This window comes from Polyodon spathula, chromosome 19, assembly GCF_017654505.1.
Source record: "Polyodon spathula isolate WHYD16114869_AA chromosome 19, ASM1765450v1, whole genome shotgun sequence".
Lineage (NCBI taxonomy): Eukaryota > Metazoa > Chordata > Actinopteri > Acipenseriformes > Polyodontidae > Polyodon > Polyodon spathula.
The window spans coordinates 21654598-21798776 of NC_054552.1; the positions used below are offsets into that span (position 1 = coordinate 21654598).

At 38.7% G+C, this 144179-nt stretch overlaps 5 protein-coding genes across 15 annotated transcripts; 3 read left to right on the plus strand and 2 right to left on the minus strand.

Annotated features, from left to right (window-relative positions):
* Nucleotides 1–2610: 2610 nt before the first annotated feature.
* On the minus strand, nucleotides 2611–18318 carry LOC121295052 (sorting nexin-33-like). Its single transcript, XM_041219347.1, has 2 exons — nucleotides 16861–18318; nucleotides 2611–5592 (listed from the first exon to the last, which is right to left on the minus strand). The coding sequence occupies exons 1-2, from the start codon at nucleotides 18284–18286 to the stop codon at nucleotides 5339–5341; spliced, it is 1680 nt and encodes a 559-aa protein (XP_041075281.1). The 5' UTR covers nucleotides 18287–18318; the 3' UTR covers nucleotides 2611–5338.
* A 2273-nt stretch (nucleotides 18319–20591) lies between these two features.
* LOC121295053 (snurportin-1-like) lies at nucleotides 20592–35991 on the plus strand. Of its 2 annotated transcripts, none has more exons than XM_041219348.1 (9): nucleotides 20592–20768; nucleotides 24205–24370; nucleotides 25600–25756; nucleotides 26486–26590; nucleotides 28131–28227; nucleotides 29176–29273; nucleotides 29941–30021; nucleotides 34249–34329; nucleotides 35621–35991. In XM_041219348.1, exons 2-9 carry the CDS (start codon nucleotides 24213–24215, stop codon nucleotides 35936–35938), a joined length of 1095 nt encoding a protein of 364 aa, XP_041075282.1. In that variant the 5' UTR covers nucleotides 20592–20768; nucleotides 24205–24212; the 3' UTR covers nucleotides 35939–35991. The 2 variants fall into 2 exon arrangements, with proteins under 2 accessions (XP_041075282.1, XP_041075283.1); XM_041219349.1 differs by lacking the exon at nucleotides 20592–20768 and adding an exon at nucleotides 20871–21158.
* Nucleotides 35992–47940: 11949 nt separating this feature from the next.
* LOC121294607 (tyrosine-protein phosphatase non-receptor type 9-like) lies at nucleotides 47941–77514 on the plus strand. 4 transcript variants are annotated; one of them, XM_041218491.1, is made up of 14 exons: nucleotides 47941–48137; nucleotides 48513–48605; nucleotides 57311–57454; nucleotides 61596–61685; nucleotides 62726–62850; nucleotides 62960–63065; nucleotides 63675–63785; nucleotides 64384–64712; nucleotides 65189–65276; nucleotides 65785–65854; nucleotides 68033–68111; nucleotides 68679–68829; nucleotides 69795–70002; nucleotides 75613–77514. In XM_041218491.1, the coding sequence occupies exons 2-14, from the start codon at nucleotides 48573–48575 to the stop codon at nucleotides 75801–75803; spliced, it is 1725 nt and encodes a 574-aa protein (XP_041074425.1). In that variant the 5' UTR covers nucleotides 47941–48137; nucleotides 48513–48572; the 3' UTR covers nucleotides 75804–77514. The 4 variants fall into 4 exon arrangements, with proteins under 4 accessions (XP_041074425.1, XP_041074428.1, XP_041074426.1 ...); XM_041218494.1 differs by having other exon boundaries at nucleotides 48531–48605; XM_041218492.1 differs by having other exon boundaries at nucleotides 47941–48121.
* Nucleotides 77515–85294: 7780 nt separating this feature from the next.
* On the plus strand, nucleotides 85295–113844 carry LOC121294591 (paired amphipathic helix protein Sin3a-like). 7 transcript variants are annotated; one of them, XM_041218441.1, is made up of 21 exons: nucleotides 85295–85336; nucleotides 92291–92539; nucleotides 93283–93465; nucleotides 95160–95266; nucleotides 95412–95703; nucleotides 96067–96318; nucleotides 96503–96655; nucleotides 96860–97015; nucleotides 99407–99496; nucleotides 101877–101995; nucleotides 102162–102372; nucleotides 103009–103125; nucleotides 103499–103737; nucleotides 104227–104410; nucleotides 105020–105605; nucleotides 106018–106187; nucleotides 106562–106735; nucleotides 107061–107147; nucleotides 108590–108684; nucleotides 111789–111996; nucleotides 112543–113844. In XM_041218441.1, exons 2-21 carry the CDS (start codon nucleotides 92321–92323, stop codon nucleotides 112771–112773), a joined length of 3873 nt encoding a protein of 1290 aa, XP_041074375.1. In that variant the 5' UTR covers nucleotides 85295–85336; nucleotides 92291–92320; the 3' UTR covers nucleotides 112774–113844. The 7 variants fall into 7 exon arrangements, with proteins under 7 accessions (XP_041074375.1, XP_041074380.1, XP_041074374.1 ...); XM_041218446.1 differs by having other exon boundaries at nucleotides 92291–92500; XM_041218440.1 differs by lacking the exon at nucleotides 85295–85336 and adding an exon at nucleotides 89040–89287.
* A 16375-nt stretch (nucleotides 113845–130219) lies between these two features.
* On the minus strand, nucleotides 130220–141809 carry LOC121294467 (cellular retinoic acid-binding protein 1-like). Its single transcript, XM_041218179.1, has 4 exons — nucleotides 141622–141809; nucleotides 138614–138792; nucleotides 134196–134309; nucleotides 130220–130603 (listed from the first exon to the last, which is right to left on the minus strand). Exons 1-4 carry the CDS (start codon nucleotides 141689–141691, stop codon nucleotides 130553–130555), a joined length of 414 nt encoding a protein of 137 aa, XP_041074113.1. The 5' UTR covers nucleotides 141692–141809; the 3' UTR covers nucleotides 130220–130552.
* Nucleotides 141810–144179: the final 2370 nt, after the last annotated feature.

The following is a 144179-nucleotide window of genomic DNA, read 5'->3' on the forward strand; positions in this document are numbered from 1 at the left end:
TTGGGGGGGTGAATACTTACGCACGCTCAAGTTTTCTGTTTTTTTGTCTTCTTTCTTGTTTGTTTCACAATAAAAAATATTTTGCATCTTCAAAGTGGTAGGCATGTTGTGTAAATCAAATGATACAAACCCCCCAAAAATTCATTTTAATTCCAGGTTGTAAGGCAACAAAATAGGAAAAATGCCAAGGGGGGTCAATACTTTCGCAAACCACTGTATCATCGCCACCAAACATTGTTAGCTGGTTAAGAAAACACCTCAGACAACAAGGTGACGGGTGTCAGTTCCAAATCAGAACTTGCAGTGTGACAATAAAGGTGATGACCAGGACTGCTCAACTATGAATAGTATAGAAGAAGAAAGATTGTCTCATAAAAAATGTCATTAGCGGTTTTGATCCATGAAAAAAATGTTAGTGACATACAGATGAAAAACATATCTCCCAGAATCTGATACTCTCAATACTGCTAAATAATGTTAATACCGCGTGTGACATAGGTCCGCCGCCAAAGGTTAACAGTGCCACTTAACACTTCCATTTTCATCATGTTTTATTAAGACTTTCAAAGATTCCCACAGCTTCATAACAGAACATTTCATGGTACAGCTGAAAAACAAATTGAAGACACATTGTTGCTTTTTCTTTTAATACCAGTACAAAAAATATATATTTTTGCTTACAAAACTGAAAAGACAAAAATAGAAACACTTAATAACACAGGGTGTAGGGCCCCCATTGGTGGCCAGGAGAGAACCTTGCAGCTGAGCACAAGCTATTAACCCTCAAAGTCAGATTGGTGGTTTTTGCCCATTTTTACTGAAACTGGGAGATGCAACTTTCATGTATTACAGAATGCAGGTGTTTCTAATACTTTGTCCAGCCCCTGGGTATCTACAAGGTGAGTCAGAAGCCATGCATCATGGGAAATTCACGTCAGTGCCAGAGATCGACTTGAGTACCATTCGGATGCTGGCACACACCAATGCCCTTACCTTACCCCCCTGGCCAAGGACTTTGTCAGAGTAGTCTTTACACTTGTACGTTTGCCTGCAGAATTGCCTGTGATGCATGCCTTTTGAAAGGACTTGAACCCTTTTCCCCGGACGTTTGTTCCACTTCCAAGTCCTCCCTTCTTTCCCATTGGTGAATGTATTCCGTTATTAAGGAATGTCTCTTTCTCTGCTTCCTGCATTTAAGAGATCAGGAAACATTTAATGGATGATGCATGACAGTCTGCAGTTTGAGATTACCAGTAATCTTGATACCAGTCATCCCAAACTCCATGCATATACATTATAGTCACTGTCCCGCTGTGCTGTGTGGAATAAAACATCTCATAGCTGTATCAAATATACACCATATCTACATGACTGGAACTTACATATGCTGTTGGAAGTTTTAACAGAATATATGGCCAATTCCCTTTAATGGCATCACAGACCTGCAGAAATGTAGGTGTATATACTGTAAGGACAACACATGATGAGCTATAAAAGCTATATATTAGAATCTGCTTGTCTGGATTTGATTTTAGATGGCATGCGATACTGTATGCTGTAGATGTAGTTCACGGTAACCTGTAATGTATGGCTTACAATCATGCTTGTATACCATGGATGCTTAAAACCCAAAACAACTCCTTTGATTCCTCCACTGGAAAGCTATTTTTGTTAATAACAGGCAGGGAATTATTTGAACCAGCAATTATATTAACAGCTTGTTCACAGTACTGATATACTATCTGCAGGTAGCTGGAATATCAAACTGAAGATCACACCCTCTCTCCATACAACAGGCTACCTATCAGAGTGAAAAGCTTAAAAGGTAGCTATTATGCAGTCCCTTTACATTTTATATCTCTCTAGGGGGGTGGGGGGCGGTTCTTGCTAAAATGATTGTGTTGTGTTTTAATGTATATGTTTGTGTTAAGGTGCTTTAACCTGAGTTCAGAAGATGCTCTTCAATTCTAGGATAGTGTAACAAAGTGCCCGCCCCTGTGTATATTATCTGTTATGTGTTGCGTGTGGTGTGTTTAAATGTTGGTGTATAGACATTGGTACACGGGATATAAACGGGTCTGTGTAACACGAGTGTTTAAAAATGTATATGTGTATTTAGGCACGAGGATTGCACAGCACTTCACGTGCAAGTAAAATGTAGTAATATGTGAGCACGAGGAATTGCACTTTATTAATTCACGTGCTGGGATTCAAGTGAATAATTAATTGGTAATTGAATCCCAGCACAATAGTATATATAGATGCACGTTGTCACATACTGGGGTTGGGTGTTCGGTGAGCGGAGAACGGGATTGGAGACGGAGGAAAGAAGTATAGTAGTAATAATAATAATAACAACAGAAAGTATCTGCTCACCGTGTTTGTCAGTGTCTGTCCGTGCACCGTTTTGTTAAGTTTAGTCTGTCTTTGTTTGTCTATTTATTTTGGCGTAGAGTGCCGTGTCCTGTGTTTTCGTGTTTGTTTAAACCTTTTATTTTGTAATAAACCGGCGCCAACAGGCGTCTTCATCATTTCATTTCACATCATCGTCTTTGTATATTTCATTCCTTCCTGGTTCTGACGCCGCCCACTTGGCCGTCTTTGTGACAGATAGTTATAGACATATGTGACAGAAGCTTGATCAGCTTATCTATAGAAATGGAAGTCATCTGCATCCAGTGAACAGCACGTTTACATCAGGTTTCCATTTTTATCACTGGAAATGCACACCTGTGCACTACATGGTGCTGGGGCTTGCCACTATAAAATGTACTTTAGCTGAAAGTGCCTTTGTTACGTGTGTATGTATGTCCGAACTGAACAGCAGCACCTTAACACAGACTATATCATACAAAATGTAGCCAGTAGGACAGTAAATCAACTAAGAAAATGTCATTTAAATTGCCTTACTATTTAATTATTCATTAGAGGTGTGTTGTGGTAAGGATTGTTAGTCTTGCTGCTTTAAGAAGACGGTTAAATTAGAAGGAAGAGGTCATACACTTTGGCATGGGAAGTAAAAAAAAAAAAAAACAGGAATATATGGCCACTGCAGAGCTACAGTTTTCCAATGTTAACAGTGGTATCTAAAAGTCCCTAACAGTATAACTCTGTAGTAGCCTTTTATTGGTAGATTTCTCCACAGTGTAAATGCACACCTGTTACATACATTGAACTATATATAAGCAGTTGGTCCACTGTAGTTTGTAATAGCAAACTTGTAAAATGATACAGCAGCTAAGACCAATTTATCAAAGCCTTTTACTCTGCAAACACAACTGCAACCCTTATGAAATCTGGTACATCTCAATTACAATCGAAATAGCTGTAAAATGTTTACCTAAATATATTGTTTTGGTCACATTGATATATTTTAAACAAACTATGGCCTAAATATATCACAAATGTGTAATAGGAATATATTCCATAATATTTCTCATTATAAATACCATATGTTTCATATATATATATTTATTTTTCATGTGGGAAGCTTTGTAGCATTACTGGTGAAGTAAAGAGCTTTGATAAATAGTGACTAGTTTGACCTCTTCAAACAGAAAGGAACAGGAATTAGTCCATATTTGATTTAAGAAACAGATATGTACATTTTAATATTCCCTTTTCAGAGAACCAATCTTTTTTTTTTTTTTTTTTTTTTTATCAAAACCAGGTGGTTTATTTATTTTTTTGTTGGAAAAGATTTTATGAATGTATTATATCTGAAACCATTTGTTTAGCAAACGGCTAAGAAATAAAGTTGCTAAAATATTTTGTTGCGCTTTGCTGGATTTAAAAAAAAAAAAAAAAGGATAGTTCAGTTTCACATACAATAGCAGCACCACCATTCAAAGACTGAATCCCATCCTCAGGGGAAGAAATTTCAGCCAAAATATTGTTTTCATCTACAGTGAAAGAGTCTTTCAAAATGTACTGTAGGACTACTATCACAATATTTTGGACACATCAACTCTGCAGTAGTACTGCAAAATTAAAAAATACAAAAGGGGTCTTCTCAATTGATCTAAACAGTGGGGTATCTAAAAACCCCAATGTTTAAATATTTAAAATAGTGTAGGTACAAAGAGACTTATACAGTTTTCAGGTCTTTTCCTTCCTCTCAATGGATTTAAAATGAGGTTCAAATGTTCTTTGATGGTTTTAACACATGCATGGAGATCAAGTTTGCAACAGTGTTAAAATGCCCATACTACTCTTGCACTACAGTTTTGTAATGAAATAACTGTGTCCCAATAGAACTGCTTATTGTAACTTATTTCAATAATAAGCAGTATATTTTTGAAAGAGTGCATATACAACCCTCAGGTTAAGAATAAAAGAAGCCCCTAAACATCTTTGGCCCAGGAGTAATTGTTACATGAGAAGGTACTGGAATTCCGTATCCTGAAAAAGGATGATTGGAAGTGTGGTTGATTAGCCTTTGATCAGAATTGCTTTCAGCTGTGTCCTTCAAAACACTGTTCTACTACGGTGCATGCTAGCGCCCTGAATACCCAAGAAGGCGATATCACACAGGCACTGTTAACTGCTAGACATTTTGGTATGGTAAAGTGACTCACACCTGAGCCACTGCAGTCACCCAGTCCTGAAGGCTGCCAGCCAGGGTAGAGAGTTGTGAGGGATGGGGGCAATGGACAGCAGGTGGAATTAATGTCATTTGAAAGGTGGCAGTGTCCTCCACCCACCATGTTGTGGGATGGTGACAGATTACGCCCAGGGTTACTCCTGAAACAGAACTTCCCACTAGATCATCCACACTTCCTCTTCAAAGAGTTTTACAAAGGCGGCCTTATTTACATTATTTATGAAGCAATCATTTTAAGTGTCGGAGGATTAGATGACCACCTGCTTTCAAAAAGATGGACGTCACTCATTGTTGAATTCTGAAAGACTTTAATCCATTGCAGCTAGGAGTAGAATACACTTTAAAACATCCAAAATCCAAGTAACCCCACTGGTAAAACCCTCACAGAGAAGAAAACGCTGGAAGTTATTTACAAGCGATTATCTGGAGTGCACTAACCAGCAGTGGATCCCTTTTGAACTAGTAGTTTTGGGGGTCCAAGTGGGGTTCAACCTGGACAGAACTGGACACGAATACTACAGACTGTCCAAAGAGTGCATCAATCTGGGTCTAACAGGAGTTCAACAGCAGCTCAGCTCCAAACCCAGCACAGGACCAGTGGAATTGATCTCCAATTTGTGGGAATAGTGACCTTTGTAGCTCCTACACAGGTTCCTGGCTTTAAAGCGAGAGAAAGAGACACGCAGGACAGAGAAAGCAGAGACTAGAGGAAGGGGAGCAGGGCCTAGCACGGGGTTAAATGTTGTCGTACATCTTGAGGGTGCTCTCCAGCTGTTTCCCAATGCGCTGGTAGAACAGGATCTGTTGTTTCAGATAGGCCTGCATCATCTCCTTGAAGTCGACGGCTCGCCGCTCGTGGAAGTGGTTCATCTCGGCCTGCAGGGCGAAGCCCACAACCCGGCAGCGCTTCTTCACCCCATCGGCCTCCCCCTGGTCCATCTTCCCTTCGTCACTCATGCGCTGGCTCTCCTTCACCTTCGCAAAGGCACCTGAGGGGGAAAGAAGAAGGGGATGCTTTCAGTGGTGTGCTGTGAATCAACGGTAGCACAAAGGCAGCTACCAGGATAAGAGTAGACAATCAGTATTTTATTTTTACACTTTTGGTTTCAAAATTAACTACATTTTAATTTTAAAATGAGCGATAACCAAGGCTTAAAAATCTTAGAAACATTATCACTGGCTCACTTTGTTCTAGTTCTATTTTTTTTTTTTTTTTTTTTGAGGACGTGAATGTGTCATGCTTTAAACTGATATATGCTTATTACAGTAACCTCGCCCTTGGCCGCAAAATAAATAAAAGTGTAAAAAAGATCAAATATAAACACACACTGTCAACATCCTAGTCTGTATGCACAGGATACCACCTCCGCAGTGAAGTCAACTCTAACAGCACGCTGCAAAACTGAAATGAAAATCATTTTATGTTGCAACAAAGCTGGAAACTATATTAATCATTTGAAAAAAGGTGTAACGCAGGCATATCTATGTAGTGAATAAGGGTTGTCAAAAAGCACTCTTTTTTGCTTCTTCAGCAACCATGCAGCAAAGTAAAATTGGTTTGGAATAAAAGACCAGTTTGGGATTCTTGCATGTTGGATTAAGATTTGGTGCACTTTCTTGGGTAACGAACGTGGTTTTTGACATTTTGGGTTTTGTTGGTTTTTACATTAAGATTTTTGGGCACTTTCAGCCCCACCTGTGATTTTCTGGTCAAACCCTAAGAACGTACAACCAATTCTAACCACGTGAACTTTTGACTAATACTTCTAACCAAAGAATTTCTTAAGAAAATAAAGGCAGAATATTGCATACATGAGACTAACAGGTACATGTAATTTTACTTTTATTACAATCTCATCTCATAACTTATTCCTACAGTTTAAAAAACTTTTCATGTCGGGTTGATTTGGAATAAAAGACCAGTTTGGGATTCTTGCATGTTGGATTAAGATTTGGTGCACTTTGAAACGATTCATGTCAGATTACTTTATTACAACTTGGCTATGTGTGACAGCTCAGAATATTGCATACATGAGACTAACAGGTACATGTAATTCTACTTTTATTCACAATCTCATCTCATAACTTATTCCTACAGTTTACTGTTCATTTTGATTGTCCTTTCTCCATAACAAACCCCCTTTTTAATATGGTTTATCATACCTCTCTGTGCTTCACGATGTTTACCTATTAACTTGCTTTCACTACTTTATTACAACTTGGCTATGTGTGACAGCTCTTAATAAGTGTTTTTAAAATAAATACAGGTCCAGTGGATACATACAATGCATTCTTAGGTGCTGAAAACATGAGAAAAGTTGAATTCCAGCCATTTGTGCGAAATTATGAATGCACTTGATTTACATGTGGGTTAGCATAATTATGCCATCTGGTTAGTAGTTCCTGCTGGGTTCATTCGAAAACCATTCTGTACCAATTGTCTCAACAAACAGTTATCTCAAACTGTGATTTGCATCAGGAGACAGCTCTGAGAGGGTGTGAGCAGGCACTGGAGACCCAGGACTGGTATGTGGCCTTATTTTCATCTCTATGTGCTAGCAGAGGACTAGGCGTGGGCGAAGTTAACCCCTTCAGTACTGAGATTATTTACCTAGTCATGTTGTTGTCAGCTAAATCATTGGGAACCTTTAAGAACCGACTTGACAAAGTTTTAGTTTTGAGCTTTTAGGAACTAGATGAGCACTGATTGGCAGAATGGAATCCTCTGTTTGTACATTCTTATCTTCTAGTATGTATAAAAAGACCAAAATCAATTATATACAGGGTAATAGACCAACTGATTTCAATAGCTCATGGACTCTCTTCCTGGGAAAAAGGCAGGGATGCAAAACAAGAAAACTCTCTTCCTGGGAAAAAGGCAGGGATGCAAAACAAGAAAAAACAAGATGTTTTCCAACCCTGGCAGTCCTCAAGGATAAGACCTAATTAGAAAGGAATGTTGTATTACATAATCCTGGCTGTCCACATCTTAATCCACCACAAGATTTACACAACATTTGCTCTGTTGAGTTTTAGTCACTTTTCAGTTAAATTCAGGGTGGTTGTGAAACCCTAAGGACCTTTGGTCTTTGCCCTTTGAGTCTGAGCCCTTTGTTGAGCTCGCTCTTCACAATACTGCACTATCGTGAACTTTAATGCAAGCGTTTGGACTTTTTTTTTTTTTTTTTTTACTTGGCACATGGTCTTATACTCACAGATGCTACAATTACTCTTTATTTTTAAACACAAGGGTTAGAACAACCACTAATTTGACAGTCAACTAGTCGCCACTTAAAAAAATATAGATAAATCATGTATTTCATAATGCGTTTGTGAGCGGTTTTATCTAGCTCTGCACTATATTTTAAACTGTCCTTCTGAAACCACATGCTTCACAATTACTTTCTGTTTCAATTCAAACAGCTGAGTACAATTCAAATATTTACCTTGCTAGTTCACTCCTAGTATACACATTAAACTCAGGTTTTTAATGTTGTTGCCCTGCTGCTAACTGAAGGGTCTGGTTGGTCGACTACCTGTTTCTGAGGTCAACTGTCAATTTACTTATCGACTATTCTGTTCTACCCCTAGTAGTCCATTGTTTTGGTTGTTTCTGCTTTAAATCCCTGCATTGAAACATGTGTGTTTACAGTCTATAAACCACTACGGCACCTGAAGATAACTCTGGTCAGCATTAGAAAATACATGAATGAAATAGGCCAGGCTTTGAAGCTAGCTAGCAATAACACAAATTAATCTCAGTGGGGGAAATGCTGAAACGTCATACAGTTATAAAAATAAGATTGATACAAACAAAAACATAAAGCCAGCCTTTTAGGCAGAATACAAATGAGGCTTGTGATCTAAGTAGGAAAGACAAACAGATACCTGCACCAAGCACTGCAAAGTGAATGCTGAGCTCAGAATCCAGCAGGCATCGCACAGCTTTCTGTTAGTTAAAACAAGGCAGCTGTTATCGAGAAAATGAGTGAGTTCAACACAGTACATGCAGTTTTTAGGGGGTCAGTAAGAAAAGTTCCTTGACAGAATTCTGGGTCGTACCGACCTACGTAGTTCTTGCCCCCCGGTGCAGTTGTTTTCGTTACTATAGTTTTTTTGTTGTTGTTGAACAGGATTCAGAATTTAATTTCATTCTTATTGTTGTGAAAAATGCATTTATAGTACCCATGAAGTTTATCATCTAGTTTATTGTCACCACTCTCTTGACTATTAGTTTGTTGCCAAATTTCTTGTTCAGTTTCTCAACAGGTAACCAGTTTCAAACTACAGCAGTCTCTAGCATGCAGTAGTACAAAAAGTCTAATATACAATAATAAACTAGGACTACTGTGCAAAAAAAAGCTTCAATGTTTACCACAGTACATTTGCTTGCTAATCTTGCAGTCATCCCATGTTTGTCCATAGTCATACTGTGCATTTACTCATTTTTTAATGTGCTTTACCATGCTTTCACTGTAACTGAATAGGGCTCTTTGTGTGCACATGATAGGTTAGCTTCATTAACACTCATACTTGTGCCCCTTTCACTGTGTTAAGAATTCCATTTTTTTGTATTTATATTTTTTTATATTAATGAAGGATATGCAAATATTATATAGATACTACAGCTTGTTGCTATCTGGCATACATCATAATGCACATTGTTTTCCATTAGTTATGACTGTTTCCTAAGTTTATGATTATCAGTAGTGCAAAGGGGAATGAAGTATAAAAAAGGGTAATAATGGATTTGAAACCCTTGGTTAGCACCCTGTTTAAATAGCATTCAGATCTGCCTCTGCTATAATATAGAAGACAGAGCTGTCACATATAGTGACGTTTACATTTACATCATCTTGTGTTGGTTGCTTCTCATTTTCCTTACAAAGCTTACTGTTGCAATAAGTCTTACAAGAAAATCACTGAGGATTTGTCTTCAATGTTTGCTCTTGCTATTCACCTTCTGTTAAGTTCAAATTGACAGCTGCTTATGCAGATCAGCCACCTGTGTGACCCCTCAGTTATAAAGCACTGGCAAGTGATTAAGACGAAGAAAGATAAGGACATAAGATTAGATCAGGAAATGAAACAGGACAACTTTGTTTTAAGGCAGTAGAACCATTTTTGACCGCTGTCCCCAAACACTATTGAAAAGCTCAGATATATAGTTTGCGATAGGGGTGTTTCGTTTACTTTCTGATATGTTTAAACTACATGGTGTAAAATTCCAGCAAACCTTACCTATATGTTTTGTCATCATTTCTTAGGTATTTCATGTATGACATACACATTATGGTAAAGGTTAATTATTTTTGTTCAATACCTAAAAAAATGACCAGGCTGTTTATGTTGGCAACAGAGAGTGAACTAACCTGCTGTGCTACCTAATTCCTATAATACTTGCACGGAGCAAATACGTGAGGTCCTGAATACAGTACATGAATCTGATACCTCACATTTCATGACATTTTGAGTTGTCACCCTTCATGAAACTGATATCCTATTGACTTTCTATTGTAAGTACATGAGCAGAAAGCAGTGCAGTTAAAGACATCTCATTTAGAAGGCTGATCAGGTCTGTTGCACCAGGCAAACAGGATTCTGTGTATCGTATACAGGTAAAAACAATGTCAGAAATATCCCCGTGACAGGACAGAGGCCCAGCACACTTAGAAGTATGTGTTTTTGTGGCTGGCAGCTGCCTTTGCACAGCCATTTAGTTTAAATTGCTTTGTGTAATTGTTTAATTAGAAAAGTATGAAATGTTTTATTGGTTAAGTGGAAAAGTGTGGAATGTGGCCAGGTGGTGATTGAATTTGACTGTCAATCAACCCCTGGCCATCCCTTATAGAAAAAACTATGAAATGTTTGTGATGTGGTTCTGTGAAGACGATTGCTAACCTCACTGCTTAACAGAGTAAGATTAAGAGTGAGAGTAAGAGAAGGATGAAGAAAAAGTTAATGTGCATGATGTAAATAACAAAGTAGTATAGAATAAGAAATGGCAATGAACAGTTGAATAGAAATTGTGCTATTTAAGGCCTAGATGTCATTAGGTATGCAAATGAGGTGTTAGTATCAAGGTGAAGTATATTAAAATGGCTGACTTACAGTATGTGGAATCATTTCTTGCATTCTCCAGATACATGTAAGTGTAACGTACGTACAGACAGACGGATGTTCAGGCAGAGACACACCTCCATATATCACACAAGCTGTTCATCCCAACTGGACTGCCGTTTTTCCATAGATATAGAAAATGTATGGATAAACAGACAACCCCATATTTCCCCCAGAATCTAATACTCGGAATGGCTAAATGTTATTACCAAGTTTTAAACGTGAGTCATGCAAAAGGACTCTGATTCCCAGAAGCCCACTCCACCCTTGGACTCTCCTCAGAAACAAATCTCTTTTTTTTCTCCTCTTTTCCTATAAATCGCATGTTTTCAATTGCTCTGCATTTATTTTGTGGATTGTGAGACCTACTAATTGACTATAATTCATCTTGGAACATATCTACTGGAATTTCTGTATTGGCTTCATGTCTTTTGAACTTGACAATTAAGTCCCCTCTTGTGCTAAAGAATGCCTACACTAAGTTTCATCATGATTCACAAGATATTGTGACATGAAAAGCCCAAATGCTTCATAATACACCACTCACTGGATATATTCATCCCCATGCAAAGATTATTGTTTGCCTAACACAAACTCTTCTGACAGCTAGGCACATTGTTAACATCAGTCCCAAGGTCTTCAGCAACCTAGAAAATAACACGATCACAAAATATTAAAGTCTGTCAGATCTGGTATTTTGGTCTTCATTGCTGAAACTGACTTGCAACAAGAGGATGCAGTTATGATATATTGTAAAATGAATGTAATAATTATGTGATTACAATTCCTGTGTCTAAACCTGTGTCAAAATTCAGTCTGACAGAGTTGACGAATCACATGCCAGCCTTTATTCAAATGCAGCCCATCTGACCTGGAATTTTCATTATTCAATCTTTCTACCCTAGTGCTACCAGTGACCTTGCAGAACCACTGCCATCGTAGTGCCCCTTCGAGATTTGGAAGTTACTGCCATCTAACGTGTGAGGCTAATATCGTTAAAATAATTTTCCTGCATTTCCCTGTGTGTGAAATATGGGCCCCTCTTGTGACTTAAATGCAAGTTTATCTTAAACAATATCAGGAAACAAAAATCTGGTACCTTCAAGCAAACCTTTTCCCGTTAACTGAGGCCCTCGCAACAAGGCAGTATCTTAAAATCTGGTTCCGTTTTTATAATAAAATTCCATGAGATCTCTTCATTACTTTTTCCACAGAATTTGGTGCACTCTAACTTATCAGAAATACCTTGCTAATGGTACTCACAACCTAAGCAGGAGCAGGTCTGTTTAGTTCCCAACGGGTGGTTTTCCACCGGCTATTTGTCGAGCTGAGTGAGAACCAAACCATGAAACTCACAACACTTCTGAATGTGACGGCCGAGCAGGGCCAGGGCAGGGTTAATGATCATTATGTTGTGTCGAACAACATGGCCTGCTGCGAGAAGAATTCTTCTCTGTGTAATCAGCCCCTCATTGTATTTCGGGTGTATTCAGAAATACATTAAGATCAAAAACGAAGAAAAATGCAACCATAACCTCTGGATCCACCATTCTCAACTAAAATACAGCACCTCTTCCTCTCGCATCGTCTACATGCAACTCAACTCGGTCATTACCAGTGATGTCAGTTGCATGGCTCAGGCTCTACAGTGGAAAACAAACAGGATCCTCCTAAACTGCGCCGGGCTGGCTCGGTGCGTCCTCCACGTGGCTCAGCTGTACACTGGAAAACAGGTAATCCTATACAGCGAGAGGCACTGAGTGAGCTGGTGTGCCTGCAGCTGAAACCAGCCTTTGGGAATGGAAACTAACAGGTGAGATAACAAGGTCAGGTTTACGATGACACAGACTGCACAGCATGAACTACACTATAACATAGTAAATAATTACCAAGGAATTCTATTCTGTAGTGACTATCTAGGAGCAAACGTAATATGGCCTTGTTGTATTTTTGGCGAGGCTTCGTCTTGAACAGCTTATTGTGTTCTTGTCCTTTTCTTTAAGCCTCAAGCTGTTGTGCTTTACTTGCCACCCTCCCAAAAGAATTCTGCATTTATCATGAAGACATCCGGCATATCTAATCAAGCAATGGTACAACCATAAGTAAAATAAAACAGAAAAAGAGCAAAACCTGCAATTGGCTCCAGATGTCATTGTAATCGATGTTTTACATCAACCAAAATACTTTTTCACGGCACTGTATATATATATTTGAGAATATGTTTATATTATAAGATCGCAAGTACTTTATTTAAGAATGTCATAAAAAAATTCACTTAAAATTTAATAAATAAATAAAGAAACCAATAGCCTTTCTAAAACTGTTGGTAGCGCCAAATGATTTCATTTGTCAAAATGGGATTTTAAGAAAATGAATAACTCACTACTAAATCAACACAATGAATTTATTTGATGCTTGTAAACATTTAAAACGTCATTGGTATAACACTGTCAAAATGTTATCAGTATATTAAAAGTCAGTTTCCTGGATATAAAAACGTATGGCATTTATAAACTTCTCCATACAGTTTCAGGAACATCACTCACGCAAGATGGATTTGCAGGGATGGAAGGTGAATGAATTACATGTTAGTGTAAATTTGACAATGCTTCCAAGAACTGCAGACACCAGTTCCTAGACTAATTTTAGCAAATGCACATCTAGTACTATATGACCTACTTTCATAAAATAGAAATGAACTTAAAGCTCCTCAGTAATGTGAGAATCAGTTTCTAAAATTACCACACAGTACAACTAATACAATGTTGTACTCTGATGTGCTAAAATCCCATAATTGCACAGGCATTAGCTCTAACCCCCTTTCTTTTAAATCTACTAATGCATGCCTTAGTGGTGACTAATGGATTTTCTATGGAAACACACACCAGAGTTTGGGTGTTTTCAGGTAGGTCACCAACACTAAGAATTTATCAAACACTGCCCATCAGGATGTGGTGTCTAATCCTGCTGCAAGGGTTTGATAAATAAATAACAAACAAGAAAAAGATGTACGAACAAGGCCATTCAGCCCATCTATACTAGGTAACCCATTCCATACCCTCACCACTCTCTGTGTGAAGAAGTGCCTCCAATAAGCAACATGACTGGGTAACCCGTTCCATACCCTCGCCACTCTCTATGTGAAGAAGTATCCCCTTCCCTCTGTCCTAAGTCTATCGCCACTTAATTCACAACTGTGTTCTCTGGTACTGGTTTCAGTGCTGCACTTGGTTAGGATTAAGTTTGCCAACTCTTTTTAATATTTTAAAGACTTTAATCAAGTCCCCCCAATTCTTCTTTCTCCTCTCTACAGGGCCACAATGTCCATTTGGTATTGTGGAAACCAGAATTGGACACAGTATTTTAAGTATTTTCTCACCAATGCAATATACAACCTCATCATAGCCTCCTCTGATTTGTACTCTACACTTCAGGCTACATACCCCAGCATTCAGTTTGCCTTGTTGCGTGATTCCACACTGCCTGGTTGCTGATAGATGACTAGAAACACTGTCCAAGGGGTGTGGCTATAGCGATACGTGACCATTTCTTACTGAGCTCATGTCATTATGTCCTGGGATCAGCCTGGCTGCCCTTCTCTGTTCCTTCTCAAGTGCAATGATGACTGTCGTGAGATGACCAAAACAGCACACAGTATTCTAGATGGGGGTCTAATAGGGCATTGTATAACCTCTCTAGACTTGTATACCAAGCTTTCTGCAATATAGCTTAACATTGTATTTGCTTTATAATTACCTCACCAACAGAATTTCTGTTCAAGTCGTCCAAATGCATTACATCATCCCCTTACATCTAATGTTGTGTGTGGTGAGAGGAAGGGCAGTTAAAGTATTGCATGTTCCCCAATCCACTTGTAAATTACAGTTGAGTTAATTTAAAGTTGAGTTTTTGGCTAATTATAATATAAGCAAAAATTATGTATATTGTTGTATGCCTGAACAACTGTTGCAATGCATTGTATTTTATGAAAACGATTGTCCAATTGGTGAAGTAAAAAAAGGAACAGCCACCTGACTTACTTGAAAATTAAAGCTGAACAGGAAGTATAAGTGGGGATTTATAGAAATGGGAACTACATTTATTTATTTACAGCTACTAGATTGTCACCACAGCACTCAGGCTAATGTGTTTCAGATATGCAAGACTGAGACAATAAGTAATGGAACCTGAGAGCAGAGAGTCATACCTGGAGGATCTATAGTGATTGAGGGCCTGCTCCTATCTCCGTGACAACCACACTCAACACTCAGCTGTGGAAAGCTCATTGGTTGTCAGAGAACAAGAGAAGCTGGTTACTCTGATCCACAAAAACCTGGTATTTAAAGGTGTGGGATTCCCTTGGGTTACAAAATGCAATTTCCTTTTCACAGCACCCTCATTGCACAGTTGAATCTTTGTAGAAGAGTATGCAGTGTTAATGCAGATACTGAAAAACCCATAATGGCAGTCATATTGGTTCAAAGATTAAAGTCACCGACACATTTAACATGCACTGTTTATATAACCCTCCAAATATGAAGTCAGTGTCTTAACTAAACTTGAAAGAGAGAATCATAGAATACAGCTGAGTACCAACCCTGTGTACCATGACAAGGTCATCTTTCCTTGACTTCCACTTATTCCATTTATAAGTTTGTGGTTTAGATCCTAGATCCTAGTCTCACTGTGAAACCTGGTTTAGATCCTAGATCCTAGCCGCACAGTGAAACCTGGTTTAGATCCTAGCCGCACAATGAAACCTGGTTTAGAGCCTAGCTTCACCTTGAAACCTGGTTTAGAGCCTAGCCTCACTGTGAAACCTGGTTTAGATCCTAGATCCTAGCCGCACAGTGAAACCTGGTTTAGATCCTAGCTTCACTGTGAAACCTGGTTTAGATCCTAGCCTCACTGTGAAACCTGGTTGATCCTAGATCCTAGCCTCACTGTGAAACCTGGTTTAGATCCTAGATCCTAGTCTCACTGTGAAACCTGGTTTAGATCCTAGATCCTAGCCTCAAGGTGAAACCTGGTTTAGATCCTAGATCCTAGCCTCACTGTGAAACCTGGTTTAGATCCTAGATCCTAGTCTCACTGTGAAACCTGGTTTCGATCCTAGATCCTAGCCTCAAGGTGAAACCTGGTTTAGATCCTAGCCTCACTGTGAAACCTGGTTTAGAGCCTAGATCCCAGCCTCACTGTGAAACTTGAACAACTCAACCGACCTTGTTCTTCAAACCCATCCCAGCTCTAATGATGGTGAAGCTTGAACTCCCAGTGGAAATAAAACAGTGCCCCTCAGTGGGGCTACACTGGGATCGAAATCAGTAGGAATAAAGGCAGATACCCGACGCTGTGTGAGGCCAATGCAGCCTGGGGTTAATGTGAACTTTATTCCAATACTGATATGCATAAAAACAGTTATTAAATGTGACTTTCAGGCTTTGTTATCTAAGCTGGCAATTGTTGTGTCCTGATAATTAGGCCTATATACAGAATATACTGTCAATAAACAATTAATTTGTAATAATGAACCTCAGAGTTCACAAGGCATGCGTTTTCAGGTCAAAGGACAGTTCTGAGGTAATTATGTCAAACTTTAGGTCAACTGAAATAAGAGTTGGCCTATTCTATCATTACTGTAGAATCCAAAGCAACTTGCCAATAAAGCTAGTATGTTTTGTTTTACTAAAATACTAAAGTTTGTTTTTCGTTAGCCGCTTATCAGCTGTAACTTCATTTCTTGATCCATGTTGCCCTAATGCCACAACTAAGGGCTTCCAATTAAAACATAAAAACAGAAATTACATTTAGACAAGCAATGCATGTTATTAAGCAAAACCTTCCTCAAACTACTTAAGGGCAGTGACTGAATTTCTAATACTCATGTACACCAAACAGTCCAGAATTTTATTTCAACAAAAAAATAAATATTTGTTTAAAATCTGCATTGACTCACACACAATAAACAGTATGTGGCTAAAGGGATTCATGCAAGAGTATGACTAAACTTAAATTTAAACAGGGTAAGGTTTAAACATTTAAACTGGTTGAAACAAAAACCTGGACTGTAAATCATCCCCAAAGAGTGGACCAGGATTGGTAACAACTAGCCTTCGCTTGTTAAAAACAAGTATTACCTTTCTGGAGGTGGATGATGTCTGGGAAGTTGGAGAGCAGTCCCTGGTAGAGGGAGAGTTTGTCAAGCATGTGATAGAGGTCCTCCTTGGGCTGCTCTGCGAACATCTCCCCGATGGTCTCGTAGGTGCGCCCCGTGTGGGAGATGGCGTTGTTGAGGGCATCGAAGCTGTAGGGTGGGTCTAGGGTGAAGGCCTGGCTGACTGACTGGAATGCGCTGCCCAGCTTCTGGAACTCCTTGCGGAAGCCTCCCACGTGCTTGCGTACCAGCTCGGTGGTCACGTTTGTGAGCTGCAACACGCTGTCGTCCATCTTCTTAGTGAAGGCCTTGAAGGTGTCAACCCGGTCCTCCACATCCTGCAGGTCCTGGTGTTCACTGGGGATCTGGAAGGTGAGCAGAAAGCTGGCGCCCACCATCTCGTCCTTCTCTGCCCGCCGCTTGCCCAGCTTCCACTGCTTGTCATCGGCACACATGAGGAAGTGTTCGAAGCCCTCATACTGGGAGAGAACAGGGTGGCTGGTCATGTGGTCCATCCAGAGGATCAGCCTCCTTTTGCGCTTCTCGATGAAGTCCTCCTCGAATCGGCCAGTGGCCTGCTTCTCTGGCAGGTGGGGTACTGAGATGACGGTGAACTTGTGCAGCAGCCGGTTGTAGAGCCAGTCGAAGTGCTTGTAGCGGCGGTAGACAGGGCTGCCTGTGTGGCTGGGGGACACCCGGTAGGAGATGTAGGTCTTGATGCCCTTGAATTTGGTCTGCTTGATCGGCTCCTCGATGTAGCAGACAAAGGGCCTTGGGTTGGCACTCCACTGGGGTCCCCTGGTGCCCATCTCAATGGCATATGTCTCGGAGATCTTGGACATCATGGGCACGTCTCCCAGCACAAACGCCTCCACCCCGGAGCGCACAAAGCTAGAGAAGCGGTTCAGGTTCCTGCCCACCATACTGCTCCTTTTAGCGCTGGACATGCTGTCTTGGCGCTCCAAGGGCAGCTTGGGTCTGTACTGTACATTGTCGTGGGGGGTCTGGTAGGGGTGGGCATGTCCATTAGCACTCCCACCTCGTCGAGACTCTTCCACCACAGTGGAACTGTCATCCCAATCGTCCCAGTCATCATCATCATCATCGTCATAGCTCCCGTGGTGGTTGGAGGGTGTGTGTGAAGGGTCTGGGGTGTAAAAGAAGGAGCCATTGCCAGGAGAACCAGCTGGGCTCACAAAGTTGTCTGTAAGGCTGGAGTTAGACCGGGGTCTGATTACTTCCACGTAAGAGGCTGGAAACAGACCTCTCTCACCTCTGCTGTTTTGGCCCTGTAGCCATCCATCTAAAGAAGTGTCGTCAAAAATTAGTAGCTCCTCGTTTTCCTGAATATTGATCTCTTCTTTATTTTCACTCTGGAAGCTGTAAAGTGCCTTGGCTTTCAACGACATCGTTATGTACTTATTTAAATAAGGTCTGGTAATATTTTGGTAATATTATATATATATATATATATATATATATATATATATATATAATTTCAATATATTTCTTGCAACAGTTCATAGCATTACTGCATCTAGTAGTATTGGAGTTCACAGCATTGTTGTTTTCTAAAAATCCAGCGTCACTAATAACAATTGCATCATCAGAATTTGGAGCTGGCGCACACTATCCGCCTTCCACCGACAATTTAAATCCCAAGCAAGTCTGTGTTTGTTAGGCACGCCACAAAGTGACGTAGGCATTAATCACGGCTGTTTTAAAATGCATTTATTTTGTGTCCAGTTTCAATATTAGTCCACAAATTAAATTATTGATCCAGTGCAAATTAAATCAATTAGTGAAAACGGAGAGATTCTCTTCGATACAAAACTATTGCACAGGTATGTATTTGTCAAAAGCTGGTAGTTCACTTAGGTTGAAAAATAACAATTTTTGGAATAAGGGAATCATAAGATTGCAGTAACTAGGCTCCAAGTGTCAAATATACGTCCACAGCTTGTAAAAACTCATGGAAGTAATTAGGTTGTGTTGAAACTTACGTTTTGTAAACGGGACTTCTATAATAAAAGAATACAAAGCTTTAGTGCAAACGTACGCAAAACAAAAAGTTAACTCCTCTGTCATTTATCACTAACGTGCAACTGTCAACATGGAACCACCGCGTAAACCAATTTCTCAATACTCTAAATAAACAGCCTGTCTAACCCATGGCCTTTAAAATACCGACAGCCACGTATACCAAGTAGTTTTGAAAACAAATCGTAAAACATTCACACGGAAAATGGTATACTATTTTGATCGCGTATTCATTTAATCAATTAATAATAATAACACACACACACACACACACACACATATATATATATATATATATATATATTATATATATATATATATATATATAATTTCTGTTATATATATATATATATAAAGCAATCAAACGTGATTAGATCTTCTATTGTCAAACACACGAAAACAACAACAACAACAACAATCTACTTGAAATAAATACAAAAGTTTATAGTTGCGCTTATGAACACTAACCCTGACCTCTCGATAAACGTTCCTTTCTGCTTGTACCGCCCTTTGCCCTTGCAAGTCAACAACAGCAGCAGCTGCTAAAATCTCCAGTTATTGATCCCTTATCATCAAGTCCGTTCCCAGCGTCCCTCCTCCAAAAGGACGAACCGGCCAGTGAAGTCTTAACAGTTGTTTCTTTCAGAATGTTGCAGATCCGTATATTTTGTTTCTGGTTAAAACGTAATAATCCAAAAGAAAAGCGGGCGATTGATCTCCAGCTCGGTTACAGAAAGGAAAACACAAATGAAATCATTATTTCAACATTTCGCTCCAGGACAAAGGCGACCTGCCCTGAGAAATAAGCACGGCATTTATTTTTTTTTTTTCTAAAAAGGGATGAGTAATGAATATTCCAAGTGCATTGTGGGTTTGATTGACATTACTTTGTAAACTTGCACCATATTTTCTGTTTAATAAATAAATAAATAAAATAAAACAATCCTTAATGTTAGTTCCTAACCGTATCCATCCACCGCTTTCCTCAAGCCGCACAGCGTGTCGCCCGGTCTGTTTGTTTGTATAATTAATTATTTATTTTAACTATTCTTCAGTCTCGGCTGTTTAACAGTGTAACTATTTCCATGACGTACTGACAAGGACTGTCAGGGAAAGTTTGAGGATTTTTTTTTTCTTTCTTTAAAAAAATAATGAAGTTCTCTACTGCCCCTCGGAGGCTGAAATGCGAAAAGGAATATATGTTCATTCCTTGAGGCACACTGTGGAACCTGAACTATAGGACAGGACATTTAGGAAAATCTGGTATCTCCACAGGCAGCTATTTCAAATGTTAGGGGTTTGACCATTGCTGTGTTTCTGGACAGACACAGAACGCATAACGTCAGAAGAATAAAACCCTTTTTTACATCTGTGAATAAGAGAAAGGCAGTAAAAGTGAGAAATTGTATGGATAAAAAGTATAACATGCACACAAATGGCCAAAAAATCGGAAGACATGTAGTTGTTTTACTTGCTAACTTTCTGTGAAGCAGACAAAATGAAAAAAAAAAAGAAAGAAATAAAAGCTCATTTTTAAAAACTACAACTCCCGAAATTCACTGCGATGCATAACAGGAAGTCGTGTTTCAAGGTTTAAAAAAAAAAAAAAAAAAAAAAAAAAACAGTCTGACAAACAGTTATTGGTATGAAAAATGTACTATTATATATAATAAAGTAACTATAGCATATCAAATTATAGAGAGGGAAATAATAAACTGTCAACGAAAAATAATTGCCGTTCTATACAGATTGCTTGTCCGTGCGTGTGTATGAACTCTGGGTAAATCCAGTTATTCCAGCGAAAAGTTGCGGCAACACTGGAGTACTTATCCGTGAAGTTTTCAAAAAGCGGTAAGTATTTTTTGTGTATGTCAAATACTGTTTTGTATTATTTCTTATTTATGTATGATACACGAATTTGTGTATGATGTTTGATGATGAGTTATTCCAAAAGACATGGAAGAAATACATTAATCTAGACTCTTTTTGACAGTGCTTACGTTTTCTAAACGTATACGAATTTTAGAAGTTTTAATATTAGATGCATAATAATAATATGCAGCAATAGGAGTCAGTCAGGTCAGCTGATTCATAAACGCATGAGGGTAAAGAAGGTAATGTGTTTTTATTGGGTTTTAGATGTTCTGCACAGAAACCTGCCTCCTGCGTCACAGTGAAGACGACAGAATAGGGTCGTGATGTATTCCTGAACAGAAGCCGAGGACATAAAGTTTAGAGCAGGTTTTTACCAAAGGGCTATATACAAATTTGTACTCGCCTTACAGGGCCGGCTCAGGGAAGAAAATACCATAGTAAAATTGTTGTGCATTTACTATAGTTTTATCACAATAACTTACCATTGTATTTTTGCGGTAACTATAGTTTTACTATTCCAGTATTTACTGTACTAATTATAGTAATTACAGGAGGTATGACACAGTCCCGGTTTTTGGGATGGAACAGTCTCGCGTTTTGATTGGTCCATGTCTGTCACGCGAATATGTCGTCACATGAGTGGGAAAACTTGCAGGCATTTTTAACGTTGTGATGAGAGAGCGAGAGAAAGAGAGATCTTCTTTCCACAACCTTTCAGTTCAAATATAATGTGGTATTTTGCTGTACTAATATAACACACTATAGGTTATTTATTTATATGAATTATCATGTTATGCACGCATGTAAGAATTGGCTTTCTGTGGTGGGGTACTTTTTTCTTTCGATAGCATACAGTATATCTTTAATAGTTTGCGCGATATATTTTAATATCAAATATGTACGCTGTTGCCGTTTTGTTACAGGTTACATTAGTTTATCTCTAATGTAATGACAGTTTTACATAGACTTCCCCTGTTTTCATTTACGTCCAAATTCTGGGCCGCTTTGCTTTTCAGATAATGTCACAAATTCTGGGCCGATTTGGTTTGCAGATAACGTCTCAAATTCAGGGCCGATTTGGTTTGCAGATAACGTCTCAAATTCTGGGCCTTTTTACTTTTTACATAACGTCCCAAATTCTGGGCCGCTTTGCATTTTCGAGTTTAGCCCAATTTTTGGGACTCAGCTGACAGCCGAGTTTCTAAGTCATGAATGCACAGTTTACCATAAACTGGATCGTGAATTAATTTAAGAGTAACCCATAGTACATGAATCAAAGTTAATGTATTTTTTACTCTCCCCAGAAAACTTTTTTTTTTTTATATATAAAAAAACAAATAAATGTAGAAAAAAAGTATTTCTTATTACAACGAACACCACCATGCAGCCCTTGCACACGCTCACACACACACACACCTAGATATACATTTCTTCAACAAAACATTGCTTTACACTCGCTGTAAAGAAGATACAGTCACTACACTACACACAGCTTGTTTCATAAAACACATTCTGCCTGGAGAAGCACATAACAAATGCAGAATTAGCAAGAAACAGTGAAGAGATTCATTAGGTGTTTTAATTAAAAAGGGTGCAATATAAATCTGGTGATATGCAGCAATGAATCTGCTAGCAGGGGTCTCCAATCCTGGTCGTTGAGGGCCGGTGTCCCTCCTGCTTTTTGTGCCAACTGTGTCCTAAATTACTTAATTAAATAACAAACACGTGCACTAGGAGGCTGAAAATTTGCCTCAGAGCACCTTTAGTACTTGCAGATAATGAATCCAGAAGCACCTGTCCTTAGGTGGCACAAATCACGCTATGACCTTATGCTTAGAACCGTCACTTTTAGTGCATATTTCTGGAACACCATTCAAATGGTTCTAGACTTGGGACCAGCCTGAATGTAACATGTCCAGTTTCGTAGCAATTCTTTGCAAAAAATAATTTTGTCTGTTCAGCCCCATTCATGTCTATGGCAGTGTTAAAAAACACATTTTCAGTCATATATCTCGAACCAGAGCATGTACAACCACCATTCGAAGAGTTCTAGACTTGGGATCAGCCTAAATGTAATATGCTCAGTTTTCTAGCAGTCCTTTGCAAAAAATATTTTCAGGATGTTTAGCCTCATTCATGGCTATGGCTGGGTTGAAAAACACTTTTCCAGGCATATCTCTCGTACCCGAGCACATAGAACCACCATTCAAAGTGATATAGACACAGGAGAGCGCCTCGAACCACCTCCTAAAACGTCCTGGCACCTAGACTGGAGAAAATGGCACTCCTTGTGCAAGGGCCCCGTGGGGCCCCGCCACAAAAAAAGGTTCCTAACCCCCACAGAACCTGAGATATGTCCCGTCAAAAATATCCAAAAACAACCTTTCCCGTGGTTCATATCTCCATGACCCCGGGGCCTAGAGCCTGTTTTGAACTTTTGAACTTCCTAGAGTCATGTCTGGGGGCCCTCTTTCACAGGGAGTCACCCATTTTCAAATGCTACATTTTCAACAAATTTTCACATTTATAGCATGATGGCGTGTCAAGGTTGGATTTCCAATAGCTTTTGAGCTCCAGGTTGACAAAAAAGTCTAAATTGGGGTCCTTTCCAGCTGAGGACACGTCGCTTGGAGGGATCAACAAGGGCCCGAGGTGGACCCCGTACCGATTTTCAAGTCTTGGGGATTCCCTGAACCTGAGATATAGCATCCTGAAAAATATCTGTGGGAAATCCCTTTATAAAACACCTTTGGGGTATCATGGCCAGTGATTATACTTTAACTGAGAGTCTTGTGCACATGAAGAGAGTGCTCCTGAGTTCCTTGCCAAAGGGGTCGTGGAGATGTGGGTATGATAAGAGACCACCCCCCTCTCTATGGCAGATCCCATTATAAAAACACCATTAGTTTTGTAATTTTCCCAACATGTTGTATGTCCTGCCCCCAGACTGCATTTTATTTTTATGCAGTGCTGTGTGTATTTTCTTGCTAATTATTGGTACTTCTAATGCAAACTACCGTTAATGTTTTTTGGATGGTATAGTATTTTTATGTGCAGTGTCCCTACTCCAGTTTCCCAAAGTAGTCCTATAAACCTACAGTTTGATTGTAAGTAAAAGTTGTGAAAACTTGTGCTTATTTTACCAAATGTGTAATAGTCCTTGTATAAAACGGGTTCAGAACAGACCTAAACAGCAGATTTTTTTTTTTTTTTCAAAAAAAGTTTGTTATTTTGTATTATTATTTTTGTTTTTTAATTGCAGGACAAATAACAAACTAATATTTGGCATAATATAACGTCACGTAGGTGTATTTGTTGACATTATATAACCAGCTGGTCTTGAGGAGACTACTATATAACCAATAGTTTTTTCAGTGATCTTTAAATTAATAAATAAAAGTTGTGCCTTCAGGCAACGCAATGGACGAACTCAGCGAGGCCCTCTCGGCCAGCTTCTCGGTCTCTCAGGAGCCCAACAGCACGTCGGCACCCCACCCTCGCCTTGCGCAGTACAAGTCCAAATACAGTGTGCTGGAGCAGAGCGAGCGACGCCGCAGGTTCCTGGAGCTGCAGAAATTGTGAGTACTGTGCAATATTTGTACAATATTGCTCTCAACATGCCACAGAGATTTGCCAATTTGCCAGTATTGCTGGATGGCAGGACCATCACAGCTTGATGCTTTCTGGAATCCCTATCTTTATATATATTATATACACTGCTGTGCAAAAGTCTTAGACATTTTGCATTTTTCTACTCTGATGCATTATGAGCATTAACAATTTACTCAAAGCCTCCACCAGTGTTTTCTACTATTATAACAACCTTGACTTGCATAAAGAAGGAAAATAATTGAGTGAAATAGCTCGCATCACTCGATTTTCAAGGTGTGGTATCTGAAGCATAATCAGCAAGTACAGAGAACTATCATCTGTAATAGACAAACCCAGGACTGCAAGACCCAAAAAGCTGTCTAACAAGGATGAGCAATACTTGAAGATAATAGCCTTAAGGAATAGAAAGAAGACAAGCGTTGAATAGACAACAGAACTGGCAGAAGGCACAGGTGTAAATTGTTGATGCTCATAATGCATCAGAGTAGAAAAATGCAACATGTCTGAGACTTTTGCACAGCAGTGTGTATGATTGCGCAAACATCACATTTGCATGGCTTCATAACGGGCAATAGCCAAGGCTTTAAAACTAACAGGCTTTTTTTTTTTTTTTTGAGTGAGGCGAATGTATCCTGACACCATGCTTTGAAATCGTGTAAAGAAGCTGTTAGGACCTAGCACTTAATAAGGACTAGGACTCTATTACAGGGGCAGGTGAGGCCCTAATACCTGCTGCAAAGTATTATGACAGATACGTTTACCTCACCAGAGTCAAATTGAAAACAAAATGATTTACACTAAATAAGGTAGTTGTAGTTGTTCTGTTAGAACCTGCAAATACCCTAACTAAGCATCACACCAAAGGATAATGTCATTGGGGTTGGTTTTTGGTCTCAATGAATAACAAAACATGGCACATACACACATTAAAAGCAGATCTTTTTCTTTTTTTTTTTGCTGTAACTTGCATATTTCAAAATTGGTTATTTGAGACCTATATAACAAATGGGGCTCAACGTTCAATCGTTCAACATTGCGATTGCATAGAAATAGAACCTCTGCACAAAATCATTGTAATAATAATGAAGGCTTCTGCCAAAACGTTTATATGTGAGGAGTTTTCCCACAGATTTCCCAGACTCAATATATAAATCTAGGTTTGTATAAGGACATTTCTTTGTTTTTTGTTTTTTAGGAAAAGGCTGAATTATGTAAACCACGCCAGACAGCTGGCCGATGGTGACTGGACAGGAGCAGACAGCGATGAAGAGCAGGGGGAGGAAGAGGAGGCAGAAGAAGAGGGAATGGAGTTTGGGGAGAAGAAGAAACTGCCAAAACACTATGCCAATCAGGTCAGTCTCAAAATACTTTCACCCACCATGCCAGTCTAATTAGAAATGTGCATGTGGGACAACAGAGGCTGCCACATTTAATTAAGCAGCGCTGTGAGGGGCAACTCAACGCTGTACTTCAGAGGTCCTGTGATGTTTCGGGGGTATAGAGACAGAAACATTTTGTATTTACTGACCTGGATTAGCAGCAGTCGCTACTGAGTGCTAACTTGTGTTTGTGTAACCTGCCTTTTGAGTTAATTTAGTGTTTGGTACAAAACTATTTTCTATGATCCCGTAACCACTGTTGTCTATTAAACATTAAACGATTCACACGTTGTTTTAATCTAAGGCCACATCAATGAGACCCTACAGTTTAGATGCTAACACCACATGGAAAACTGTTTTGTACTGTCTGAGTAAGCAGTCAAAGTAAAAATCTTGTTCTCCGTGTTGAAGAAGTAAAACATGCAGTATTGTACCTGGCAGGGGTTAAAGAAACTCTTCCTGCTTGTAGAGATTGAGGTGAACTAGGAAATGAAATTTAAAATGTGTAGCTTATGTAGAAAATCAATGTCTGATTACCACCATGGCCAAGTTTAAATAAAACAATGAACTATTATTCTTGCAGAATAATTTTGCTGTTTAAACTGGCTATTAATAGATCTACGAGCATAATTCTTATTGGTGTGATTTACCATTTTGTATAAAGAATGTGTCTTTCTACTGACGGCTGCTGTCTCCTCTCAGCTGATGCTGTCGGAGTGGTTGGTGGACATCCCCTCGGACCTGGCCACTGAGTGGCTAATGGTGGTCTGTCCTGTTGGGAAGAGGTCTCTTATCGTGGCTTCCAAGGTAAGACCCATCCCATTCTCTCCTCTCCTCGTCACTCTGGCTACCTGCTTTATCATTTCACTGTCAAAGCTACTGTTCTCTGGTTGTTAGTGGAGTTATTAAGATGTCTTCTTGATATTGTACCATTTAAATGTTTTAATACCCAGCCATATCAATGAAACAGACCACACTCTTTGAGATAGTATCTTCACATGTGTCTTCTATGGTTCTCTCACCTTTTTGTCTAATAAATATTAACCCTCTAATATTGGCAAGATTTATTTTAACCTACAGCCCTATTTCAGAAGCCATTAATGATATTTTTATATATTACTTTCACTTTGCAACAACTACATTTCACACAGTGAGTGTATAGAATGGGCTACCTAGTCATGTTGGTGAGGCAGATTCACTTGGGTCTTTTAAGACCTAGCTTGACAAAGTTCTGGATCAATCAGCTATGAGGAAGCGGACAGGCTTAGATGGGCTGAATGGCCTCCTCTCGTTTATAAATGTGATTGATGAAACAGAACAATTAAACTGGAGAATATCAATCCAAGAAATGATCATGAAACATTGTGTTAGTCTTAGAATAAAACAATATATACAGCTCTGGAAAGAATTAAGAGACCACTGCACAAGGTTGTCCTGGAAGAAAACTTGCTTCCTTCTGCTCTGACAGTGTTCCCCAACTCTGAGGATTGGTTTTTCCAGCAGGACAATGCTCCATGCCACACAGCCAGGTCAATCAAGGTGTGGATAGAGGACCACCAGATCAAGACCCGGTCATGGCCAGCCCAATCTCCAAACCTGAACCCCATTGAAAACCTCTGGAATGTGATCAAGAGGAAGGCGGATGGTCACTAGCCATCAAACAAAGCAGAGCTGCTTGAATTTTTGCGCCAAAAGTGGCATAAAGTCACCCAACATCAATGTGAAAGACTGGTGGAGAGCATGCCAAGACACATGAAAGCTGTGCTTGAAAATCAGGGTTATTCCACCAAATATTGATTTCTGAACTCTTCCTAAGTTAAAACATTAGTATTGTGTTGTTTAAAAATGAATATGAACTTATTTTCTTTGCATTATTCGAGGTCTGACAGCACTGCATCTTTTTTGTTATTTTGCCCAGTTGTCATTTTCTGCAAATAAATGCTCTAAATGACAATATTGTATTTGGAATTTGGGAGAAATGTTGTCAGTAGTTTATAGAATAAAACAAAAATGTTCATTTTACCCAAACACATACCTATAAATAGTAAAACCAGAGAAACTGATAATTTTGCAGTGGTCTCTTAATTTTTCCAGAGCTGTATATGGAGGACAGGTCTGTCGTACAGGTATATACATATATCACACAGTCATGGTAATCTAGTTTCTCATCATACTGATGGCTCTAGTTTTGTATGCACGACTTGACTTGGAAGGATAATGTCCTGGAAACTGTGCCCCACTGTAATTGTATGGCTCTTCACTCTGAACTCTCAGGTCACTGACTAGAAATGACAGCTGGAGAACTGTGTTCTTTTTATTGTCATGATTTTATTTTTTTGAATTTTAGGGTTCGACTGCAGTCTATACGAAAAGTGGCTACTGTGTGAACCGCTTCCCTTCCCTGTTGCCAGGTGGAAACAGGCGCAACTCTGCCATGGGAAAAGGTACGTGCGTCCACAGGTCTGAGAAACACAAGGGGCTGCCTGGCTGTGAGTCGGCATACTTTATGCTCATATAGACTTTGTATGTAGGGTTATATACAGACACATTATAAAGACCTGACCACTACTGCTAACAGTAATTTAACTGCAAGCAAATTCTTGTTTTATACAGTTCCTAGTTTTATTCCTCTCAGAAAATTACCCTTTTGGTCTTGCTTCTAAATTAAGCCCAGAAAGTTGAAGTGCTTTTTTTATTGTGAACTTTGTATTCCTGTCAGACTTTCTCAAAGCTACAAATATTACATATTAATATTAATAATCAATATTATTTTGAGTTTCTTGTTTGCAATAGTGATCTGTATCAATACAACATCCTAGAGTCAGAAAAGAGTTCATGAAAAAATACAACAGAATTCATGAAAAGTTGTTCAGTTTGACAAATCATGTTGCAGAATTCCTTATTGTCCATATCACAGCAGTTTTCAACATATTCCCAATAGTTTTGAATTTATTATTAATTCACACATCATAGGTAAATCAACAAGGGAATTATTGTTTTCAACATTTACTGGGAACATTCGCCAGGAGAAAGATTTATGTTTCATAACACCCCACTGTATGTAGTTCATGATTTATGATGTGTGACAAAAAAATGTAAAAGCGTTAGCAGTGTGATTAAAAAATATGATGATTCAATATGGACAACACAGGACATAAGAATGATAACGAAATTGGTTTCTTGTAAACTTTGCAGGGTGTTCTGTAACACTTTCATTCATGACCTTGTCTCAGGAAGGAAAGGTCACTGGCACAAAACTAAGTGTCTTGGTCTATTAATAGTGCATGAAAGGGTTATTATGTGCTTTGAGGAGCCACGGCATGAAGTTGTTTTGAAGTTGTTTGTTGAATGAAGTCATTGAACACAGAAGTTTCCCCTGGCTCTGTCTTTAGATTACACCATCCTGGACTGTATCTTCAGTGAAGTGGACAGGACGTACTATGTCTTAGATGTCATGTGCTGGAGAGGACACCCTGTGTATGACTGCCAGGTATGGGCAATTCAAATCCCTTTGTGCAGTGGGGTTAGATACTTCTGTTCAGCCCTCTGATTGAGCAATACCTGGGGAGTGTGGTGGGCTTGATGGATGCCTGCAATCCAGAGAACCTAAACAGGCAGCTGGGGGGCTGTCAGCATCATGAACAATGTGAAAATGAAGTGCTGGTAAAATATTGGCCGATATTGCTGTAATAGCAACAGCTATCCAGCAGATGGTGTAAAAACAGAACTATGAGAAATATATGTTTGTCATTTAGTTATCTCTAACTTCAGTCCCAGGTCTTGAGTGTGGACTGAAAACTTTCATGTACCAGTCAAAAAAGAAAAATATTGATTTCAATTTTATATATATATATATATATATATATATATATATATATATATATATATATATATACAAACACACACACACACAGAGCAAACGTAACAGGATTCTAAGCAGGGGCAATGAGGTGAAAAAAATGGTCCCTTTTTTTGTTCTAAGATTTATTAAATACTTTTCTCTCAGAATATGTGAAAAAAAAACCTCAGAAATCAGTTTGGACTGCGTTATGAAAAGTTCAGCACGGTGTCTAAGCATGTGGTTTTATAGATAGTCTTCAGTGTTTATTCTGGGCCCTCCTTAAATGTCTTTTTTTTTTTTGTCCTTTTCCCTCCAGACAGAGTTCCGATTCTATTGGCTGCAGTTGAAAGTGCAGGAGGAGGAGGCGAAGCTCGCAGAAATAACCAAGATCAATCCGGTAGGCATCCAGTGTAGTGAACCTTCATACTGCGTTAAGTTATAAGCCAGTCAATGGGACTGCTGTGGCTATGTGTGTGTGTTTTCCATGCAGACCATGTATGGTTTACCTGTATAAACCCTATTGGTTCACAGTGTGTATTGTATACCAGTGGACCTCTTGGTCCTTTACATCATGTGATGGGTCCGACACCATTTACAGGCAAATCACAGTGGGAAAATCTTTATGGAAACTTATGTTCTTTTGGTAAAAGACAAGTTTGTTGAGAGGATCATAATCTGCAGATGAGTATACACTTTTTAAGGGTTATACTGCTGATGTAGGTTTAATGGATCAACACAATATGATAATCTGGAACAGCTTCAATGTTGCATTTACAGTCCTGACAGGGGGTTTGTATGATACTGACCAGCTAGTTTATTAGTCTGTGCATATATAATTGTTCTATCTGTGCAATCATTTATATTGTAGATTTTCTTGCATATTAACAGTCATAGCTGTCTTTTATAATTTGGTGAAATGCGCCGTGTCAGTGTTCTTTGCATCAGTTTTATTTCACTTTCGTTGAAAGAGATGTTGCAATAGCTCCAGGATAACTTGTGGTGTTTGGATAATAGCCCAGACCTCAATGTGATTAACCCGGCAAAGTAACTGATGGACCATTACCTAAGGGGAATCTATGGCATTGTTCAAAGCTAACATCTATTTGACTGCATGATCACTTACTTTGCTTGGTTAATCGACAGCCTGTCATGTGGCAGCTGCAATATTTATTTTTCAGCAGTGCATTTTGGATTGTATACATATACAGTAACTTGGTAAAAAAATGTATTGAATTTAATGTCTTGGTGTATTTGACCATTTACTCTTCATTGATTTTTATTTGAAACTGGAATCACCGCTGATTGGATTTTGTATTGTATCAACTCTGAACACTTTTTATATTTTGGAATGCTGCTCAAATAAGAAAAATAAAAGTTTCTTTTTAAAGTAATTGTAGCTAGCAACGGTTTTCCACCTTGCACATTCATATAGGTCTCAAATGTGCAGTTTTGAAAGAACTGCATGTTTTAGTAGACATGTGTTTTCATTTTAAATCCTGATATCTAATCATACTCTGGGTAAATAAATCTCTGTTTGCAAGCCATGCTTTTAGACTGTCTTTCACTTCACTGCCTTTTTACCCATCAAAAACCAATCTGCTGCTTCCCCTGTTGCCTGACGATGCTTTGACCTCAGAGACATTGCTGGGGTGGAATGACCAATGAAGTAAAGCAGTAACAGGCTTCCAGACAAGGCAAGCAAACTGGGACTTGTCTGTAGCACCAGATGTCTGTTTTAAAATAAGTACATGTTTGCTAGAAATTATATATGCACACACACACACACACACACACACACACACACACACACACACACACACACACTGAGTGTACAAAACATTAGGAACACCTGCTCTTTCCATGAAATAGACTGATGAGGTGAATCCAGGTGAAAGCTATGATCCCTTATTGATGTAACCTGTTAAATCCACTTCAATCAGTGTAGATAAAGGGGATACAGGTTAAAGAAGGATTTGTAAGCCTTGACACAATTTAGACATGGATTGTGTATTGTGCCATTCAGAGGGTAAATGGGCAAGATAAAAAAGATTTAAGTGCCTTTGAACAAGGTATGGTAGTAGGTGCCAGGCACGCTGGTTTGAATGTGTCAAGAACTGCAACGCTGCTGGTTTTTTTCACGCTCAACAGTTTCCTGTGTGTATCAAGGATGGTCCACCACTCAAAGGACATCCAGCCAACGGCAGGCCAGTGGTCGAAAACGGCTCACTGATGAAAGAGGCCAAAGGAGGCTGACACAAATTGTGCAGAGCAACAGACGGGCTACAGTTAGTCAACTGACAGTCCAGTACAACATTGGTACCGAAAGACCCATAAAAAAATGCACAACTCATCGTACCTTGACACAAATGGGGTATGGCAGCCAATGACCTAACAGAGATCCACTTCTTTTAGCAAAACACAAACTGCGGTTGTAGTGGGCTAAGGAACGAAAACCCTGGACACTGGAGGATTGGAAAAACATTGCCTGGTGTGATGAATCCCGGTTCCTGCTGTTTCACGTTGATGAGAGGACTAGGGTATGGAGAAAACCACATGAGTAAAAGTGGAGCAATGTTTGAGTGCCACAGGATATCTGAACATCATTGCCAATCAAGTGCATCTCTTCATGGCAGCAGTGTATCCATTTGGCTAGGATTGTCCAGGAATGGTTCCACGAACATGACAGTGAATTCAGCTTACTGCAGTGACCTGCCCAGTAACCAGATCTCAATCCAATTGAGCATCTGTGGGATGAGATGGAACAAGCTATTCGGAGTAGAGATCCACTACCAGCCAACTTGACACAACTGTGGGAAGCATTGGAGTCAACATGGGCCAGCATCCCTATGGAACGATTTCGACACCTTGCAGAGTCCATGCCCTGACGAATTGAGGCTGTTCTGAGGGCAAAAGGGGGTGCAACTCAATATTAGGAAGGTGTTCCTAATGTTTTGTACACTCAGTGTGTGTGTGTATATATACACAGATAGTGGACAAAACAAAATGGAAACACCTGGGTAAATAAGGGATACCAAGTATGTTGAAAGCAATGGCTTCCACACAGGTGTGGCTCATGCGTTAATTAAGTAAATAACATCCCAGCATGCTTATGGTCATGTATAAAAATGCTGGATAGTCCTGGTTGCCTATAATTATGGCTTGCATGGCTGCAAGAGGAGACCTCGGTGACTTTGAAAGAGGGGTGATTGTTGGGGCGCGTTTGGCAGGAGCTTCAGTGACCAAGACAGCTCAACTTGCTGAGCAGCGGTGTCTATGATGATGTCAGCATGGAACTCCGAGGGAAAGACGTCATCAGCAAAGGGCAACAGTGGGTGGAAATGCATACTCCAGGATTGTGATATCTGTGCATTAATTCGAAGTGCAAGGCAAAACAGGCAAGCAACTGCAGATCATTTAACCTCAAATTTCAACCTGGGGTGCGAGCAGCTAGTTTCATCAGAAACGGTCCGCCGAGAACTCCACAGAGTGGGATACAATAGCCGGTTTACATTGCACAAACCGCTCATCACATCTGGCAATGCACAGTTGCAAGTCCAAGGATGACAATGCCCCCATCCACAGAGCATGTGTGGTCGCCCACTGGTTTGATGAGCATGACACTGATGTTATCCATATGTCATGGCCTTCTCAGTCACCAGATCTGAACCCAATCGAGCATTTATAGGATATTCTGGAATGACGCCTGAGACAATGTTTTCCACCTCCATCAACCAGGCGTGAGTTGACTGACTTTTTTGTGGAAGAATGGTGCCGCATCCCTCCTGCAGAATTCCAGAGGCTGGTAGACTCTGTGGTACGGCGCATACATAGAGGCCACTCTAAAATGTGCAGTTTTTTCGCACAACACAATGCCACAGATGTCTCAAGTTTTGAGGGAGCGTGCAATTGGCATGCTGACTGCAGGAATGTCCACCAGAGCTGTTGCCAGAGAATTGAATGTTCATTTCTCTACCATAAGCCGCCTCAAGTCATTTTAGAGAATTTGGCAGTACGTCCAACCAGCCTCACAACCACAGACCCCAGTTCTTCCATGGCCTACATACTCACCAGACATGTCACCCATTGAGCATGTTTGGGATGCTTTGGATCGACGTGTACGACTACATGTTCCAGTTCCCGCCAATATCCAGCAACTTCGTACAGCCATTGAAGAGGAGTGGGACAACATTCCACAGGCCACAATCAACAGCCTGATCAACTCTATGCGAAGGAGATGCGTCGCACTGCATGAGGCAAATGGTGGTCACACCAGATACTGACTGGTTTTCTCATCCACGCCCCTACCTTTTTTTTTTTTTTTTTTTAAGGTGTCTGTGGCCAACAGATACATATCTGTATTCCCAGTGATGTGAAATCCATAGATTAGGGCCTAATGAATTTATTTCAATTGACTGATTTCCTTATATGAACTGTAACTCGGTAAAATATTTGAAATTGTTGCATGTTGTGTTTATATTTTTGTGTGTGTAATTATATATATATATAATATAAAACTGCACATTTGAGACATATGCAGCTAATGTAAGTGCAAAAGGTTTATGGAATGCTTTTCTTTTCAACAATTAATGTTTTTTTTCTGAATGTTTTTTCTTTCTGCACACAGTTCAGGTTTGTTACCCTGCAAAGCGTCCCGTGCTCGGCTGCGTCCATCTGTCAGGCCTTCGCTGCGGAGTACAGCTTCCAGGTACAAGCGCTTTTCATTGGGGGAAGTGGATTTCACCTTGTAGAGTGAGTTCACTACAGTTGTGTGCACTAGTTACTGCTGGTGCTTTCTTTTCTTAAGATGCTCTGACTGATCCAGTTTACATTACATACATCTATGACAGACACCTATAACTGAAGAGGAGCTGGTGAATGAACAGCATAGTCTTGAGTAGTAAAGAAAAAGCTAAGAATGGTTTCAAACATCACAGATTAGGGGACAGTAATTCCATTTGAAGCTTTTTGCTCTATCATGTAACATTTGCTTGATTAAGTTTGCTAGATTGCAGATAAGTGTACAATATTCAATTTCATTTATATTGTAATTAGAGTAATCTAGAAGGGCCACAGGGAAATTGTGACAATGTGGAGCTGTAGCAGGGCTAGGGCTGTGCACACAAGGAGGGGGCTTCTGTGATTGTGTATTGTAAATAGAGTGTATAAATAAGAAAAGGATTGATTTTCATGCTCTGTGTGCAGCAGCCTGCCTGCTTTGTTGCGGGAGGGAGCAGTGTGTGTGTTTACCAGCTGCGAGCTCCTAATCAGCAGATATAAGGTCCTGATTATACAGATCACTTCTGCTGCAGAAACATTGGTCAGTCTGTGCTGCAGAACGACTGGGTTGAGGAAACGGAAGAGACCACCTCTCACACTGATTGTGTGTATACTCCAAGGTCATAGGTTTGTTCCAGGAGAAGGAAGCTGCAACGCGCCAATGATGGAGTTGGGTGAACTGCCCAAGGGACAGGGAGTTAGTTTCAGGATAATAGATCTCACCCAGTATAGCAGATGGGTGTGGAAGCGGAGCCTCCATTTGTTAGCAGAGTAGCGCAAGCTGTCTTCACGGCAACTTTTGTTTGATATGTAAATAAATCTGCGCTCCTGCAGGGCGTGCCAATCCCAACCTTCTAGTCTTCTGTCAATCAAGCAGCGAATACGCATCCACGCTTTCCAGTGACTCCACCTTCATCACGGACAGTGGGTTCCCTGTTACAGGAGCACATTGCTGTGTGTGGCACCTCTCACTCCAGAAGTTCATGCTAATACCTTTTATTTCTATTTTGTCCCCAAGTGTCTTTATAAATAACCTGTACATGTGGTGGCAGTTGATCATGGTAACCTACTTTTTCATGGTGCTGTAGCTTGTAATATGGTGATTGTATCACTGACAGGGCACTATGAAAGCTAGCAATATACCCTGTTATAAATCAAATGAGGAATAAATTAACAATTGTTGCTGCTGCCCAAACTGATCAGTGACTTGATCTCTCCAGGTGGACGGCCTCTTGTTCTATCACAGACAGACGCACTACACTCCCGGCAGCACCCCTCTGGTGGGCTGGCTGAAATCCTATATGGTGCCAGACATTCTGGGCCTGAAGGTGCCGGCTGGGCCGCTGACGGCTAAACCGGACTACGCAGGACAGCAGCTGCAGCAGATCCTGGTGTATAAGAAGGGGCCGCGCTCGGGAGAGGTGAGGCCGGGAGCAGAGAACGGAAGTTACGAGCTGGAGCACCTGTCCACACCACAGCAGCCAAGGGAGAAGACTGACACTCCTGGCAAAATGGACACAACCCAATCTAATACCTAACCCAGTTTACCTTCTCGTCATTGTCTTTTCAAGGGTGGCGATTTACAGAAATGTCACTTACAACATACTGTGTAACAGTTGCAGCTTTCAGCTTGCAAGCACTGTGAAGCTGCTGTTTTAAAGTATTTTGCTTTTTTCTTCATGTCTGTTTTAAAGGATTAAATGATACCCAGGGCTAGAACAGATTGATGATCTGCTTGTTTTAACATCGAGCAGACATTGCACAGGAAGTGCAGTTATTTTGCTTCCTGTTCAATTACTGGTAACGTTACAGTTTCAGATCAGATATTGGGTCAAGAGGCACAGTAGTGGTATGATCCAGTGGTTAATCTCCCTCTTGCAGCATGCAATGAAGAAGGAAACTGAGTTTGCAGAATTCGTGTATTCACTTGTAGGCCAAATATCAGATTTTGTCGACCCTGATATGGATTTTAGAATTGCGTTTATATAACTGTTAAAAGGAGGGAAAAGAAACAGCAGAAAGTTACAAGAACACACAGGACAGAAGTTTACTTACTGAGATCTTTAGTTGACAACAAAGCAATACATCTAATTCATCTCTGCCATGCACATCTATTCATTTTAAGGTTATAGGGAGATTGTAAATTATGTAGAAATGTCAGCTATTTGTCTGTACCTAAAAATCACAAATAAAATATGCACTGTTTTTTTTTTGTTTTTCTTACAGTGGTGCACTGATTGTTGTCTTTTCTTTGCTTGTATTTATGGATGACTGAGGTGCAGTATCCTAATCAATTTAGAATATCATTTTATGCCTTTACCACATACAGTGCCTCACAAAAGTGTTCACCCCCTTGGACTTTTCCACATTTTATTGTATTACAACATGGAATCAAAATTGATTTAATTAGGAGTGTTTGCCAATGATCTACACAAAAAAAGTCCATAATGTCAAAGTGAAAAATACAATCTACAAATTGTTCTAAATTAATTACAACTACAAAACAGAAAATAATTGATTGCATAAGTATTCACCGCCTTTGCTATGACACACCTAAATAAGCTCTGGTGCAACCAATTGTCCTAAGAAGTCACATAAGTAGTTGAATGGCGTCCACCTGTGTGCAATTAAGGTGTTTAAAATGATTTCAGGTTAAATACACCTGTCTCAGGGAGGTCCCAGAGTTGGTTAGTACATTTCCTAACAAAAACTACATCATGAAGACGAAGGAACATTCAAAGCAAATCCGAAATAAGGTTCTTCAAAAGCACCAATCGGGTAGGATATAAGAACATTTCCAAGGCATTGAATATCCCCTGGAGCACAGTAAATTCCATTTTTAACAAATGGAGAGAATATGGCACAACTGAATCTGTCTAGAACACGCCGTCCTCAAGACCCGGCGAGAAGGGCACTAGTCAGGGAGGCCACCAAGAGGCCTATGGCAACTCTAAAGGAGTTACAGTCTTCCATGGCTGAGCTGGCAGACACTGTGCATACGGCAACAATAGCCTGGGTGCTTCACAAAACTATGTGGCAAAAAGAAAGCCATTTCTGAAAAAAAGCTCACATCAAATCTCAGCTAGAGTTTGCCAGAAGGCATGTTGGAGACTGAGACTAAGTGGAAGAAGGTGTGATGGTCTGATGAGACCAAAATAGAGCTTTTTGGCCTCAACGCTAAACATTGTGTTTGGCGCAAGCCTAACACCCCACATCATCCTGAGAACATGATGGTAAGAGATGGTGGTGGTGGTAGCATCATGTTATGGGGATGCTTCTCTGCATCAGGGCCTGGAAAGCTCATGAAGATAGATGTCAATATGGATGCAGCAAAGTACAGAGAAATCCTGGAGGAAAACCTGCTGAAGTCTGCAAGAGACCTAGGATTTGGGAGAAGATTTATCTTCCAGCAGGACAATGACCCCAAACATACAGCCAAAGCCACACTGGAGTGGCTTAAAAACAAAAAGGTCAGTGTGCTGGAGTGGCCTAAGTCAAAGCCCAGACTTCAATCCAATTCAGACTATGTGGAAAGAGTTGAAAATTGCTTTTCACCAACGGTCCCCATCCAACTTGACGGAGCTTGAGCAATTTTGAAAAAGAAGAATGGGCAAAAATTGCAGTGTCCAGATGTGCAAAGCTGGCAGAGACTTATCCAAATAGACTCATGGCTGTAATTGCTGCCAAAGGTGCCTCTACCAAACATTGACTCAAGGTGGTGAATACTTACGCAATCAATTATTTTCTGTTTTGTATTTGTAATTAATTTGGAACAATTTTTAGATTTTATTTTTGGAATTTTGTGGTGTTGATCAGTGGCAAAAACTCCTAATTAAATCCATTTTGATTCCATGTTGTAACACAATAAAATGTGGAAAAGTCCAAGGGGGGGGAATACTTTTGAGAGCCACTGTAATTCCCCACAACAGCTCAGGAGAACTGAAGGTCAGCAGATGTCCCAACCACCAAGCCAATTGCCTCTTTACACCCAGGAGTACAAGAACGGATGTCGCCAAGCTCCCGGCCACTGGAGGACAAAGGCAAGCCCTGCAGGTGTCCGTCTGAGCTCACCAGGCACCTGGCCGATAGCTTCAGCTGAAGTGGCATGCCGTATTGACTTTATTACCCTGTACACCACATGCCGTGCCTTTACCAGGTGAGTCTGGTACCCTTCAATATTTGATTTGAATTGATTTGAAGAAACAAAGTAAACAGTGGGTTTTTATGGCTGGTGCTTTCATCAGTGTCTTCCTTTTCTAAACAAGCAAATGTATTGCCTGCAGTCGCCACTCTAAAGCCCCATATATTTTTGTTCCATTCATTTTTATTTTTTACAGCACGCCTATTGACCCTGTATATTTTCCATATTAGTTACCAGTTTAACTGTTTGAACTGCACTGCAAATAGTTGGACTGAGCAGCATCAAATTGCATTTACAGAAAATAAACGGCAACAGTAAAAGCATTGCAAAGTCATGTTTTTAATATTGAAGATTGTGACCTCTGCTATGACTAAACCTCTTCTTTGTGAACTACACTGTCAACAAAATTCTCAGGCATGGACAGGAAATCTTCAGCTGAGTGATTTGAGTAAGATGATCGTTTGATAATATTGCCAGGGTGGCAATCATGGAGGAAATTATGCTGCTTTGGTTTTGAGACAGTATCATCTTGCTCAGTGCTGCTGTGCCTTTTATCAGGTGCATAAGTGATGAAGACACTGTTAATTGCTGTCTGAAGGAATGCCAGTTTACAGTAATAGGACATTGGAACTGACTGTATTTCAATCAAGCAGGGATTGGACAAAAACTAAAAAGCCAACAAAAGTTAATTATCTGTGTTCCTGTATTAGGTGCTAGTCCTGTATCTTGGCGTTCTGTCTTGAATTTCGTGGAAGCAGTTGCAATTTGTCAAAGCCTCCAACAATTCTTTAAAACTGAGTCTCTGCTTGAGACGAGGGCTGAATGACAGTGTTCAGGATTGAACCTTTACACATGTGCAAGCTTCCCCATTGACAATTACATTGTGATGCAGTAGCTGAGTTAATTGCTGCTGCAAACAAGATGTGGTTGGTTGTGCAAGAATTGTAAACCAGGTAACATGAACAATATGTAGGTGTGAGAATTATTTAATTTTGTACACCCTATTTATTCAACACAATATTTGAGTAAATGCAATTAAAATGACTTGGGACACTTTCACCGTCAAAGGTAAAGGGGAAGTAAAAACTAAAATAATTGAAAGTATTCTGCAACAGTTTATTTTCAAAACTAATCTAAATTGAATATCTGTCATATATACAATAGGTTATCTACATCAAATCTGGCTTCCCAAAATCTCAACTGCTTTTAATTTGTCTTTTTAATGGAAAAAGCTGCACATCAGAACAAGAAAAGCTGCTGCTCTGATCCCACCAAAAGATTGAATCTTTTGTGAAAGACATTGGTTGGTACAAATTGTAACGCTTCTTCATTGCTTGCGTCAAGAGCTTACTGGGAAATGATCGTGAACCTCCGATGAGAAATAAATAAATAAATAATGCCTGAAGATTTCACCACAATAAAGAACTTGTAGAAAACTAAAAATATATTTGACAGGAAACCAAAATAATCTTGCGGACAGTGTCTTTTTCTTGGTATTACTCACTATGGGGATTCAAGAACAGTGTGTACTTATTCACCAAAACCCAATCATTACATAGCAAACCACACCCTGCACATTTCTACAGCATACGCAGAACCAGGACTAGGCCTGGCTTCCTGGAATCTGGCAGAACACAGAAATACCAGCAGCTGCTCAGTGTTCAAACAAGCAGAACTTTAAACACTCACTAACTTTGAGTCAGAACAAGAACATTTGTTTCTTCCTATCTCAAATGGATCCTGTGATACCATGAATTAATCCATCTCTCAACATATTCAGTAATCCTCAGAAGAAAGTCTTTACCCATTTTACTGTAAGACTGAAGGGCTATTTTATGTCTGGCTTCACAGACCCCTATTAGCACTAATCTTAGACTACCTAATGTTAGTGTAGATAGTCCAAGACAGGTGCTAATTAGGGTCTGTGAAACTAGCATATATAACTGCATTCTCATACTATTTCATTGTGTCTCTGTTTATTACCCATGTGCTGTGGTGTTTAGCCTTTGATCATTATTTGCTTTTGAAATGGCTCCTGTAAGTAGAATGTCTGGAGTTCATAACAATAACTACTAGGGGCGTGCAGCTCTAATAAACAAATCTGAGAGGATGACTTATCCACCGCTACTAGGGGTGTGCAGCTCTAATAAACAAGAGGGTGTTTTTTAGAATTACTTATTCACCGCTTTTTTTAAAGAGCAGGTTGTTTCAAATGTTATTTGCATGTCTTTTTTTTCCATTTCTGTTACTACTTTATTGGGATTGAAATTATTAAGTCATATTAACTGTATCAGGTTGTGTTTTTTTTTTGTTTCTTTCTTTCTTTCTTTTCCCTAAATCTGCCTTTGAGTTCCTCTTTCCAGAGTGACAATGTGGACTTTCAACTCTGCAAATCCCATCTATTCTACATTTATGTAGACCGGGATTAGGCAGGGCTAGGAGTTATTAGTATTATTATTAGTTATTAGCCTGTATAATAGCCACAGATGAAAAAATGCCTTTCTACCAAAGGAAATTGCATTGTAAAATATATTTTAATGTTTTCCCCATAATCAAATCCAGCAGTCTGATCTATGGTTCTAGTTACAAATTCAATTTAAATCTGACACTATTGTGCCTGTTGCCTGGTTACCTGTTTGCAATACATTTTTTTTAAAGATTCAAAGTCTGTCTTGCTGGGCATAATGCAAACTGAATTTAAAAACATGTAGTAGAACTCAGTATTGCCGACAGTAAGCAGTATTTATAAGGTGATTTTATATTTTGACTTTTCACAAGGCTTGGATCCAAAAAGGATAACATCCATACTTTACATTGAAAAATGAACATGGTTTAATTGGGATCTTTCTCATGGCTTTGGTTGCTCAGTTGGGGGCACTGTTCCCTCTGAGTTCAGCCAGCTTGATGCTAGTATAGGGGTGTCACGTAGTGACGCCATCCTTTAGTGATTAACCAAACTTAAAAATCCCATTGCCCTTTAACTTGGAATCATGTTTGCAATCATTCTGACTGCTACTTATTGCAATTGCTCAAATATTGTGTGATTTCTGTAGCCATGGGTATTTGTAATGCAAGTTATTGAGTGATCTACCAGTCGAGTTTCCTTTTGTTTAGCTGGTAATGCACTGTAGTACGCAATATGATGGTGGCCCTTACTAATATAAACATATAACCAGTTGCTGATCCTAGCCATGAACATATAAGCAGGTGTTGATCCTAGCTATGTGATCTTTTAATACAGGCTGCATAAACATCTAACCAGGTGCTGATCATATCCATTAACATATAAATAGGTGCTGATCCTAATCATGTGATCCTTTAATACAGGCTGCATAAACATAAACAGGTGCTGATCCGAGCCATGTGATCTTTTAATGCAGGTTGTATAAACTTAACCAGGTGCTGATCCTAGCCATGTGATCCTTTAATACAGGTGCATCAACATTTTTAAATATTGCAATGCTATATCCAAAGGATGAGCCCAGGGAAATGTTTTTGATTCTAATAAATCGAAGGGATTTCACTTGACAATTTTGTCTTGCTGATAACGTTTTAAAGGAAATGTTAGATCTATTTTTTTTGCTTTGTTTTTTTTTTTTCCCCCAATGAATGCAACATTTTACATAAAAACATAAGAAAGTTTACAAACGAGAGGAGGCCATTCGGCCTATCTCGCTCGTTAGTAGCTTACTGATCCCAGAATCTCATCAAGCAGCTTCTTGAAGGATCCCAGGGTGTCAGCTTCAACAACATTACTGGGGAGTTGGTTCCGGACTCCCACAATTCTCTATATAGAAAAGTGCATCCTATTTTCTGTTCTGAATGCCCCTTTATGTAATCTTCATTTATGACCACTGGTCCTTGTTTCTTTTATCAGGTCAAAAAAGTCCCCTAGGTCGACATTGTCATGCTTGGAATGCTTGAATCGGATCACCACGTAGTCTGTCTGCATATGACATGCCTTTTAAACCCGGGATAATTCTGGTCGGTCTAGAGCAGGAATATCCTTTCTGTAGCGAGGTGACCTGAACTGAACACAATATTCTAGATGAGGTCTTACTAATGCATTGTACAGTTTTAACATTATTTCCCTTGATTTACATTTAACACTTTTCATTATATGTTTGAGCACTTTGTTAGCCTTTTTTATAGCTTCCCCTCATTGTCTAGATGATTTTTGACCGGATGAGAAGTGCTGATGTTTAATATTGGCTTCTGTGGAGTGGGGTATTGGATTCAGCTGTGCAGAATTCTGTTAGTCAGAATGGAAGACACTGGTTGGTTTGCCTTTACTAATTGGTTGTGCAATCCAGAATTTGTTTACAATTAAATCAGCTCCTGGCTACATTTATATTTCCAACAGTGTTCATCAGTTATTGTAATTCTGTCAAACTGTGGTTGTTATGTTTGGAGGAAGACATTGCTTGTATTAGATTTGAGGCAAAGAGCTTTTGGCTGGGAAATGCATGGATGTACAGAACTGTTTATAGATATATTTCCCCAGGCCAAGGTTAAATAGATACATTTCAACTTCTAGAAGCTTTTGAAAGCTGGAATGTCCGTACTGTTTTCAAAATAGTGCATCTCACGGTAAAAAAATAATAAAATAAAATAATCTTATCTATTGGTATTTCCTGTAAATGTTATCTTTATAACAAAACATACCGGGGTTGGGGTGGGGGGTTGCAATTTTTAAAGTGATTGTAGCTTACAAAATAATTCCATGAGTTTCCCATATCATGGACACCCATTCACTACAGTTTAGTTTTGAAACCTATGTTTAAAGGAATGGCCCGCAAACTGAGAATGCTCTCTAGTACACAAATGTTATGTATTAAAATGAAAATCCATGTTCTATTAGATATATAATATATATATATATATATATATATATATATATATATATATATATATATATATATATATATATATAATAAAATATATATATAAAGAAATACTTCTGAGATCTGTATAATGAATGGAAATGCATAACAGGTAAGATTTAAGAAATGGGTTTGTGAGATACTTCCAATTGTAAATGTATTCGTCCTGTTTGGAATATCAGCAAGGTCTGCCTACTTATAACGAGCCTGGAGGAATGTATTAAATAGACTGTATAAATTATACCTGAAAGAGTCCTCAGTAAGCTTGTCTAGTGGTCGGTTATATTTGCTCTTGTAGTAGCCACTCACCTCGACTGGATTAAAGCATGTCTCTGGCTGCAAAGCATGGTAGTCGCTTGAAGAAGCAGCTGAGAAGAAAGAAAAAAAGTGTTGTAAGGGAGGGGGATTTCACTACCTGAAAGAAAGGCTTGCAAATTGAGGGCTGCCTTTAACCTGTTGTGGTACCCGATAGCATTGTTTTAAATGAAAATGCGTATTTGCTAACATGTACTTCTCTCAGAATTGCCCATTTGATCCCTACATCACCAACAAAAGCACAAGATTTTAAGAATTATTTCATTAGCTAGACACCCATTTGAGTACCATGCAATCAGTCAATAGCATCAGTGTTTTTTTTTTTTCCCCCCTAGAATAAAATATACCATGTTTATTGAGTATATGTACACATATTAGATGACACACATATTCAGCTGTCAGGTGAGCACAGATGTGTGTCCTGGCTCTGGCTCTGCTACAGGTTAGGGAGGCAAAGTCATGGCGCCGAGTGATCTCAGACGACACTTGCAGGGCTATCCTTGATCCACCACAGGCCAGTAGCTCGCTAATATCTGCTCTCGAGTTCCTGGGAGGAAGCAAGCTCGGTCGTGGGATGGAACCTTCAGTTCTCCTGAGCTGTGATGAATTACTGCAGTGAAGGAGCATTACATTACATTTACATACAACCCTCTTTACATTTTCCTTACTCTTAGTGTTTTATAGTTGTCATTTTTAATTTTTAATTATTAAGGAACCAATTTTCTGGGAGGCTCAACTTGGACACATATTGAACTGCTAGGTGGGAATGAGTTCAACTGGAATCTTTTTCTATGGAAATGTACATTTTGTAAGTGTCAGGCCTGATTGAGTCACTGCAGACTTGAGTATTTCTTACAAAAAGTCACATGCTACATTGAGGCTATGGTGACTCTGATACCTGTAATATGTTACTCACATTCTTTGCAGTGGATATGTATGACACTAACATACCTAGTTTGGTATACACTGTAATTAAATTAGTAGGAAGTCGCTTAAATTTTGATTTCCCTTTTATATTGAGGTGAAACATGTAAGAAACTGATGAAGGTATTAGCTGACTTGATTTTTCTTATAAATACTGTATTACCGCAGAATTTCTGTTTAAATGTTTTACTGAATAGATGTTTTTTGTATATTGGCTTTAATAAGTAGATTATACTTCACAATAGGTGGGCCAAGTGTCTTTTAAAGTCTGTGGTCATAGTTATTGAATGTTTCCATGAATGAGTGCTTCTGGTTTGTGCGAGTTTATAGTAGTGTAGTTACAGATTCTAAAACAACATTAGTCTCTCTAGGTATATTATGCAAAATTTCCACTATCAATGCCAATCCAACCCACGCTGGGCTTTTTGCAGAGTATGTTTCCATGATGACTGAGATGGAACAAACAACAGAGGTTAAGGAGATTAAAGGTCTTTTAAAACAAACAAACAAATAAGTTATATTCTGCAGTACACATTTGCCAAAATAGTCTACTGAAGGACTTTGGTTCTTTGAAAGTGAGTTAGTATGTGTTGACAATTAACTAAGAAGCAAATGAGACTTCTTACTTCTATCATGTTGGCTCTACGTGGTATTAGCAAATGAGTCATTTCTAGTATCCATTAAGGGGATAGTGTTGCAGGGAGACAGGATAATAATTAAGCCCTGGTGAAGGTGATGATGTTTGAGTTTAGAGATCTATCTGGAAGAACTATTCAGACCACAGGGCTGTTTCAAACTTTTAAAAAGTCACCAGGATTACTGAAATGGAAACACAAAGTGAACCGAAATAACAAGAAGATAACATTAGTATAATAAACATACTGTCAAGGCAATGACAGAATTGTGTACTCTTAATACATGCAGAGCAGCAACATGTGAGATTGGAGGAGCACAGTGCTGACCAGTTGTTTCAACATGTGAGATTGGAGGAGTACAGTGCTGACCAGTTGTTTCAACATGTGAGATTGGAGGAGTACAGTGCTGACCAGTTGTTTCAACATGTGAGATTGGAGGAGCACAGTGCTGACCAGTTGTTTATTCCCTGTTCCAGTAACAGCTAGAAATGATACACTATGGACTCTCTTTTCTAAGTTTTGAAGTAATTGTAGCTAAAACAATAATTCCATATATGTGCTTTGCACTTCCATGAGCTACATAGGTCTCAAATGAGATTTTTGTTTTTAAGAAACCTCACGTTATAACAAACATTTTTAAAACAGGGTATCTGTCACGACTTTCTAATTTTCGATGCCTTTTTCTCTACTTGCACACTTCCTGGGTCACAACATGTTACTGACTGAAAGCATGTCAGTTGATAGGGGAAGCAGCTGATTGGTTATTGACCGAAAAGAAGCCATTGAATGGGTGGCGACCATTTCATCCTCTAGATGAAATGACCAAGCAAGTGCAACACAATCAAGCACTGATATCAAACAGAGGTTTATTTGGCCAAGAATAGTACCAGATATTAAAGTTTAAAATAAAAATGTGTTTACAATAAAGTTCTTTCAAAAATGGACATTGGAAAGCTATCTAAAGAACAGAAGTGCACATGGAAAGACTTGCAAGTTTTTGCAATCTTTCTCAATGGTTCAGCTCTACCAGATGCACCTACTTTTTACTTACAGAGACAGTGATGAGGTCTATTAAAGGTCACGCTGTCATGTGATTTGAATGGAATGAGAAAGGCTGTTCAGTCCCAACATTTAGGATTCTCCAGACAAGCTCAAAGTAGCTGGAAAATAAAGGTAAAGGTAAAAATGTTAATAACTCAGTATTGGAGAAATTAACCCTGAATCACTTCAAATGCTTACAAATGCCATACAATAGCAAGGGAACAGTGTAGATCAGTTATGTTGGACTTTCCTGTAAAATTTATAAGTAAAACTTGTATTTTTGTTTCTGAAAGTTATAACCACCCACTGCTGCAAATAGTTGCTTGATAGTTTCTATTTGACTCAAGAGAGTGGCAGACAGGTAAGGTCAGAGGATGCTGGTGACCTTTCAAATGTTTGTTTATGGTGCATGCTAACAAATTGGAGTATCAACAAGGATGGTTGTAAAATTGACCGTGATGCTGTGGGCCACTGCAGCTTTGAACACATAAGAATGATCTAGCAGTTCTTACCCTGCATATTTGCCAGAGTTCAAGGAATGTCAATATTACATGAGTCATTGTTACTTTATTACAGTATAAGACCCTGTACCATCGCTTGGGCTATTTGAATGAAGATTAGGAGTGTGTGCAATGCAGTGTGTAACAATGTAATCGGCTCTCCTAGTCTTGTTTTACAGTTTTGCAGGTGTGGTTGAGTGTGTGAGTGTTTTCATGAATGAATCAGTAATGCCCTGTGTGGTGAGGCATGCATCACTGAATTGTGTTTGCACAAAGGCAGTAACTCCATGGCTGTCCCTTCTAGGAAGATGAATTGAGCCTTGAAAATATTGTTGCTGATGTGCTGCATGGCAAGCCGGCGATTATGCATTAGTTGTGCAACATTCTTTGAATTCTATCTGGATAATATCGTTTGACAAATATATTCACATTATGACGTAGTTAAAAAAAAAAAAAAAAAAAAAAAAGTCATACCGGTAGCTGTGCTGTATTTCCTGTTTTGGATTTCTAATATCATTTTAACTTTTAAGTGTGTATGTAATCGTAATTTTTACACAGATGTTTTAAGCTCATGCTTGCTTTGTATACTCAATATACATTTACTATAAAATATACATTTACTCAATATACATTTACCAATCAATATACATTTACTATAAAATCTGTATTTTATGTATAAAATCTTTTCATTATTTAATGTCACAAGATAGCCAGATTTGTTCTTCTGTAGACGAGAGATTAGTGTCTGCAGAATCGGAAGCTATTTCGTCCTAGGTTCCTGGGATAGAGCAATACAGTCTTTTAAACTATTTGTTATGTAAAATGTTACCGTCATGCATGGGCTATCATTTTCTGCAGGGCTGTGCTGCGCTGCCATGCATTTAAACTGTAATTGAATTATGGTTTTGGTCATTATAGTTACCGTTGTCATTACGTGGTATATTCGATACATTAATGAATGGTACGGTTTGTGGCATGCGCCTGCACTCCTGAGGTAGTTTTGTGACGCGTCCAGTGATCTGTGGTGTGCTACATGAGACGGCGCTGTTGTGAATGTAAAAGGGCTGACTCTGTGTTTGTGTTTTATGAATGGAGGAGGAAATTCGTGTCATAAGACGCTCACCGTTCAAAAACCTGTTGTTTTTAATTTCAGCCAACAGGGGGAGGATTTCGGAGATGCTGCTTTCTGAGTGGGTTTGTTGCTTTTGAAGAAATTGGCGACACAGAAGCATTAAAGATTGCAATACATCGACAGAGGAATGCTTCAAAATCATCACCGTCTGTAAGAGAATAAAATGGTGCTTAACAAGGATTGAGTATGGAACTTTTGCAATGTTAACAGCGACCCGCCTTTGAGCATTCATTTTGGATTTTAAAAAGCCTTTTTTTTTTTTTTTTCTACACCATTACTGGACGATTTTTTAAAAGGAGAACTAGATTTTTTTTTGAGCAAAAACAAAGTTTATGTAATTTTCGAATCTGTGTATATTACTCTATATTTAATTAGCAACTATATGTATAGGCCTATATATTATTTAGATTTATTTGTGTGTCGCAATAAAGTAGATGCATATTTTGTGTGTGTAGGCTACTGTGTAGAGATCTGTATTATTATTATTATTATTATTATTACAATTAAAATAATAATAATAATTATTATTCTTTAAAAATAGACTGCATTTTGCTTCAAGAAAAAGGAAGACTTTGGATAGTTCCATTACCAAGCCTAAAGAATGACAGCGCGCTTAACGGCAGAAGAAGAACAGGTAAAAAAAAAACACAAAAAAAAAAACAACAAAACTTTTCAATGCTTGTGTCTTGCTTTGTGTTTCTTTTGTTTAACGCCTTAAAAGTCTGTTATTTTTTTTTTTTTTTTTTTTTTAGGAGAAAAAACCCGTTCATAAATCTTGTATCTATCATACTGCAAACTACACGTTTTACATGTGCATAATAATAACTAACATGTTCATGATTCTATATGTGTGCATGTTTACATTATAAAGACAGCAATAGCTTTGTACACAAGAAATAACATTATATGGATGGCACTTTAATGTTTATGTTATGTTAACCTATCTTATTTAATTTCTAACCCTGGTGTTTCTTTGCAATTTCCAAATTGATATTAATAGAGTGCGTTGTGTTTTTAATATATCTCATGTATAATAATTATAAAAGTGATGTTAAATATTGTAAAAGTTGTTTTGATATAAAGCACTGTTTTCGGGCCTACCGTCTGAGTTTACGACAAACAGAAACACGAGGAAAGGCATTTTGGTCTGTATTTCCACAGTATCGTAATAGCTCGTTTCTTTTAAAGGCAACCCCCACCAGATTTGCTAATTTAAGTCTCGCTTTTGATGTTACCAGTTCCTAATCATTTAAAACACCAGACAGAACATTGTTTCCGTTTTATTTTGGTTGCTGCAAGGGTTGGAAGAACGAGAGCACGGTTAACTGTTTATGTGCCAGACAGCATTGAGCTGTATCGAGACGTGGTCGAATTTATGCTGTGTGGACGAGGAAAAAAATGTGCTTGTATGCATGATCTGCCAGTTATGTATGTTAAAATTTGTATGAAAACTCACATCCCTGTCAGTTTATATCTTAGAATGTATTACTAATGTCGTCATTGCTTACAAAAATGTCAGGGCATAGGTGATAAGACATAGGCTGTTACCACATCTTTGCCGGTCCTTTTTGTGTACTGATGAGACTGAAAGTGTTTTCATACCTACATGCCACGGTGAACGAGCATATTTTTCCTCTCAAATAATAGCTGTGTTAATTATTTTACTTTTTTATGTGTCTTTCAGCTTAATTTGAAACGTTATGGCAAATATTATATACACCAGTTATCCTCCTAGAGCACACACAGGTTGTTTATAATGCCAGACCTGTCTGCTGTTTTGGCGCTAGATAGCAGTGCCAGAGTCTTGCCCATATGTAGGGGTGCTAACCCTCTGCAGGACATGCTCAAATGAGTTGTACAAGCAGCGCATTAAAACGTGCCCTACTTTTTACACTTTTTAAAGCCATGCAGGAGCACAAGCTTTCTCCCCCTTGAAACCTGCTTCAGTGTGAATAAAACACAAATAACTCTTCAATTTGTTGCAGTAGGAGGTTAGAACTAACATATTCATGCTCCTTGGTAGCTTAGGATGCAACAATTAAAAGGTGGGATGTGTTTTTAAATTGTTTGTTATAATAATTTAATAACATATATATATATATATATATATATATATATATATATATATATATATATATATATATATATATATATATTAGTGTAATAGTGTGTAAACACATCTGTCTCGCTTAGTGAGATGTGAAAAAATCTGTTGCTTAAATTTAAACTTATGTATAGTACAGCCCATAATTTTTCCCCACTGTCAAACCACATGCTGTTGACAGTACTGTAACCCTGATACAATTTTCTTCCATGCTGTTAATGACATTTTCTTTACTGTCAAGCATCTGATCCACTGTTCCCATAGCAGCTTTATCTGGGTACATCATTTACGCAAGTCTGGCTGCAGTGGAAGTGTGCCCGCTTGTAATCGGATCTCAGGCTGACTCTGTCCAGAGATCAGGCCCCCTAGGGGTGCTTCCCAGCCCAGGGAGCTCTGCTCTCAGGCTGCTGTTAAAAGCGGTTTAGGCTTTGGAGGGGGGAGGAAAAAAAAAAGCTACCGGGAAATGGATTGGTAATGGTAATGACGCAGTGGTTAAGGAGCTTGGACTGTAGTAGTGAAACTGAGGCCTGGAACAGCCAGGCTTGTCAAGATAGGTTTAATACACCTATATTTTGAGAACCTTTCATCCAAGTTTGGAGACTTTCACTAGCAGTAGTTCTGAAGATTATCAGAATGTCATGCTTTTTCAGCTGTGTTTGACTGAGCGATTGGAGGAAATTTGTTGACACTTTGCATGGACACTAGTCTGTTACTAATTAAGGCTATATCTTGGAAACTGCACATCAGATTTGAAGGACATATTTTGGGAAGTAAACAGCCAGAACCAAAAATTGAGTTCTGATACTCTCAATAACTTGTGCTAAAGCACGTCCTTGAGAAATATCATCACAATTGGATAAATAGTGCTAAAGAATGCCTGGTAACGTACAGCCTCCACTGTATCCTGGGGTTTAAGTGTGAACGAGGCCAGTACAGGGGGTTTCCAGGGCTAATCCATGGTACTGCAGGGTTTCTAGGGAGGTCTTGGTGCAGAAGACTATTTGTGATGATGAGGAACCAACAATTATGAAGTTCAAAGCTTGCATTGAAAAGTGAGAACTCTGTGAATGTACTTTGTGTGGGGATTGAGACTCGGATATAAACGTTGACAATCTGGGTTATGTCAAGGAAATTTTCAGTCGCGATTATAGTGGGGAAAGGGTTTGCCAGAATATTACTGGTCATACAGTGGTGCACAGCTATGGCCAAAAGTTTTGCGTCACTTAGAATTTTAAGATTGGTACATCATTTAAAAAAAAAAAAAAAACTGTATGAACATAATTTTCATCTTTTATTTAACATCATGTAATCAAAGAAGCTACAGAATGATATTGCAAAATTCTACTGGAATCCATAATAGTAGTATTTCATGTTATATTTTCGAAATGCTGTGTTTTTCATTTTATGTCATTTTGTTTTGTTAAGTAACAACAAAGCGGTATGTAATTCAATATATTAAAGCAACATTATTCAGCAGGTTTCATTCGACTTTATGAAGCAAAATTAGTTAATGCTATAGGGTGCTGTATCATTATTTGAGGAGAGGTGAGGTAGGTTGCGGTGGGTTCAAATAGACTTAAATGATGGTCTTTGGTGGCTTTAGTTATGTAGTTACAAACATTCATTGTGGAAGCTACCAGAAAGTTTCAATTCCACTAGTGGAACCAGGTCAGTTTTGAAGGGTCCCTTGGCTCACGTTCAGAAAGAACTGATGATGGCAGCAGTCGACAACATCCTGTTTGGTTTGGTTTTGTAAAAGGGGAGGGCACTTTCAGGTAAGGGTTGGATTTTGGGGATTGCATTCCGATGATGGCAGGTCCCAAACAGGGCTCTATATCCTGTCCTTTTAAGGGAATAGGGAGCTGGCTCACAACCTCCTTTATGGGAAGTCAGTGACCCTTGATGCTTGTTCCTAGGGAATTAGCTGTTTTGTTTGGCTTGTTGCTGGGGGGAAAAGAAAGAGAGAGAGTACTTGGCTTTTTTGTAAAGTTTATTTTTTTTAAATGGAGCTGAGAAATGTGAGTTCTGGAATGCTCCTGAGATGTTTTTAACCCATGTAATGAATGACATAGCGCTCAGTGTGGGTGCCTCTACATTGGTTTGGCCCCTGAAGTGAGCTCAGCTTAGACCAGTAGTGTACAGGGTAGGGAAATCTTTGAGGGGGGAGCCAGTGATCTAATAGCTGCTCTATATTTCAGTCAGTAGGTTTCAGCAAAACTGTACCGATAAGCATTAACGAGTAAGCAGCTTCAAGTGTCATTGCTTTTGTGCATGCCATTACTATTGTATGATTTTGGCATTCTGAGTTTTTTTTTCTCTTTTTCTACATGACTTTGAGCTTGCTGAAAAAAGTGCCAACACTGAACAGTCCATAGCATTTTTTGACTAGAATGAGAACTCGGTAAACCCAGAACCAATCAGAAATGGTTCAAAACAGCACCAATAGTAAGGGAGTAAACATGCAGTCTAGATGACTTTTGAAGCTACTTAGTCTTTAATGAATGACAATGGAGAACTTTGTGACGCTTTCATTTCTACCCAGAATCCAATTGTGATAACTCTTGGTATGGTCATTCCTCAGCATCACGAGGATATTGAAATAATGCTGATGGTTTTGCATGAGTTAAATGCTAAAAGTTTGAAGGTTTAGAGTAACTCTAAAATTAGATGTAACCTTACAGTATCCTCCTCCAATTAAATGCTGATCTTATTTTCAAGTATTCAGTAATTAAAACCAATCTCCCCAAACTTCTATAGCAAGCTTGTACATGGCCAGCCAAGTTCTCTACATGATATGATAAATCTGAAGGAGACTTTTTAATGTTTCGGTGTTCGTTTTTTGTTTTTGGATTGATGTTAATTAACCATTAACGATATATTCAGATTGCTAAATGCATCACTGTATATCATGTCTAGCACCACCAATTTAATCTAGGGTAGGTCTCTGCTACCATGTCACTGCATTTCAATAAAACACACAGTACATGTATTTATACATAACATAATATACCTGTCATTATTGTAATAAGTCGTATTTTCTGAATGTTATGAAAACTTTGGAAAGTGCACGATTTCTTGTTGAAAAATGTGCAAGGTATGTTTGACTTGTTTATTGCTTTGAATGAAAGGCACAATACATATCTTGCTGTGTGTGTTATTGATCTGCATTTGTGCAGTTTGTCTGCTGTATAGTTTGCGTTAAGTACACTATACAGGAAACTATCAGTTCTGTTTATTTCTTATGTGTATGTGTAGTACATTATGTACATGATACAATAAGTTATGCACAGTAGTCATGGCTAATACATTTTGCTAGTCCCTTGGCTTTAATAAGAGTTGACTACTATGTTAACCCATTGGAGTATTTAAGTTACACAGAACCACAGTTGCCGAGTTTGTTCATATTGCGAGTCGCTTTAATCTTTTGAGAGTCACTGGTTTTCTTGCAATAGGCGACGTGACTTCAGCAGTTAAAAATGGTTGTAGGAGTTGTTTTAGTGATTGACTGGTGTCAATGTATATGCAAGTCATTAGGAAAAAAAATTAATCTGTATAAACACCCCCACGCCCGTCCCTCTGAAATGGGTCAGGCTTGTTTGAAAGCCAGAGCCGCATTTTGTTTTCTCATGAGATTTGGCAACACTGCACAGAACTTGGATCTGCAGTTCCAGCCTGCTTGTAATTGCTTTAATGAATCAGCTGGCCAGTGTTTGTAAAGAAGGACCTTGCAGATCCTGTGTTGATGGAAGCAGCTTTCTGAAGGACCGTATATACAGGATGTAAAAGCGGCTGCTTTTTTTACGACTTCCCCTAGGGCTCTGTTCTGTTTATTTCCACTGCTTAATCTTTTATGAGTGTTTCAGTGCAGAGTCGAAACATGCAACGCGTAATGACGCACTTCTGCTTTGGATCCGGAACGAACAAACACGTGAATAGAAGATTGCAATCAAGCGTTTTATTACTGAAGATCTTTTTAATTGTTAAACAGTGCACCTCCCTTTATTCACTTGTGCAGAAGAAGCCTCTCTTTGTTACACATTGGTTTCTGTTCCTCTTAACGACAGAGTTTAGATAGTGCTGATGTCTTGCTGGATATTGAAAGTGGTGACATTTTAAAGTGTTTTTACTGGAATTTTTTTTAAGTGCATTACCCGTAGTATATGTTAATTCCCGTAAATCAAGATGAGTCACTTGCAGAAAAGTTGCAGCGCCTTTTTTTAAACAGATTTTTTGTGCACGTAATCAAAAAGCAGACCTTATTCACTGTCAACTTTGTTTTTCCATTAGAAATTGAGTAGTCAACCAATCGCCAGTAAAGATTTGTCAGAATTCTAGAACATTTTACCCAGTGTGCACATAGAAGAAACGGCACCATTCTAAGTTAAAAAACCACAACACTTTTTTTTATGTTTAATACTGTAGTACAATCTTCTTTTTTGTAATTTTAGGATAATTTAAAACGTGTTGTGTAAGGTGTATCTTGTTGTAAGAGATTTCATTTTGCACAGTTTAAGCAGATAGAATTGCTCAGCCCAAACTGCATGAGATGTCTTTTAGGTCATGCCCCCAGTAGAACATATTATTAGAAACACTTCTACTATTGTAGAGAGTGTAAATCTCACACACAATTACTACAAATTCCAAACATTGAAACCACAGCAAATTATATATAAGCAGATTACATATATTAATGTGAGATTTGTTTTTTTCATTTATATTTAATGATTAATAATATATTTAAGTGTTCTGTGGCTACATCTAACCATGTTGAGTGTATTTTCTATAGCATCTTTGTATGCCTGACCCAACAAAGACTGTGTGAGAAATATACTCTTATGATTAAAGGTAGCCACTGAACACTTCCAAACCTTCAGTAGAGACTCTGTCTCCCCCCTTTAAATCAGATGTAAGAAAAGTTCTTGGATTCCTTCTCAAATGTGTACCACACTTGTAAAATAATGAAAGCTCTATCAAAAAATATTTTGTCACAAAATATTTAGTCACTATTTCTGAAAATATCGAGCCATTTTTTCCCAGCTGGATGTATCCATCTTGTGCAATGTATTCTTCAGTCAATATAGGTCATTTTCTTCTCCAGGTCAGATGCTACTATGTGATAAATGCAAGGATAGCAGTGTTCTTCCTGCTGATGCAATAATAATTGCCCTCACACCAAGAAACAGTAGCTTTCTAAACTTAGTAATTTGCAATTGCTTGTTCGGACTGAGGTGTATATTGCTAAAGAAAGACAGTCTGGGGTGGTTCCCTCACATGATTGTATTTCTGAAGTGTGTACTCTGTGTGACATCGAAGGAATGTTCAGTGGCCCTATTGCTTTGAAACAAAGGTAACAAGATTTTCCTAGACTTGGTCTGTAGTCAACAGTAGGCTGTCGCCACATCTGTGCCACTTTCAGTAAACTTGTGAAATCACAGTGACCTGAAATTGACTTGAATATTACTGGCACAGCACAATAGAAATCCTGCAAATTATTAAGCAGTAACAATTGACCATGGTTTGCGTTTGACACGTTTTACTTTGTATGAATCTACACAGTGAATCTACAGTACACAGTATTAGTAGGTATGCGGTATGTAATTATGAATGTCATACCTTGCACATCTTTTTGGTGCCCCTGTAGTTTAATGATCTGTAATGAACAGCTGAGCTTGTAAATATGGAAATCATGCTTTTGTGCACATTCTGCAGACTTGCCACCTCGAGTGGCAGCACATGGTAGCCCTATGCCTTATAGACAGTGTTGTGGCAGGTCTCTAAACCTGTAATCAGCTACAGCATGTTTGTCTGCTTGAGGCTGCTTCTAAGATCAACCTGTCTAGCTCTGAGTATCTGTGCGTTTCCTGTTTGGAAGTGGCACAGTTTGTTTTTCCTACTGAATTTAAAGAGCGTCTCTGACGAGGGACAGCTGTGTGTTTTGGAGATTAGAGTTTGTGTGAACACACTGGGGCTCTGACAGGAGTCGAATGCCTTTTCTTTTAAACAGTTTATCTGTATTCTATACATAATCACATAGGATTGAAATATACTGGAGGCTCCTGTAGTTTGGAGTGTTTAGCTGGAGGATTGATGTCCACGAAACTTGCTTCGGACATTGTTTAGCAGTTATTGAAAGTATCAGAAAACATCTGCCTACCTTCCTTTATCTACAGATGTATGGCTCTGTGTTTAATTTCATTGGAGAATCTAGGAATATATGGATCAACTTGTCTGTCCATCTATGATCTACAGTATATATAAAGGGTGTTCAGTATGTCATAGTGCTCTACTTTTTATGATGCGGATAGCTCTAATTTAGCATTTACATCCTTAGCAGTGTCTGTCTGTCTGTATAAAACTGTTGTGGAGTATACCACATTAGCACATCAAGAGCATCTTGTATTCAAAATATGTATAGAGATTAAATAGTTCTGAAATTTCCAAAATTGTCGGGCAGTTTTAAAATCGTTTTTAAACTTAATAGAAGGATCCTTGTTTTGTATTGGCTTTTAAATATCATAGTTTATTGCCTATTTGTTGTATATTCCAGTCTGTCCTTATTGCAATTTGTGGTTAGAAACTTTATCAAATGCTTCTTTGATTTGAAAATTATACAACTCGCATTCAGAAAGAAGCTGACTATTCATGTTGGACTATTACACAGTTTGAACTAACTCTAAACAAACATACCATGCTTTTGATAGCATTTACTTTGACAAATCTATACAGAATAAAGGCAGAGCTACATGAAGTGGTCAGTTTAACCTTGGTGTTTCCTCCATTCAGGCCCCAGGGTTTTTGGGGGTTTTTTTTTGAACAAGGCAAATCTCAGAAGAGGTACAAGTAGTCTTTATTTGAGTGGTGTCCTTGAAAATCTTTCTCACAATTTCTGATTTTCCTCGTTTTGCTAAGTATACCCATATTGTAGAAAAAAAGATATGGTGGAAAAACTTGATAACCCTCCAGCATTATCGTTTTACTAGGAAACCCCTCATTTACATTATACATGTTGTGAAACTTCCGGTTTTAATCATGTCATTTGTTCTGTCAAAATACATTTTAATACTAAAATAAAAATGTCACGTCTAAGATGAACTTAAATCTTCAAAAGAAACAGATCCCATCTCTGGAGCTCCACAGCCTCTGTAGGGCTTGCACTACACCATGTATTAAGTGTGTTTTGTTTTGTTTTCTGTTTGTTCTTCGCAATTCTGCCCCACTGTCCTCCCCTTTCCCAGGCTACGAAGCAGTTCCTAGAGGAGATCAGCAAGTGGACAACGCAGCACAGGGTCTCGCCACTGTCATGGAATGTGGCCGTCAAGTTCCTCATGGCCCGAAAGTTTGACGTCCTGAGAGCCATAGAACTGTTTCACTGCTACAGGGTACGGGCTCTGTGTGTATGTTTGCGGGAGTGGGTGTGTGTATCTGCTCTGTGTGGGTATGAACAGGAGTGGGTGTGTGTGTATCTGCTCTGTGTGGGTGTGTGCGGGAGTGCGAGGGTGTGTCTGCTTTGCATGGGTGTGATTGGGAGCAGGTATGAGTGGGTGTGTGTGTGTCTGCTTTGTGGGTGTGTGTATATCTGCTCTGTGGGGGTGTTTGTCTGCTCTGGGGGTGTGAGTGGGAGTGGGGGTGTGTATCAGCTCTGTGGGGGTGTGAGCGGGAGTGGGGGTGTGTATCAGCTCTGTGGGGGTGTGTATCAGCTCTGTGGGGGTGTGAGCGGGAGTGGGGGTGTGTATCTGCTCTGTGGGGGTGTGAGTAGGAGTGGGTGAGTTTGTCTGCTCTGTGGGCGTATGTGTGTACCTGCTTCACATTCACATTTTAAGTATTTCTAAATTCAGCACTATTGAGTGTTTAGTAGTTATGGATCAATTCATTAAAGAATCATTGTGTTTTGTCTTGACTTTAAAGTGATTGTAGCTAAAAAAAAAAAAAAAAAAATTCCATATACCATACCTATTGTTCTATAGGCTTCAAATGTCCAGTTTTGAAAGAAACACATGCTCTTGTAAACAAGTATTTTATTTTAAAATATGATTTTGGGTACTTCACTTATCTTTTGTTTGCAAGCCATGCTTTCTGTTGCTTGCTCATTTCACCCCTTCAGTAGCTTCTTTCCTGTCATTAACCAGTCAGCTGCTTCCCCTATTGACTGACTTGCTTTCACCTGGAAGACTCTACCGAAGTTAAATGTCCTAGGAAGTGCAAATGTAACAGATATCTAGAGACAGGTAAACTGAGGACTGTCTTTAACTTTGTGCAGTACCAGATATCCTGCTTAAAAGTGAAAGTACATGTTTCTGTTAAAACTGCACATTTGACACCTATATAGAAAATGGTAGATCAGAAATGGATATTTTGTTAGCTATAAAAAAAAGAAAATATTTGAGTAAACCAGTCACTTACAGAGGATACAACTCATTTCTTCAGTCATCTCATGAACAACACAGAGGGTGTTTGTGTTTTGTCTGTAATTTCCATCTCGCAGGATGTGCCTGCATGGTTTAAATGAGGAGGGCTGATTCTCCCTGTTTGGAGAAGCTCAGCCTCATACATAATGTATCCCAAAACAAAGCAGCTGTGTCAACATGTCTATCTGTGTTTACATAGGCACACCTGCAGGTTATGTGGGGTCACAGTACAGTATCTCCTTTTCTCTTTATTGCACAGCCTGAATGCAAATATGTTTCTAACTAGATCTCTGCAGAGATGCGACAAAAATCAAGTTTTCTGCGCTTCAGCATCTGCTCTAAAGTACAGGCGATTTAATTCGTACACAGCCACATGTCTGTGGTGGTTACATTTTCTGAACAGTTTAGTTTTATACCTTTTAAAATGCTGTTCCATTCAGAACATTGGCTCTAACAAAGGACAAGGTTGTTTTTATGTATAAGAGATGGACAGAAATGAAATATTTACCATGGAAGTTGTTTCACCTTTAACAGAATCACCACAGTGTATATATGCGACATGAACTTGTCAGTTGCCACATTTAGAATTTTTTCCATTTGTATCAAATCCTATCTAGGCCTACATCCATTTTTAATGTTGTTGTTATTATTTAGACATTTAGCAGATGCTTTTATCCAAAGCAACTTACAGAAATTAAAAAAAATATAACAATATAAAATTAGTCTACAATTGAAAATGAAACAGAAAAAGAAAAATAAGGATACACAGAGAAATGGCAGATGGAAAGACATAGCAGCCATATAAAAGCAAATGAATTACAAAGATTTAAAATATAGAACTAAGTAACTAATAAAATAACATAACATAACAACACAGAAACACCCAGAAACAGCCCCAAAACATCCTGTGACCTTTCCCGATGTTGTTACACGATCACCGCACACGCTGCCACTCGCACCGGTGGGGAAGATGAATCCAGAGCAATGCTTAATTGGAGGCAGCAGAAACAGGGGTATGATGGATGCAGGTGAAAACAACAAAGTCTAATGTAAATGGCATCTTTAAACAATATATGTTAACATTATAACATAACGTTAAACAGCAAACTGAAGCCTGACACTTTACAGAGCATTAAAAAAGGACCAAAAAGAAAGTACACAGAAAGAGTACACGGAACTGCAAACGCAAGTCAAAAAGGAAGTTAGAAAGGCCAAGAGAAAAATAGAAATGAACATTGCTAAGGGGGCTAAAACCAATTCCAAAATGTTTTTCCAGTATTACAACAGCAAGAGAACATTCAAAGAGGAGGTTAAATGTTTAAGAGATACAAATGGCAAAACCGTAGATGAAATAAAAAAAATAGCAAATATATTAAATGATTACTTTTCACAAGTTTTTACAAAGGAAGATACAGACAACATGCCCCACATGTCATCCAGTTCCTATCCAGTTTTAAATAACTTTAGCATAACAGAGGCAGAAGTGTTAAAGGGACTAGGAGCTCTTAAAATAAACAAATCCCCTGGGCCGGATGAGATCCTCCCAATAGTACTCAAAGAAATGAAAGAGGTTATTTACAAACTGCTAACCAAGATCATGCAGCAGTCTCTTGACACAGGGGTGGTACCGACAGACTGGAAAATTGCAAACGTAATACCGATCCACAAAAAGGGAAACAAAACTGAACCAGGTAACTACAGACCAGTAAGCCTGACTTCTATTATATGCAAACTTATGGAAACTATAATAAGATCCAAAATGGAAAATTACCTATATGGTAACAGGGTCCTGGGAGACAGTCAACATGGTTTTAGGAAAGGGAGATCGTGTCTAACTAACTTGCTTGATTTTTTTGAGGATGCAACATCGATAATGGATAATTGCAAAGCATATGACATGGTTTATTTAGATTTCCAGAAAGCTTTTGACAAAGTCCCGCACAAAAGATTAATTCTCAAACTGAACACAGTTGGGATTCAAGGAAACACATGTACATGGATTAGGGAGTGGTTAACATGTAGAAAACAGAAAGTACTGATTAGAGGAAAAACCTCAGAATGGAGTGTGGTAACCAGTGGTGTACCACAGGGATCAGTATTAGGTCCTCTGCTATTCCTAATCTACATTAATGATTTAGATTCTGGTATAGTAAGCAAACTTGTTAAATTTGCAGACGACACAAAAGTAGGAGGAGTGGCAAACACTGTTGCAGCAGCAAAGGTCATTCAGAATGATCTAGACAAGATTCAGAACTGGGCAGACACATGGCAAATTACATTTAATAGAGAAAAGTGTAAGGTACTGCACGCAGGAAATAAAAATGTACATTATAAATATCATATGGGAGATACTGAAATTGGAGAAGGAATCTATGAAAAAGAGTTTTTGTTGACTCAGAAATGTCTTCATCTAGACAATGTGGGGAAGCTATAAAATATTGACAATGTCGACCCAAGGGACTTTTTCGACCTGAAAAAAGAAGCAAGGACCAGGGGTCACAAATGGAGATTAGACAAAGGGGCATTCAGAACAGAAAATAGGAGGCACTTTTTTACACAGAGAATTGTGAGGGTCTGGAATCAACTCCCCAGTAATGTTGTCGAAGCTGACACCCTGGGATCCTTCAAGAAGCTGCTTGATGAGATTCTGGGATCAATAAGCTACTAACAAGCAAACGAGCAAGATGGGCCGAATGGCCTCCTCTCGTTTGTAAACTTTCTTAAGTTCTTAAAGAAAAATCACATAGGAAAATTGATAGAGTAGGAAAAATTGCTTTAAAATTAGAAAATGTCATCACTTGTAGGGAAAATTCCCATAGACCTTTATTCCTTTTCTCAAGCACTTAATGCATAAATATGGTACCTTAATAATATACTTAGTTTTAAGAGACTGGACATAGAGAATAGCCTGTATTCACTCCATGACAAAACCATTCCAAGCAGTGCTCAAAGCCAAGACAGGACACACCAAAACTGTGGTGTATTTCATTCTGTTTTCTAAACAGCCATCTATTTTGTTTGTAACACCTTTAAGTGTAATTTGATGTGTTGTTGTTTACAGTAATGCCGCACAGTACTGTGCACTGTTGTAATCCACTTTGTCTCCCCTGTGCAGGAGACTCGTCTGAAGGAGGGAATCGTGAAGCTCAAACCACAGGAGGAGCCGCTGCGCTCGGAGCTGCTGAGCGGCAAGTTCACAGTACTGGTGAGCCCCAGAGCTTTCTGAAGCACAGAGCCTCAAACGCTGTGCTGACAATAATCTGTGCAATCTGGCTCATGCATGTCACTGAAGTAGTTTCTAGCTTCCTATTACCTGAATCAATGTTCCAGTACTGATTGAAATGGTGTTCTAATCAGTTTAAACACCCCTCCCTAGCAATGGATTTCCAATAGCTAATACATAGACAACATGTATATGAAAACATGTATGTTAAAATAATATGAAATAGGGTAATAGAGTTGGTGTGTGCTTTGCTCTATGGGAACACTGTTATTTCAAGGTAGCATGGTATTTAAAAATGAGGGCGTGATGACTCATCTGGCAAGAGCCATTCAGGCAGGGGGGTCCATAACCCTGGGAAACCTTAAACTGTGGTGCCCATTTGGTCCTTTTCTGTGACATTGTTGCCCTCTGGTGATGAGAGTTGAGATTCATTTTGAATTCTCAATGCTGTACTGCCTGAACTATCTGTAAAGGAAGGATTACACATGTAGACAGCAGCTGGTGTAGTTTAACCCCTGCCCAACTGGATGCATTCCTCAGCAGAGCCAAAGTTATTGGATTTGTTTGTAGCCTTGCATTCATTCCAGCTCCTTAGGGAACTAGCAAAATAGGTAACAGTATCAAAAATGAAAGAGCACAAATACGTAAAGCTACCAAAATAAAAAAGACATGGTGAGACAATTGTTTAATATTCTGTATACAAAATGGCACATACAGTACTGTCTGTTCAAAAATATTATTTACTTTTCATTTATTGTAATATACTGTTCTCTTAGAGTACAGCACATTATCAGGAATGAAAAGGCAAGCACTTTACAATGGACTTTTGCTTAGATAATGTAAAATAAAATAAATAAATATTCTATTTAAGAAAACTGCATGCCCATAGTCTTGTCTTTGGTGTCAAATTGACTATTACAACCATGCATTTGGCTATGATATATAGTGGAATAAACTGCCTTGTATTGTAAAATACCCTGCCGCCATCTGTATGTAAATAAAACATCCTTTTCTTTCTAAAGAGTGTTCGAGATCCATCTGGTGCCTCCATCGCCCTATTCACAGCCAAGCTGCACCACCCCCACAAGACCGGGCATAATGTGGTACTGCAGGCCTTGTTCTACCTGTTGGACCGAGCTGTGGAGAGGTACGGGGGGCCATCATTGCAGAAGATCTGGAAGCTCATTTTGACTCAAGTACTGTTGAAGGATAATAGGTTCCTAACCCATATGTTGTTGTTTTCTGTTCTTGTTTAGCTTTGAAACCCAGAGGAATGGCCTGGTGTTTATATATGACATGTCTGGCTCCAATTACACTCACTTCGAACTGGATCTCAGTAAAAAGATCTTGAGCTTGTTGAAGGTAAGATGTTAGATTTACCTGTGCTACGCACACACAACACCATTAATATCATATGATATGTGTCCATAGTACCTCTCTTTCCTCTGCTGACTAACAGTTGATAAAGTTTTAAACAACAATACTGGATAACCAATACAGTGGTACAGATGGGCGTATTGTATTAGATTTGTTTCACAAGTTTTTTAATAGCAAGATGTTCTTGCATTCTTTTCCTGCTAATCATCTTTGATTTGAAGAGATACTGGTGCATTAAGAAAGTGAGCCGCTCAGAGCAGCTCAGTGAAAGAACCCACTTAAATGGCATGTTCATTCCATTCCTCCTGAGCAGCTCAGAGTGCTGCAGAGCAGATTTCATCTGTGATCTGAGTGAGCAGAAAACTTCTCGCTCTGAGCCGTTCGGTTACGTAATGCACCCACTGTTTATTAGATTAAACTTTATATACAGACACTAGTTATGAAGACCTCAGAACTTTTTGAACAGGCCACAAATCTGAAAGTACACAAAATATTCCATTGCTATGCCAAGGACTGATGTCAAATGATAGCCGCTGCAGTGACACAAAACTGACAACAAACTGTAAGTGCCATGTCTCTCCTTGGTGTCTGCAGGGTGCCTTCCCGGCCCGGCTGAAGAAGGTATTTATTGTGGGGGCGCCTGTCTGGTTCAGAGTGCCCTACAACCTGCTGAGTCTGCTACTCAAGGAGAAGCTGCGCGAGAGGGTGAGGCAGGGAGGACAAGCCAGCTGGGGGTCTGTGTGGAATTGAGTTACTCCGTAGACAGCCAGGACCAACAAGATAAATGCAATACAATACAACGTGGTTTTAGACAGCTGTTTGTAGATTTAACATAAGGTTTACATGCTTAAAATCTGTCAAGCCAAAGTTACATACAAAAAACAAAACAAAATGACAAACCATACAGGCCATAACACCAACAGCTGAATTAAGAACTGCAATTCTATAGTCATCATCCAGAACTTCAAAACTCTCAATCAGATTTCTAAGGTAAAACTTATAAGAAACAAAGTCAGGTTCAGCTAGCAGAAATGTATGTCTGTGTGAGTTGGTTTGGTTTTACATTGCGTGATGTGAAAGTGTCATTAGGTTATTGCCAGAAATAGCCCATATCATACCTTAGGGTTTGCTTCGTCCTTGACTTGCACTTGGCGGTCATCATGAAGTGACAGGAGAACACATGAAAAACAGCAGAGAAAATCTTCTATTTTTGAGTGAATAACTGAAATTGTTTTCTGAGCCAGCCTCATGTTAACTACTGTTTATTGAGTCGGCCCTGATACAATCCCCCTCGCTCTCCCAGGTTCAGATGGTGAAGATGGCAGACCTGCGGCAGCACATGCCCCGTGAATGCCTTCCCGAGCACCTGGGTGGGGTGCTGGCTCTGGACCCCCTGGGCTGGAACCGGCAGCTGCTGGCTGGGCAGAACGGCCATGCAGACCCCCTGGATGAGCTGGTGGCGGTGTCCACAGGGCCGAGCCGCGAGGAGCCATCCATCCACACCCCCGGCCTGGAGTCCATGACCCTGCAGGAGCTGGTGGAGCATCTGAGGCTGGTGCAGCGCACTGGGATCCACGAGGAGTACGATGAGATCCGCCGTGAAACCCCTCCTGGCACCTTCAACTGTGCCCTGTGAGTATCGCACTGCGTGCAGTCACACTCTCACACCAAATTCTCATTGATATTTATTTTCTATAATGAAAAAAACTCACTGTATAAAGCCATTTGGTAACTTTTTATAAGGTGTCTTTTTAAAATGCGTTCATTACAATTGGGGGTGAATGGCTCTGAAAACCTATGGTGCTACACAGGTTTTCACCCCATTTACAGAATTTAGCTTTTGTCCCAATTTTTTTTTTTTTTTTTTTTCACAAAATCTAAACAATTGTAGTTCTGCCTAATAAACTACCCCTATTATAATGTAAAATATATGGCCACATACTGTAATTAATGGCGTTAACACATATAGTTATTTGTTTCCAAATTAGTTAATTAAGAAGAAAATTAAATTCTCAGTCCAACCAGGTAGACATGATGCCCTGTTAAGTCTCTTATCATTTCCTCTCTGTTTGTTTGTTTATTTGTTTGTTTGTTTTTTTCTTTTTTAGAGCTGCTTGTAACCAGGACAAGAATCGCTACGGGGATGTTCTCTGTCTGGACCAGACAAGGGTTCGACTGAAGACTGGAAAAAATGAGGTAACCTTTTAAGTCTTTGCTTGTGAAAGGTGGTGGATTATCGAAGCCCTTTCTGTTTAGCCTCAGAGCAAGGATAGCACAAACGGTGACATCACTAAACCCAATGACAAAATATTCAATGGTAAAATATTCTTCTACAGTACACACAATTTGATTTTGAGATTGTAACTAACAAAATAATTCCATACAGCGTCTCAAACATGTAGTTTTGAAAGAAATCTATAGTTTTAGGAAACATTTATTTTCATTTTACAACACAATATGTGGAGCTCCTGGAAGTAAAAATATAAGACTTTCTGAAAGGGAAGTCAAGCAGACTGAGACCTTCCTTCTACCTATGTAGTCGATTTGCCTGACGGGTGAGATTTAGGAAAGTATTTTGTCAGTCTCAACCATTTTAAATTGTTTTCAGTGGTGAACTGTATAATTGATTATTATTGAAAAGTGAAGTCTGCCCTCATATCTCTTTTTAAGCTTGCTTTTCATTAGTATTTGCTTGTACCCGCAGAAGTCTGACTATATAAATGCCAGCTTCATGGACGGTTACAAGCAGAAAAATGCCTACATCGGTACTCAAGGTATGGACTCCTGTTTCAATATCTTTGTCTTTTAATTTGTAATTAAGAAAACCTAAATAGTCTGTTATCCTGATCTCTCATATTAGGGCCTATCTTAGTGTGATGCAAGCATGAGCAACCCATGCATCTTTTGCTATTGCTGTTTTTATAGTGCCCACCCCCAGACCCTCTTAAAGTCGAGGTTATTTGTTCAATTTGAATCCGTCCTACGACTGCCAGTATTTATCTGCTGTTATTGCATTATAACTTGCCTTTTAGTTTGGCAAAACCATATTAAGTGGTATAACTGTTTGGTCTTTGGAGTTCTAGCTAGTTTGTAAGTGGAGGATGGAGACATAGTGGAATGTAGCTAACAAATTTAAATGAAAGATATATGTATACTGTGACCCCACCAACTGACTTCCGGTAGTCCTGTGGTATTTTGTCTGTCGAGAATGTGGGAATAAAGCATTTTTTTACTTGCATAATTCCTCTCACAGACCACTAAACTATAAAAATATCTATAAACATGTCTTGAAATAGAAGACACTGAAACTAACTATCCAATCGAAGTCTCTGTAAAGCTACCTGATGCTAAAATAGTCCATATAGTTGTTAACTTTGTTTTGATGCCTGAATTGCTCATTCCTTTTTTCTATTCATGTATCATTAGTCTTCAGTTTCATTAGTGTTCACTAGTGGTGTGCTTCCTGTTAGAAAGGTAGTTTCTACTCAAGTTTCAACATGTTTTACCTGTTACCAGGACAGAATGTGCTTCCATTTATACTGCTCAAGTGGCTGTTCCTTCTCCTTTCATATTTCAATGCCCACACTGTAGCAGTGTTGTGAGCAGCGTCGCCAAGCTTTGAATTCAAAGCACCCTACCTCAATCTTTGTTTAATTAAATCTGTCATCATAAGTTTATGGTTAAATACGCACTATATAAACAAAAAGCACAATGGTTCATCATGAGGGAACTAAAAAATTAAACTCATTAGGTTTCTCCCCTTATTTTTGCTTTACCAACTTAGAATCCATGTGTATCCTCTATTAATATCACAGAAGCTTCTGGGTTGCATGACCATATGAAATTGAGTTATCAAATCTACATTCCTGAATGAGAAGTTTATAACTTCCCTGGGTGAAGCATGTATCTATCTACTAGAAACATGTGCAGTTTTTACTCCTTATTACTACCGGTGCAAATGTGATTTGTTTTAACAGTGAACGATATCTAATAATTAGCAAGTTGCACAGAGAGACTTCTCCGTCTCTCCTGCATTTGCTTTTGACTTTGTCCGTTATCCAATTACATGAAGCCTCTTCTGTTTTCCAATTATAATTCAGAGATGCTTAATCAGCACAAGTGAGAACAACTTCAGCAGATCAGTGTTGTTTTTTTTTTTTTTTTTTTTTATTAAATGAAGAGATGGTTTACGGAAGCATTTCTAATATAACGAAAGCTAACAAGAGTTCAAATAAATCTTAAATATGATCACACACTCATGTAATAACAATATATGAAAGCAATAACACACAACAGGATATTCCGATATACAGGGTGGGACTGTTCAGAAGGGTGATGCAGAGTGCCGGCGGATTTTGGATCATTTTTGAACATAATATATAAAATGGCACCCAATCCCAATTCTAATGCACTGATAGAGGTTCATATGAAAGTATGGATCTGAAGAGTAATATATATCCCCGCTGGGATGCTTATCCCCAGTGATATATTGGAGACACCAATACATGTACATGTTTACAGCACAGAACTGCTCATCCAATTACAGTAAGATGAGTCTTGGTTAGGACAGGTAGTTGGGATTCTGGGGATTTAAGAAGATGCCAGTCTTTATTTCCACATTTTTACTTACAGTATATCTAGAGAGCCAGTCATCCAGTTGTAGTAAAACGTGTTAACTGGATTCTTTACCAGAAGAATTTGTGATATATTGAGAAGCTGTCTGTATGAACAACTTTTATTTTTTATACTGAGAGATTTGTGTTTCCAGCCGTGGCATGGGATGTATGTTACAAACCTTGTTTGTTTATTCATTCGTTCATTGGTTTAAAAGATAGTCATTTGCATCTTCTCATCTCCAGAGGTGTTAAAAAGTGTGCCTTTATATAAACATAGCAACAAACAGGCTGTCGGGCCTCCCTTCCCCCTCAGAGTCTGTGTCTCTGTCTCTCCAGGACCCCTGGAAAACACTTATGCCGATTTCTGGAGGTCAATTTGGGAGCAGAACGTGTTAGTCATCGTCATGACCACCAGGTACTTGCAAAAAAAAAAAAGGAATATTTAAATGAAATAAAAAATTTAAAGTGCAACACAGTGAGGGGAACCTTCAATCCTGGTCTGCAACATGCAGTAGAACAGAGAACCCCCAGGTACTTAAGAATAGCTACCACAGTTGCGCAGCTGAGTTTATTACAATCAGACTATTAATTAAGTGAAAGGGTGAGAAGGGAGTTGAATATTTAACAAGGAAACATGCTCTTGGCAGTGTGTGAGTTCTGTGGATGGTTAACAGTTGGAGACTAACTGCTTTATTGTTTTAGATTGGAGAGATGGAGAGGATAAAGAATTATATAATTCAGTATATGCTTGTGGGCTGGATGTTTACTTTATGTCTGTATTGCATGGTACCTTCACAATAAAAAAACGTTGTAAGGGGTGGTTTCTGAGAGACAGCAAATTCACCATTTAGAAAAATTTCAAGTGGGATCTGTCTGAAAACTACTGGGGTCTATGAGCTTTTTTAGAAATAGCTAAATAGAGACCCATCTAAATGGATGATTGAGTAAGTGATTGTCTCTGCCTCATCCTCCCTGTGTTCAGGACAGATGAAGGAGGGCGGAAGAAGTGCGGTCAGTACTGGCCCCTGGAGATGAACGGACAAGAGGTGTACGGCCATATTGCAGTGGTAAACCAGAGAGTGGACAACCACAGCCACTATAACCTGACCACTCTGGAGCTGCACAACACAGAAGTGAGTGAGCAACTCATAAAAGATCCATACCGAATGAAACTGTGAACGAGTGCAGAGCAGTAAAAGCACAGCGAACCAGGATCTGCATTGCACAATGCATGTGAATATGGCTTTCCAAAACTCTTATATATATATATATATATATATCTTTGATTAAATCTGATCCAGTGGACTGGAGCACTGGCATGCACAGAGAGTCTTTTGTACCTGCCTCGAACTCCACAAATGGTTGATGAAAGAGTAAAAGCAGTTTAAGCTCAAATCAGTGGTCCCATCTAGGGGCATGGGTTAGAATCTGGCTTAGGTTACAAGTAGACTATAGTCCACTTAACAAGCAGCTTAACCTGACAGTATCAGCATGAGCAAGCCCATGAACTAAATGACAGGGGCCGTCATGTCTGCCTATTGCTAGTGCTGTTTTAATAACTTACTGTTGCCTCTAGATATCTACATATATAAAGATTAGAGGTGATACCCTTTAGATACACCAGCCTATGCAAAATGCATAACTGTTTGATTCAGAAATATATTTTACATGTACAGTACATACCATGAATGCAGGTCATGGAGATGTATATATTTAACAAATATTATATTTTTGTCTTCCTATTGTCAGTTAAATATTAAAATGAATGTATTTAATTGAAAAACCACTTGTAAAAATGCAAGATATCACTGGTTCAAGTTAGAAAAAAATACCCATCAAAGACAAAGATGCATGAGGACATCTCCCAAAATGCACTTTTAATTGTAAATCAAAAGTACTACAACAATGCAACAGACACTAACAGTGAAATAAAATAAATACATCTTTTAATTCCTGCAGAGAATTTGAAACATTGGCACTGTATAATCCTTACAGTAGCGCTCAGACTAAAGAGACTCTTGAGCTTTGCTATTGTTGTTTTGTACTGTTTTATTATGGTGTGAGTGAAGAACTTCTTTGGTTTGGTTTCCCCTTGCAGACCTGTGAGCAGCGACAGGTGACCCACTGCCAGTACCTGAGCTGGCCAGATTACGGGGTACCGAGCTCAGCTGGAACACTCCTAGACTTCTTGGCAGTCGTGAAGTGGCAACAGAAGCAGGCGGTCAAGGCCCTGGGCCCTCGATGGAAGGGCCATCCAGCCGGACCACCTATAGTCGTCCACTGCAGTGCTGGAATCGGCAGAACAGGTACCATCAGCGCTCCAGATAAGGGTTGGGTCATTGAATAAATTACTCTCCAATTTAGACACTTTGAGTAAAAGCAACATTATCTTAGTCATGCATATTTTCAATAAATACTATGCATACTTTAATGCAAACTTTTGGGGTATGCATTAACTACAGCCTTACATTTTAACTGAAATGTTACTTCGAACTGCTGTACAAAAAGTTTTTTGTTTTTTATTAATTTCATTTTTCTGTGCTTATTTATAGCTATGTTCGAGTTATATGTAAATCGTTTTTTTTTTTCTGGGCTTTTGCTTTTTATATGTTGTATGAGATTGTTTTCGATTACTTTCAGTTTTCACTATATGTATAGTAACTCGACAGTACTTGCACACTTTTTCAATTGTACCTTCTTTCCTTTGCTGTCTTCCACAACAAAATCCTTATGGTCATGGGCACATTCTTTACATTTCGCCATAATTGGCAATTCTGTTTTAAATTCCACAAGTGTATAAATACTGCCTATAGTACTGAATATAGCTTTAAAGCATGTTACAATCCTCCAATAGAAATGTAGGAATGTGCTGCCACTCAGTGGTTGGGATGAGTTTTAAAGTATTCAGAACGAATCAATGGGAGATAAAAGTCAGGAAGGAGGGACATGTTTTTTGATGATACAGTATTTTATTTTATTTTTATTTTTTTCATGGTGAAGTTGGCCAAGTCAGTAGTAAAGGTATGCCACCTAGTGTCAAAATGTTTTATTACCCATTTTTTAATTGATTTATGACCCATAAGTTGATTTATGACCTCTAAGCCCCTACCGTATCCGGTGACACGTTTTATCCCTCCCATATCCTTTGAAAGTTCCTAGGACAGGTCTGGGCTTGTTTTCATTGTTACGCAAGGGTTATCTTTCAAAACCTGATAAAAGGAGTAACACACTCTCTAACCTCTTAAAAAAAGAAAAAAAAATTGTTACAAGCCATGTCTTCTGAAAGCTTTAGATATTTTTCAGACAACGCCGTTCTTGAGGTTGATGATGTATTGATGGAGTGACCCGTTAATGAGGAGGATGATGCTGCAGGAATGGACGTCATAAAAGATGTTATAAAAGCTTTTGAAAATAAGAGTCTTGGCTCATTGTTGGAGCCTGAGGATGTACCCGACGGATCTTTCGATCGAATCTTAAAGATTACAAAGGGATTCCTAGCCTCTCTACTAGAATTGATCATAAACCGGGTGTGACAGGGAACTCCCCGTCTATATGACACTTTGGAATTGGCAGGGAGGGGGTTAAAATTCTCCCTGCCAGAAAAACATGTGAGAATGTGGCTGGAGCTCTAATTGAGTAATTATTGATTAATTGGGCTCCAGCCACAGGGGATAAAAGCCTGGGGAGAGGCCCTGGCTGGCAGTGTGTGTGTGTTCTGTTTGAGGTGTGTTCTTTTGTTTGGAGTTTGTTTTTTGTGTTGGAGAGTTTTGTGTTTTTAAAAGAAAGGAATATCTTGTTTAAAGCCTTGGAACCTGACCTTTTTACTTTCGTAAGTTCACTTATTTTGTTTGAACCTCTTTTCTGTTGGCCCTTGTGCCTGTTTATTTGATTATTTTATTTAATTAAATAACTTTATTTTTGCCTTTACTCTGTGTCTGAGCCTCAATCCACTCGCCAGCCTGTCATACTTGATGTTAGAAGTGGGATAGCGCCACCTAGAGGCTCAGAGCAGTATTTTTTGTTTGTTTTCTGGAATTTTCTTTTTGGGGGAATTTTTGAATTTTTTTGAATTTTTGGAGATTCTTTAGTACTTTTTTTTTGGAGAGAAGGATGGGCAAAAGGCAGAGGCAGCGGAGGCAACAGCAGCAGAAGCAACAGCAGAAGCGGCAGCAGCAGCAGCCGCCATCACCAACCCAAACCCTGTGGGAGGACCAGCAAGCTTGTTCCTGTGGTGCACCTGGTGTGGGAAGGATGACCACCGGTGGAGGTCATGTCCATATGGGCCAATTGCTAACTGGTGTGGGCGTTGTGAGGAAGACGGGCAGGATGCCCCCACAACCCGGACCAGGAGCAACCACCAACCCCGTCCTTGGCAGCCACCCCACCAGCACCGTGGTTGGTGCACCCCGAAGCGGACCTCTCCCTTGACCTTCCCGTCGCCATCAACATGCTGTGGCATCGAGATGGGGAGAGATGGGAGGAGTAGGAGGGAGAACATAACCCGAGGTCCCTCCAGGAAATCTTCATTATGGTCCTGGCGTACCTGGCGATAGACATGGGGGAGATCCCCCACCTTGAAGAAATGGGGTGGAGCTGCTGCCGTCGCCCAGAGAGGGGGAGCTGCTGCCGTCGCCCAGAGCCCAGCGAGGAGCAGCCTTAACGTCCACAGCCCGGAGAGTGAGGAGCCTGAACGTCCACAGCCCGAGGGGAAGGAGCCCAAGCGGGAGGAGTCGGTGCGTCCACGGCCCAAGAAGGGGAAGTCCACAGGCCCAGGGCTGAAGGGACCAGCAGGGAAAGAACAGCCGGAGCTGTCTCTCCCTCCACCACCAGCAGAGGGAGAATAGCGGGCGCTGTCTCTCCCTCCACTGCCAGTAGAGGGGGAATAGTGGGCGCTGTCTCTTCCTCCACAGCCAGCAGAAGATGCTGGAGGACCCACCCAGCCTCTGTACCGGCTACTGAGGGGAGCGCGGAGACAAGCTGCCCGGCGGCTAAGAGGCACAGCGCCATCGCCTGGGGTTGCCAACTGCCCCGCATCGCCTGGGGTTGCCAACTGCCCCGCATCGCCTGGGGTTGCCAACTGCCCCGCATCGCCTGGGGTTGCCAACTGCCCCGCATCGCCTGGGGTTGCCAACTGCTCCGCATCGCCTAGAGAGACTCTCGGTGTGCTTTCTCCTAGGGATGATGGTCCACCATCGTCTGGGGTCGCTGTTGGCCCGCCGTTGCCCAGGGGGAAGGTGCTGCCGTCCCAAGAGTTAGAGAGGATGGAGCCTGAGAGCCAGAGGATCCAGCATCACCAACGTTGCCAAGGGATCCAGAGCCGGGCCGCCGTTCCCGCCCCGCCACCAGAGGGAGCCGGGCCGCCGTTCCCGCCTCCGCCACCAGAGGGAGCCTGGTCACGGGGGTTCAGTCCGGATGGGAGAACGCCAGATGGGAAATTGGATAATCCACCTTGGCCGCCCCCATAGACCACGGACTTCTCCCCATCCCAGAACCGGACAAAGGACTTTGGGATTTGAGAGGGGAGGTGACCGTTGGGGCCATGTGTGCTAGGCACAAGGCGGGGCATATGTGACGGGGAATTCCCCATCTATATGACTATGTTTGGAACTGGCAGGGAGGGGGTTAAACTTCTCCCTGCCAGAAAAACATGTGAGAATGTAGCTGGAGCTCTAATTGAGTAATTATTGATTAATTGGGCTCCAGCCACAGGCTGGGATAAAAGCCAGGGGAGAGGCCCTGGCTGGCAGTGTGAGCAGTGAGTAGTGTGTGTGTTTTCTGTTTGGGGGTGTGTTCTTTTATTTGGAGTTTGTTTTTAGTGTTGGAGAGTTTTTTGTTTTTAAAAGAAAGGAATATCTTGTTTAAAGCCTTGGAACCTGACCTTTTTACTTTTGTAAGTTCACTTATTTTGTTTGAACCTCTTTTCTTTTGGCCCTTGTGCCTGTTTATTTGATTATTTTATTTAATAAAAGAACTTTATTTTTGCATTTACTTTGTCTCTGAGCCTCAATCCACTCGCCAGCCTGTCACACCGGGATTTGAGGAAAAAGTGTGAATGCTGTGCGGTGGATCATCCTAGCCAGCGAAGACATAGCTGTTTTTTTGAAGCTGACACTGGAAATTTCAACAGCCGTTTTGAAGTAATACTAGAAAAATTTCACATTCCGTGGTTAGAGTCTGGTGTCTAAAGCTCTTGCATGTTTCAATATTCATCCCTCTTTGAACAAGATCAAGAAATTGGTAGAGGACATTTTACAAGAGCTAAGGCCGGAGCCCTACGTAAGAGAGTAACTACAGCAAATCCCAGAAGATCTGGATGCCGAGACCAAAGACGATGTCAAGAAAATAACTCGGTCCTACTATCATCTCTTTAGTGGTACCAAACATCCCATAGTTTTTAAGAATTAATTTGTAAACTAAAGCAGTATTGTAGGTTATTCAAAGGAAAACTTCACATGGCCTGGTCTGTTATAAATAGATGCTTATTTTTCTGAGGCATCAGCCCTTACAAAAAATAAACATGTATTACTATTTTCGAAATAAGAATAACCTAGATATATATATATAATAAGCATAACCTATATATATATATATATATACACACATACACACACACACAGTTTAACACACACAACGAGAATCTGGGTCCCGCCTTTTCAGACGGGTCCCAGCATGTACGTCAGATCTAGCAAAAGGCCAAACAAGCAACCCTTTTCATTTTGGAATGATCATTGAACTGCAGAGACGTTTCTCAAGCTTTCTTCAGAGCCTCTAAATAAACATGTTTTTTGAAAACGGTAAGACTGCGTTAAAACACCCATATTTACAAACCGCTCTAGATTCTGTAAAGATCAATTGTATGCTACTTTATTTTACACTTTTAATGTAATTTATTATTTTTATTATTATTTAAGAGGTTTGTAACAAATATTTAAGCCTTTTTATTTTCATAGAGGTTAACTTTTCCAAGGCAGGCATTGAAAAGACATTGTGAGTCGAATCACGGGGGTAACCCTTATTGTCTTCAATAAAATTAATATGTAGATTTAGATGAGAATATAGTATTTTTGTTTTTATACATATCTTAAGAGACTTTTTTGTTTCATTTAGACACAAAATATAAAGAAGATTTTTTTTCCTGTTATAGAGGCCTAGATGGTGTGTGTGTGTGTGTGTGACAAATTAGTTATCATTTGAGATAGGTGTAAAATGCTTTATAATTATAAATCCTGTTATTTTATGTTTTTTAGGAACGGACCATAAAGACCTCTCTCTCTGTTTGGGATACTGAGGGGTTTTTTTTTGTTTGTTTATTTTTCACTGTAAATGTTTTAAGGGAACCATGACCCGGTTAACACAAGCACTACCCCATACATCTTAAAAAAACAAAGTAAACCACTCCATAATAAAATGTATATTAACAAATTGCACTCACACAAAATCACTCGTATTAAAATCAACAGAGAGCCCGCATGGTGTAACAAAATGGCCGACGTAATGACGTCTGAGGGGTGCTGTGATCCTGTCAATCATAAAACACATCACCGGATATGGGAGGGATAAAACAAGTCACCAGATTTTTTTATTTTTTTTATACGGAGGTGTTTTATTGTTTATCGGATAAAACCGAAAATTATAAACTAATTATATTACCTTCCAAAAGTTCAGTTGACGGATTGGTAAATTGGTAGGTTTGGTTGAGGGTGACTAAGACAGCGCCGAGAAATGGATCCATTTGCAAACTCGTATGGTGTTTTGTTTTTCTAGTGGATGTGGTTTTTATTCTCCTTTTTGAAATGTGATCTTTAGCTACTGATAATCAAGCAACACAAGTGGTAGAATTCCATGCACAATGAAGATCCAATATGTAGCTTCTATGGCTTGAGTTTAATGAAGCTCCCTGTCCCTATCCTCTCCAGGTACTCTGTGTGCTCTGGATATCTGCCTATCCCAGCTGCAGGACGTGGGAACCCTCAACATTTACCAGACAGTACGGAGAATGAGGACTCAGCGTGCCTTTAGCATCCAGACCAGCGACCAGTACTACTTCTGCTACACCTCCATCCTGGAGCACGCCCAACGACAGGGGGCCCTCACAGCCAATCAGTAAGGATTCCTACCACCCCACACCCCCAAGCGCTGGACCAATCACAGGCAACAGAGACTGACCAAATCACTCCCTCTCTGGCAGAGCCACCACCAATGGGCAGTCAATCTCAACTGTAGACCAGTCATGTTTCAGACTGAGCAAAATGCGCGAGTCCCCTAACCAAAAAGCAAACAAGCACCATCAGCTAATTGTAACCGCAGGAGCAACTCATTTATGGAACGCCTTTGATTGGATAGAAAAGTAAACCAGTCTTGCCTTTTGAAACAAGACTCTGACATGCAGCACAGCAAACTGTCCCGGCTGTTGTGCATTGATACAGAATGTTGAGGAGATTATTGTTCACTTTTGTTGTTATTGTTGAAATGTTCATTTTTGTGACTAACAGGCTCACTCCATACTATGACAGCCCAGACCAGAATCAGCCCAGAACATCCCTAGAACCAGAATACTAAAACAATAAGAAACCTGGCTATATACGGTATGGTATAATTAAGGTTTCTAAACCAGCAGGAACAGTTAACTACTACAGTAAAAGAGGTTGCAAAATAGCAGCCATTGACATGTAATGTATGAAATAACCACACAAAACTATTTTTGTTGGGTGGCTTTAATTTCTAACAGTCAGAAGCCACTATTACATGTTATTAGATGTCAATTTTTGGGTTATTATCTTTCATCAGATTGCTTTAGAAAATCTCATACATCTGCACTAAACTTGTTACTTTTTTGTTGTTTGACTCAATGTGCTGTGAATGACACTAGAGAAAGAATTGAAATGAGGATCGTACCCATTGCATTGCAATTGAATTCAATCTTAATTACTACTTTCAATTGTATTGGATAAATCTGTGGCATTTTTACAGAAAATATTTGAAGAGTTACAGAACATCCAGCAAAGGGAATGTGTTTCTTGTAAACTGCAGGGAGTTCTGTAACACTCTAAATGGAGGCTGTGAAATGGGACTCTTATTTCCAAACCTGCTATAGTCATTTGCTGCTGTTGTAAACAGACGATTCTGCGAGAATGGTTTGGTTTGTTTAAGAGTCACAAGTCGTTACTACAGGTGGAAATGAACCTTTTTAACTGTGGTCTCAATGAGCAATGGAAACATAGCTTTACAGTTTCTATCCCCCCCAGATCCCTCCCAGACTCTCCTCTTGTGTTTCATCCCCCTGTTTTGTATCCCTCCCAGCCCCCAGACCCTCCTCTTGTGTTTCATCCTCAGCCACACTCAAGAAGTGGTGCCTCCACGCCAATGCCAGTCTTGCCTGTAGAAACTAAGTAATTAATTTGTTTTTATGAAGGACTGAGGGGCTGTTGAAAATGCAGTTTTTATCCCATGTCTGCATTTATAGGATTGCTCATGTTCAAAAGGGGTGGAACTGAAGCAAGTTCAGGCTCCCACAGTGACACTGGGTCAGAGGTGTGAATTTCAGATAAGCCTGGTCTTGCTGTTAAAGGCTTTGTTAGACCACCATCAGTGAATATTTTCAAAAGCCTTGCTATTAGCCTGAATTATGTATACAGTCTGCAAAAGTGTTTTAATGCAAACATTTACTTTTACAATGTAACATTAGTGTGAGTAATTGTAATTATGTATGAACTTGCACATGGTTTCTTAGTGAATTCATATTGAATTCATATCAAGTACATTTTTCTTCATGACCCATTCCATACTCAACCATAAAATAATTTTATTGTGAAAAGAAATGTAGTGTGACCAGTTTCTTGCTTTTGGTTTTAAAATAATAAAACATTTAGTTATATATTTTTTTTCTATTGTGAAATATCTTCGGAAAAGTCCTGTTTTATAAAGCTTTGTTATTATATATTATATACATGTAGCCACAGTATTTTATATTTTACCATGTTTAATTGAGACTTTAACAATAAATACTGTAGAATTAAACTTATTTCCTCCCATGTTTCAATTCCATGGTATTCAAAATGTAATCCCATTTTAAGAGTCTATAAAGGCAGGTGGATAAGTTGCATAGAGTAGTAGTAGTAGGTAACGCAATTAGGTTCCCTTTCTGAAGCCTGGCTTAATTCACAGGTACGTTCTATAGTTTTGATTGAGCTCCTTAGTGCAATTATCGGGCTCTGTTGAGACCCAGGGCGTACTGTTGTATGTCTGGAACCAGCATATGTAACAAGTATGTTCTGCATTTACTTTTGTTCTCCATTTGCAGTGTCCTTTTCCACAAGCTCCTAGATCCCCAAATGCTGTTGCTTGTTGGATAAGAGATTCACAGGAGTGAACTGAAAATCATTATACAAGGCATGCCCAGAGAAGTGAAGCATCTCCCTTAGAGTGGATATCTTCAAATGTCATTTCAATTGCTTTTTTACATTTCACTGTCTCGTGTTTGTAGTCATTCTGAGTTGTTCTGTTGCCCCAATGTGTAATTATCATGTTCAGATAAGTCAAGCAATGCAAAATAGCATTTGAAGAGACTGGAGTTTTCATGTTTTTTCTATGAATGTGTATTTTTACAGTTGTAGCGCAGTAATGAAAAAGCAACATATCTGATTTGAATATGACAGACGGTGATGACACAATGCTGAGTGTAGGCTCGCTGTGCTTCTTTTATTTACACTGTGACTGAAGGTGAAGCCCTTTCAGCCACTCACTGCACTAACACTTTGAGGGAATTCATTGGTTTCCTGCCCCCGTTCACTTCCTGTGGTAAACCTGGCCCCATATAGAACAAATTGACTAACCTTTCTGAAAGTAAAAAATAAGGTCTGGACAACAAATAATGTTAATAACTTTCAGTTTGCATTGTATAAGCCATAGAAACTTAGAACTTCCTTTAACCAAAAATAATGCCATAGGTCAAGCAGAAAATGCATGTTTGCTATAGCATGTGTTTATTTAAAAACTGCAAATTTAAGAGAAATGTACAGTTTATGAAAGTATTGTGTTAGCTGTAATTTACTTGAACATTTTAATTTCAAAACCAAGAACAAGGATTGATTAGTTCTTTGTCATGTTGGTATCCAATCATGACTTTTGGTTTAATTCAAAATGATAGTGCTTGTTAGCTTTTGTGGCACTATAGACTTATAGACACTTATTTAATTGTGCTGTAGCCCTGATGTAGATGAGCTATAGTTTTAATTCTGGACTTGGATTGCAAAACACTTGTCAATAAACCCTTCCATTTGTTTTAATCATTGTTTATAATTTGGGAATATCCCACAAGTACAGACATTTACTCTACATTACCGTACTTCAAGTGTACAGAAGTATGCTTCAAGTGCAATCTGAGGACAGTGTTGCTGGATGCTGCATTGTACCATTAACATATATGCCTTGGAATTGTGTTAATCATATATTTTTAAGACACCTGGGAGTTTAATAGTCAATAAGATACAGATTGCAATGCGGCGCATCAAAGGAGCTGGAGTTCACAATTGTGTGAACAAAAAACACATAAAATGATATTACCCTTTTTAAAAAAAAAAAAAAAAAAAAAAAAAAAGCAATATAATAACTGGCCACCGGGTGGCACCAGTTGCTAATATAAATTCCAGTGGTGTAAGCCCTGATGCAGGGGGTTTTTTTTTTCTTAATTCTTTATTCAGTCAAGGTATTGGCCCAATTGACAGTTTATGTGCTGTTTAAGCATGTATGTTTTGTGCCAAATTCATAGATGACTTCTAAGAACTAATTTACATGAAGAAAGTAAATGCTGTGGTAATAAACTCAAAATTACTAAAACCGTGAAACCAATTGTAACAAAACAAATACTTTACTGATTTTTAGTGGCTGGTGTCTTTGGTTTAGTGTCAACATTTTTGACTGGTTTCACAGAGTCTGGTTGGCACTAAACTTGGACTACCTTGCCTAGCAGCCAATTTCACCATTAAAAAAAAATCAGTGTGATTTGGTGAACCCAGCCTTTTGGGAATAGCTAAACATTGAAAAGTGGCATTCTATTGACAACTTGTGTGTTTACTTACATATATACATACATACATATGTGTGTGTGTGTGTGTGTATATATATATATATATATATATATATATATATATATATATATATACACACACACATATATATAATATACACACACGCACAGATCTGGCTAAAAAAATGGGGATTGGCTATTTCTTTGTCAATTCAGTTTTCAAATTATAATGGAAACTCATATTTGTATAATAAATAAGCTTAGCTATGCTGCAACTAAAAGTGTTTTAGTGGTAACCTAATGTATTTCTTTGTGAGAAAAGGTTATGCAAAACAAAAAACAGATCCAAGTAGAGTTATGACTTCAAATGCAAATGCCTTAATTGTATGCAACATAAACCTCATTGTAAGCTATTAGTGATCCGATGATCTAGGGCACTCAAGTGAAGTGGCTTCTTTCTTAAGGGCTAGTATGTTATGACAGCGATGTTGACTGTATAACAAAAAGAAGCATGGAGATGGAGCAAAGTTGGTAGCCTTTCTCCATTTGCAGTATCTACATGGACCTATGCTGTTTAAACCACTTGCTTTGATGTTGCTCTATTTATTACTGTTCTTTGTATTTTGTATCCAATTGTATTCCCTTCTGTTCTCAAGTGCAAAGTAATGTACTATTTATTTTTATGTCAATAAAAACAGTATACGTATAGTCATCAAGATTTCTGTTTATTTATTTGTTTATGCTTATTCAGTTTCTTGACTCGTTTTCTTGCCCTGTGTCTAATTCCCTATTCCAAACTGCTGCAGCTGCGGGTTCCATCTAAAATCTACAATCCAATCTGCAATGTTATGCAGGGCTCAAATATTGCCTGTATGTATCACGTTTTTCTATAATTGCCATGTATGAATTTATTTACCTGTCAATATGTCAGCCTTAAAACCTAACTCTGGGAACATCACTGAGCAGAACCATCTACACACTAAACATCACTGAGCAGGACCATCTACACACTGAACGTCACTGAGCAGAACCATCTACACACTGAACATCACTGAGCAGAACCATCTACACACTGAATATCACTGAGCAGAACCATCTACACACTGAACATCGCTGAGCAGGATTATATACACATTGAACATCACTGAGCAGAACCATCTACACAATGAACATCACTGAGCAGGACTATCTACACACTGAATATCACTGAGCAGGACCATCTACACACTGAACATCACTGAGCAGGACCATCTACACACTGAACATCACTGAGCAGGACCATCTACACACTGAACATCACTGAGCAGAACCATCTACACACTGAACAGCTGAGCAGGACCATCTACACACTGAACATCACTGAGCAGAACCATCTACACACTGAACATCACTGAGCAGGACCATCTACACACTGAACGTCACTGAGCAGAACCATCTACACACTGAATATCACTGAGCAGAACCATCTACACACTGAACATCGCTGAGCAGGATTATATACACATTGAACATCACTGAGCAGAACCATCTACACAATGAACATCACTGAGCAGGACTATCTACACACTGAATATCACTGAGCAGGACCATCTACACACTGAACATCGCTGAGCAGGATTATATACACATTGAACATCACTGAGCAGAACCATCTACACACTAAACGTCACTGAGCAGGACCATCTACACACTGAATATCACTGAGCAGGACCATCTACACACTAAACATCACTGAGCAGGACCATCTACACACTGAACATCGCTGAGCAGGACTATATACACATTGAACATCACTGTAAAAATAAGCAATGGCAAAGTGCACTGGATCTTAGCTTCATTACTATATCATTGTGTTTAGGACTGAATATGCAATGTTCCTTAAAATACACCTCCACATGCTGAAATAATTCACTTACAATGGGGGAAATCACACCCAAATAAGAGATGTAAACAGGTAACGAAAATGTGTGCTTACTGCAAGAGATCTTGTTTTATCAAAGGGCAGATTCCACCAAAGAATGTATCATTAAAATACTGGCTCTCTGTTGCAGTCAAGTGGAAACGACAAGTTATGAAGAAGATGTTGTGAAGTGGCTGAGTGGATGCAGGTGCAGGGGTGATGCAGTGCAGTGATGAAACAGACAGAGAGGTTTAATCCGGTTTGGAAAAGCGTTGTGATTTTTGTTTTATTCCAGACCTGGTGACCAACAACAATAATAATAAACAACGGGTTTTGCAGACCCAAACAATAATAACAACCCAACACGTATCCACCCCACAACAGTACAAACACGGTCACCAGTCCTGGGTGAGTGCAGTAGTGCTCCTGGTGGGTGATACAAGTTATTTGTGATAGTTGTGCAGTGCTGTTCCAGTTTTAGTGCTGGCCCTCGGCGACAGCTCCAGAATCGCGTTAGCCATCTACTGTGGTGTAACAAACAAGACAATTACACACAGACAAACTAACAAACAACTCACGAACATTATTTCTTTTGGGGTCTCACACAGTCTTTACAGGTTCAAAGCTCAAACCAAATGAAGGAACAGATTATGATTCTCCGTCCCCTTTTATGCTGTAACACATGACCCCATGGTAAACGAGTGCAACTGCCTCTCCAATCTGCGGCTGCCACGTTGTTTCCCTTCCGGGTCAATGCGTTATTGCAATGGAGTCTTGCCCCCTTTCAGGTTGGCTGACTTCCCTTGAACCCTGGGAAAAACCTGTCAGGCCAACCCATCCAAGGAACTCTGTTCTCGCTGCTTAGCGCCCTCACAGGTCGGGAGGGAGATTTACAACCAAGAATCATTGATTTTCTGTTACAGCATATGTAACGTTTAAAAAATGTAGAAATAATTGATGGTTACTCATGAAACTGTTCTAAAGTTCCAGTGGACTTAAAGAATGTTTCAAAGAATGGTTTAAACTTGTTTTAAGAATGTTTTAAAGAATTGTTTAAGAATGTTTTAAAGTATGGTTTAAAGAATCGTATTAAAGAATCACTGTAAGAATATTCTAAAGAATGTTTTAATAATGTTTTAAAGAATGGTTTTAGGAATGTTTTAAAGAATGGATTTAAGTACTGTTTTATAAACATTCCCTCATATTAAACACTGCTTTGAAACACGAGAATAGACAATTAAACACTCTCTAAAACATTTGAAAAAGGTTTCATGATCTTGATTCACAATAGTGAATTAATCAAAATGGGCTTAAAAAACCTTAACCATCTTAAACCATACCTTACACTTTTGTAAAAAGAAACCAGTACTGTTAACCACAGATTAGTATACAGAGCATCATATAGATAAGAAATGCTAACCCTATGGCAACACTGATAGAGTAAACAGATTCATTGTCATCTAAATGTTTCTTTACGGCCACCTCAGTAAAAGGGCAAAGACCCAGGCTTTTCCTGTGGCTATACAATACCTTTTTTTTTTTTTTTTAAATATGCTTTACAATGCTCACTTATTATGCTTTCACTGTACTTAATTGCATCCACTGGTAAACATGGTTAATTATACAAAACACAATTAATAATATATTAAAACAGGGAAGAAATTCCAGGTAACTTAATTTATCAAAAGTTTAACTGTTAATCAGCAGTGTGGTATATTCAATTGAACTAAATAGTTGCAAATCTAAACACACAGCTTTTACATACAGTGGTATAAAGCCTCTTGGCAGACAACAGACCACTGTAATTTGATAAAGGGTCTATTAGGTTGATTGACGGATTGCAAATTAAGTGAATCAGTTTAATAGTCATCTGCTGTGAAAATGAGAGCAAGTGTATGTTTTATGATGTCATAAAGCAGCAAGAAGTTGCAATACATCTTCAAGGTCTAGTAAACTGTTGAGTTGATATTTTTAACATGGGCTTTGAGCTTATTGTATTTACAAAGACTAAGGCAAAGGCACATTTTTGTTCTTAACCACTGTGTGCTAGTTTTATACTTACAAACTGTTTTACTCCTTTCACAAAAAAATCCCCCTCGCCCTTGTGGGTAAATAGGGCCCCTACATTTTTTAAAACAAATTTGGTTTCTTTGCCTATAATCGAAAACCTTTCCTATCAGCATAAACAACAGTTATTGTTGGTACTACTAAAGTGGTAAAAACGAATGCTTTTCATATCTATCATTAAAGTGATTGTACCTAACAAACAGATTCCATAAATCCTACCTCTTGTGCACTTTGATATATTGTATAGGTCTCAAATGTACACTTTTGAAAGAAACACATATCTCTATTTTAAAACATGCTATAGTACTGCACTAAAAAAAATAAAACATGCTGGTAACATGCTTTGACCCAAAAGAAGCTGCCGAAGTCAAATGACCAAGAAAAAGTGTAACACATTTTCTGAGATTAAGGCGTGGGAACTGAGAACTTCCTGTAACACAGGAAGTGATTGGGAAGAGGAAACCAAGCACTTCCACCAAACTTCTGGAATTGTGGCAGGCCCCTCCTTCCTTCCACTGCTGCTCTGCATGAAAAAGAATGTTCTCATAAGAAATAAACAAATCACTTTAAAAAATGCAGAATGTGAACTAAGAGACCAGTCAGCCTAATTATTGTTACATACCAGTTAAAAGGTAATGATACCATGTTATATTAACAATTGTTGTAAAATGAAACAGTGTTACGAATGAGACTATGCCATTTTAAGGTAACATATGCAGTGCTATGATGATTTTTTGTGTTAAATGTATTTTTTATCGATATTTTTTTATCGAGGACCATGTTACACTATGACAGCTGAGTTGATTCATCTCGAAACTTTGTCATGTCATATCTTAAAGGATCTCAATGATTCAGCATCAACGATGTACCTTGGTATCTCACTCCCACACTCTCTGTGTAAAAAAAGTGTTGCCACTCAATTGCCAACTGTGTCCTCTGGTCCTGGTTGCTTTGCTGGCTAAGGTTAGTTTGTCAGCTCCTTTTCAGTTTCCTCACTTTTTAGTATTATCCTTAGTTGTGTATTACATGTATTAGATACAAGTGCAAACACATCACAGATCTACTGTCTTGCATGTTGTGACTGATGCTGATTTGTAGCAGGGTGCTGCATCTTTTATGGAATACACATGAGGGATGACATTTTTATAACATAGGAATCAGTCATGAGAAAACAAGCCCATTTACACAAACGTGTGTGCTAGAGATGCAAGTTTAGGTGTTTAAAAAAAGAACCCCCTTTGTTATACTCTTTGAAAATGACTTTGAGAAATCGCAGTGTTTCGTTTTTAAACTAGGGTGTGACAAATATTGTACAGTATATTTAATGTAGTTATTCATAAGTGCTTTTTAATGTTCAAATAATAAGTATGTATGCTGTTGTTAAATCGACGTTATATGAAGATATGAAAGTGTATAGAGCAACGTCTTATCGCCGATGACAGCTAAACTTCAGATTTGCTGTCAGACTAGTCAGCCTTCACTGGACAGTTTTGCCAGTATAGTATTGTCTTTTCAGGGTAGTCTTTGGCGGGTTATATTTAAATAAGAATGACGTGGCCGCTGGTGTAAACCAATCCAAAGAAAGGGGGCGTTTCCAACTATTTTGTTGCAAACACGAATCCGGACTCTGAAGCTTCCCTTTTTGCAGGTATGTAACAGCTGTTAAAACAAAAATATTACGGTTTAAAACTTCACCTTTGTAACAAAATAACAAGTCGTACCGCTTGCGAGACAGTGGGTGAGAGATCAGGGGAATGTGTACGCTGAGATCCATTTTAGCAAATGTGTTATTGATAATTTAAAACAAATAAATCAGGAAGGGTATGTGGGTGGTCGGTTTATTTTCATTTTTATTTGCATTATAACATTTTCAAATCATAGCTAAACCTTCTGAAATCGATGCAGCAGAGCATCGGGTCGTTTTCTGTACTTGATAATGTGAAGCGTGTGTAAGAACGGGGATGAGCAGTTGAGACTGCTTTGTGGAAAAGGACATTTTGCTCAGAAAAAAATAGCAGTAAACAAAAGCATTGCAGCTCGTAGATTGAGACGTGCGTTTTTTCCAGTAAAAGAAATCTGCTCGGGGGATTGTTGTAATTTTAACTGGAGGTGTTGCTTATTTTGCACGTATTAATTCCAGCACGCTTTTTTGTGAGAGAAAACAAAAGCCCGTTTAGTTTTTTTTATTTGTTTTTTTTTTTCTCTCTCGTCGAAATATTACCGTGTTTCGTTTGATGCAATGGACGATAAGTTGGTGCACTGTACAGTATGTTTGGGCTGTAGTTTGTGGGGGGTCGCGTTTGGGTTCCTCCAAAACCCTGTTGTGGAATCTTGGCTGAATACAACAACACAAAGAAACCGAGTAGCACGGTAGAACAGAAAAAAATCGTACCGAGGTTTTTGCCGCGTTAACGTCGATCAGTGGCGCTAGCTTTTATTTTTAGAAATATAAAAACAGTATACCTTGGTTAGCTGTAAACACGGATTGATTTGAACCGTTGCGTTTTGCTCATGTGCTCGTCATATAGGGGGAAAAAAGTAGTGAGTAGCTATGTGTTTTTTGTAAAATATACATTTTTTTTTTTTTTTTTTTTTTAAGAAATACCAGTAGGTAAGGTAGATATTTAAAACAAACCGATGCATTTCTGGTATATGAATTGCTTTTTAAAAAGTAAAAAAATGCTGAGCCATTACTGAAGAAATTCACAATGTGTAATAACCCATCGTAGCATAAGATGGGTTACACGACTGAGTACTACAGTGAAAAGTGGGATGGCCCCCTGTAGGGGATTCACAGTTGCATACCGTTTTATTAACAAGTAGTTTTAATGTATATATATATATTTGTTAGGTGGAGTGAGGGCGTTGCGGTGTCGTGCACGCTGTGTTTTTATAAGTGATTGTGTGTTTTATGAACTGTTGTGGCAGAACGTGGCAGTGACGCCTGTAATCTGTACAAAATGCAGATGGAGGGAGAAAATATTTCAGAAGCTTGCAACAATCCCTATTCCTAAATCAATTGCGCAGAAACCGTTGCGTAAGGCGGGGGTATTTAGGGAGGGTTGCACACAAGGATTTCGGGGGAGGGAGGGGGAAACGTACCGTTATCAAGACGCTGGGAATCCCGGACGGGCCACTAGCCCCGCCCCTCGTGGGCAAGGATTCATGTGAAGGATCCGCCTGTCGTAGGAGGAGACAGTAGCTGTTGGCGGTTTACTGATTTTACTGATTGGTTACAAGTAATCCCGCCTGATTGTGGGCGGTGCGCTGTGGATGTTCCTGCCCTGGCTTGTCATCGCTACATTGTCACGTGGGCAGAGAATTTCTGGAAGCGGTGATCTCACTGGGATTGCATTACTATTGTGGTGCTACGGTAGAAGTTGGCATGGTAACAGCAAGAATCAAAATAAAACACGCTGAAAGATGTGGCTTTTACGGGAAAATCGCTACTGCATCCACAATTTTGTAAAATAGATGTGTTTTCCACTCGCAAGGTTATTGCCCATGGTCTGTTGTTCACAAATTAAATTACATTACCGCGAAACTGAAATTAATTCCGCTTTACAATTCATCACCGATTCCAGGGTCGGGTCTCCGCCAAAGGGGACTGGCTAAAGCAATTAAGTAAGATTACTAAAGAAAATGCGCTTCCGGCGGAAGCATTTTACAACGTTACGGTCGACGCAACACCTGAAGTCTTAAATAATGTAGTGTGTGTTTGGGGTGGGGTGTGGTATTAATACGTATAACTTGCCTAACCCTCGTGCATCTCAGAAGTGTTAAAGTTAAATTCTGTCTCTCTCTCTCTCTCTCTCTCTCTCTCTCTCTCTCTATATATATATATATATGTATGTATGTATGTATATACACACACATTTAACCTTATGTTTGGAAGTAGTGGTGTTTTTTTCTTTTTCTTTTTCTTTTTTTTTTTGCAGTATTAACAATGCTTCAAGTTTTTCATGTTGAAAATAATATAGAACCATTGTGAACAAAGAACATGGAGATATTTGACAACACGTTTGTCTTCTCAACCACACAAACAGACACGATTTTGCACAATAAACGGTGTCAGATATGTCAAGCTCTAGTCCACTTAAATTTTGAATGATTAGCCAAAACTGTTATGGTAGGGTGCTGCCTAGCTTGCACGTTGAGTCACATGAAGGTAATGGGCGGGGCTTCTTTAGATGTACAACCCATTTGTAGCTTGAAAATGGGCTTCTGTCCCAAAAGACGGTTTTAATTAAATATGATTCATTTATTTTACAAGCAAACCAGCCAACGGACTGAGCAGTACATGGGCTGGGCAGCTGAGGTATTCAGCTACGACTGCAGATTTAGGTTACACTGGGTTGCTAATAAATATTGAATCACTTTATTTCCCAGTAAATTCCTTCAAACAAAAAGTACTTACCTAAATACAAATTATTAAAAACAAACATAGTGAGAAGATCCTATCACAGACTAGGCGTATAGATAATTTGACACAACAATTTTTTTCTGGTGGTGGCATTCATTGTTAGTTTTTCCAAATTAAAAAAGCAAGCTGAGCTATGTTGTTTCTGTCTAAATAATATTGTAACCTTTTAATATATTTTAATTTAAGTTTGATCCTTAAAAATGGGGGAAGCATTGCCCAAGAGCAAAATGAACCAGGCTGTACAACCGTCTAAATGCACTTTTTAAAGCAACAATTGTTAGTTTTTCCAAATTAAAAAAGCAAGCTGAGCTATGTTGTTTCTGTCTAAATAATATATATATATATATTTAGTTATATCCTGCGTTTATATATATCTATAATAATATGTTATATATATATCCACATATATATACTATAGGAGTATATATATATATCATATCATATATAATATATATATATCCTATATATATATATATATATATATTTATATTAGTATATATATATTCCTTAAGTAGGATAGGATTGTATTAATATTTGCATACTATTATAATACGTACACCTGTGACCTGGTGTAAACATGAATACAGGGCTTGCTTGTACATACGCATCCTTTCTTCCCATACCCTGCAGCCTGTGTGTAACAATGCAGGCAGGCAGGAACCGGAGAGGACTATTTCGTACGCTGCTTCCTCTACATTAATGTGATTGTAGTACGCCAATCGAATGCTTGCACATTTTCGAAGCCCCAGCTCTACAGACGGTTTTTCAATTATGGGCGGAGTATGCAAAATATGAGTGACGGGTGGGGGGGGCCGGCGTGAAGAGGCGGGGCCTCGAAGTTGACTGGCAGAATGACATGCTACAGACTCTCTTCCCTTGTCGGGCCCTTTCGATCCGCGGCCAACAGGAACCTTGTCTGGGCGGGAGTAGCCCGCCTCCCAGCTCCGCCTCTCGACGGAGAACGGAGGTTGTTTTCTCTGAAGAAAAATATCCTTTTGCGGTCTGGCGCCGAGTTGTTTACTTTATTAGTATTGTTTCTGGTTTTAATTGCTTTTACCTCATATCACCACGTCTTAATTCAGCATTGTAATTGTCTTGTTTTAAATATCGCCGTAGTTTTAAACAAAGCCGTAATTACCGAGTTATTTCTGTATCAGGTCGCAGTCGTGCGAGGAGGTGAGTTGTTTTAAATGTGTAATTTTTGGTTAAGGAGGTTAACAAATTAAGTTTTCCCAAAAATGTGTTCGGTTCTGAAACCAGTATTCTGTCCTATTCTTGGTTTTAAGTGGAGAAAAGATAGGTATGTACATCATTAGCTAACTGAATTTGTGACTGTGAGTGTGAATGTGATTTATTTCAATTTTTGTTAAATATTTGAAGTTCGGATTGTTTTTTGTAAGTGTGACCCGCTTTGCTTTGTGACCCGGATCTGCCGGTCCAATGCAGACCAGTTTCGAAGGACCTCTATTCATACCACTGCGGTTATGTTTGTCTGCAAAGCCCAGCACGCAACTTCCAATTTCGCTTCGGGTTTACTACTCGAGGTCGGTGCTTGGAATTTGTGACACTGAAGGCCGCGCAGGGGGAGGTTAATGAAAGAGGAGGGAGTGGGGTACAACTGTCGAATTCACTGCTTCTTTATAAACAGTACGTGTATCCCGAGTTTGAAATATTTGATGCGATCAATGTGTGGTCTGGATAAGATTGTGCTATCTATTAATTCTATTGTATTGATGGATCGAAAAGATTCGTCATGTGTGTTGTGACGTTACCATTTTTGCAGTTAAATGACCCCAAGCATGTGCTTTCGTGGAATTTCGTAAATGTGCTTTGTGGTTTTTTTGTTTGTTTGTTTTTCTCTAACTACAAATAAATCAATCGACAGGTTTAGCAAAACAGTTCTGCAACATTATTACCAATTGTACAAAGCAGATTAGTAGTTCTGTGAATACCATATGGGTAAAACAAAAGGGACCGGGGTGTAAAACCACGGACATGGTTGATCAAACAAATAGAGGAAAAGCCATTATCTGCGCACATAATTTCTATTTATTTTTTGTTATGCACACAACTAAATGAAACCGAAAGGATCATGCCGTCGATCGGTTCGATTTGGTACTGTAGTCGACACATTGATTTGATTGTACACAAACGTGTAACAAGCCTCCACTGTGGTTTCGTGTAGGCATTTTAAAGACATCGAAAAATAAGTCAAATAAGTCAGAAGATTGTTATACTGTATGTTCTTGATTGTGCTCCGGTGTTTAAGTGCAGGCGAACACGGATCTAGTGTGGAAAAGCTGCTTCCCTGAGACACATACATTTCACACGCTGTGTGGCACCGTCGTGACATAACGGCGAATTCTGCAGCATGTGTCCGTCTGCATGGAGTTAAGCAGAATGCAGTCATAATGAAGCGACTCTTTCTGTTTAATATACATTTTGGGGTGTGATTTAAGGTCGTTGATTTATGTTCAGACATACCCTCCTTTTACGTTTTAAACAAGCGGGTGAGTCAAAGAGATAAAGGACTATAAAAAGTAATTTGTATAAATGTCGATGATTATAGTAGATGAATACTGTATGGCGTTTCATTAGATCGGTCTGTAAAATTATTCCAGCTGAAACGAACCAGTAGAGGTTTCTCGACATAAAACACAGTCAGATTTTTTTTTTTAATTTTATTTTTTTTAGTGACAAGCCCTTAAAACAAGCTTTAAATATGTATTTATTATTTTTACTCAAGACTATTAAGTTATCTTCGTTTGAAAGTGTTTTAGTTACAGTGGCATCTGGTGCGGTATATCTGAATGCTACCAAAAAAAAAAAAAAAAACTTAATTGACATTACATTAGATTTATTTTATTATGCAGTGTTCCAATATTGTTTAAGAAAGTGTACAGCTATGGCCAAAGTTTTGCATCATCCTATAGAATTAACTCATTTTGCGTCCAGTAAAACCTGCTGAATAATGTTATGTTAACATTTCAAGTTACATACTGCATTATAGTTTTCCGTATACTGACAAACATGAAAAACTGACATTGAAAAATGCGACATTTTGAAATCTAACCTGAGATACTGTACTACTATTATGGCTTCTGGTAGACTTTTGCAATATCTTTTTGTAGTTCCTTTGATTACATGATAAATAAAATGTCTGAATTATGTCTGAATCCTAAGATTCTGGGTGATACAAAACTTTTGGCCATAGCTATAGACTATCCCTTGGTAACTTAAAATTGCTTATTTTTTTGCTTATTTATTTTTTTTTTTATTTATATATATATATATATATATATATATATATATATATAAATTTCAGAAGTGCTGGAAACCATCACTTTAATGCAGCTGTTCATGTCAAAACTTTGTAATAATAACACTTGTCATGTCCTAGCCAGGAGTCAACAGTACTCTTCAAGGTGTTCACAATGTGCTGTGGGGTGCATTTCTTAGATTTGTGTTGTGCTATATATTTCACTGAAAGGGTCCAAACAGTACTAAAAGCATATCCTCCACAGTTGTCTGTTTTTCTTTTTAACCCTATCGTATCAGTTTTGTCAAACCGTGCAGGCATTTCCAGTACTGATTTAAGTTCTTCCTCCTCATGTCAGTAAAATCCTCCTTCATGGCTATTTGTACATGAAAGTAAAACAAGCCCCATTTAAATTTAAAGTCTAGCCCTTTTGTCTCTCCAAAAGTACATCACTTTACTTTAATAGCATTTAGTGACAAAACAATAACAGCTTCAAAGTCTTCCAAGGGTTTTGATTTTTTAAATAGCACCATTTGTGGCTGGGTGAGGGCACTGCTATATGTTACAGAACTACCAGGGCATGCAGTTAAAGTGTCTTGTTAATGTAGCACTTAGTTAAATGCTTTGTGAATATCAGACTAAGTATTTAAATGCCTCAAAGCTAGAATTCTATTTATCCATTTGCCTGTTTGCACTGCTCTCTGTCAGGGGGAGGGTGGCTGCAGGAGAGCTGTTCTATTACAGATTAATAGGTGTAATTCATTATTTTAGTACGACCTGGTCAGGTTTAATTAGTTCAAATAAATAATTAAGGAACTTGTATTACAAGGTTTCCCTTATCTATATGTAATATATGTTTGTTTATTTCAATGAAAAGGTTCAGACTGGTAACATAGCAGTGCTTGTGTCCTCTTCCTCAGGTTTTGAGGTCCCCTCGGTATGAGTTCACAATGAAGAGGCGGTTGGATGAACAGGATACGGTTTTTGCGTCTCAGCAGCGTCGCCTTGCAAGCAGCACGGAAAGCTTCCAGCACCGTGTGCTGGCACCAGCGCCGGCAGTGTACGAGGCTGTGTCAGAGAACATGCAGCCCACCACTGGCATCCAGTACTCCGTCCCTCAGGGGTACCAGGTAAGCCCTGCAGCGGACACCGGGACCCTTTGGATCCAGGTAGTGCTGGCTCCTTTTTATTTCTATCCACCGTTGTATTAGAGAGCACTTCCTAGCAACCTTCTGCTTAAATATTTTTATATCTTTTATATATTATACCTATTTTAACCCCTCACATATGAGAAGTGGAGCACACAAGATTACAGCAAGAGTGGAGTAATAATGTAACTTTATCCTATTCCATCAGCATGTGTGCTTATTCCTTTTAGTCCCAAGGTTCACAAAATGCCTTAATGTCAGTAATACTGTTAGTAATGGATAAAACACTTTGTATTCCCACTTTGTTGGAAAATGCAATGTTAGTGCATGATGTAAAGATAAAATGTCAAGGCATAGACTATATATTGTACCTACATGCAAATACTGTATGCTTGTACATGCACCGCTCCAAACCTGTTAATGTTTTGAATCCCTGTAACAGCTGAAACTGCTCATTTCATAAAGCAGTTGTTGCCTACCTGATTGTTTCCCTGTTCCTGACGTAGCATTTGGTTAATCTCCATTTACTTGCTTATATGTTAAAACAAGAACAAAGTCCAAAATATTTTTAGCATTGTCATTGCCCTGGTTTTGGTATTTGACTGTAACCGGATGTAATGCACAGTAAAAAAATCTTAAATAGGACTTGCACTGTAACCAGTTCTTTCCTGCTAGTAATCTTCAACATCCTAACATGCCACCTGTCTTATTATCCTCAAACATTTCTTGTTCTGAAGTGCACGGTGCATGTTTCCTCCCTGCAGGTACCGACAGTGGCCCAGAGCTCCAGTAGCCACGGGCACACCCCAGGGACAGCTGTGCATAGCGGGGGGCATCACCACGCCCCAACTGTACCACCCCACAGTGGGCAGGCAGTGCAGAGCCACCCCCATGCCCCTACACCCACCACACCTGTGCAGGGCCAGCAGCAGTTCCAGAGGCTCAAGGCGAGTGCTGTCAGGTCCATTTCAATGCACAGCATCTTTTCTTTACTGGACAGGGTGGGAGATTTTAGCTGTGCTAAAAAACTGAAAATCCTAAATTTAAAAAACAGGGAACACCCCCTAGATTATTAACACAACATAAAAAGGACAGTCAGATTTAAATTTTATTTAAAAAAAAAAGTGGAAAAACTAGCATTGTCTGGTCATTACTTGTTTGCTTTAGCAAATTTCTTTTAACTTGGAAATCATTTGTTAGAATGCCAATTAATTCTGTACTGAGACTGTTTTAATTCAGTTTTTGCCAACCAGTAGTTTTTTGTGAAAATTTCATTAACAATACAAGTATAGGCTGTTATGAGGTTTCACTCCATCACAATTATGGAGATCTCACAGGCTCACTACTTTCTGTAAAGTTGAATTACTATTTATTTTGTTGTTTTGGATATCATTCAAAGCTAAAACACTCGGTAGTGCTTTATTTAGAAATACTAAAAGTTGAATGCGAAATATTTGACTAAAAATCTTTCACTGTCTTCCTGCTGTCTGACATCCACTTCTAGTTGAAACATTTATCATTGCATTTGTTAAGATTGTTTTACTATTTATAAATGCCAAGTTGGATAAACCAGTTTTGGCCAATTAATGGGGGATATGCTCTAAACCAGGGGTTCCCAAAGTGCGGCTCGCGAGGACGTTTGGTGCGGCCCACCAAAGTCCATCCTCAACCCCCCACTGACCATTTATTACATTTTCTGAAAATTTTCGCAAAAAATTGCGCATGTAATTTGGTGGAAATTAATAATACACTGCAGTCAAAGTTCATAAATTCACTAACATACATTTTTTACTTTTTTGGATCAAATCTGGACCCTCTCAAATCAATTTTATTAAATAAGTTGTTACGGTCATTATACGTGCACTGTCCCTTTTTAAAAAAAATAAAAATAAAAAATCAATGGCGCCTATAGTACACAGTGGATTTCAGAAAGAAAAAATGAAAACATCAAGGTAAAATACAGTAGCGTCTGTTTTATTTCTGCACATTTACTATGGAAATAGCTCTAAATGTCCACACCATGGGGCAAGTTACATAATTTGCTTAATTCTAATTTTGCACATCTCAAACTATTTGTATGGTCCCCAGAGATTTGAATTAAGCAGAGTTCACTGTACATACATTCATCTCTTAGTGAGGTGGTGAGTTGTACAAGTCAAGATGTATTCTGCCGCACTATTGAAGAATAACCCACAAAAGAGTAATTGGTATAGTTTGATGAGTACCTATTTCAAGTATTATTTTCTTTAATTGTTGTGACTAGGACAATGTAAGATGCGACAGCATGATATTGGTGCTCAAACCTAAGCATGTTGTGGCACCAAAACACAGGATAAAATACAAATACATTTCTAGCCGGCTAGTGTTGCAGTGGTAGTAATATACATTCCTAATTTAAATACAAAAATTTATAGGAAATAAAAAAGGTATGATTTGGGACATTTCGGTTTCATGAGTGGTATATATTCTTGTGCGGCCCCCCATCCCATGCAACCTCTGGAAATTGGCCCTCCATCACCAAAACTTTGGGAACCCCTGCTCTGAACTGTTTAAATGAAGGTCTGTGATGGATCACAGATGAACCCTGAGAAGGCCGCGGAATATAACGAGGTTTCCTTATACAATATCTCCTTTCATGTAGGTTGAAGATGCTCTGTCCTACTTGGACCAGGTGAAGTTACAGTTTGGGAGTCAACCCCAAGTTTACAATGACTTCCTTGACATAATGAAGGAGTTTAAATCACAAAGGTGAGCATCAGCTTTTTAATTATTCTTTTTTAAAACATATCTTTTGTATGTTCCTTTTGAGTAATGATTTTATCTGAGCTACATAGTGGCACTTTCCACATTGGTTAAATAAAAATGAAACTGAAATGTGGGATTTCTGTTCCAGCATCGATACTCCAGGGGTGATCAGCAGGGTCTCTCAACTCTTCAAGGGTCACCCAGACCTGATTATGGGCTTCAACACTTTCCTGCCTCCGGGGTATAAAATAGAGGTGCAGACTAATGACCTTGTGAACGTTACCACACCAGGGCAGATCCATCACATCACCCCACATGGCATCCAGGTGCAACAGCTTCCCCTACCCCAACCACCACAGCACCAGCCCCCACCCTCAGCACCAGCGACTCCTGCTGCAGCACCTCTCGCTGCCCAGCCCACGACAGCGAAAATCAGCAAGGTGAGCATTCCAGACTTTTCAACATCAAACTGGAGTGGTCTTGGAAAGAACACCCTTTAGCATTGCAGAATGGTAAACCAAGAAAATATATGCAGTATATATTCTATCTACTTTACTGTTGGTTTTCTTTCTTCTCTACAAAGTGCAGCACTTAGGGGATGGGGGGGGTATTTCCTCTCTGCTTTTGTCAACACAAAAAGGGTGACTCATAGCAGCTACAATGAGGCTCTGAAATGTAATTTAAGATAATGTAATATTTGCCCCCTTTGTTAAATTGCATTTTTTTAGTTGCAGAGTGAATCCGAATAACAGCGCACGTGTGTGAGAATTATCTTTCTTCTTTTATTTTCTGCTCCTTTGCAGCCCCTGCAGTCTCCAGCCCTGACCCCTACCAGCCAGTCTAATCCGTCCATCCCCCCCTACGCCTCCCCACGGTCCCCGCCAGTGCAGCCCCACACACCGGTCAGCGGTACTCCCACCAGTGCCCCACCACTGCAGAACAACCAGCCCGTGGAGTTCAACCACGCCATCAACTACGTGAACAAGATTAAGAACCGCTTCCAGGGCCAGCCTGACATCTACAAAGCCTTCCTGGAGATACTACACACTTACCAGGTAGGAGCATGGGGCTGTGTGTGACTGTAAACAACTTGGATTGGAACTCTTAATGAACATTTCAGGGATAAAAACTTGACTGATTCATTCCAGGTTTTTATTTTTTTCTCAGGTGTGATTAATTTGGTTGTGCAGTTTGCTGCTATCTCAACCAGATATAATCTTGACATTGTTCTCTCTGCAGAAGGAACAGCGCAATGCAAAGGAGGCAGGTGGGAATTACACCCCAGCGCTGACGGAGCAGGAAGTCTATGCACAGGTAGCCCGTCTCTTTAAAAATCAGGAGGACCTTCTCTCAGAGTTTGGACAGTTCCTGCCAGATGCCAACAGCTCTGTGGTGAGTGTCAGGTTATAGGAAAACTTTGTCTCCCCTTTGGCTTAGAATATATGGTTGAAAAGAAGTTTTGGAATTAGTCTGGAAGTTTTTTCAGAGATTTTTAGAGTGAGGGTGATTTTTCTGTCAATGTGGAAGGAGTGAATAAAAATATGTCCAGCAGCGTTTGATTTGAACCCCCTTTAGTTTAATTTCCTTTTCCCACAGCTGTTAAGTAAGACGACAGCAGAGAAGGTAGAGGCTGTGCGAAACGACCACGGTGGCACTGTAAAGAAACCCCAGCTCAACAATAACAAGCCGAGACCCAACCAGAATGGCTGTCAGATCCGCCGGCACTCTGGAAGTGGTGCCACTCCTGTTAAGGTAGAGAACACCATGGACTTGAGTGTACAGATAAGCCTGGAGTTTCACATATGTATGTGCTCTCATGCTTACCAGCTTTATGCCCTAAGTGGCCTGTTACCGTCTCAAAGGCAGTGGTAGCTGTACAGTACAGGCTTCAATCTAAGCCTAGTGCTCCAGTCTACCACTTTAATTATTAGCTGCCAAATTGCAGCCATGAACATTTCTATAGCTAGAAAATGATATTTCTGATATTCTGTGTTGTATATAATGGCAGCCATTTGTTTCCAGATTGATTTTCTTAACCTGTGAAATGCCTACAGTGCACTGTTCCATAATGGCCAAAGATTTCCTTAAATATATGCAATTAATTGGTGTTTTGTTTATATTGTACAATTTAAAACCTCATATCATAATACAGTCCATGACACATTGTACAACTACGGTGTACTGCAGCAATATTTCAGATTATAGTTTACGTACATGTTTTAAGAGATTCTCTGATTGCTTCTATTTAAATAACACCTTTTAATGCTTATCATATATATTACACCACCTAAGGGAAAATGTCAGATACTATGGGTAGTCGACAGGACATTTTTGTTTGGTGAAACCTTCTCTCAACATATAAGGCTTAAAAAACATTGCAAATGCACTTCCTTTGCCTGGAACATTTGCTTAAATAAGTCTTGTTTACTGAACTGAAATGTTAAACATTTAAGGTCTTGAATTTTGCTATCCTGAAAATTGTAAGATAAAAACATTTTAATTTGAGTGAACAGTCCTGATAATGTCTAATCTTAATATTTACAAATTGTAAATATTTGTTTTAAAATTTAAAAAAAATGTGTTTATAACTTAATATCCCAAGTTTTCCCTCAGTGACCCACCAAACTCTAGCCAAGAAAGTTTCAGCCCTTGACACAGAGTAATAAAATGCATAGGGGAAATGCATGTAAAGCCCTAAAGATTCACTGTTTTTACAAATCCATTTTCTTCAGTTTAGAGCTAGTCTACTATTTGTTGAGTCACTGGGAAATAGTCTTCTGATCTCAACTATGTGGGATAGACTAATACAGCGGTTCTTAAACTATGGGGCACGCATCCCAAGGGAGACGCGAGCTGTATGTACTTTTTTTTTTTATGGAGAGGTTGGATGATTTGAAAAAAATAACAAATTGTTATATATTTTAAATTCATTATATTTAAAAATAACTAAAATAAAATAACGCAAAAAGCTTTTGTTTAACATGCTAACGTTCCTTAGCAACTGTGAAACGGCTCGTGTACATTGCATGGTCCCCCCCCCCCCCCCCCAGTAAACTTAAAAAAAGTATCAGCAGCATGCAAACAGTGAGAAACAGCTTTAATGAGAAATGGATCGTTTTGTAAAAAAAGAAGAAAAACGTACAAGGCAAGCCAAAGTGAGGGCAGCAGTGGTGATTCCAGCAAAACGCAGGAGCTGAAAATATGACGAAGCATATTTAAAACTGGGCTTTACATGGAGCAGGTCCAGCGGTGCACTGAGCCTCAGTGTGTTACGCGGCGAAATAATGGCAAACCACAGTATGCAGCCTTGCAAGCTACGCAGGCATCTCAAAACAAGACTCCCTACCTTAGTATCTAAACCTATAACATTTTCAGAGGAAGCTCTATGAGTTTATTTCTTAATTTATTTATTGCATTTATATAGCGCTTTTTATACAAAAGCATCGCAAAGCACTGTACAGTACATAGAAAAAAACAAACCACAATACATTTGTATAGCATGTCGCATACAACTGCAACAATCATACCATGTAAACAACAGATTTAAACAACAGTATACACATAATAATACAAAAGCAGCCAAAGTTACATTAAAACCCAGTGATAAGAAAGTTAGCAGGACATAAAAAAAAGATTTTAGCTGCTTCTATTTGTACTGTTTTTTAATTCGTACTGAATCTAATACTGCTCTGTATTGAGCAAATCCCTTTTTTTTGTTTTTGCAACATACAGGATTTTCAGTTAGTTATATTGTTCAGTAAACTGGGGAGGCACAGTTATTTTTTTTTTCATAGCTCAGGGAGGCTCACTATGACAAAGTTTGAGAACCTCTGGACTAATAGTGTAGGTGTTACTGAAATACAAGTATTCCATGCTATTTCAGGAGGTACAAATGTCAGATTAAAGTGGAACTACTGCACACAGAAGCCTGCAAAGCAGAAATGTTTTTATCCTTGACCTGACTTGTTTTTTTGTAATCAATCCATCCAAAAAGACCATTGTTGCAGGATTTTAACTTAGGTCCCGCAGTTTGTGCTGGATTCTTTGGCCCAATGCACGAGGATGAAAATACTGTCCTCTGCTCTGAACACTTTTTTACTATGATTTTGTGTTAATGGTAAAATCGCTCTCGGTTTCTTTCAGAAGAAGCCCAAGCTCCTGGGTCTGAAGGACCAGTCGCTGGCTGAGGCTAGTAAGCATGGTGTTGGAACAGAGTCACTCTTCTTTGAGAAGGTAAGAATGACTAGCAGCTAGACTTGTCTCCAGCGTGAAATTCTGTTTCATGAAAGAAAATTGCTTTCCCAAATAACTATTTCCTTAAAAAAGAAAATAATAACAATTGCAAAATAAAAAAAGGTATGAAAAGGTGATGGCTGAATTTGTTATAAGTTAGCACAAATGTGATGCTCTTTTCTTCCAATTCAATTTTGTCATGTGCCGTACAGAATATAAAATAATGAGCTGTTTAGATAGTATTCCAACAGGTTGGTGAACTAATTCTCTGTTGCAAGACATTTTATGGCTGCAAGATCTTTAACATAGTACTGAAGTCCTCTTGAAACCAAAATATATGAAATGTATATTTTAGTAGGAATGGACTGATATCACAATGTAACACAATTTTTGTTCCTGGATAGTAAGTGTTATTTCCTAATTGCTTATGCCTCAAAAGTATAGAAAATGGCTATTATTCCCCACAAACTTTGCTTTTGTGACCAGGACAGTGATATTTTGGAATGTACCTATTTCCAATGAGAAAACAGGCGAATTTGTGTCTTTTCGTTCACATAAAGTCAGAAAAAAACAACATATGAATCCAAATTAATATGTATTTATACTAAAGTAATACAAAAATGACTACAAAAGATTTAGAAGCGAGTAGTTTTTTGAGATTTACGATTATACTGTAAATCACTTTCACGAATCAGCCCCCAAATGTAGTCTCCCATCATGTTCTCGCTATACTGTCCTTGGTAGCGGCATGCAAAGTCCAGTATATCCTGGTGGAAGCACTCGCCTTGCTCCTCCGAGTACGCTCCCATGTTCTCCTTGAATTTATCAAGATGAGCATCAAGGATATGGACTTTGAGGGACATCCTACAGCCCATTGTGCCGTAGTTCTTCACCAGAGTCTCAACCAGCTCCACATAGTTTTCGTCCTTGTGATTGCCCAGGAAGCCCCGAACCACTGCGACAAAGCTGTTCCAAGCCGCTTTCTCCTTACTAGTGAGCTTCTTGGGGAATTCATTGCACTCCAGGATCTTCTTTATCTGTGGTCCGACGAAGACACCGGCTTTGACCTTTGCCTCAGACAGCTTAGGGAAGAAGTCTTGAAGGTACTTGGAGGCTGCCGACTCCTTATCTAGAGCTCTGACAAATTGTTTCATAAGGCCCAATTTGATGTGCAGTGGTGGCATCAGCACTTTCCGGGGGTCCACCAGTGGCTCCCACTTGACGTTGTTCCTCCCCACGGAGAACTCGGTCCGCTGTGGCCAGTCCCGCCTGTGGTAGTGCACCTTGGTGTCCCTGCTGTCCCAAAGGCAAAGATAGCAGGGAAACTTGGTAAAACCGCCTTGGAGACCCATCAGGAATGCCACCATTGCAGCCTCTTGATGCCATCTCAGAAAAATGCAGATATGTATCCACTTAGGCAGCTGGAACTAAACTGAACAGGTGGGCTTAAGGCCCCTGTATTTATACTACTATTTATATTACTGGAAAGTTCTAGAAGTTACTCCAAGTTTACTCAGCACTGAATCTATCTGGAATGTTCTGGAAAATAGGTGAATTTCAAAATATCACTGTCCTGGTCACAAAAGCAAAGTTTGTGGGGAATAATAGCCATTTTCTATACTTTTGAGACATAAGCAATTAGGAAATAACACTTACTACCCGGGAACAAAAAAAAAAAAAAAAAATTTGTTACATGGTGTATTCATTCTTCCAGTAAGACATTTAGCATATCTGTAAATTACACATTTGCATGTTCACTGGTGTAAATAAACTATTTTAAATGTGATAATATCCTGAAACACGTCGTTATGCTTTCATTCTAGCTTTATAATATTAACAATATCATTGTTTTTTTTAATGAAATGGTACACACATTGCACTTGTTCAGAAAAGCGTAGTAAATATGGTTTATGTGCTATTTGATTTTGATTTTGACTATGAAGACAACCCTGATCTCTGATCCGCAGGCAAAAAAAAAAGTGACCACATGAGAAATCTGACGCATTTTAAAAAACAAAACAAAAAAAAAACAAACTTAGTGCTATGGTCATTTGTTTGCCTAGCAGCAGTTCCTAGTACTTCTTCAAGCTTGCATAATATAGGTTTAACAAATCTTACCACAACACTGAACTTGAACTGCAGCAGACTACTATGCGTGCCACCCATGCCATTTGGTTGCCACAGGGGTTCACTAACATTAGAATGGGTCAGTTAGCATTCTTCTCAAACAGGAGTTATAGATTTGAAACACTGCATCAGAAAGCCAGCTACACTGAAGCAACAACTCAGAACATTTTTCAAGACCGTTGTTCTTGAAATACAAAGCAAGATTCTCTGCTGAAGAAGAGGCTGACTTCTTCTTTTTGTTGTTGTCTTGCAGGTCCGGAAAGCGCTCCGTAGTGCAGAAGCGTATGAGAACTTCTTGAGGTGCCTTGTAATCTTCAACCAGGAAGTTATCTCCCGGGCCGAGCTGGTGCAGTTGGTGTCACCATTTTTAGGGTCAGTCCCTGTAACTTATTTATAAACAAGTAAATAAAAAAAGAAAGTTGACAAACGTTTTGGTTAATTCCTTCATAGGCTAGAATTAGTTATAAGGTTCAATTTAGCAATTTTTGCCGTTTATTAGAAGGATAAATATATTTAATTACTATTGTTCCCTTTGCAGGAAGTTCCCAGAACTGTTCACCTGGTTCAAGAATTTCCTGGGGTACAAAGAGTCATCCCACATCGAGAGTTTCCCCAAAGAGCGGGCCACAGAGGGCATTGCCATGGAGATAGACTACGCATCCTGTAAGAGACTGGGCTCCAGCTACAGGGCACTCCCAAAGAGCTACCAGCAGCCCAAATGTACTGGCAGGACCCCACTGTGCAAGGAGGTGAGATCATCATCCATGATGGAAATAATGCAACTGTTGCAGACCTGCACTATTAAACCTATCAGGAGTCACAATAGCTAAAAAATGGGCAGAACAACTTTTGTTACACTCTATATAGGATTATGTTTTACCTGTGCTTTGATACAGATCTAGATGCTAACACAACATGAAATATTTTATAAAATTAAGTCAGAGTAAACAGTCAAAGTAGAAAGAGTCTTCATCCTGAGAGAGAGTAACTAGGGAATGACATTTGAACTCTGCAGCATTTAATGTTGACTATTTTGAATGTTTTAAATGGAATATTTAATTACTACCATGGCCAATAGAGGGTTATTAAGCTAAGCATGTATAAATTGAAACGCAAATGTGGGAAGTCTACATGACTTAGCTGTAACAAAGAAGTAAAATTGGTGTCTATGACTGATCCCTTTATTTTCAACTTGGCTGCTTTTGTACACGTGAGGGAGGTGTTTTTGCTTAGAATTTAAATGTAGTAAGAGTAGTTCTTTTGTGGTGGTGTTGCATATCATTGCAGTACAATTTTTTTTTATTACCAGTGTGGGTGAGTGGGTTGCTTTTGTTTTTACATTTAGAACCTGTTTATTTGGGTGTTAACTCACATTTTTCCTTCAGGTTTTGAATGATACGTGGGTGTCGTTCCCATCCTGGTCTGAGGACTCCACCTTTGTGAGCTCAAAGAAGACCCAGTATGAGGAACACATTTACAGATGTGAGGATGAGAGATTTGAGGTACGTGATAAAGTAATAGCTTTAACGTGTTAAGGAACACCCTACAGTGTTTATGAGAAACGCATTACTTGAGTCTGTGCTGTATCCTGTGTTTTCTATATCATAGTGATATCCTAATTGTTTAGAAATGATTTATATTTACAAGTAACTAACTTACTTTTGCCACGGTAAGCTTCAAAACTGGGAATAAAAGTTGCATATCTATGGGGCTTTCCTGTGTAACAATAATACATTAAATCAATGTTAGTTCCTTAATCGCTAGCATTGGGCTTTAGTGGATGGAGTTGTGTGCATTTTATAAATGTGACACAAACACTAACCCTGTGATCACCGCCCCGTCCTGTCCCATCTCATCCTACCCTTTCCCTCCTAGCTGGATGTAGTCTTAGAAACAAACCTGGCCACGATGCGCGTGCTGGAGACAGTCCAGAAGAAGCTTTCCCGAATGTCAGCAGAGGAACAGGCGAAATTCCGACTGGACAACACGCTGGGCGGCTGCTCCGAGGTGATCCACCGCAAGGCCATCCAGAGGATATATGGTGAGAAGGCGCCTGACATCATCGACGGGCTGAAGAAAAACCCAGCCGTGTCTGTCCCCATTGTACTGAAGAGGTGAGGTTCCATAATTTCCCCAGCAGAGCACAGTGATTTCATGCTGTGTAATTCTGGTGCTTTCTGCAAATTCAAAATGCTTGTGCATGGTAAAAGTTGAATTTAATTGTACCATGGAGCTGGGGAGTTTTGTTATACAGAAAGGTAGATGGGAAAATAAGTTTATAGAAGCTTTTAAACCAGTTCAGTGCTATGAACTGGTATACTTGCAAACTGATTTTACTGTTAGTTCATAACAGCTTCTGGATATTGTTAAATCTGTATTAAATGAACCTGTGAAAGGTTTAGGAACATTTGCTCACGTATAATAGTAACTCAATGTATGCTATATGTTTTAAGTGTAAGATATGTCTTTGCATGATGCAATATATCTGAGAAAATGATGTTTAAATATTATGCACCCTTGTGTAACTGTCACTATTATATTTTTATGTACATCTATAGAACTGCTTAAATGCTGAAATACTTCATTTATTCATTTTAAATAAGGTTAAAAACAAAAGAAGAAGAGTGGAGAGAAGCCCAGCGAGGTTTCAATAAGATCTGGAGGGAACTGAATGAGAAGTATTACCTGAAATCCCTGGACCACCAGGGCATTAACTTCAAACAGAATGACACCAAGGTGCTACGCTCCAAGACTCTGCTCAATGAAATCGAGAGTATCTATGATGAGGTAAATATTGTCAACAGTTAGTAAAAGGATTAAAGTGCACTTGCCCCATTTACTGATTTTTAAAGCAGAGCCTTCATGTGATTAAGCCTGATCCACATGCAGGAAGTAGTCCAGAAGAAGCTGTTCCTATTCTTAGTGCAATAGGAGACATTCCAGCCTGCGTGATTTTGTAATTCTGCTAAATCCCTTTTCAACAGCTCATTTTTCATAAACCTTTAGACATACTGACTTAGTATTTTCAGTAGAATACTTTACTTTGACTTAAGCCCCAAAATGGCTGTTTTAAGCTATTATCTTTACCTTTCATGCACAACTGTATTATTTGATTATAGTTATTGTTACTTTTTTCCTTTATTTTAAGGTTGCTGTATTCGTACAGCAGACAACTATCTATTTACTGTAAATGGTTTATCTATTTCATTGGCTTTTACTCATTCCCTGCCCCACATGCTTTGAGACATTTTATACAAAACTGTTTTCTATGACGCTTAATCAGTTTTCATAATGTTAACATAGTATTGGAGCCATTTGTTGTTATGTGACTCAATTTTCAAATAATGATGTTTCTGTATGTAATGTTCACTCATCCAGTATATATGTCCCTTACAGCGGCAAGAGCAAGCATCAGAGGAGAATGCCATTCCACTGACGGGACCTCACATGACGCGATCTTACGAAGACAAGCAGATTCTAGAAGATGCCGCCTCCCTCATCATACATCATGTCAAGAGGCAGGCCGGCATCCAGAAGGAGGACAAATACAAGATCAAGCAGGTCATCTACCACTTCATCCCAGACCTGCTGTTCGCACAGCGAGGGGAGCTCTCTGACGTGGAGGAGGAAGAGGAGGCAGAGATGGAGCTGGATGAAGGTGATGACAAGAAGCACAATGGGGTGGCATCAGGAGGGGGAGGAGGGGGCAGCCCCTCCAAGTCCAAGCTCATGTTCAGCAACACTAACGCTCAGAAGCTTCGGGGCTCGGAAGACGCCTACAACCTTTTCTATGTCAACAACAACTGGTATATCTTTCTGCGGCTGCACCAGATCCTGTGCTCCAGGCTGCTGCACATCTATGGGCAGGCAGAGAAGCAGATTGAGGAAGACTGTCGTGAGAGGGACTGGGAAAGGGAGGTGCTTGGTCTCAAACGGGATAAGAACGACAACCCTGCCGTCCAGCTCAGACTCAAGGAGCCCAGTAAGTACTGCACTTGTCTCTTGGTGAAATTAATCTCTGGCAAGAGTAAGAATTTGTCTCCTAAAATGTCCTAAGAGGCGGCAAATATGTCTACTGAGATTTAGACGTTTTTTGGGGGGGGGGGCACTGTTGTGTTGGCTTATTTTACATTTATTCTGATAAGTATTGATCTGGGTCTGACCATTTTACCAGTTTCTTCAAAGTTTTGATACAAATGATACTCTGTCAAGTCATTGAAATGCAGAGCACTTGAGATTAAAGAGCACTATTTGTTAATTAACAAGGCTTCTTTAAACTACCTCATGAGAAGATACCAAAATTGTGTTAAATCTATTGATTTATTAATTAATAAATACATTTAAAGGAGAATATATGTAAGTACAGCAAACAGTTGTTTTTTTTAAATCTGCAGTGGATATTGAAGTGGAGGATTATTACTCTGCGTTCCTGGAGATGGTGAGAAACTTGCTGGATGGGAACATGGATGCGTCTCAGTATGAGGATACTCTGCGGGAGATGTTCACCATCCATGCTTACATGGCATTCACAATGGACAAGCTCATCCAAAGCATCGTCAGACAGGTGAGGAAGGGGAGGAGCCCAGGGAAACAGGCAGGCGACAAACCTGGCTGTGAACAGTATTCTAGTTGTGTGTACAGTATATATGGTAACATTTCAGATTATATATCATTGACAGAGTTAGCTGCCAGACAAATATTATTAGACACGTCACCTAAGCATTTCAATTTGATCTCCTGTACAGCAGTATTCTGCTGTTAGCAGGCTTAAACTGTGGTATCAGACAAGCAAGACAGAAATCAATACTTGTATAGCTATCCCAGTGGATGGGTTGAGCAAGCATTTCTTAAAGCAGCTATTCTGCCTGGAAGTACATCTGACCATAGTTATGATACAATGTTTTTATACCCTGTACTTGTCTCTACTCCTCTCTTCAGCTCCAGCACATAGTAAGTGATGAGATCTGTGTACAGGTGACTGAACTATACCTCTCAGAGAGTTTAAATGGTGCCACAGGGGGTATCTTGAACACACAGTCATCCAGAGCTAGCTCAGAGGGGGCCTACCAGCGCAAAGGAGAGCAGCTCATGTCTGATGAGAACTGCTTCAAGGTAAGATTTTTTTTTTCAACAAAACATTGTTTCAGAGTACATTCATTTTATGATCCCATGAAACCACAAGTGTGAGTAAGAGTAATAGACTTTGTGCATTTAGGTTAATAATTAGTAAGCTTGTATTACAACCCTTGAAGTTACTCTGCATTCAAATAGTATAGTAGTAAAATTGCACATGCATAAAAGGGATGTTCAGTATCGTTACTTCACTTACCTCCTTGTGAGACCACCTTGCGCTCCCTGTATTATAATCAGCCGTAGAATGTCACAATGATTCCACTGTGTTAATATTCATGTCCATTTCTGTCTTGTGTGCGCACAGCTGATGTTTTTCCAGGACAGAGGGCAGGTGCATCACACCATAGAACTACTGGACACTGAGGAGGAGAACTCAGACGAGCCTGCTGAGGTGAGCCTGGGGCAGGTTAGCCTTGCATGAGAAATACAGCTGTCAAGGATTGTTTAATCATGTATTTAAGACCATGTGTATGCAAGTAGTGTCTGTTTTTTAGAGGAACTACTGTACCTGTATATGGGTTACAAAAGCCACCAATACTCCAAAGCTTCAATCCAGTGGTTATTAGTGTTGTTGCCAATTCTCTGTCACGGTGGTGGTATTTGGGATTGATTCAGCTCATTGAACATGTAGTTTGGTTTGACTGTTCTAGGGATAGTAAAAGGTTTAGAAATGCTGGTACACAAACAAAATCCAGAGTATGTTTCTTACAATACAGATAGGTATTAAAATCCATTCTCTTTTTGCGGCTTGTATGTGGTTAAACGTGCCTTACTGTGGCTTCAGGTAGATTTCTGCAACAGCATTTTGGAATTGGGCCCTGCTTATATTGAATGTGTGTGTTCTCTGTAGTGATATGCATTGTGATTTTATTTTATCTTTTTGATTTTATAATTTAATTTTGTAAAGTTCTCATACAAAGTGTGCATACATCACCACTGGAAACTTGCATCTTCATGAACCTGTATAAATTGCCTTACCCTGAGTATGCTTTAATTTAACGAAAATATCTGAAAAAAAACATTAACTAAAGAATATGTTTTCAGAAACACAATTTGCTTACTTACTTCAGCAGAAAATGGCAAAGATGTTTTAGAACGTCTGTGTGTATTGAATAACCCAGCCGTTTCTTTGGGATAACTCGCAAGCAGTCATCCATTCATTGTCTACTACCGGACACCAAGTGGCAAATTGGAGGACACAAGCATCTGTTTTATTAGCAACATGCTACAGCTACAGTTCATTCCTTTCCGCTTTAACACTTCCTTATTTTCAATACAATTTCAAGATCTCTCCAAGGTCCTTTTTACTTATGATGGTTGTGCAGCTCAATATAACAAATGACTACAAAGCAGGTTTAGACATGCCATTACCATCAAGGGAACACAGCTCTTCGTTTCATGCTAAAGTAAGCATGCTAATTGTGTCTCTGAAAACTTTTAATTCTTTAGTTTTATATGTTAAACTTTGTGCTCTTTTTTCCTGGTTTATTTTATTTTTTTTACTTTAAGGTGGGTTATTGAGATTTTACTGGTCAAAGGTCATTCACGTTTAATTTTCAAAGAAAGTGACATCAGTCTTTCATTCAAATGGATTGAGATATTGCAGAGATTTTTGCCAGTGAGTGTGCTCCAAACCTTGAACCGGCTCCCTCCATAGCTTCTGAACTGCTGGTTCTAAGCAACTTGAAATAGTTTTCCAATAAAAAGCAACCCACAAAGCAAGTTTTTTCAATATCTGAGACGATGCTGTATTGAAATGACCGTTGGGTATCCTGATTTTGTTGCTTTTGTGACGATCTAAATTAGTAACGCGTGGTTTTGTTTTGTTTCCAGCGCTGGTCAGATTATGTAGAACGATATGTGAACTCCGACTCTACCTCCCCGGAGCTGCGAGAACATCTAGCACAGAAGCCTGTGTTTCTCCCAAGGTGAGGGTCTGGGGCCTGTCCCAGTGAACAGAGTGGTCTGTGCTGAAGTGCTCTTTGTACCACTGAACCAGCTGCAGCCCTGTTTACAGCTGTTTCTCGAGCTTCTGGGCAGATTCTTTTTTAAAAGGGATTTTTTTCCTCTTTAATACTGCCTAAAGCCTGCTAAGGGGGCATGCACCACATTTGTGCAAAGAACAACAAATCACAATTGTTTTCAAAGCCTTTGCCAGCTCAAAGGACAAGCACTGTTTTGAAGTGGTTTTCTGTAGCTCCAGCAGAAAAGGGTGAGGTGATCTAGAAATAGATGCATAAATATTTTTACTGAGATTTATAATAACTGAAGTAGAACGGAAAAATAAGGTGAGATGAAGAAACAGATGCACACAAAGCAGTTTTCTTTTATGTTACAACACCCAAATGATGTTCTCTTGTATGTTTCATCTATCTGCAATAAATTGGAAAAAGGTACAAAGGAGACCAGTTTAAAATAACAGCTCTCTAAAGATAATATAGCACGATCTGTACTGGATGTAAAGGGTTGTCTAGTGGTTGTTTTATGGGGTAACCTACCCTTGTAAAATGTAAGCCAACATTTTGGTACATTTTTGCTGCACATCATGATTTCTCTTGGCTCATATTAAACATGAATTTCAGCTATATAACAAAGAAGAAAAAACTGAAGCCCTTGTTTTGTCAAGGTTCGTCCATACTGATTTTTTTTTTTTTGAGGAAATAGGCTCAGATTGCCCTTTGCCGCCTCCTAGCAAGCTATGGCTAGTATTTACTTGTAAGTATATGTGATGGACGCAGAGCAAAATGACCACAGCGGTTATAGAAGGGACCAGGAAGTTCATATTGAGAATGCAGGGTTTTATTCCAATCTGAAGAACTACAAGAAACAGTGGAGATATACAAACTAAATTCCATTCTACAGTTATGTATTGCTTGACTCAGACCACTTCATTTTTGTGGGGTTATTTATTGTGTAAAATACTTTTTGTCCCCCCACACCACCCCCCTCAAAAAATACCCTGTAAACAGTTTGATTTGTGTTTCATCATCCCTGAAAAATAATTAAAGAAAGATTGAGGATTTTGTTCTACTAGAATGTGTTGCAAACGTTTTTACTGTAGATATTCAGATAATGGAGATATAGGAACACAGAGATGACCAGAGATGACTTGAATGTGTATATTATTAATATTGAGGTAATGTAAATAGAAATTCATATTTATACCACCAGTTCTAAAACAATTGAACACTTTAATCAGTGTTTCTTTGTGGATACCAGTTTTAGGTCTGATGGTGCCTGAACTTCGCTATTCATACAAATATGTAACTTTGAACTTTTCTTTTAACTTTGGTTTAGATTCTTTCATTTTTTTAACAATAGTATAAAACTGTGTCGGTGGTATAAATAGAATACTTGAACGTGAAGAATATTCATGTGGCCGGGCATGGTAATAACCTTCTGTTTGTTGAATTGAATATTCTATTGTTCAACTGTTTTCTATCAAATATCTTTTGTGCACCTGTATTTCTTTTAAAACTGATGAATTGTATGTGTGTAAATGATCCTATCAATGTATAGATATAACTTTGTATTTACATGATCCTGTATTTGTATATGATCTTATAGATACGAGTGTGTAAATGGTTCTATAGATAACTGTGTAAGCCATCCAATAGATACAGTGCACTCCCGTTATATATTTTTGGTTTTGGGGTCTGCGTTACACAGTGCTGGCAGTGTTAAAGAAGCAATATGATTTGATTGATTCATTACACCTGCAACACTGTACTTCATAGAGGGGCTTGTAAATAAACTACTGGTCTGCATTTTATTCCACACATGTTTGTGTATTTTTTTCAGAGCTTTGAGAGAATTGTATGAAAGGGTGATTGGAACAAAGGGACACTCGTAATTAAAATTTGTGCTGCATTTGGTAACATCAAATCTTTGCTGCCTTTTCTCTGTACATAATAATTAACCAAGGTTGGTGATCAACATGGTAATTGCAAAACCATGTAGGCTCTTTTAGTGATTGACACGGTACTAAAAAGGATAACATGCAAGCATATGAAGTTCTGAACAAGATTCAAAAGAAAAAATACATGGGGGGGGGGGGGGCGTCTTAATGATAAAACATCTTAATGAAGTGACATGAATCTGAAAACAATCCTGCATCAGCTTGTTCAGGTCAGTGTTTTTTAAACTATTAAAACTGTGGTGTCCGCGCTTTGGGTGTGATTTACTTCAAACTGATAAGAAGTCAAGATCTTAGTCTTCTGTGCGTACCCATAAAACACTTTAAGCTGTCTGATTTTAAAATAACAAGGTTTTTAAAATATTTCAAACAAAAAAGAAAACCTAGCTTGCATTGCTTTCTTAAATAACTGCTGAATCTGAAGTGTGTGTTCTAAAATCTTTGTTTCATGGAACTTTGGCACATAATGGGCAGAAATTTTAGAAGGTGGTTGCTAGGCTTGCTACAATCTGTTGTTGTCTGGACTACTTTCAACCTTTTTTCTGTTTCAAGTTTGTTTTTCACCTATGTGATTGCTTGAACATGGTGCAGCATTTTATTTAATTTACCCTGTTTTGTAAACATTTGATGGTGTAATGAAAATGCTGATCAAAAAACTACCTGCAGCATTTTTTGTTGTTTTTTTGCACCTGTCCGGTTTATGTTTTTATGGGGAATTAGCATGCCCATTTATTTATTTATTTAAGGTGTGCCCCTGCACCAACTTACATTGCAAAATATATGGTTCATGGCTTCACTCACCACTCACCACTAACTCCTACGGTAAGTACAGTTTAATTTATTAATCTATGCGGGAAGAAAAATCTGCAAATAAGCTATTTTGACACGTGCATTTTTAACATTTTGGATAAAATGTTTGGTGCCAGGGATATAACCCCATAATGAGTGTTTCTGTGGATTTGGCCGCGTTCTAACGGAAGTGCACTGTATATAGATCCGTTTAATGCTGTTTGCCGTAGATCTAAAGTTACAGTTCTGTATAGGAGTTTGTATACAATCCTGTGCATATATACTAATGTAGGTGTGCATTGTAATGTGCGGGCTCTGTTTCCAAAGGAACCTGCGACGGATACGAAAGTATCAGAGAGGACGGGAGCAACAGGAGAAAGAAGGCAAGGAAGGAGGTGGTAAAAAGTCAGTGGAGAATGCGGAGAATCTGGACAAGATGGAGTGCAAGTTCAAGCTCAATTCATACAAGATGGTGTATGTGTTCAAATCAGAGGATTACATGTACAGAAGGACAGCCCTGCTCAGGGCTCACCAGGTATGGGTCTGATGTTTGCACATTTAGGGTTTCTGTTTCACTTTAAACGAAAATAAAAACCTTAACTGCGTAATATTTTTATAAACTATGGAGATCATTTAAAAAAAAAAAAAAAAAAAAAAAAGGTTGCATTTTTACAGTACCTTGGTCCATTGTATACCACTGCAGTAGATTGAATGTGTGAATTAATGTAGTTTAGAATTAATTGTAAAACTACAATATAAAGGTTACTATAAATATTAAATAAAGTACTTTTTTTGGAAAATGTGTAAAATCATTTAAATGACCGTTGATGCAACGTTTTCATATTTAATTTATTAAATGTAAATTGATAGCCTTGCTATTTTTATTAGGCAAACCATTCTCAAAAGGAAATTGTTGCAACTGGATCTTCTCTTTTGGAAAGTGATTAGCATTGCAGCCTTAGACATTCTTTCGCTTTACAGGCTCCCCTCTTTTTCAGCATGCAGCTGCTTTTGTCTAAGCTAAAGGACAAAAAGACTGGGAAGCATGAGTATTAATCCCCTTGTCCTGTTTGGTTTGCAGTCCCACGAAAGGGTCAGCAAGAGGCTGCACCAGCGTTTTCAGGCCTGGGTGGATAAGTGGGCAAAGGAGTATGTGACCCACGAGATGGCAGCCAACACCAGCAAGTGGCTGATGGGAGAAGACCTGGAGGGGCTGCTGCCTTGTACCACCACTTGCAATAAGGAAATCCTGCACTTCATGAGCATTAACAAATACCGCGTTAAGTACAGCGCAACATTCAAAGCACCGTAAACTGGCAGAGATTTTTTTATTTTTTTATTTTGGAGGGTGGGTTGGAGGGGATTAACGCAGATTTGTGGTTGGGGTACAAAATCTTGCGCTGGAGATGCAATACAGCAGTCAGCTGTGTATCGGGCAGCCAGCAGGTATTTTTTTGTTTTGTTTGTTGTTTTTAGCAGCCTTTTAGACGTACCTGCTTTTGCGGGGCCTTGGTGCCAAAATTATAAAATTTTGTTGTATTTCTTTAACCTTCAACCCCACCTTCAAACCAAAAGCGTGTGAGAATCTGACCACACAACTAATTAGGCCCATAAACACAGGCCTGCTGTTGGTTATAAACCAGTTGGGGGATTTCTTTCTCTTGTTGCAGGTATTTTAAAATGGGTACAGGTTTAACAGCAATCGTTGAGCACCAACCAGCAATGGATTGCTGCACTTGCTGAAGTGAAATATGTTAAGAGACTGCTTTTGTACATAAATAGATAAACACACAGTTGTATTTTCCTGATATCTCCAGGAATGGATTTCTTGTGAGTGAGGGGCTGATGGAGAGAATTGCAAACTGAGATTTTTGCTAGCAAGGAAGAACATCGGCAATTTCCGAGTTTTTTGCCATTTTACAAAAAAAAAAAAAAAAAAAAAAAAGGGTGAGGGATAATATAATTGCTCCTCCCAGTGAAGTATGTATTAGACTTGATACAAGTGAGTTCTTACAATTTCTTACATTGTAGTGATAAATCCTATTTCATCAAAATATCAGCAGTTTCATCCTTGCAGCAAATATTTTCGTATGTTGTAGGTACTTCATCCTCTTACTTACAAGAATGCAGTATTGAATTCCTGATCGGAGCTTAGTTACACAAGTTTGGTTACCAGCTTTCAGGGCCTAGTTAAGGTAACATGTTTCCTGAAAGGTTAATCGGACTGATACATCTTTTAAGCAGGATTTTTTTGTTTGTTTTTTGTTTTAACTTATTCAAATGGCAGGTAGCATTGTTTTAAATATGCATGTAGCAGAAAGATGACCTGTGTAAATGAAAATAGAAAGACTGATTTCTGTAAAAAAAAATAAAAAATAATAAATAAAAATAAAAAAAAAAAATTCAGAATAGATCTTTTTACCTCTAGTGAACTGAAGACCGGTGTTGTATATGATATCATTGTGAACACTGTACAGTCTTAAATAAATATATATACTGATATATATATATATATATATCTATAATATAATATATATATATATATATATATATATATATATATATATATATATGGTATATTATGGTACTACCTGCAATGTTGCTGGCAATGTCCAATGCCATAACACCCACTTTTATACTCAAATGAATACCAGTACAAACGGACAGCACACCCTGCTTCTTGTTTTTGTAAATATATTGTACATAGTGTCGAACCTTTTTTTATTACAGAGATCTGCATTGATGTGCTAGCGTAATTCAAAAGCTTACTGTGTACCTTAGTGGCAGGTGTCTTTGGTAACTCCCTTTGTTAAAAACGTTACAGGTTTTTACCAAAGGGAGTTAATTATAATGGTAGTGTTTCCTTTTCTGTTTTTTGTTGTTTTTTTTTTTTTTTTTTCATTCTTTAAGTAAAAAAAAAAAAGTAGAAATTTGTCCAGGATTTTTTTAATAGAAATTTATTGAAAAATATCTAAAAAAAAAATGCAAAAAAAAAAAAAAAGATAGTTGATTAGTTTTTTTGTGACTCAAATAACACTGATCTGAACATGTTACAAACTTGACAACTTTTCAAGGCTTTTATATCATACTGGAAATATATCACTGACCCCATAGTGACGGGATATATTATATATTATATATATATCTATTATATATATATATATATATATATATAGGTCCAGAATTGTACATGAATGAACTGCACAGATGGGGTTACTGGGAGAACTCCTACAGATTCACTTAACCAGCTTAATTCAGCTATCCACCACCTCCTCAATGGAAGCCTGGATACATTTCTACTAGGAAGATTTACCTTTATTTTTAAAACAAAGATGTAACGGCATGTCTCTTCTGTAGATCATCATGGCCCCTTTATTTCAACTTTCTTTATTTTTAAAAAAAAATAATAAAAATTGACATTTGTAGCAGCTGGACCTAATGTATTTGATTAAAATCTATAGAAGACTGTCAAATTGCAGTGTGCTGTTGGATACCTCTGGTGTAGTTGAATAGTAGGATTGATGGTCTGGTTTTACTTGAAGCCAAGAAGGGAATTGAGAGAAGTGGAAGCCCAGCACCCTTGTGTGTTTTGCAGTGTTTGTTTGAGAACAGCTGTATTACACTGTTGGTGATAATAAAGATAGTATATAGTATTTTCAACCTAAAGAAACTTTAGTCCTGTAGGCAAACTATTCAACAAGATGTGTTTTTCAACTGAATCTCACCAAATCATTCTTGATCTTGGTTTAAAAACATGTGGACCATCTAACTTGTGTTTTGTTGAATTATTATTTTTTTTATTAAAAGAAATGTCAACTGAAGACAGCACAAATCTCTGGAAACAGGTTTATTGGCATCATAAATTTAGAATATTTTTAATTTCCAGCAAATGTCTGATTTGTTGATCATCCTTGTGACTATATATGTAATAAGGTTGTTGGAGGTTAACATCTGTGTTTTAAAGCTCTACTTACATTCTGTCATTTTGGGCTGTTCTTCAAACCCTGTGTCCAGTGAAATGTCAGTTGGGATTTTGAATTCTACAAGCCTCCATTTAACATGAATTCTAGTTCTTGTACCCAGTGATTTCAATGAAAATCTGTTATGCGGTGCAGGAACTGCAAATCCATTTCACAACAGACACAACAATCTACAGGGCTGCACGTTTTAATAGAAAACTAGATACTTGTAGTGAAAGTGACTTTAGCCCCTGCCAAGTAAATTTTTAAAAAAGAAAATGTATTTCTGTAAATTTAGTACCTGCTGTCGTGTTTAAGTGCGGAGTCTGAATGCCACAGTAGCAGCCCTATCTTAAAGTGAGTATGTAGGTGCATTATGTAATCATATGCAGCACCATAAACTAACGTTAAGATACAGTAAATAATATTAATGGTATTAAAATGTTAATGAATACTTGTTTCAGTTTGTTTGTTAGACGTTATCATTTCATATAATTCACAACTTCAAAGAACTCGCAATTCCAGTCTACTTCAAACATATCACATATTAACTTTCGAAAATGGCCACGCCCCAGTAGGCCTATTGACAAATAGTGTAGTGCCCGGCGATAAGGGTTCCGACAGGTCGACGGCGAGAATAACCAGGCTGATATTCACTGTAAGAGCAGTAAATATTGTTCACAATTTAACATTTTTATTTGATAGCACTTGACACCCCAGTCCCTTGGAAATGGTTGGAGTGTTTTTCGACACGGATGGCAATGCGCTTGAACCGCAGAGTATGTAAATGAATGTACTACCCTACAAGACAGCTGTAAAGTGACTGAAAAAAACCACGGGTAAGGCGGCCCGTCTAGATCTGGTAATGTTAAGAAATTGCAGGTAGAAGAAAATGCAGTAGAAATACACCAGCCTTTTACTACATTCGGAGCTGCTCAACAGGTACATTTATCTACCATTGACCACGTTTCTACAGATTCTGCACTGTGGAGAAAATCAGATGAAAGTGACAGGCTGTTTCGGTTGCTAAAGGTTCGGTTGCGTGTACAAACGCAGATGTAGGAAACTTCCTGACTTCTGAGCGGGTCAGCAGGGAAGAGAAGAATGTTTTCTAAACATCTTTTTCATGTAGCCTGCACGACGGTGAAGTTGTTGCGTGAGATTGGCTTTAGTCCACCTACTGGCAATGTGTGCAGCTTTGCGTGTAGGCTTTTCTCCAGTAGAACACATGCTTCTACAGAAGGATTACTGATTGGGAACATCCCAAGCGACTCTGAGCACAAGATGGGTAATTCTGCTGCATTTTCATAAGACGCATACTTGCGAGGTGCCGACATGAGTAGCTACAGCCATAGGGTTAGGGTTTGTATCATTTCTGGTGTTGCCCAGCAAGGGTCAGAATCCCGCCCCTGATAATTCATAAATAAATAAATACAATATGAGTGGATTGGAAACACTACCGTAAGAAAAACGTGTTGTGGTTGAACTTCGCTTAGACGAGTGGCGCAACCAGCATTACATTGGGGGATGTAAGTCCATCTGAAACGTAACTGAAAAAAAAGTCAAATAACCTTAGTCGTGTTTACAGACGTGCGCCTTATACAAAGTTGACAATAATAATAATAATAATAATAATAATCTTACTTGACTTGAAAAACGTCTTAAATGGTGCAAGCAAATTCCTACTTGGTTTGATTGAATGAGCACAAAAAGCTTAATATGAAATCTGAAAATAAATTGTAATAAAGAACGACACGTTTTTAATCATGAACACATTCTAGCGTACTTCACTAAAGTAAAACCACGATTTTGTTATTTTTACCACTGCTGCAGATTATTACTGCTGAACTTAAATCAGTTCATTGCCCCGCAGCAACACAAACCGTCTTCCTTATTATTATACAAAATAAAATAACAGCCAGCCACACACAAAAAAAAAAAAAAAAAAAACGTCTGGTTCTTTCGTCTTTTTTTTTAATGAATATAACTGAATTAATACATAATAAAAACAAACTAAACTAACAACTACCTATTTGTTTTGTACTCTCCGACACTGCCCAGCACCTTGCTGCAGACACGCTGCCAGCAACGTCAGCTGTTAACAGTGCAGCGCTGACTTGGGTCAAACCAATGTTCCTGTAGGGTGGGTGAGATGTGTGTGTGTGTGTGTGTTTTTTTTTTTTTTTTTTTTTTTTGTCTTAGTTGTTTGTTTTGTTTTTAATCAACGTCAGACTTCTGGCGTCTTCTGAGTAACTTTCTGTTTTTTTAATTACAATTGAAGCCTTTTAAAGGAAAAACCATAACAAAATAATAGTGTCTACTAAGCAGAAAAGTAAAGGGGCCAAATGTATACCGATATTGCTTGCCCTGTGCTCTATGGGTTTGGCGCTTACGGTCTCAATCAAGTTACAGTCACAAAAATTTGCCTGCAAAAATATTTTTACAGTTTTCCACGATAAAAAAAAAATTAGATAGACACACACACACACACACACACCCTCGATTTTCTGGCAATGGTTAAGCAATGCGGTATATGTCTTCGTTGCCATGTCCGTAGCAACCACAGAAAATACAAATACAGACACTTCCGAGGGAACAAACAGAATATAGTGCAAACCTTTTCTAAGCATTTTTTTCCAGGATTTTTACAAAACTTTTTCCAGGCTTGGAATTCTCTGTTTAAAAATTCCATGCCTTTTTCATGATTTCCATGACCGTACGAACCCGACATTATTATTAACCCCTACTCCCGCCAACAAGTTCTGTCCTTTCGCCGCCTAACTCATTAACGGAACATAAACAACCAATGACAGGGCACGCAGTCTGATAGCCACGCCCGCTGCTCGCCTCACAATTTTGACCGAGAGAGTTCTCAGCTGTCTGGTGCGCCGCAAAACAACACAGACCTGTATAACCTGCTGAAAGAAACGTTATAGCAAGGCTGAGCTCTTTTTCGGTTAGTTTTGGGTGGGCTATAGCCTGCTCATCCCCCCTTGGTGCACCACTGACTTAGACTACCTACAGATCCGGCACCAGGTTTTTGTGGGCACAGGGCAATGGACCTCCAGTGGGCTCCCCCCACCACCTTCACCCCCAAATCAAAAATATTTTCTATTAAAAAGGTTTTCATAATCAGTAGTCCGTCGCTAAACGTGTCTGGGGGGAGACATGAGTTGTCCGATTAAAAAAAAAAATGTTGTAATAAATACAGTAGTCAAATCAAATGAATACCTGCAGTGCACTTTCATTTTACCTTAGCCTACCGGTAACACAAAATAAACCATGCTGCTGCATTTTACGCATTACTGTACAGTGTAAATCAGTGTAAGGAATACTGTACAGGGTAAAATAGTGTAAGGAATACTGTACAGGGTAAAATAGTGTAATGATGACGCTAGTCAGGAATGCAGTTAACACGGCAGGCTCTGTATAACACTCCCTTTCTCTGTGTGTGTGGGCCCCCTCTCGCGTCGGGGCCCCGAGCGGTTGCCCGGGTGACTATTTTATTTTATATATAGCATATATTATTGCTTACGTATCACACACTGAGTACATTGTCCTATAAAATGGTATATTAGAGGATAAACGACAAAGCTCAGCTGTATACAGTAACAACCAAGTGCTGATGGATCCATAACCCACAAAGGCAAATACTTCCTAAAATTTTTTTTTTTTTAAAAAGTACCCCCTATTGCAATGTTCCTATTGTTTCCAGGTAACCTGACAATCACACACAAAGACATGTCTGATATACGCTCCTTGCAAAAGAGCCGGCTCTTTTGTACAGCGGTATCGGCGCTATGCTTCAGTGAGAGATCCCGGGTTCGCTCCCTATGTCTGTGTGTGGATTGCCTCGCTCTGTGTGAGAAGCCTGCCTGTCGGAACTGAGATCGCTACTGTGTGTGTGTGTATATATATATATAGTTTTTGTTCTAATAAAAATAATTCATAAACAAACATGTACTGGGAATTTTAGATGTGGTTACATGTAGTTTAACTGTCATTATTATTATTATTATTATTATTATTATTATTATTATTATTATTATTATTATTATTATTATTATTATTTTATTCCACTCAGAAACCAGATAAACTGCATTAAAAACAATCATGCTTTATAGATAGATAGATAGATAGAGCACGGTTGTCAGAACTTGTCTATAAATGTGTTTATAAACTAGCAAATCTTAAAGATTTGAGAGCTTGTCTATTGATATTTGCCCAAATAGGTACACTGCACATGCCCTTAAATATATAAAACCTCTTAACACCAAAATTGCTATATTATGAAATCTAAGACGGCAGATCCGAGTATCCCAAACGTTTCACATAACGAAAAATAGCTCGCGAATCAAGCTACATTGAATTGTATTAATGGATTAGATTTACATTAGCTGCAACAAATGATTTGGTTTTAACATAAATCTGTGATTATATGCATCTACCAAGTATGAGTATTTTTTAATCAACAAAATGTGTTTATAAACTAGCAAAGCTTAACTTTCACAATAAATGAAGAGACTTTTAAACACAAAACATTATTTTACAATGTATAGTTATATCTGTTAAGTTTGTTATTGCCCAAATACCTTTTTCGACTTGCTGAACAAGGATGTAATTGATAACTGTGTAAAAATGCGCTGTGACATGTTTGCTAGCACTTTCTCACCTGACAGGAGCCTTCTCACCTGTGTATGTGGATGAGTGTGGGTGTGTCATGTGAGTAGTCCAGTGTGGCAAAGTGCCCCGCCCCTGTGTGTATTTTGTGTTGTATGTTGTGTGTTAATGTTGGTGTATAGTCATTGGTACACGGGATATAAATGGGTCTGTGTAACACAAGTGTTTTAAGTGTATATTTGTATTTCGGCACGAGGATTGCACAGCACTTCACGTGCAAGTAAAATGTAATAATATGTGAGCACGGGGAATTGCACTTTATTAATTCACGTGCAGTTGTACTGCAAATCCAATTGAATGATTGATTAGCAATCGAGTCTCGGTACAGCTGCATAAAAACAGCATGTTTTCACTCACTCGGGGTTGTGTGTTCGGGAGTGGAGAACGGGATTGGGGACTGAGGTAACAATAATAATAATAATAATAATAATAATAATATAATAATAATAATAATAATAATAATAATAATAGTTCAAATATGAGCTCACCGTGTTTGTCTGTGTAGTCCGTTTTGTTTGTCTCTTTATTTTGGCGAAAGTGCCATGTCCTGTGTTTTTTTGTTTGTTTCAACCTTTTGATTTACTGTTCTGTTCATTCATTAAATGCTGAGCGAAACCAATCGCTCAGCTCCACCCAACTCCACCTCTCTGTTATTTATTTCCTGGTTCCTGTTTCTGGTTTGACGTAACCCATTACAGCCGTCTTTGTGACATCCAGAAATGATGAGAAACTATCAGCATCTATGGTTGCTAAGGAATATAAAACAATTAAAAAAAATTAACATGTCTACTGCTGCCAGAATTTAATGTTGCTGACACTTATTTGCACCCCTGAGCGTTTTGTGCGCACGTAACGAACTCAGTAAATCTTGCGGCAGTCAGGTTGAGCATGAGGCCCCCTAAAGGATGGGGGCCCTAAGCAGCCGCCTCGCTCACCTTGCCTTAAGGCCAGCCTGCTGGCACTATGAGGTGTGATGCTGTCTGTCTCCAGATCCTTCCTCTATAGCAGGGAGCACCATCACCACAAGCAGGCCGACTGCAGGCAAATGGTCCGGTCAAAAACATTCTGCTTGATCCCATGGTAATAGAGCATTATTTCTTGTTTAAATTGTAAAAATTGATATAGATCTGAAAGACTTACAAAACTGGACAGTCAACTGAACACACGACTTCAGACTGGAAACAGGGACCCTGGCTAAAAGACCAATGGTAGGAATGTTCCCATTGAAACATAAGAAAGTTTACAAACGAGAGGAAGTCATTCGGCCCATCTTGCTCGTTTGGTTGTTAGTAGCTTATTGATCCCAGAATCTCATCAAGCAGCTTCTTGAAGGATCCCAGGGTGTCAGCTTCAACAACATTACTGGAGAGTTGATTCCAGACCCTCACGATTCTCTGTGTAAAAAAGTGCCTTCTATTTTCTGTTCTGTCCTGAAACACAGCTCTCCTGATTTGCTTTATTTAAAAACATTACTTTCTTTTTTTTTAAAAAGCACAAAAATACTGAATTAGTGTTGTAGTATGATTTGGTAAAACTTTAATTTATTTGATGCAAGTAAGTTTACAAGTTCATTTGTGTGCTTTTCTGCCCCTTTAAGAGCCCACTGGTTCTTGATAGAGCTCTTTTAGCCAAAATTACTGCCACAGACTGGTTGTCTTGCTTTCTCTCAGCAGAAGGGGGCGCTGTGGGATATCCTAAGGGAGTAAAGGATTCTGTTGGATTGGAACACCCCTGTGTGATTCTATCTTATGAACAGAACGGGATACACAACTCTACCTTTAAGTGTGTCATATCATTTAAAATTGGTTTATTTTACACTACTGTGTGGTATACAAAATATATGACTATAAAGTCAATTTATCCTACAGATAAATAAAGTTTGTCTTTGATATTATTCTCATACAATTAGAATAAAGGGATGTCAAAAACAGTAGACCCTTACCATACAATCACTCCCACATGCACATGGGCTTATATTGAGGCGCACACTGTTTTTAGAGAAAATGTAGAGACAGCATCTGTCTCTAAACACAAGTGCCCCCAAAACTGAGATTAGTTCAGATACTAAACATGGGGGGTGCTTAGAAATCCCTGCATTGCTGTTTTCTAATCTGTGTAGATAGAATCAGAGATTTTCTCCTGCTTTCTAAAACAGCCTTGCATACAAGTCTACATGCTTATCTAAGGTATAGCACACTCCATTTTATCACTGCATTGCGGGTATGCGGTGCCGCTGACTTGATTTTTGAAATTGCGTTTCGTCTTTTACCAACAAGACAAACTGATTAAATACCTAGCTAATTCTGCATTTCAACTTGAAATTCTGACTTGTCTACAAGTAAACCTATAAATTAGCATTTGTTTTACTGATAGGATTGACTTGGAGGTGATAGTTAAGTAAGGGGTAGAGGTGCACATGGGATAGTTGGCTTTGTAAGTTGACATCACTGTACTTTCCTATTTTTCCTTGTTTCCAGGTATTGCAGATGGGAATATGTTTGATCTGCTGAAAGGAGGGTCACTGACATCACTTGGTGATCAGTACCATCAGAATGGTTTGTGAGCCTCTTTATTTACTTCACAGTGTGTAGTGCCTGTTTCAGCTTGTTATATATTCAGCTGGTTTCAGACCCTAATTATCACTAATCTTGGAATTGGTCTGACATATGCATAGGGGATGATTTCCTGACAGCAAAGTTAATGAGCAAGTTCAAAAGCCGTGTACACAGGACCAAGTGTTATAGGCAGCTTAGGTAAGAGTCCAAGTCTAGTGGCAATCGGGGGTCTAAAACAACCCGATTAGACAGTGCAAATACCAACTTAAAAAGAACACTTTCACAGGTACAAAAACAGTGGAGAACACAATGATCAGCCTGATATGTGATCTACATAAAGAGCCAAGTTAGAAAAAGAGGGTTACCCCAATAAAGATAGTGTGTTAGACAGGTATGGGTCAGTCCGGCTGAAGTGGGCTGAATGCTGAGGACACATTATCAGAGTGAGAGAAAGAGTTTGAGGCAAGTGTTGTGTGCACAGACAAGAAGAGCTGTGTAACCCATACCCAGCAACGTGAGAACTTGTCAGATTGTAAAAAGGCCAATTTTGATCATCAGTTTTTCGTTGGGGGTGACCTAAGCCAATAACATTAGTATTCTTTTAAAACTTGTTTCAAGGGTTTTTGCAGCAAAAAAAGAATGAATGTAAGGGCTATCCCTCCTTGGTCCACTTGAGCTGGAATGTCCTATATGGGACTACTGTTCCCACTTTTTGAGTACTTGTTTCTGTCTTAGTGTGTCTGTTCTGAAACATGAAAATTAACAAGTAGAAATATGTTTAACACACCTCTTAAAGGGGTTTGATGTGATCGCCGTCTTTTAAAGCAAACAGCCTATTCACTCTAACAAAGTCTTCAAAGTTGTCTTTTTCAGGGAGCATGTCCTTTAATCTATTTCTGAAAACAGTGCTGTTTGTATAATGTAACAAGGGCACAGAATAATCCAGGCTGTGCAATCTGTAGATTGACCGGTCTGCTGCGCTTGGACAAATCCGTACAGAGAGGTGAGATGCGCTTCATTCCTAAAGAGAAGACATGACCCACATTTTTCACATTAGCTCGCCAGTGCAGGGAGATGACAAGAGTTGGTCTGACAGATGCATACGGGACAGTTTCCTACCAGCAAAGTTAATGAGTAAGTTCAAAAGGCTTGCACACAGGACCAAAATTGCAAAGAAGTTTTGCATGATTACATTATAGGAGCATGTCTCATTTCACACAGTTTGGGTCAGACTAATTGAATTCATTTGTGCTGTGTTGTGGCAATTCACTCAGTAACAGCAGCTAAAAAGCAACTGAAGCATGAAGTTCAATCAAGGGTTAGAGAAGGTGTCCTGCTGACCAAAATGAGTATCTTGTATTAAACAAACTCTGTTTCTTTTGCCTGTTTGCTTTTGGGAAAGCTGGATGGCTTCGCTCTCGACACTGTGTGTTTGCATGAGCTGAGCCTCCAGCACTTTGCCTTGTGGATTTCTGAAATGGTTTCTGTAGCCAAGCTGCAAGTGTATGAGTAATTCATTCTGTGTGTCATTACGTCCGCTTTCTATTTTATTATCGCTTATAGAAGTTAACTGGTTTACAGTTATGGCACAGTTCTGCATCCAGCATTGAACAACAGGGCATTATTTTTTATCAATTTCAAAAGGTGTTTTTTATTTTTTTAAAGTTGGAACTGTTGAGGTTACTGAGAAGATAAAACTAGAACACCGAAGAAGGTATTATCCAAAAAGACTGGTAACATTTACTGAACCATTCCCCAGTATTGTCATAATGGTTTTGTATGTTACCGTGCTAGAGAGCTACTGGTATATTAGGACCACTGAACAATATGTTAAAATCCATTGTGTTGTCATCTCTGGTAATACTATTATTCCCTATTGTCTTTCCTTGCATTGAGGTAATAGAATGGTAAGATAAAGTGGCATTGTTTATTATAGTGGTGTGGTAGTGCCTCTACACTTAAGTTGTGTCGAAACTCCCATTATAAACACAAAATTTGAGAAATGAATAACTTAGGTTTAAAAACAAAAATATGAAATTCGGTAAAGAGAGAGTCATCCAGATTGTCTCTGAAACTAGAAAAGGGCTTAAAGCTCCATTGTTTTTCGAGTTAAAGAGATGCTAAAAATAGCTCAATAACTGTGAGGTGTATAAACATGCCGTTCAGCACAGAGGCGGTCCTAAAACAGGAATCGAACATGGGAAAGATATTCAGGGTTTGCAAATGTAATGTGGGCATGCTGAATTTATTCAAATCAACATCCCCCAAAATAGAACACTTGAAGATGTCAAAGCCCCACTGAACCTGTCACTCATCAGTCTCTGAACTTCATTGTGCCCGTATGAATGAAGTATATAAAATAGTACAATCGTATATTAAAGCTGATGTTGCTGACAGTAATACTAATGGATACTCACTGATAGAGACTGAAGTCTGTTCAACCATCTGTTTAAGATATTACTTTAGTATGACATTATTGTCAACTATCTGTTTTGAGTCTTGTGGCCAGCAGAAGATCTGTAATTGATTAGAGCTGCCTCATGTCATCCCTATGTATAAGTAAACACTGTAAGAGTGGCATACATGTGCATGTAAATACAGATGGACAGGCACCTCATTTTATCACAGTATTCTGATTATCTTTAATAATCTGTGCTGAAGAAGGCTCAAACCAATGTCATCACAATTAGACAAGCAACATTGTAGCAAAATGCAAAACACAAAGCGCAATGTGCATCTCAACAGACAGTATCAATACAGAGAAAAATATGCAGCGCAAGCTGATTCAGCAGTGTAGTTAAAAGAGAGAGAAAAATAATAAAGGATAACAGGGTTGGCATTTTGGGGCAAGGACAATTTTACAAGGGTTAGTTTGACTCAGCCCACAGGGTTAGGGTTTAGTTGATAGACAGGGAGTGTGCAGTCTCCCCAGTAACCCACATGTGTAATAGCTGGTCTGTAAAATAGCAAGCTGTGTGTTAGCACAGTACTTTGAATCTACATTGTATGTTTGCAGTTTTGGAACAGCAAGATGGCAGTGTTTTTCATGGCGTAACTCCAGGATACCGTGTTCAGTCTCAAATCAGAGTTTTTTCAAATACAATTTACCATGATTTTGCTAGGCTTTCCTGTCTGCTGTGTTACTAAACTTTTCGAAGGAACAGAGTCAAGACATTACCTTATATAACCCAGTTGAATTTTTTAAAATGACCTTGTTTCACTTGCCAGATAAATTCATAACTCATGTATGAATCAGAGGAAATACCAGAGGCAAACACAAAACACAAGACATCAAATAAAACTGGCATTCAAGCTGTAGGTTATATATTTCAGATGGCCTCTTTTCATGTAAATATAAAACTCCAAGCAATCTAACCCAGAAGACAATAGCTCACTAATTGTATGAGTCAATCTACACGATAAAGCAACTGATCTGAATGGCCCTTCCTTCCTGCCCCCAAACTTTCTAAATCTGTTGGTGTATGAATAAAATGCATTGTTTCAAATAAAGGGTCTCTTGATCAATGCAGAGCTCAAATCATACAGGCAATGTTAATGAAGATGGACTTCATACATCACAGACCACCACTGTTTGACGGTGCGTTTTTTTTTCTTGAGAAAGGCCAGTGTGTTTTCTGAACTGATACTCCATGCAAACAACTTAGAAAGATCACAATTATGATATTCAGCCTTTTTGGCTACGTTGATGAAATCATGTAAAACTGTCCATCATTAAATTAACAGGCCACTGGACATCACGCTCAAAGCATTGTTAGGCACTCAAGAGAAATTAATTCCTTCATAAAATATCAGGTCAAATGTAGATGAAGTTCTGACTTTACTTGGCAGCTTATAGTGTCAAACCGAGGCAACAGTGAATTGACATGGTGAGAGGCATGTTTTTCCCACTTCAGCATCTATAAACAGTTTTTGAAATTGTGCTAGCTAAGAAAGAGAACAGCAAGTGTCAGGAACAATGTGTTGCATATCTATCACTGTTTTTGTCCCTAAAAGTTTTAATAACTAAAAACATTTTCTCATGCCTCATTGCTTATAAAATTTCACTGTATTTTTATTTTGACTGTATGTTTCACTGTAATTTCCTCATTCACTTCCTCTGTTACAGGTAATAAGACCCCCTGTAGGTTATGGGAAGCATGGAACACATAATTGGAAATATCAATTACCTATAATTAAGATTTTGATTTTTCTGTACATTTTTCCCCAAAATACCGTAATAAATCAACTTTTAGGAGCATATTTGTCCCATCATTGCTCACCTGGTTCCTAGTAGCTGATTTTCAAGTTGCTCTTAAAGGACCTCAATGCTGGGTCTTAATGGTCTTCAATGATAACACAAAGAAACGCTGTCTACCCTCATCTCTTTTTAAGTCCTCTGGTCCTGGTTTCAGTGCTGCACTCCAGGTATTGGTTAGGGTTAACTTTGTCAGCTCCTTTAAATATTTTAAAGACTTTTTTGTTTTGTCAACACCAGTGCTGTTGTGTTCATAAAAAGTTTTAATGTGAATACAGTTGAATAAAGAAGGCTGTTTTAAATGCTTGGTTGTTGCATGAACAATCCACTGCAGAGCACCTGCACCTGAAACCTGCATGTGTTGAAGATCGGGGAGACGTTCCTGAGTAGTCTGGGTTCAATTTCTACATATTGTTACAGAGAAATGTGCTAAGTAGACTTGCATGCACTGTTAGATGCACTCATTTGTAATGTATTTAGGTCTGCCGCTGTTTAGATCAATTTAATATCAGACCTCATAATATTATTCCTGTGGTGCTGCGGGGGCTGGAACTCATTTCATGCGTGACATTTAAATGGATATCCTTCCTCATTATGAAACATTTCAACTGTTTCCCAGTAATGAGCAGGTTAGTTTGGTATCCGATGAAAATAAAAATGCTGTTTTGTTACATCCCATTTAAAATTTGTTTTACAATTATATGTCAAAATGGTTGCACATAATGTAATAGATCTGACAACAGCATAAGACACGTACTTACCTCTCGACTACAGAGCTTGCTCTTTGGTTTTGCCATATGTTTCTTTTTTATTCTGTTCCCTGTCGATGAGTTGAGGTGAAGTTAAAAGCTCTACAATCACGAATGCAGTTGAACCCAGCTCTTTTGCATAGTGGTTAAGACGCTTGCTTGCAGCGCGCGAAGTTGCCGGTTTGTGTTTTACGCAGCTTTTGTGTTTAAGGTATTCTAAAATTCATACTACAGTTAGAGTCCACAGTGACAGGTTAGAATGAGGTGATCAGCATAGTTACTCACAACTAGCACGTTTAGAGTTTAATGTAACAATCCTACCGATAAATAAAATGCAGTTTTCTTTTTATTTAGGTGCTATATGCTCATCCAGTAAATCCTTGTGTAAAAGGCAGTAACACACTCCTTGCAGTTCTCTAGGATGCAGTGCAGTTCACAGTCCAGTGTCAGTGCCAACTACCTTTCTCACTCACACCTCAACCATTCTGACCTTTATAGTAATACCTTGTTTACGCTCCAACCTGTGATGACAGGATCCCAACCTCACTACCAGATTCTGTACTACAAAGAAGCCAGGTGGTGTGGAGACAATGCCGTCACAGCACAGGTTGCAAAAGCATCAAAGCGTCAAATAAAAAAAAGTCATGAAACTTTCTGTGGCTTCGAGTTGTTTTTTTTTTTTGTTTTTTTTTTTAAACCAGGTAAATAGATTGCAGAGTGCTTTGTATTTTGTTCAACTGTGTTGCAGTGTATAATGGATCTCCTCCTAGCTGTTGGTGAGTTAATAATACTGACATCACCATAAGACATGTACTTGCCTCAGAGATCTTGATCTTTAGTTTAATGGTAAGAAGTTCTCCTTGAACCGTGAGGTTAGCGGTTTGCGCCCAACCTGTGCCTCTCCATTCAATTCAATAGGCTGAAATTCAAAGCAATTACAGCTGATTTGTGATTATGAAATATAATTATCTGTAGGTGGCCGCACAAGGGGATTGGGGATTAAAAATACATTATGAGGCTGTATAAATTCGGATTCCAAAAGGAAATCTTCTATTCCCTCCCCACTTCATATCAGAGTTCAATACAGCCGTCACTAAAGGACTGGGCTTCTTAAACACAAGCAGCACTTGTTCCATAGGGAGATCATGTACAAGCTGCCGAGATATGAAATAATTACAGTGGCCTCGCCACCCAAACAGACTGTCATTGTTCAATTGAAACACAGAGCTCAGTGTGAAGTCCCCGAACTGTGTCAGGAATGAAGTGTGCAAGTGGACTTCATTAAGAAGCAAGTCCCCTAAGTGTGTTTTAATGGGACTGGCATCGATCATGCTATACCTTATTCACTGAGCAGACCCTTCATTTTCAGCACTGCGTGCTGTTACTCACACTAAACTTCAAGCCAACTGGAAATCACGGATTTCTCCGGGGAGGAAATAGTCTTGTGGAAAAGTTTCCATCTGAATTGAAGTTTCACTTTATTTGTCTTTCCTGCACTTTGGATCTTAGGCACTTTATGCTACTTTATTAGGTTGGGGTCGGTGTTTTAATATGTGGTTTGATACGTGGTAGAAATCCACACTGCGTAAACTCTGGCACACTTTTTTGCTCACTGCCTATACTCAGTGTTTAAGTTACTAAATGTATTAATTTACGCTTGATGTCACAATCATCTGCAGCTGTCATCTTCCCATTCCATTCATTGATTCCTTCCAATTTCGCATAGTCTAATCAGTTTTTCATTTTCTAGTTCAGCTTTGCTAAACATTCCCTCATGATGGGATGTCGCCTTTAGCTCCTAAAAGTCCCAACTGGAAAAATGCAATGTGTTCAATTCTGTAAACGTGTTTGTTCTTGATTATGAATTCAGAGCACCATCGCTGTTTGTGTTTATGGGTTCAATGAGATGTTATTAATTGTCTTGTTGTGTCTTTTTGTCTTAATATACATTCTTTATGACCCAATTTCCGAACACAGACCATCCTTCACACCTCTCCTGTTTTGTCAACTATCCCCTAAACTTCAAACAACTTTAATACAAGGGTGTTGTTTATTTATTCCCACAACATCAGTAATATATAATATAGATATATATATATTATATAGTATATATTATATATATAGATCTATATATATATATATCCTAGAATACAAAATCCTAGGAATCTGTAGATTGCATTTGAATTCATTCAAACCCAACAACAGAATGACCAGCGAATTGTTTTATGCTGCATTGAGCACATGCAGAGCTTGATCTAAGGAATCTGGATTCAGCTGTTTAAACATACTTTTCAATACTTTATAAACAGAATATTGCACGAACAATTATCTTCATCCATGGATTAAGTCAGTACTCTTTGAACCTTCATGTGTGTCCTCTCTGAATTGTATTATTATTAATGTCAAATTCCTGACTGTAGAACTAAATGTATTTTGTGTTTATAAACAGTCAGCTATTCAAAAGTAATTTCATGTGACGTTGTATCCATTCACAGCCACTTTCATAAAGTAAGCAGCAAATTGAAATCTGCTTGCTAATACTTCACTAGTAAAAAATAAATAAAAGGAAGTGACATCAGAAAGAGTAGAGCCTTTTTAAATTTTGTAATGTGGAAGTATATCGCACAGTTCTATCATACAAAAAAAAAACAACACATTGCACAGAAAAATCACAATGAACCCAGGCTTGTGTTTAAAACTGCTATCACTCAACATTGCGGGCTTGGGAATGTTCCAATGATTACTCTTAATGGCTTTAAATACTGCCATTGCACAAAACAACAAAGTGTGTGTGTGTGTGGGGGGGGGGGGGGGTCAAACTGCTTGGGGTCTCTCCACAGAGTTTGCTTCTTGTAGTCCTGAACGTTGCCCATTCGACAATTCACTAGTGTCTTCACCCTCGTAAATAAATCCGTGTGCACACCACATCGTCCGCACCGAAGGTCTAAAACAAGAAGGGAAAAAACATTAGAGATCACACATGTGTCTTTATATGTCTACTTGTCAAATGAAAATAGGTACTTAAAGCTAAAGGCCACAAAGAATAAACAGCAATGGTGGATTGAAGGCATTTGTCACACTGAAAGGCTCAACAATTTCCACAGCAGCTCAAAGGTGTGCTGTTCTCTATCATTTAGCAGTTTCAGTCCTTATGCTGTTAATTTTCTTCAACCACTGTGACATTGGTCGTGTTGGCATAAAAAAAAAAAATCATACAAGGCTTGATTGCCAGACAGTCACATGTCGAGAGATACTAGACATCGCCTTCAGAGATTGTGTAAACCAGCCTTTCGTGCACGAAGAGCTGCCTTTTACAGTTCATGGAAATTATTTCAATGGGCTAAGTGTTCTTACAGGAACTGAAAAGTTTGATCCCATCACCCCAGTCCTTTCAGATTGACACTGGCTTCCTGTGAGTGGTTTCTGTTAAAGTTTGAAGTGCCTCTTGGGCAAAGCCCTGTCCTGTTGAGCTGATTGCTCCCTGCAGGCCTCTCATCCTCTGAGCTGTCAGATGGCTGTGTCTCAGTACTCCATCTTTTAAAAACAGGGCATTTTGCCAGCTTTGCCTCTTCAGCTTCATTCTAGCAAATAATAATTTAGGTCAGAGCTGAAGGCAAATCTGTTATATACAGTGCTTAACTGTCTCTTAAGAATTGTTTTCCTTTACCTGCTCACTAAGTGTTTTCATGAAAGGTGAAATAAATATGTTTTTGTTGTTATAGGAGGAGCACATCATGTGGCAACACAAACTACCAGATTTCAGAGGTTTGTGGTGATCCGTTTTCTTCTTTCTTTAGATCCCGAGTGACATGTAGCAGCTATAGGACTCGTCCTCTGAAAAAAGCTCCAGGAAAATCCATGACTACAGGAGTATCTACAGACATAATGAACACATCTACAACACTTCTAAGGTAATGTTCTAAACCTTTTAAATATTTACTTAACCTAATCTTATGATCATATAATACGTGTTTCACTTTCTCTAAACTTGAGGCCAATACAATATAAAACGTTTAAATTGCATTAGCCCTAAAATGAAAGAAAATTTCTTACCATTTATAAAAAAAATAAAAAATAAAAGCCATGTTCTCAACCCAGACCCGTTTTACATAGTGGAAGCCCAGGACACAACCCGGACCATTCTAACTTCCAGCAATAAAGAAACCTAAAGCAACCTAAATCTTAAAGGTATGAGTCCAACCCCTCTGTGGTGTCTAAATGTAGATTCTGCTGTAGTCGCTGATGTTCCCATAGCCTTTGCATTGAACGAATCCATAACCAGCAAACATGCAGCCAAACAGAACCCTGTGCCCTGCCAAGAGAGTTCCAACGCCAGGGAATATCACCATGGCACTGACCACCACTGGAAGAGCCGTGGGAGTTATTAGCATCTTCAGAATGTACGAGATGATTGTAAAAACCAGGAGAACAGAAAGGGTGCAACCAGTCAAAGGACATATAGCAAAGTTAGAGCTTGTTCACATGTATTTTAAAAGAGAAAAATATCTAGGAAGGATCAATTATGTATCAGAATAATAATTGTGAATCTGAAAAACACCCCTTAAGATGCAGCATCCCCAAATAAATACCATAGTACAATCCAAACAGTTTCCTATAGTATACTGCAGTCCATACTATAGTATATATTATAGAGTATTGTTTTGGGGATTGCACGTTAGTGTCTTTTTCTGTGGGTTTTCTGCTAGCTGTTAGCACCTCAGGTTATGACAGATTAATGCAGCATTCATGGAGGTATTAGGTATTCTTCATACCATAGTGTCAACTTCAGATAAACCATTACCAGCATGTTTCTCTGAGGGAATCACATTTATATTAGCCATCTGTCTTTCAGCAGTGCCAGGGGAGTCATTAGAGACAGAAGCAGCAGGACAGGATCAAGTCAGTACATTACACTCGCATCCAAACATGATCAATTAAGCACATTAACACACACAGGTCTGGCTCAGATAGAGCAACAGTAGAGTTTTAATGGACCCAAACGACTTAATGGGATCAGACAATACATTCTGACTGGAAGAAGCCCTAGAGGCGCAAGATAATTTAGCAGTCAGGTCCTTAAACTATACAGGTGGATGTTAATGTGAAATTGCATGGTTTAATACGAAGCCTAGTAAGAGGGAAAGTGTGGGGCAGATATTTTAAAACCACAGGCAGGGAAAATAGAGTTCATGTTTATGTCAAGATACTGGCTTGAGCTGTTGGTGGTATTACATTTCATTAAATCCAGTACTCACTAAATATCAATCCCTTAACATTGTGATATATGTTGAGGCTCCCCATGCTCTATATAAGCTAACAGCTGAAATGTCAGACCCTTTTTGAACACAGCTGGGCACAGCGTTCAATAACAGGTGGATTTATCTGAAATGAACACTTGCAAGCATTTAAGTTGGTGTTGACTGTAAAGTCTACACTTACTGCCTTTAGTTTATAAGAGTCCTTAATGAATTCACAATTTATTTAGGAAATTGTTTTTCGTCTACACAATCGCCTGCAGAAAAGCATTAATTTACCTTTGCTGTATCCCGTGTTGCCGGTGTCATGGAAATCTATTTGGGATAGTTTTATTCACACATCCTGAGAATGCATTTCTCAGCTTTTACCTGGCAGCATACGGCAGGAGAAAGAGAATTCCTCTTCTAGACACTGTATTGTATGCAGATCACTCTCCCCCTGGTTGAAGTGAGGGGTGTAGGGACAGAAAGCCTCATTGAAATAGAATGATCCCTCTACTGACAAATTCTACTGAGGAATTCAGAAATGATTCACTGGCTAACTTGTGATCCATGAAGTGTTCTAAAATATAAAACTTCAAATATGTTCAATGAGTTACTGTGGGGCTCAGACCCATTCTCAACCCACCTTTAGCACAGTAACTCCACGTGTGATCATTTATTAGTTCCATCACGCTGCAATACTGCGCAGGAGAGCAGTTTGGGGGCATGATGGGGCCCTACTTTGGTTTCCCATTTCTTATTCCATGATTTAATGCATTTTATTAGGGCTCATTTTACAGCAGGGTTAGAGGTCTGCACCACTGAAAGAATGCCTGTTTGTTCTGTATGCATTTTATATTGAGTGTGTTTTTAGAGATTTGGTAGCTTCCTGCTGCGATAAAAAAAGACATACAAAGTCTAGTATATGTAGCATTATCAATATTATTCTATAAGCTTTCCACACTACCTAAATAAGGCACATTTTCAAATTGTGATGATTGCATGAACAGAGTTTTAATATCTTTACATATCAGTCTTTGTGCGTCTTTTTTATGGAGCAGGAAACTACCAAGTCTTAAAAAACATACTCAACATACTTATGAAATAGGAGCGCCAATGGCAGCCTATTGAGAGATACACACATGCCATGCATATCTATTAGACTGTGTATTAACATGAAACTAAACTTCAGCAAATGGCTAATTGCTTATTAATGAAATAGTTATTCTGTAAATGATATCTATTTTGCTTGTGTTATTGCTTTGCATCAAGTCTGGGTAAATAACTAACAGATCTTACCAAGATCAGTTCGTCCCCCCTCAGCTCTCTTGTCCAGTACGTTTTGGGACCGTCACCATCAATAAGGGTCTGCTTACAATACATCTTATTCTCAGTCTCCCAGGTCGCCAGGCTCTGTGGACAATAAAATAATTCACTGAACATGGCAGCCCTTAAAGAGTAAGTAGCGGTGTACGTTTAAATGACTTTTACACTTACAACTTTAAAGTCTGTTTCAAAGCTATTTTCAAAATGTCTGCTCTAGTGCACTGATAGTGTATGAATTATTGCCCACATTGTCAAACAGAAAACAATCCACTTTGTGGTACGGAACAGAAAAGCCAGTGCACTGGTTGTTATTTTATTTTTTTTTAAATTATCGCTCTTCCTGCAGTGATTTCGAGGACAGATCTCAAACCCCAGTGCACTAGAGCAGACATTTTATGTTGTTTGCAATAATTCTCACTGGGTTCTGTTGTGCACATATTTAGTTATCATTTTTATCAAAATCTCAACGTGACTTTTCATCCCTGCTTAGCCCATATTCTCTACATTTAGACGAATAGAGTGGGTGACAAGTTGAAAAGTCACATTGTCACGGGAAGGCTGATCAGTCCTTGCATTTAGGATTCTATGGACAAGCATATCGCACCCTCAAAGCCAAAGATAGATTTCATGAAAAACGGCAAGAACATGCATAACCTGCTCCTGATGCTGTTAGTAGCAGACGCTGCCTATTTACTTCACAGAGAGAGACCAGAAGGATGGAGGAAGAGTGTATACTGCAACCAAAAGGAAATGTAAACAAACTGGACATCCAGCTAGGTCCAGTAAAATGTCAAGAATGAAACTAGGAAATAAGATAGTGAATATTCAAAGTTTTGAATATTGTATTACTGCAGGCACTGCAGAGACCTAGTGTTACCGACTGTACTGGGTAGTGTGGTAGTTCTTAGTGCAGATAGGGCTACATTTACTACTTGAGAATGTTTGGCAGCTGATGCTTTCGAATGAGAATAGTGTAAATATACATTTTTTATCACATTAAAAATATATGCAGCAAACTTTTGCCTTATTGTTGCACTACCTGTTACAGTACACTGGAACCAGGAGGCCGGTTTAGTTTCCTACCAGTAAATGAACACATAAAGCTGCACGGTTTCTTTAAAATGTCCTCAACAAAAAAGATACGAAATATCGCTCTGCCCAGTACAAGAAGGATACATTTCACATGTCTGTTGGTATTTTTTACATTTATTTATGTTTTTATTTTGTTTGATAATTCACTGATGTTGAAGATAGAATGCCTTTTAAAAGGTGGACATAAAAAACTAAATATTCTCCAATGTAGCATGTACTGTTTTTCCGGTAAGAATAAAATACAGACCTCAGTATGGGTTTTCTAACTTCCTATGTTAGTCCCGTGGCAGTGGTACATATGTGGGACACACGTGCTCCAGTCTTTGAAATGAACTCAGTTTTATCCCATCACTCAGTATTGAGTTAGTGTTGCCTATTTCATTCCCTTTTCTCACAGGACAGAGAGTCCGTGTTCCTATACAGATCTCCGTTTGATTTACAAGCGATACTAACACTGGGCCCTGGTCATAGAACTTTTTAAGGAATGTTTCATAAAGCACTGTTTTCTTTTCTTTTTTTCTTTTGTTTTTTTAAAGCTTATTTTGGTTAGACCATTTTAGAGATAGCTAGAATAATAGTCTGTAAAACTGTCCTTAAAGTCTGGGGTTTTGTGAATAGGGCCTAATGTGAAACTTCTTTTTTTTTTTTTGTATTATGATTGATGGAATCATTTGATAGTGTTTGATGGAATAAACAACTGCAATTGTTTTATATTTAAAGACCACATTTAACTTGATGCTTATATTTGCCTCCAATATTTAACATCCAGTAATAACAGGAATAATGTACACCCAACTGTAAATATTGGTTGTTATTCTTTAAATGTTTTTTGGTGACATATACATTTATCAATGTCATCAAAAACCTGTATATACAGTAGGGTGCATTGCATTTGTATAATAACTTTAAAAAAAAAATCTCTAGTTTCTCCAGTTTTTCCCAGAATTTTCTCGAATTTGAAAGCATTTTTCTTCCTTACCATAAATCCAAATAATTTGAAATCTGGAAGTCATTTAGCACAGCTGTTCTGAAGTAAAGTCTGTGAAGAGGTTTGTGTTAATTGACAACAGGTTGCACATGCAGTCTTATTATTTTTACAAGGGTTTCACAACTGTACATAATAAGGCTGGAACTCCTATAGTATATGCAGATGTACTTCTACTAATTAATAATAATAATAATAATAATAATAATAATAATAATAATAATAATAATAATAATAATAATAATAATAGTTTGGTGCTTCATGTATTAATTTGAAGCATTTCATTTTGAATTCTGAAACCCGGAGTGGTTTTATTTAGCTAAAGTCATTATATCAATCTGTTGCAGTTCCGAATTTAAAAACAGTTCCTCGTAGAACCTAAACCAAAAACAGTGTCCAAAATATTAACAAAATAAAAAAGGCCCCATCTGGATTGAAAATACGACATATCCTCCAAGTAGCCTGTAGACAACCTAAGATTTTAACTGCAACATTGATTCCACATGTAGAAGTCAGACATGATAACTGGAGCAGCCTTTGAATCCCAGGTATAGACGCAGGCCACCAGTACTGTATATGCACTGCCTCCCATCTCCCCAGACAAGAGCGGCAGTGACAAGGAAAGCATTCAACTCAACCCTCCAAAAAAGCCAAGCAAATTTTCTACTCTGATTTTTAGTAATAAGACAACAAACCCCTGCCCAAAAATAAAAAAATACTGAAGTTTATATAGAATTGTTAAAATTGTTCTCCAATGTTATTCCCAGCTTGTCTTCAACTGTTGAAAGGAAACAGTGCTAGTTGTATCATTTCTATCTGCTATGTCACCATATATTATACAAAAGAATATACAGCAGAACTGTACATACAAGGCTGTAATTCTATCAGGGATTTCTGGTGACATTGATAAGTGACTCAAGCTAGCGCTCTCATGGTTTATCAGAAACCCTTGATAGAATTACAGCCTTATGATGTACAGTTGGCTGTGCATTATTCCTTATATTATAAATCACAAATCCAAAATTGTACTCAGGTACTTCTATTAAACATAAACAGTTAAAAATCGTACTATACAAGGTTAAAGACAGCTTATGGTTGACTGTCAGGTAGTCTTTCTCAATTCCCAGGTCATTTCACTTCACAGTGTCTTTAGGTTAAAAACATGTCATTGGCTGCAGTGTCTGTTATTAGGGGGGTAACTGATAGACCGCTAAATGTTGATGGCGAGATGAAGCGTTGAAGAGCCTACCTCAGAGAAATCTTTCCGGATATGAAATACACAGCATTATTATTGGATTGATTTCCACTTCTGCCCTGAAGAAAACTGTCACATCAAAGAATGCACAAGTGGCTCCCTGCTGTTGAGAGCTGATTAGTTGTTTGTGAAGCTGTCTTCCGGTTGCTTTGTCAGATGGTTGTAATTGCAGGCTCATTCAAAAGTATAGTAATCATTTTGGGTTTGGCATGGTCAAGGCTAGTTAAATTTTGTGTCTTATTCTTACAAGCACGGGAAGCATGCAAGATTAAGATTTTCATTCAGCTGCAACCATTGCCTGTTATTCATAAATTAGGGTAGTATGGTAATTACATTTTCAATTTATCTTAAACATGTTTTAAATCAAATTTAGTATGACTTCCTTTCTCCTACGTCTTTTTTTCTTGGTCTACTTTTTGTTTGTTCACCCCCACAAAGGGGGGGCGGTACTGAACTGAACTGAACTGAATTAAGTTTCTGATGCCCAAAAGAGAGAATCAAAACATGAGTAGCAGTGATGCTGATCTTTTTAGCATGACTTTCTTAGCATGAAATATGGATCCACCCCTATTTTAGACTTTTGTTAGGTTCTTTAATGACAGTTTCACTGCAGTAGATGCTGTTTCATGCCCAGCCATTAGCCTGTTGTATATGTACTTCCACAGGTGACTTTACTTTGTAGTAAAAGTTATGTATGGACAGGTGTTGAAGATGAGAATAATAATCAAATTGGGCTCGCTCTTTTACCTTTAGCCCCTTATTGATGATGCAAAAAGCCTGGAAGCTTCTTGTAATGGTCTTTAGTAGAGAAACCTAGTAACTTATGCCCCTATCACTATTATAGTTCAGCTTTTTAAAGTTATTTGTTTATTTACCCAATAATCAGCCATGGTTTTTTTTGTCGTTCCTTTATTGAATAATAATAGAATGGCTGGCCTGCATAGGATGCAATAGGGCAGCAGTGTCTGGCTGTTGTATAATATGTAACAGCTAATACAAGATCATTCTGAATGCCCTTCTTAAAGGACTGGGTTGTTTTCCAGGGAGTGGTTCACTTACCCTGCACTTCCTGCCGTCCACGGTCTCCTCCTCGAACTCCACCCCGATCTGGAAGTTGATCTCGGTGGTTCGGACGGTGGTGGAGGTCTTAATGTAAAATTGTTTGTCGTTCTGTCTGATCTCCACATGGGGTTTGGAAGCTGCTGCCCCTGCCACCTTCCTCAGCATGGCGTTCACACCTGAATGTACACAGGAGTCACAATAATAATAATAATAATAATAATAATGAGGAGGAGGAGGAGGATTTAGAACTCTAATGCACCCACTGATTTGCTTTGATAAAGCTTGGTAAAGCAGAGGTGTATGGTAAAACATATTAAACACAGCAAACCTTTGTAAACCATGGTAAATGCACAGCATAACCACAAGAAATAAGGGTAACTTTTGGAGAAAATTGACCCTTTTATACCAGAAGGAACTGCACCAGTCTGTCTAGGTGTTTCAGATTCTACAATGCAAGAAATATACAGTTGTATTTATGAAATACAGTAACTAAGATACAAAATACTGGCACACTGCTTGCTATTTAAAGAAGTATTTTTATTTTCAATATTTATTTGAGCTTTTTTCCATAGAGAGAGCCACATGTTTTGGAGAACCGCCTTAAATTATTATTCAGCATGCAACTTCAGACACTGATGTAATCTACACATCCCTTGAGCTTTATTTATTTATATTCCCCCTTTACCATATTCAAGCTCTGTTCCTTTACACACTCCATAATGGGTACTGTGGCTAATTCAGGGGGTAATTAACCCTAAAATCATAATCCCTAGTGATAAACCAGACTGCACCAAATAGGTATCATGTTTAAGCATTCAGAATGTACTTTTTTAGTTTCTTTTTCTTTTAAAATCCAAAAACGGATGTGTGAAAATCATTCACTTCACGAAATTTGATTTGATTTAAAGTTGAATCCTTTTGCATATAACATTCAGTTACCTCTTTTGTCAAATAATGGTATGGAACGGTTACATGCGTTCATATGTGACATACACGTTTCATCTATGTTTCATATCCACATGGAAGAGAAATATATATCTGAATGTAAAATATGTAGCAATATATGAAACTGGCCCACTTAATATATTGACATGTATTCTGATTTTACGGGAGGTGGGCGTTGCTGCAGGTTAGTTCACTAGCATCCGAGTCCTGGGTTTGAATCTCGCTTGGGTCTCAGTAAAGAGTTCTCTGGTCTTATGTCGCCCCCTAGTGGACGGCAGCCGACATTACAAAACAATGGCTTGTCACTTTCATATGAGAGAGGCCCAGGACTGAGTTACAGGGAGTGCACTGGTGAGGTGCACTCGAGAACAGGATTGGACATATAGGGGTAAAGGGGCAATGGCACCTCCTTATAAGAAACAAGAACAGGTAGGGGGTGTTGATCATATTATAAAAGGGTTTTCTAGTGCTATGTTGGAGACCCATTGTTATGGTTGCTGTACCGCCTTATACAGAGAATGAAAGTGCTTGTGTAAAGGCATTATGGGTTGAATGACAGCCATAGCTATACTGTTGTATAACTTGTTTTGCTTTATAAAGGGCACTGTACTAAGGATTTATACAGCATAAGAAGTTCAGTTTCAATAGCTATTGATTGATTGGAAAAATCGCAGGAGCCCTTGGGCAGTCCCACTTGCAGTAAATTTGAAATAATGCAGGGAGAAGCTTGCGTGGTGTTTGTGAGCACTCTTCCAGTGCAGTGTGATTATCTATGTATATCTCCTTATCTGTCTTTACATTAGAGGTTACCTGCTGTTCCAAGCTTCTGAAAGAATCCAAGTAATTCATCTTTCACAGTGTCTCTCTTTCATATTGACTTGAGAGCTTCACTCCCTATTGTTTTATATTCCCTTCTCTTGACACTTTGAACGCCATTCATCATCCACCCGGCGGGCACTTTCTAAATGTTTCCATCTGTCCAGGTCTGAACCAGAAATCGGGAGAATGTCCCTGCTGCCCACTAGACATTAGCTTTGTGTCTCCTTTTTTTTTTTCTCACACCCTATAGAGACACAGTTTTGGGCAGCGCCTATCCAGCCAGCCATAAGAGATATTCACACACTAAACTGCCTTTTTAGTACTGTACCTCATGGCATTCATTTAGACATTCAGCCACAGTCAAATCTTATGGGGTACAGTCCATTCTCATCTTTTATTGATTACAAAATGTGCCGCTTGTAAGTGTTGAAAAAATGTGGCATGCTGAATTTCATTTGGTCTTGAGCTGTAGAATTTAAAACCTTTCCATTTGACTGTTTTAGCCTCAGGAGTGTGATTATATACCTTTTAATATTGCTTTACTCTATATCTAAGCAGTATAATTTTGGCTTATTTAGTGGCTTTTTTTCTAGGCACTTGAGTTTTAATATAAAGGAATATAAATGTCCTGACCTACGAGTAGCGTATGTTCTCTGAAAAACAAGACTGGGTTCTTAAAATGAGCAACACTGTATTTGTGTTGGTTACCATATGTAATTGCCTTTTTTTAACAACACATTATGTGAAACCACTTAATAAATATTGCACTTGCAAATGTCCTTGGTAGGTCTTTAAATATAAGTCAAATATTTTTCAATCAAAATTTCATTCTATATCATCATTATTGTAACTATTTATTGATCTAAAATAAACATTTTCAACACATCAGTTTTATTCATCATATATTTTCCATCTTAGATAAAGACCAAAATCTTGATGATAACACCTGGGCAATGTCCAACAAATGTATTAGTATTAAATAAGTTTAATCTTCTTAGTTAGCTGTCTATGTAATATACACAGTACCTCTGCTACTCCATTCATTTTATACATAGAAACCATCCTTTATAACTTTGAAATTGAATGCAAACTTATTATATTGCATAGAAATTAGGAATACATGTATACATCACAGTAGGGACAACCAATGATTTTAAATGATAGCATTTTAAACATGCAGTGTTGATGCACACTGCCTCTACACACATATGCAATCATTTTAGCAGATGAAAATGACTTACCAAGAGCTTTAAGAAGTTCATCGAAATTCTCACTGCTCTTCATTTTCCAGGTTCCGGCAAAGTTGGGCATTTTGAAAGCTGAGTTGTATTTGTGAGCTTGAGGCTGGACTTGTGGATGTGAGGTTTATAATGAACCTGCTTCTGACTGCTCTGCTCTCTGGGTCTGCCCCTCTCCCTCGCTGCCTCTGTCTCATCTGTGCCACTAGTTATAGCAAATGTCTTAGTCTGAGTCACAAAGTTCCCTCCCCCTGCAAGCCCTGTCCAATTATATAAACAAAGCCCTGGCTAAAGATACTGCACAGTGAAAGAAGCAGGCAGAATCCCTCAGTGTGTTCTCATTCTTTAACCCCTTCCTGCACAGAAGCTGTCACTAATAATGAATTAGGGATAGTTCTTGATGTATTTGTTCGTGTCAAACTGTCACATGTGTTTCTAAAAATTTGTGTCTGATCGCCTTACTCTGGGTTATGACTGAGGGGGTTTCCTGGTAAATAATAAATAAATAAATAAATAAATAAGGAGACACCACCTTTACAACAAGACTGTTCAACAAATGGCTGTAGATTCATATATGGCTTATTGAGCTCCAAAATGTTTTGATTGAGGTGAAGTATCCCATTTAGATCTCATTACAAACCTGATTAGGAAAGTATATGAAGAGAAAACCACTCTCTTGCGAGGGCAATGTGAGTTTTGTAAAAGCAAAGGGACCGATGTCCCTAAACTACACATAGGAACATGAAAACACAAGAACCACTTGCCCCTACTAAGAGGATATCATTTAATTGGATGGAATCTAATTGCTTTTTATGTTTCCAGTGATTAGATTCCGTGCATTTGTACTGTAAATATGTAATTAAAATGCTTTCTACCTTCTGTCCTTAACCTATCCAGCTTCCATGTATGCCCTCTCATCTTACTCTGTGCAACATTTGAAGGAGTGACCTATGTTAACTTTATCCTATTTAAGATTTTGTAAACTTCAGTTAAACTCCCCTTTTCTGTTCTAAGCTGAATAGATTTAAATCCTTTAACCTATCCTCATACCTCATGCTATGGAGTCCTGGTATCAGCTGACGGTAGTTGCCCTTCTTTGTACCTTGCAATAATGTTTTTTTGTTTTGTTACCCTACCCTAGCGAGTTATCAACACTGCTCTGTGCAGCCCCTGATTTGAACTGGTGCTTACCAGACCCAGCATGCTTAGCTTCTGAGTTCTGGTGAGATCAGACTGGCAATAGAAAAAACAAAGCTACAGTTTTCAGAATGCGGGAGATTGCAGTGGTGGGGTGGGGGGGCATAACTTCCCTCTCTGGAACTTCCATATTATAACTTGAAGTTTTGTACCATACCTCAATAAGCCAATTTTTCTTTCTAACTACATGACAGTTACAAAAACGAACCAAATGCTTTTATATCGATCAGCATATGTAGGGCAGAAATAACAATTGTGAACTTTTATTCGTACAGGGCAAGATGCATGAGGACTGAGCCACTGCCCCTAATGAAGAAGGATGATCCTCAGCTACAGACAGACAGGCAGCATGCCTCAGAGACTTCGTCTTTCACATGAGACAAATCTGAGGCTGGGTGAGAACTGTAGGGCCTTGGCAAGGTCGACATCATTAACTTGGAGGCCAGCTATTCCAAACCAGGTCAGTGTTTGACCAGATAGCCCATTTTACAGAATCGACTGCTCTGAAAACCTATAGATTGTTTCTACAACAGCAATTAAAAACTCCATATAAAATATGTGTAATTAACATAACCTGTGAAGAATGCAAGTCAGACTCTGAGGGTGTTTCTCCTGATCTACATGTATTCAAAAACTATAGAAAAAAACCTAGCGTGGCAAAGCACAATTTGAGTACCGCTCACCGTGACCTCACATATTTCATCACAATCGGGTGGCTAGTTGTTTAGATGTGTGTGACACGCCAACACCTTCAATTTTGTATGTTCCTGTAGTTGTGGATATGCATTCCCCACAGGGGATTAAAAACATTAGGCTACCATTACAGAGCACCACCTATTCCCAAAGCAGCAGGAAAACAATATTTTAAACCCCTGGGACAGCATACATTCTAACACATTCACGGTCATTTTAATGTTATAATCTCTGCAAACTCTTTAAATTGTCAAAGCGCAATAGTTTTACCATATGTATTGTCCATTTTACCCTTATCAAAATGAAATATTACATCCAAAAGCAGGCTAGAGTATTAGAATGTAAATATGGTGAATATAATAGAAATGATATTCAGTAGCTTACAGAAGTGCCTCAGTAGAGCTGTCTCATTAGGATGCACAGCTGGTTATAAGGCGGTAAGCTTGTGATCTCTTAAAGCCACACCCACCCTTTTTTAACATAATGCAGAACACAAAGAGCCTGACTTGTGGGTCTTGACTGAAGTACAATGCTGCTGTGGTGTGTCTCCATTCGCTGGTCCACGTTGACAGTGAATCGTGCTGTATTTCACTTTGTAAGAGCCCTTCTCTAATCGTCTGTTTTCAATATTTCACATTTCTTTGATGTGTAAGTCAGATATCGAAATAGTT

Bases quoted from the DNA above. Each gene is read 5' to 3' on its own strand.
- LOC121295052 (XM_041219347.1), bottom strand. From the start codon at position 18,286: ATGTCGTTGAAAGCCAAGGCACTTTACAGCTTCCAGAGTGAAAATAAA. The intron at 5,593-16,860 runs GTAATACTTGTT...TTTCCCCCTCAG, and splicing joins CATCATCCACCTCCAGAAAG to GTGCCTTTGCGAAGGTGAAG.
- LOC121295053 (XM_041219348.1), top strand. From the start codon at position 24,213: ATGGACGAACTCAGCGAGGCCCTCTCGGCCAGCTTCTCGGTCTCTCAG. The intron at 28,228-29,175 runs GTACGTGCGTCC...CTCTGTCTTTAG, and splicing joins CAACTCTGCCATGGGAAAAG to ATTACACCATCCTGGACTGT. The intron at 34,330-35,620 runs GTACAAGCGCTT...TGATCTCTCCAG, and splicing joins CTGCGGAGTACAGCTTCCAG to GTGGACGGCCTCTTGTTCTA.
- LOC121294607 (XM_041218491.1), top strand. From the start codon at position 48,573: ATGACAGCGCGCTTAACGGCAGAAGAAGAACAG. The intron at 64,713-65,188 runs GTGAGTATCGCA...TTTCTTTTTTAG, and splicing joins GGCACCTTCAACTGTGCCCT to AGCTGCTTGTAACCAGGACA. The intron at 65,277-65,784 runs GTAACCTTTTAA...TTGTACCCGCAG, and splicing joins TGAAGACTGGAAAAAATGAG to AAGTCTGACTATATAAATGC.
- LOC121294591 (XM_041218441.1), top strand. From the start codon at position 92,321: ATGAAGAGGCGGTTGGATGAACAGGATACGGTTTTTGCGTCTCAGCAG. The intron at 96,319-96,502 runs GTAGGAGCATGG...TTCTCTCTGCAG, and splicing joins AGATACTACACACTTACCAG to AAGGAACAGCGCAATGCAAA. The intron at 106,188-106,561 runs GTGAGGAAGGGG...TCCTCTCTTCAG, and splicing joins TCCAAAGCATCGTCAGACAG to CTCCAGCACATAGTAAGTGA.
- LOC121294467 (XM_041218179.1), bottom strand. From the start codon at position 141,691: ATGCCCAACTTTGCCGGAACCTGGAAAATGAAGAGCAGTGAGAATTTC. The intron at 138,793-141,621 runs GTAAGTCATTTT...GTGTACATTCAG, and splicing joins TGAACTTCTTAAAGCTCTTG to GTGTGAACGCCATGCTGAGG. The intron at 134,310-138,613 runs GTAAGTGAACCA...TATTGTCCACAG, and splicing joins TGGACGGCAGGAAGTGCAGG to AGCCTGGCGACCTGGGAGAC.